The sequence below is a fragment of the Vulpes lagopus genome, chromosome 19 (assembly GCF_018345385.1).
Source record: "Vulpes lagopus strain Blue_001 chromosome 19, ASM1834538v1, whole genome shotgun sequence".
In the NCBI taxonomy this organism is placed as follows: domain Eukaryota; kingdom Metazoa; phylum Chordata; class Mammalia; order Carnivora; family Canidae; genus Vulpes; species Vulpes lagopus.
Window position 1 is genome coordinate 42156493 of NC_054842.1, and position 144179 is coordinate 42300671.

General features: G+C 37.6%; 1 protein-coding gene across 5 annotated transcripts; it reads right to left on the reverse strand.

The window, feature by feature from the left end:
• Positions 1-4843: 4843 nt before the first annotated feature.
• PLSCR4 (phospholipid scramblase 4) lies at positions 4844-116768 on the reverse strand. Of its 5 annotated transcripts, none has more exons than XM_041734180.1 (10): positions 47080-47139; positions 26773-27009; positions 26035-26062; positions 24848-24958; positions 14724-14959; positions 13125-13167; positions 11926-12152; positions 9457-9618; positions 7967-8125; positions 4844-7095 (listed from the first exon to the last, which is right to left on the reverse strand). In XM_041734180.1, exons 3-10 carry the CDS (start codon positions 26039-26041, stop codon positions 7048-7050), a joined length of 993 nt encoding a protein of 330 aa, XP_041590114.1. In that variant the 5' UTR covers positions 26042-26062; positions 26773-27009; positions 47080-47139; the 3' UTR covers positions 4844-7047. The 5 variants fall into 5 exon arrangements, with proteins under 5 accessions (XP_041590114.1, XP_041590113.1, XP_041590112.1 ...); XM_041734179.1 differs by having other exon boundaries at positions 26773-27012; positions 47080-47137; XM_041734178.1 differs by lacking the exon at positions 47080-47139 and adding an exon at positions 46038-46101 and having other exon boundaries at positions 26773-27012.
• Positions 116769-144179: the final 27411 nt, after the last annotated feature.

Here is a 144179-nt window from a genome sequence, read left to right on the forward strand (position 1 = left end):
TTGTTTTCATATTTAAAATGCATACATGCATTGGGAAGCACCAAACTGATGGAATGGCATAAAAGTGATCTTCAGTTGTGAACACCACTGGGTTATCAGCAGAAACCAAAGCACACCTGTAGGAGAGAACATCCCCCCGGATAAAACCCCTCGGAGCCTCATGAGCTTCCCAGCCATAATCCTAAACTTCAGAGACCCCATGGGCTAACATGCCACCATCTTCCTCTATTTCTATCTCCCTATATTTCTGAGTTAACACACAATGATAAACCACACAGCACAGAGGCTAAAGAAGCACAAGGTCCAGTGGTTTAGAACGCAGCCTCCGGAGCCCCCTTCAACTAATGGTTCTGTGGACATGCGCTAGCTGGCTTCCTTTGTGCAGGATACCTAAATCTCCATTTCCTCGTCTATAAAATGGGGATTATTATAGTCATCTTATCTCATAGGGTTATGAGAATGGAATGAGTTAGTACATAGAAAATCCATACAAGCAGAATGGTGCCCAGAGTAGAAGCACCAGAAAGAGTAGCTGCTCTCGTCCTCATCATCATCGTCACCGTAGTTCTCTATCTAGTTAGTTGACCACATTATACCACCTGTCTCATGATTGCACTGGTTTCCCTCTCTATGTGCCCAGATGCATATTCATCTACCCTGGAACTGAATCTGGAGGCAAACCCAGCAACCACACATCTCAAAATTGTCGGAGTTCCTACGGCTGGCCAGGCGGATTAGCAGCAGAACGAAGAGCTGCAAGAAAATGTCATGGGCCATCGTTGAGCTGGCTAATTACGGAAGGCTTTTAGAGTTGGCTCTTTACTTTTTGTTTATATATTATGTGAAGAGGCACCGTAAGAGGTGCCTCAGCCACCCCGACCTCAGCCCCGACCCCACCTCTGCCATACTCACCAGTGCACATTCACCCCCTGCTTGATTTCTATTTTTCCCCCCCTGGTTGATTTCTAGTTGGACCTTGACACTGGGCAACTCTACAAGCTCCCAACTTCGCTCAAGTTCACCTGCTGTGCTCTCCCTCCCTTCCTCTTCCAGGAGGGGTCATGTTTCTCCCCTTTCATCCAACATTTCCATTTTCCTTCATTTACTGTAGGGTGGGAGGGGGAATTCCTAGCTCCATCTTCTTCTGTTATCTCGTGATGAAGTTTGTTTCTTCCTCTGAAAAATGGTGTTGATGTTTGTCTCATGATGAAGTTGTGAGAATCGGGTAATCTATATTTTGAAATAAAATGATTATTTTATGCAATAATTATTTAAATTTGTGCTGCAATTGCATACTTCCCTGCTGTATCCTTGCTGAGGGATAGAGGACTACCTTTGCTAGATAGAGGACTGTCTCCTTGAACACCTAACACACTGTCATGCGCACATTAGAACTGTGTTCACTCATTCAACAAATATTTGTTGAGCATCTCAACTGTCCCACTCTCACAGGCCCTGTGTTTACTGTAACCACCAATCCCTGCTTTGCTGGAAATTTGCTGAATTGACCTCTTTTTTTTTAAATTTTTTATTTATTTATGATAGTCACAGAGAGAGAGAGAGAGGCAGAGACACAGGCAGAGGGAGAAGCAGGCTCCATGCACTGGGAGCCTGACGTGGGACTCGATCCCGGGTCTCCAGGATCGCGCCCTGGGCCAAAGGCAGGCGCCAAGCCGCTGCGCCACCCAGGGATCCCTGAATTGACCTCTTTGATTGTATTTACCATGTATTCAGCTCGCAGATAAAACTGTAAAATGCATCTCATTCACCTCCACCAGTGCCAGGAAGCGCACCTGGGCTAATGACACAACCAGCCTAAACTATGATTAAATGGGATAGAAATATATAGCACCTGAGATGGTGCTAGTGACAAGGCCTCTACCAACTGTGCCAACATCTCACTGAACACCTGCCAGCATGGCCCTCAGATATGTAAATTTTGTGTTTAAAAGTCTGTCTCATCCATTAGCCTGTGAACCCCTGAGGGTAGTAATTATGTATTTTTTACCTTTGTATTTCACTCTACCTTCAGATATAGTTCTAGGCTTGAATTTAGTAGAGGCTCAATAAAGTAATTATTAATAAAATGAAATAGTGGAGAGAAGGGTATGTTTTTTGAACGGTAAAACTTTTTACTGGTACTATGATAAATATTCCAAAAATATATCCACTGATTGCATTATGATTCATTAGGCAGATACTGAGTGAAAGCCTACTAGGTGCTATTAGTAGCCATGTTAAGTGTCACCAAGTATAATATTATGCTAGCTCACTCTGACTACACTTGGAATGCATCATGCTGTTTTTCTCCTTTCTGGGATTTACAATTTAAGATGTCTAGAAGCAAATGGGAAACAGATTCTGTGAAGGTCAACCAAATTATGGGAAGGATCCATTCACTAGCCAAAAAGTTAAATTTGGTACTAGTTTATTAAATCCAGGCCTATGGATTTTCCAAGTGTGCATCTTTCAACATATGTTAAATTAAGCCTTAAACACTGGGGTAGTGGGCAACGGATACTGAAAAGTAGCCAGCTGTCCCAGCAGAGCAGGATGCCATTCCCTGGAATCACTGCTTATTTTATACTTGAACTTAATTGAACATCTAGTTGGTGGAGAAATTCAACTACTAAATTAGTCTGGCACCCAGCTTTTTTGTATAATTTTTGGGAAATCTGGTCATTAAAATTGTTTTAAAATGCATCCTACACTGACAGTCATAAATTCTATCAGCTTTCCTACATGATATAATGCTATAGAAATCACAGTTAAAAATTTTTTTAAAAAGATTTTATTTATTTATTCATGAGAATACACAGAGAGGAGAGAGAGAGGCAGAGACACAGGCAGAGGGAGAAGCAGGCTCCATGCAGGGAGCCTGATGTGGGACTCGATCCTGGGTCTCCAGGATCACACCGCTGAGCCACCGGGGCTGCCCTCACACTTAAAATTTAAATGTGCCATAAGTCGATTAGAAATAAGCATTTATAAATAACTTGATTATGTTGGAAAGCTAGTTACTACTATAAACCACTACAATGACTTTATGAGAAGTAAGCTTATGTAAGAAAACAAGGACCCTGAACGAACCTGATAATAAATTAAAAACTATCTTTTGGGGAGCCTGCTTCTCCCTCTGCCTGTGTCTCTGCCTCTCTGTCTCTCATTAATAAATATTTTAAAAAACCCAACAAACCTATCTTAGTCCATTTTGGCTGCTATAACAAAAATACCATACATAGACCGGGTGGCTCCTTAACAACACATTTATTTCTCATAGTTCTAAAAGTCTAAGATCAAGGCTCTAGTGGATACTGTCTGGTAAGAGCCCATTTCCTGATTCATAGGTGGCTATTTTCTCACTGTGTCCTCACGCAGATGGGTCAAGGGAGCTCCTTGCCTTCTCTTTTATAGAGGTTTTATAGAGGTACTAATCCACTCATAAGGGCACCATCCTCCTGTTCTGATCATCCACCAAAGTCTCACCTCCAAATATATCACATTAAGGCATTAAATTTCAACATATGAATTTGGGGGGACACAGACATTCAGTCCATGGCATTCTACCCCTGGTCTGGACAAAATTTATGTCCTTTTCACAAGAAAAATACATTCACTCATCCTAACTGCCTTAAGAAAAAGTCTTAACTTCTTCCAGCACCAACTCAAAAGTCTGAAAGTCCAAAGTTGCATCTAAATCAGACTCAAGTTATGACTCTAGGGCCCACCAGAGCCACATCTGGGGTAGCAGAGGAGCATGGCAGGAGAGTGTAGAGAGCAGAGCCCCCATGCGCGGTAGCACCAGGTAGTGTGTAAAGAGGTCCAACAGATATTGAAATCCCCTCCTTTGAACCAATCAGCCCCAAGCCCTTGCAATAGGGGCCGTAATGGGAGTGGTGGCTCTGTTAACTACTAAATCACCTTCAAGGTCATTGCTCCATTGTCTTGGAGAATAGTTTCCTGGCTTCTGCTCAGAAGGCTCATCCACACTAATCTCCTTGACCATATACTCAATGTTCTCATCTTTCACTGTGTGGATAGGCTGAAAAATTTCTAAGTGTTTACGTTCTGCTTCCTTTTGCTTAACAATTCTGTCTTTAAGTCATTTCTCACTCCTTGCATTTTACTATAAGAAGTCAGAGGAAGTCTAACTGCACCTCTAACTAAACATCTAGTTTTATCACTTGCAAGTTCTGTGTTCTACAAAACACCAGAACATGAACACAATTCAGCCAAGTTCTTTGCCACTTTATTATAAAGAGGGCCTCTCCTCAAGTTTCTGATAACATGCTCCTCATTTCCATCTGAGGCCTCATTAGTATGGCTTTATCATTCATGTTTCTACTAACATTCTGTTCAGGTTTACATAGCTATTTTCGAAGAAAGTCAAGGCTTTCTCTACAGCTCTTTTTTCTTTCTGAGCTCTCACCAGAATCACCTTTAAAGTTCTGTTAAAATATCTAGACTTCTAGAATGCATCTCAAAACACTTCCAGGTTCTATCTATTACCCACTTCTAATGCTGCTTCCACATTTTTAGGTATTTGTTATAGCAGCACCCCTACTTCGCAGTACCAATTTCTGTCTTAATCCATTTGGACAACTGTACAAATATACCATAGGCTAGCTGGCTTAAGAAACAAATATTTATCTTTCACAGTTCTGGAAGCTGGGAAATTCAAGAGTAAGGTACTGGATTATAAGGACACTAATCCTGTTCATGAAGGCTCCACCTCCAAATATCACTACATTGGGATAATACATAATTTGGGGGGGGAGGGGAAGGACACAAACATTCAGTCTATAGCAGAGACTCAATCAAAAGCCAAAAAAATAAAATAGTATTTTGCTATAAACCATATTATATTTATTTAAAAGCCAAAAACAATATGATGAAGCATGAAAACACACAAATTTCAGAGAGTAGCTTTTTTTTTTAGTTGAATCTGGTCAATTTTACACAATGAAACACTATTTTTTTAAAAGATTTTATTTTTCATTCATGAGAAACAGAGAGACAGAGACAGAGACAGAGACACAGGCAGAAGGAGAAACAGGCTCCATGCAGGGAGCCCAACATGGGACTCGATCCTGGGTCCCCAGGATCACACCCTGGGCGGAAGGCGGTGCTCAACCGCTGAGCCACCCAGGCTGCCCACAATGAAACACTATTAAGAAATATGAGATTATAATATGAACCATAATATAAAAATATAAGACACATAGTATTACTTTTAAGAAAAGTGAAATAATAACTGTAAGAGACAACTTAATACCACAAAAATTTTAAGCAGATATTAAAATGTCGTATGTTAAAAGTAATTCTTTTCTTAGTATTATACAGCAGGTCTTGGGATGTAGGGACATAGGCAAGTAAAAAAGGACGTTTATAGAAATAAACTTTCTCAATACTATTTGATTTCATATATAAAACGTCAGACATTTTAAGAAATAATATAAATGTCTAAGACTAAATGTCTAATTATATTTTCAAATATAAGATAATTAGTTTTTAAAAAAGCAGCAGTTTTACATTTTTTTTAACAAGCTGGTAGTAGCACCCAGAAATAAAAATTACAAGACACCGAGTAAAACAACTTTACCATGAAAAGGTAAATATAATTTAAAGACAAAGCACCTTTCTTTGACTTCAATAGGAACTGTGGGCAAAGGCCCTCATCTCGAATAATCCCATCAGAGAACACTCAGGCTTGTTTTCTTTAACAAGGAGAAAAATATATTTCATTCTACATACATACTGGCTGTGTTGAAAGAACACAGTCCAGGTCCTGATAGGAAGGTAGAGTGCAAAAGAGGCAGGCTGATTCATCAGTCTATTCACTATTACACTATACTTTTAACTAGCTTATAAAACAAGTACGTTTATACTTTATGTTATCCTACATAATTTTACTGTTAAGCTATAGTTCACAAAGTAGCAGCATGTTTGCTGTGTTTTATTATTTTCCTTGCATAGATATAGATTTATCTATCTCTAAGTTAAGAAATATTAAACAATGTTAAGATTTGTAGTTTTTGCTTTTACAAAGTGCTACACAGAATGTCATATTTGACAGAGACAAAACTCTAACTCTTGCCATTAGAAAAACATGGTGATTATCAGGGATCTTCTTGAAAGAAAAAATACAACTATCTTTTCTGTGTCACATCAAAAAGATACAAAAGTTCAATAGGCAATCTTAAAGATTTGGCCAAACATATTTAAAATATGTTTTAAACCTCTTGGACTAAATGCAAGCTCCTTATAAGGGCACTGATGTCTCTAAGTTGCTCAGAGATCTAGACTGGCTGTGGCCCTACTCACCTCTTTTCCTGATAGTCTGATCCTGACTCCATACACAGGCAGGTCCTGACTGACCATGCTAGCGAATGAGAAAATATGCATGGAAAATATAAACCTATAAATTTTATGATAAAAAATGTTTTATTTGGTAATAAAATAAAAATTTCCATTGAAACTCATAAACTTGCAAAACAAAATTTTGATACATACGCACAAATACATTTTTCCTTGTACAATAAAACATAGTATTTCTATCTGCCTTCCTTTTTGTTTTTTAATATCAAAAGTATCATTCTTTTCACCTGGAATCAAATCTGTCTTCAGTAACAGGACAAGAGGTAGGAGTGGTAGGTATAAAAGCCATCTTACTCTATCTCAAAGATAACTCTAAAAAGCTCACCATTTCATGACCTATTAATGTGAGAGCTCTAGGATTCATTTTCCCTTATTTCATGGTAAAGTGTTTTGAAGTTCATTGTAATGTGTCTACTTGGTTAATGAGTCATAGCCTTTTCAAGATTAACTCCTAGTCTACCAAGTGGACAAGACAGATAATCAATTAAAACACATGTTTAGATTGTATTCTTGCCCTTACACTCTTAGCCTACCTAATAAGAATGAGAGCTAATAACCAGTAAAAATAATCTGCAAAAGCAGATATATTTGCAAATGATTGAGAGGATTCTAGGACCAACTTTTCTAATCGTTTTTAATTAACCATGATTGCTGATTTGCTGTGTCCATCTATCTTGATGAACGTCGTGTTGGAGATCTTTCAAAATACATGAAGTCCTGAAATTAGAAAAAGAATTAAACATATATATATTATATATATATATATATATATATATATATATATATATATATATATATAGAGAGAGAGAGAGAGAGAACTGTATGTATAAAGATACATACTAATTAGATGCAATGCATAAAATATTATCCTTTATAATTTATCAGGTGGTCCTCATTCTAGTTAAGAATAAATGAATCAAATGAAATCTTTACGAAGAGGACCTAATATGAACAGCAGCAATTACAAACTTGGAACTGCTGATAGCCAATAACTTTAGAGTTATTTTATTTCATTAAGAAGTCATATGATAGGCATCCTTAAGTAATGAGAAAGACAACATGCAATGATGATAATTACACCCACTGGATGCCTAATATACTCCAAGCACTCTTCTGGCCCCTTTATTCATATGATAGTTAATGCTCATCACCCTAAAAAATATAAGTATTTTTGGGATCCCTGGGTGGCGCAGCGGTTTGGCGCCTGCCTTTGGCCCAGGGCGTGATCCTGGAGACCCAGGATCGAATCCCACGTCGGGCTCCCGGTGCATGGAGCCTGCTTCTCCCTCTGCCTGTGTCTCTGCCTCTCTCTCTCTCTCTCTGTGTGACTATCATAAATAGATAAAAATTAAAAAAATAAAAATAAAAAATAAGTATTTTTATCTCCATTTTACAGAGAATGGATAATTATCTCCATTTTAAGGAGAATGAGGCCTGGAAGTGCTAAACACTGCAAAACATGTAACTAGTAAGTGGCAGAGACAGACATTGGCCTGGGTTCAAAGGTTATTACCTTCCTATATTGCACTATACTGCATCTCATGGTGAAAATAATTCTCTCAAAACAACTCAAAAGCAAAAGGCTTACAATGAGGAAGCAAGCTCCAAAAATCATGGCTTTCATCTTCACATCCAAGTCTAATGGGAACTGAATTTCAAAGTGGTCAGCATCGCTCATTGCTGATAACAGACCATTCCATTTCCTAATAATGCTGCCGGTGTCTGTTGTGCCATCAAGGGATTTGACCTACAAAGATAAGAATGTGACTTTATGATGTATGAAAAGTTTTGTTGTATATATTTCATTCTTCTACTTCTACTTTATACTGAGATAGCATAAATACAATATATAAAATTAATATAGTAATAATGTAATTTCAAATAAGGAATTATGGCCATGAAGGGTTAAGTGCCTCGCCACTGGTTCATAACTGAGTTGGGCTAACAGTTCTCAAGCCAGGGCTCTTTCTTCATCCTCAAATGAGTTATTAGGGACATATGACATGAATTGATTCAGAAATTATTTCTCATATAATAAAGGATTGGAATTGGAGGCTGGGAGGAGATCTCTACAGTCTAGAGAAACACATGAGCAAAAGGAAGCACAGGTGTATGTACTTTACAGACTTCATATAATCACTCAAGTTTTTGTGGGCGAAATCCACCCTGTCTTCTTAAAGTATGCCAGAATCCCAAGGAGCCATAACTTCTAAAGGGGGAACTCAGGCACTTGCCAGAGGAAAAATAGTGAAATGCTAACCTTTGGAGATCAGAATGATCGTATACCTCCTGCCCCTAAAACTGGCTTGTCTACATTTTCCATTTCTCTACAATGGCCTTTTAATACATAAGCAATGCTTGAAGAACTAAAAAAGTTTATTCAGTGTCATAGGAAATATCTGAATGACCAACTTTAGATAATAAGCCTTGCTGAACTGCCAGGCATTCAAGGATTCTCTAAGAAATTCAAGAAACATTTCTAGGAATCTCCTTTGTCAGATTCATAGGATAGAAAGCAATTGTTTCATAGTAACTGAGATAAAGGCAAAACAAGAGGATTTTTTATTTTCCTGAGAAAATGTTTTCATCTACTATGAGGTTTTTTTTCCATGTTATCTATATTATCCTATCTCTTAAGGGCACAGATAAATTTCTACCATGCAAATAAACAATTTGCACAATCCTGGGGTGCTTCATATGTTCTGTGATATGTTGGGCACTTTCATTACTCAGGATCTGTATCCCATTCCTGCAAATCTTTGGTAAAAATGGTTAATTAAATACAACCAAGAATAAAATAAATGGATTCAGTCGAGCTATTTACTTTCAGGTTTAGTGTTTTAAATGGGTACTTCTTACCTTTAAGACTGAAATAATAAAAAAAAAAGTAGCTCACATTTTGAAAAACATTCAGCAATCCACTAACCATAATTTGAAAATGATTTGATGTCAACCAATGACTATTTCCTCATTCTACTTTATCCATTCACATAAAAAATAACCTAAAACCAAAGAATTCTAAGATGTTAGTGTGTGCAGAAAAAAAATAGTCAAAATGTTATTTTTACATTTGTTTACCTCAAAAACAGAATCTGAACCACAGCCATAGGTTGAACATGGCCCACGCACTCTCATCACATTTTCTTTCTTCGCATTCTGGATGCTGTAAACTGCCCTGCACAGGTTCCAGTGTTCTGCAACAAAGCCAATGGTGACACCAGGAGGACACTGCACCTCCAGCTGCAAAGAAGCAGTAACAGAGAGAAGGATGCTACATACTTACCCATTACATGTACTTACCACCTGGATGTGCTCTTAAGTCATTCAAGGACGAGAAAAATCATTACTGGTAGGGAGTCTTCTATTTTAACCAGGCTATTTCTTAGGGTTGTTATGTTAGTGAACAGCCTTGAGAGATGAGATCACATTTCCCTTTGGAACAAAGTTACTGCTTATAAAATGGCCAGTTCTCGAAGCTCAGTGTTGTATGCAGCCTCTGCCTGGGCTCCTCTGAGTCAACCCTGCAGAACATGAAGGCGAGGGGACCTACACCAACATGCTGCTCATGATGCTCATGCTGTTTACTGTACTGTGATAGAGTTCTTGGTCTCTGCTCTAGGTGTCTCATGTCTTCTGGCACAATCCATGAAAAAGCAACAAGGTAACTTCTTAGATTTAAATCTCAGACAATGACAATTGTAATAGAAAACAGAGAGAAAAGAGGAATTCTGAAAACTGTATTGTGAAAACAACAGAATCTGTATATGAATATATAAAGCCATTCTTAAAAGTTTTAAGATTGTCCGCTACCCGGTTTTAGCTATTTATCTTTATAGTATTCCTTTGTGAAGAACTAAGATCTTCATATTTAATAATAACCAGTCATGAAATTAAATTATTTAGTAAAAGCCCAGAGTTAAAGTTCTACTGGTGGTTTTTCTGGTATCGTATACTTTTCTAAGAATTTTGAGTCCACTGGGTTTCATTATTTATGGTGTAAGACTGTACAGCTTCATGAACTGTCAAATCAAGATATTATTTTAAAAAGATAGGGGATCCCTGGGTGGCTCAGTGGTTTAGCGCCTGCCTTCAGCCCAGGGTGTGGTCTTGGAGTCCCGGGATCGAGTCCCACATTGGGCTCCCTGCATGGAGCCTGCTTCTCCCTCTGCCTGTGTCTCTGCCTCTCTCTCTCATGAATAAATAAATAAAATCTTTAAAAAAATAAAAAGATATTATTGTTCATATATATAGATTGACACATATGCATAAGCATGTAAATTCAACAGCTTCCTAGGATTAAGATCTCATGTAAGTTTAGGCTTAGAGATAAAAAAAATAAAAACTGTATACAAGTAAATTACTTGAAAAAATTCATTTGAGAAGAAAATCCAAGTCATGAATATGAAGAATTCCTAGTATATCCAAAAAAATTGAGGATTAAAGATGAAGATTCATCTCAAATATTAGACTGTTATTACAAAAATAGTAATGAGAGAGAAGTAAGATTCCTGCAAATAACAACTAACATTCTCTGAGCACTTCCTATCTGCCAGGTACTGTAACGAATAGTTAACATTTATTTACTATTTATTTATTTTTTATTTTTTTTTAACTTATTTACTATTTAATCCTCAACGCAATCCTGTGTGATAGGTACTATTATTATTTTCATCTTATAGGAAATCAAAACTCAGAGAAGATTATAAGTAAATTAACATTTAGTAAGTGCTGGTACTTAAGTCTTTGAAATATCCCAGTAATCCTATGGAATATTATTATGAATATTTATGTACAAGAGCAGTGAGGTTCTTAATAAATAAATTGCAAAAATTTAAGTAGATGGCATATCTAGAATTCTAAATTCTTGCTGACCTCTCTCTCTCAAATCGCTTCAAACAACCTTTTTAGAGTCCCACAGGTTATAGAAGAGGAACCCAGCTGTCACTCAGAATACCTGCTCCCTAGTTCTAGCATTCAGGGGAGTGTAACACCCTCATCAGGCACTTCATCTTTCTGAACTAACTTCTTTATCTGTGGCAAGATAGATGGGTAGTGTAAAGTTATCCAAACTTTTCCAATCTTCATTTAATGTCTGGGATGGGTAACGCAAAGTTTTCCAAAGTCTGGGATGACTAGTGTAGTCTTCCAATCTAAAAGGATATGATAAAAAAAAAAAAAAAAAAAAAAAAAAAAGGATATGATGATGTCTAAGGACAGCTTATCTGGGGATATGTAGGTACATTTAGACAAATGTGTGCGACTTCTATTCTAGGTCATAGGTACATTTCTAATTCAGTAGACACAACTGACAGCACTGTGGTCACCGAATAAATAACCCTAATTTGTGCCTGACCCACCAAATAGCACCAGAAGACAAGAACCCACAAGGTGATTTCCCTTAGGTGAGACAATCTGGCTGCCTTCTTCCCCACTCTCTTCATTCATTCTGACCAGGGAAGCCAGTGAAAGTCCCATGTGTTATTCTGGAAGGAGCACAACCATTCTGTGAAGAGTTGGATCAGTTGGATTAGACCTATGTTCTCTGACCTCTTGCCTGGTGGAGGGACAACAGAAGCAACAGCAGCTGCATCTGAAAGGTCTCTGCATTGTCATGATTTCTCGGCCCATATAGTCGGTGACCCGGAGGATGAAGGGCCTTAGTGTCCGATAAGCATTTCTGGTATAATCGTCTGTGTCTTCAGTTACAACGTAAACCATCTGGTCCAGGTTGTTTTTAATGTCATATCTATTATTAGTTTCAAAAGACGTCATCACTAAAAAATAAAATGAGAAAGCCACTTTAAATTAGAAGCAGTTAAAATGGGCACCAAGAAGTCTTTTAAAAGTATTTCTTAAGGGCTTAAAGCAAAATAGCTTTTTATTTTTATTTTTATTTTCAAAAGAGCTTTTTAAAGTTTAAAGTGAAATATATCCAATTGATTGGGACACCAAAAAAAAAATACAAATGCCCAATAAATATTTAGTAATTTTGAAAATTTAAAACATCTTTTTAAGAGAAGGTCAGTATAAAATGATTTTAAAAACTTTTCCACATAAATGTAAAGACTGAAACTATATTCCTGGAATACCTGCATGCAGAAAACTTTAATTGTAAAACCATTTAAGTGAAATTATACATTTACCATCAATTAATCAGCTCATGAAATATACTGAAATGATTAGGGTCATTAACTAACTGCAAATACGAAAATATACCCAGGAAACTCTGAGGCTCTATGTGGTGGTCAAATGAACGTGTAGATATGAGAGTAAAGTGAAGGTCAGTAATCTAGTGAGGATAAACTGAGATCAAGCATGTTTATTGCGATTTATTTTTACTTCCAAGGTAAGGGCACTGGACTAGAACGTAGCAGGTTTAGATTCTATTTCCTGCTCTACCACTGTTTAGGTGACTGCGGTGTCCCTGGCTAATTCATTTAACCTCTTGGCTCCTCCTTTTCCTCTTCCAGGAAAGATGAATATCTTTCCTGGAAAGAATAAGGTGAGGGAAGTTGACCAGATAAAATGAACGTCTTTTTCAAACCTAAGAACTTATGAAACATAAATAGATAAAATCATACAAAATAATTCCCTTTATTACTTTCTTGAAGAAAGGGTGTAAAAGAAGATAATCTTTTCTCTTTGAACCACTTAAAAATCATCAACATAAATAAGGAACTAGATACTGGATGATACAAATTTCTACCTGATTCAAACATTGGTGAACACGACAAAATTATACATACTTTCCAGAGGCTCGAAATGCTGAAGGACGTGTATGATGTCCAACTGTTGGGAGAGAACAAAGCAATTAGGAAAAACAGAAATAATGGAAGGAAATGAAATCAGTGTTAGAAAAGAAACGGATAAGATAGTTATGAAAATGTGTATCAACTGATACCAAAGTATCTTTTTGAAACCGAACAGAATAAAAAAAAAATTATCAAGTGAAACTGGCCTATCTGTACCCAGTCAGCAGAGAACCTGGTCCAGATAGGGAAACCACTTTTCTTCCCTTCTACTTTAAAAGATAAAACAGTTGCCCGCTACATCAGAAGAGCATCTTCTTGCTACAGTGCCGGCACCTAGAAGAAGCTGTGTTGACGCAGATTGTTTCTAGCTCAGGCCCTCCTCCCTGGTGTCACTGACATGTCACTCACAGACTGGAGTTGCTCAGAAGTTCAGGATGCTTTAACATGGACCAGCCACAGAGAAAGCTATTTTCTCAGTGGCTTATAGGAAGCAGGTCAGCCAGGGACCTCACACAGGAGCATTCAGTTCTCTATTATTTTCACAGGTGCCTGTGGAGGATGTTAACACACTGATTTCCATTTATTTGCACTACTAATGCCACTGCCCTCCCTAGAGGCATACTTCAAGGAGGAGAGGGTCCACAGGGCTGGAAGCGTGTGATTGCGATTAGGGCAAAGGGGAGGAAACAGTCTGGGATGCGATCTCTTGAGAAGGGATTTGGGAACACCACTACTTAAATTTCTACCTTAACTTCACTTAGGAATCACTCTAAAGACAGTGTGATGGGCTCATCACCTGATATATTTGAGAATATTCTAGCAGAAAAGAAATCTCTTTGAGGACAGAGAAATCATATTTATATAATTTTAGTTAATATAGATCATTCCCAATCCCTGAGCCCAGAATATTGCCTGAAATGTCATATTTCACCAGATATTCATTGAATACATTAACTAATAAAAAAATACATGAATGTGGTATTAAAGAAAGTGAAAAATAACAGACATAAATGTTTGGTGGTATAATTGATTACAGGATGGTATGGAGAGGATACAATCCTTCCTTTATTAAAAACTTTTTTTTTGTATGAAAACACAGTCAGGTGAGGGGGCCTCAACAGGTCTTATACCAAAACTGGTCACTAAGGTGGCTAATGAAAATTATGGGTAATGAGAAAAAGGGGAGGGCTAAGGCACTCATTGATTCACTCATGGTCTTTTTGTTCTGTTGCATGTTTTTCTTGGTGTTAAAACTCTTTACTTCTATGTAAATGACACCTCAAATAGCATCTTTGATAGTTTTTCCTCTGTTCCTGTTTTTTAAACCACCTCCAACAGGACACCTTGTGTACCTTAAAATTCAACATACATCCTTTAGAAAACAGTACTGATCCTGCCAAATACATGGCTGTACTGCTCATTTCCCCTTCACGTTTCTGAAATCAGGAGGACCACCACTCCTACAGTCTCACAAACCGGACCTCGGTCATCACTGACCCATCACCTTCATCCACTCTGTCCAGCTTTGTAGCTCTTCTGGTCAGGTCCCCAGTCATACTTCATAAGAAAATCATTTGGATTTGTGTGGAGTACCTGGGTTAAATATTCCAGACCAGGAGGGCATTTTGGCATATGACCAGGCGCTGGCATCCATGTTACCGGAACAGGCTGATTTGGCATAGGATATTTGCCAGGCTGGTACTGGATAGGATGGGTACCACCAGCTGGCTGGTACAAGGGGAAGTTATGGGGCTGAGGTGGACTGTAGAGCCCCATAGGCAAGCTTCCTGCGTGGCCTGCAGATGGAGGGATAGCTGGTCCAGGGGGTCCTGTATCCACAACAAATGAAAATGTTAGATACTACTAACACTATAACACATTAGAAGTTAGAACGACCTATTTTTTTACATGAAAAAGATATGCAGCATGCATTATCCACTTAATAAAACATGACTGGGATGCCTGGAAGGCTCAGCAGTTGAGCATCTGCCTTTGGCTTAGGGAATGATCCTAGAGTCCCGGGATCAAGTCCCATGCCAGTCTCCCCCTGGTGAGCCTGTTTCTCCCTCTGCCTTTCTCTCTGTGTCTCTCATGAATAAATAAATAAAATCTTTATTAAAAAAATAAAATATGATTCATTTTCTTAATGTGTACCTTGTACCAACAATGTACTAAGGGGCTTTACATACTCATTTAATCCTCTTAAACCTTGTAAGATAATTATTCCACACAGAAGTGTTGGAATAAGATTTGAAACATCAAGTAAGGGGATTTCAAGGTTTGGCGCCTGCCTTTGGCCAGGGCCGTGATCCTGGAGACCCGGGATTGAGTCCTGCGTTGGGCTCCCTGCATGGAGCCTGCTTCTCCCTCTGCCTGTGTCTCTGCCTCTCTGTCTCTCTATCATGAATAAATAAATAAAATCTTCAAAAAAAAAAAAGAAAGAAAGAAACATCAAGTAACATGTTGGCCTCTCTCTGTATTAGGTGCCTCCTTTGGAGATAATAATAATATGTCTCCTTCCACTAGGTTATAGTGGGATGACCACAAGACCTAGCACATAATTAGCAGTGCACATCTATGCTATTATATTTATTGTTATGACTGTCTAAGGTCACAAATACAGTAACCTCAAGGGGGGGGGGCTTTTAAAGATGGGTATATCATTCCAGAACAGTTTCATCACGCCGGAAAGAAAGCACATACCCATCAGCAGTCCTTCCCTAGCTTCTGCCCCAGGCCCTGGAAACCACTACCACTACAGATTTGCCTAACCTATATGATATCATATAAATGAAGTCATGCAACATACAGACATCCTGTCTGGTTTCTTTCACTTAGAATAATGTTTTCAAGGTTTGCCCATTATAGCACAGGCTAGTAGTACTTCATTCCTTTCTGTGGCCTGGCAATGCTACATTGCATGGACATTATCACATCGTTTCCACTTTTTGGCTACTATAAATAACACTGCTGTGAAGTGAGCGTGTGAGTTTTGATGTGAACATAAGTTTTCAATTCTCAAGTATATACCTAGGAGTGGAATTAGCCTTAACTTTTTGAGGAAATGCCAAATTGTTTTCTAAAGTGGATTCACTGTTTTATACTCCCTACTGCTGAACTCATTTATTAGCGCCGTGTGTGTATACGGGTGTATTCCTTAGGATTTTTTTACGTTATCTGCATATAGAGATAGTTTTGCTTTTTCCTTTCCAATCTGGATGGCTTTTATTATCTTTCTTTGCCAAATTGCCCTGGCTAAAACTTCTAGTACAATGTTGAATAGAAGTAGAATGAAGAGATACCCTGTCTTGCTCTTGACTTTGGAGGGGGGGATGCTTTCAGCTTTTGCTATTAAGCATGATGTTAATTAAGCTGTGGGTTTTTCATTGATGCCTTTTATTAGATTGAGGAAGTTCCCTCCTATTCTTAGTTTGTGGAATGTTTTCATCATGCAGGAGGTTTCTCATTATTTTGTCAAATGCTTTTTCTCTATTGATATAATATGATTTTTGTCCTATGTTCTGTTAACATGGTACATACATTGACTGATTTTCATGTGATAAACCAACCTCTCATACTCAAGATAAACTGCATTTGGTCATAGCATATAATCCTTATTATATATTGCTGGATTTTGTTACTACATTACTAGTATTTTGTGCTGTCATTTTTGGGTTCATATATTTTGAAGCACTGTTTTTTAGATGTATATATATATATATATAAATGTTATATCTTCTTGATAGATTGACACTCCTAATATTGTAAAAAGTTCTTTATCTCTAATAACAATTTTTGTCTTAAGGAATATTTTGTCTAAGTATAGCTGTTTCATTAATTATCAATAATTAAGTTTGAGAAACATTGTTCTAATACAGTGTTTTACAATCTGTACGTATATTAGTGGCTGTGAAATCAATTTAATGATTCACAACTACAATTTTTTAAAATAAAATTTAGTACACTAGAAAAAATAAAATAGAAAAAAAATCAAAGTATATTGCCCATACACTGTATACTCACTGTATTAAGAATTGCTTGGTGAAATTTTATATGTAGCATATATATAACAAATACATATAAATAGTTATATATAAATAAAAACATATATGTATTGTTTACTGTGGGTCATAGTAGATTGTCATCAAGAATGTTTGAGGGGGGCAGCCCTGGTGGCTCAGTGGTTTAGCGCCGCCTTCAGCCCAGGGTGTGATCCTGGAGACCCAGGATTGAGTCCCTCAGGCTCCCTATATGGAACCTGCTTCTCCCTCTGCCTGTGTCTCTGCCTCTCTCTCTCTCTCTCTCTCTCTCTCTCAATCTCTCTCTCTGTGTGTCTCTAATAAATAAAATAAAATAAAATAAAATAAAAAAATAAAATAAAATAAAAATAAATAAAAATAAATAAAAATAAATAAATATGAGGAAAAAAAATGTTTGAGGGGGCTCCTGGCTGTCTTGGTTAGCAGAGCATGTGGCTCTTGATCTTGGGGTTATGAGTTTGAGCCCCACACTGGGTGTAGAGATTTCTCAAAAAAAAAAAAAGAAGAAACTTTTTAAAAAGAATGTTTAAAAACCAGTGATTTAAAGACCCTTTTGTTTAACCAATGTAAAGAAAGAAAGGATTCTATTGAAAAGATGGAGATATGTTGCAAAACTGTGAAGCATAATCATATGGGAGTTTGTTTTCATCATGGTTGGGAAAAGTTTTGTGGATCTGTTCCTTGAACAGAAAAAAAAAACAAATTTTACCTAAATATAGGCAAAATTGAGCTTCTCTCTGAAAATTGCTCTGTTTTTAAAATTACTGTTTATGATGTATGTGCATAGATCTGTGTTTTCTTATATATCTGCTCAAAAATTATTGGGATGTTGGTACAGAAGACAGCAAGGAGTGTTAGAAGCTAAGATTCACCTCATGTCTAAGTAAGTGTGCTAAATGGAACAAGACTGGGATAGTTGAATTTTGGGCTGTGATGTTGAAGCTCCACAAATGACATCATATTTTCCAAAGTAACCCAGGCTCTGGGCACTGAAGGTCTATAGACTGGGGAGTCTGGTATCTTTTTTGTAATCAAAAAGCAATGCCACAGCTGTGTAGAGCAAGGAGTGATATTTCCTGAAAAATGTGAATGGGGGATCCCTGAGTGGCGCAGCGGTTTAGCACCTGCCTTTGCCCCAGGGCGCGATCCTGGAGACCCAGGATCGAATCCCACATCAGGCTCCCGGTGCACGGAGCCTGCTTCTCCCTCTGCCTATGTCTCTGCCTCTCTCTCTCTCTCTGTGTGACCATCATAAATAAATAAATAAATAAAATTAAAAAAAATGTGAATGGTCCACTGGTAGTTTTTTTTTTTTTTTTAAAGATTTACTAATTTATTTGAGAAAGAGAGCACAGTGGGGAGAGGCAGTGGAGAGGGAGAGAGAGAATCTCAAGCAGATTCCCTACTGAGCAAGGAACCCAGCCTGGGGCTCGATCCCACAACCTTGAGCTCATGACCTGAGCCGAAATCAAGAGTCAGACACCCAACCAACTGAGACACCTTGGTACCCCTGGTAGCTATTCTTTGAAAAGACCACTCCTGCAAAATGAAAAAGATCTGAGAGAGTGGGGTAAGGTGGAGACTGTGCTCTCTCTCAGAGAACCCAAAGAACTGGGTCCTGGACACCATACATTCCAGGAGGGAACTCCTAGTAGAAGAAGCTATGTTTACTATTAAAAAAAAAGATAATAGTTAATATTTACTGAGCTCTTATTATGCTTCAGGCACTGTTCTAACTGATTTACATGTATTAAATCTTGTAATCTTAGCATCAACCTTCTGTAGTAGAGAGTATTAGTATCCTTTACAGAGGAAGAAACTGAGGCATAAAGTGGCTAAGTAATTTGCTAAAGAATCAATAGTGTCAATATGTGACAGAGGCAGAATTAAAACTCAAACATTCTGATGGCAGAGGCACCCTTAATTAAATTATGCTAATATTCCCTTTAGATCGGAGGCTAGGAAAAGGGTTAGGAACATCCAAAATAGGACTCTACGGATGGCCCAGGAACTACAGACCAGAAAAGTAACTCTAGCTGATAGGTGTATTTTTAAGTCTTAAATTTTTCATGTGCACACACGCATGAGCACACATGCACACCTTCTACAGGATGTCACAGTATAGGAAAAAAAGCTTAGTGGGCTGACAGCTGGTTTCAGAATGAGTAAGGGGTGACCAGGATAGAGGCAAAGCAATGGTCTAGAGTCAGCCAATGTTGAGGAAACCGTCCACCACTAAGAAGGGACATTCCCCGAGTCTTCCAGAAGTGGTTTGGGATGAGAAATAAAGACAGTACTTCCTATAAGGCAGTACTTCCTATAAGATTATGAATAAGGTAAATTGGACAGAGGATCAGATCCCAGTGATTTGGGCATTAAAGGGAAGAGTAGCTTTTGAAGCTCCTGAAGTCTGGGATACTCTGGTTACTTGTAAGAATCCCACTCATGAGCATCATGAATTGTGGAACTATTTCTTCTAATACTGTCTGACAAAAAAGCCATGAAATAAATCAAATGTTCCTTTATTTGGGAAACGTTCCACAGGCCCATTTCAAGGATGAGCAGCTGTGCTTGCTGTGAGAAACAGAATGATGTAGAAAGACACGTCTATTTTGCTGATTTTAGGGGAGGATCTCTCTATCTCCTGGAACTGAATGCCTGTTTCCCTCTCCAAGTTAGGGAAGTTCTCTGCTATGATTTGTTCAAATATGCTTTCTGGTCCTCTGTCCCTTTAGGTGCCCTCTGGAACTCCAAGTAAACGTAGATTTTTCCTTCTGATGCTGTCATTTATTTCCCTTAACCTTTCCTCATGATATTTTAATTGTTTTTCTCTTTTTTCCTTAGCTTCCTTCCTTGCCATCAACTTGTCTTCAATATCACTCACTCTTTCTTCCACCTCATTAACCCTCATCGTTAGGACCTCCAGTTTGGATTGCATCTCATTTAATTGATTTTTAATCTTGGCCTGATTAGATCTAAATTCTGCAGTCATGAAGTCTCTTGAATCCTTTATGCTTTTTTCCAGAGCCACCAGTAGCTTTATAATTGTGCTTCTGAATTGGCTTTCTGACACTGAATTGTAATCCAGATTTTGTAACTCTGTGGCAGAGAGTACTGTTTTTGATTCTTTCTTTTGTGGTGAGTTCTTCTTTCTAGTCATTTTGCTCAGCGCGGAGTGGCTAAAAACGAGTTGTACTTGTTTGAAGCACAAACTCTTCTCTCTGTACCATTCCAGCTGTTCTCTCTTTAAATCTCAGGTCGAATTCGTAGGTTTTCAGGATGGTTTGAAAGTTATCTAGGTAAGTTGGTGGGGCCAGGTGGCTTGGGGACCCTACTTCTCCACCATCTTGCCCCCCGTCCCCCGCCACCAACACGTCTGTTTTGGAGGACATTCAGTCCTGCTGAAAATACAGATTAAAAAATTAAGTGAATGGTTATCATGAAACAAGTTAACTTGTGGGATCACAGGTAGATTCATAGTGTGTGAAGAGATTAGAGAGGAGAGGTGCCTAACCTAGGCAGAGGAGGTACCCTATGATGTTAGTGCTGACATGTTAGACCCAGCCAACACCTCCACAACGGGCAAAGGTTTTACAAGGAGAGTCGGTACAAAATGAACAGGTGCACAAGGGAAGCTAAGTATTACAGGGGGCAAGACTCCATCTTAATCTGGAGATTAAGCAGATAGGCTTGAAAGGAAGGTGGAGAGGGAGTGAAGATTATGAAAGACCTATACTCTGCACAAAGAACCTAAACTATACGCCAATAAAATAGAAAGTGAGGTAATTGGACTGACATTTAGAACCAATGGAAGAGGTTCAATTAGGCAGGAGGTGCTTGCAGAAGTGCAGATGGACAGCAAGTTAGTTTGTAATGTAAGGAGTAGAAGATGGAGGAATAATAAGCAACACAGAAGAGACAATCCTGTCTCAGTAACAGGCTGGATATGAGGAAAGATTCTCAAGTTCTGATGTGGGTCCCTGCAGCCTCCAGAGGAGGGAAAGATTGGAGGGTATGTGTTCTGGAGCAAGATGCCAAAGTTGAATCGCAGACCTGTGAGTTTGAGATCCAGGGTCCTTCCAGGGGAAGCAGCTTATAGGCAGTGGGAAATGCAAGTTCAGAGCACAGGAGATTGATATGGGTGGGGCTAAGGGATTCTTAAGTGGCTAAAGACACACGAATTACCAAGATCACTCAGGAGACTGTGTAAAAGGTTGGGTGAATGGGAAAGGTGAAAGAGGGAGACAAGGCAGGGCAGGGGAGTGGACCAACTCTGGGGAATACCAGCTTTGAAGGACAGGGGACATACCAGTCTTGATAGAGACTGAGAATCAGGAGAGACTAGAGGAAAAGTAATAGTAACTAGAAACAATGTCAAATTAAAGCTACATGACAAAACAAAACAAAACTCTAGTGTCTTTAGAACAAATGGAAGAAATTACAGGTTTCATTTTGTCATGAAGAATATATCCTTTAAGAACTGTGTTTAAGAGTAAGCAAATTAGACTTCCTGGAAATCAGATATCCCTACCCTCTTTTTCAAAACCATTAAAAACAATGCAACTAAAAGTCACATAAACTATCTTAATACTGTTTTATCACTTCAGTGAGTTGCTTAATTCTTATAATATTCACAATGTGATTTTATTTTATTTATTTATTATGATTTTATCTTATTTTATTTATTCATGAGAGACACAGAGAGAGACAGAGAGGCAGACACACAGGCAGAGGGAGAAGCAGGTTCCATGCAGGGAGCCCAACGTGGGACTCGATCCTGGGACTCCAGGATCATGCCCTGGACTGAAGGCAGGTGCTAAACCGCTAAGTCACCCAGGGATCCCCACAACCACGTTATTTCAACATAAAAGTAACCTCATGTAATAAAATTTGAGGATCAACAAATTAGAAAATTAATTTAGATTATGGGGCTATTCTGTATAGATTATGTTTCTAAGAAAAATTAAGTACATATTTATGTAATCAAAAGATTTGTTATATGTATTATTCACAGATGTTAAAAGAACAGAAGGAAAAACATGATCCAAGTATGTATGGTAAACATCATACTATATTCCCCTTTGAACTCTGCAATTGCCATTAAAGATTCTGACTGGTTGTAGGGAAGCAAAGCAAAACGGTTAATTTTGTATAACTGTAATATACTATATTTATTTAAATAAAGAACTCTGTTGTGGAGCATTGTCCTATCAATACTAGTGTGAAAAATACCGCTTTATGGGATTTGTATCTTCTCAGTTATTTTGCATATTATCATCCTTTTTTATTTCAAGAAATTATATCATTTCCTTTCTTTAAATAGACTACATATAAAAAATGTATTAACTATTTTTTAAACATATTCGGGACAAAGTTATTTTCAGTGGGAATACATGTCCAGTACTATAATGCAAATAGAAATTAAATAATTGAATTTAAAGAAATTAATTAAAGCCGAATACTTTTATAGTATTTCAAGTTCCTTCCTGTGAATTACAGGGCCATATTTTGCATCAGTCATCATAAATAAGTACAGAGTTCAGCCACTAGGTGGCGGTCACAGTGAATTTTTGTTAATTAATTTCATAACTGAAAATTCAGTTCTATGCTCTGCACCATGATGTTTTCCAACTTATCTAGTCATTTGATTTGCATGATATATCTGATGCTCTGGCTAATTTTTTTATACAGAGAGGAATACACACTTTCCCAAACGAACAGTACATGACTTATAACCAATGTTACTTAGAAATGAGAGAGCCTTTGTTCTAAACGAATCTAGGTTCTTGGATATAGTGATCTATGAATATAAGTTAGATCATGTTGACAGTCAGTGAAGTAAATTTGGAGAAATGGTCAGATATAGTATGATTATAATTTAGGACTGTCAAGACCTTGGATTTAGCAGGAGTTGAGCCAGTAATGAGGGGTTATATCGGACCAGATATGCATACGTACAAGGGAAAGGTGAAAAGGAAGCCCTGCTGTTTTCAGAAAACACTGAGAAAGCAGAAGTTAACTGAGCCCCATGGTCTCTCTCTTTTTTTAAGTACATAGTTACCAATGATTATTTTATTTAAATTCAATTAATTAACATATAGTGTATTATTAGTTTCAGAGGTAGAATTTAATGATTAATCAGTTGCATACAATATTCAGTGCTTATTTCATCAAGTGCCCCCATTAATTAAATGCCCATCACCCAATTACCCCAACCCCCCCCACCTCCTTTCCAGCAACCCTCAGTTTCCGATAGTTAAGGGTCTTTTATGGTTTGTCTCTCTCTCTGATTTTACATTATTTTATTTTTCCTTCTCTTTCCCTATGACCCTCTGTTTTGTTTTTTAAATTCCACATGAGTGAAATCATATAATTATCTTTCTCTGATAGACTTATTTCATGTAGCATAAGATAGCTGAGTAATATTCCACTATATATATTCCGTATCTTCTTTACCCATTCATCTGTTAATGGACATCTCTATCCATATTTGGCTATTGTGGACACTGCTGCTGTAAACATTGGGGTGCAGGTGCCCCTTCGGATCACTATATTGGTATCCTTTGGGTAAATACCCATAGATATTATGGGTAGGGCCAAAACCATTATCCTGTGGATCCTGGGGTTTCTTCTCTTCTTTCACAGACTAACTCAATGGTTTATACTTCTAAATGTACACTTAAATATACATTTAGAGAAACACTGCTATACTTTATCTATCATTTTCTAAATCATTAAAATGTATTTGTATACAATCCTGATTATTTCCTTACTTACTTCAAAAGTAAGTACATTTCTAATTTTAAAAATTTCACACATTGCCAATTACTTTCTAAAAAGACTACAATACCTCAAATACCCATTAGCATTATGAGTATCTATTTCACTGAGTCACCACCAGAAGTGCATTCAGAGTTACAAAATTATTTATATAATTCCTTAATCAGCACTCAAGGCCATTCACTCTCATTTCTCTTGCATATGTCCATTGCATGTCTCATACCAAACTTTCATGACCTTGTGCTTTTGTACATATAGTTCTTTCTGCCAGAAAGAAGTCCTTTCTTCCTTTTCTTTGAATGAGAAACTCCTTATCAAGCCAGAAAAATCTGACTTCCTCAGTTACGTCTTCTGTTAATCCCTGCTAAAATCAGTTACTATCATCTTGGGCTTAGAACATCTTCTTCATATTTTCATAAAAGAGTAGAGAGATTGCCATCAGTGTTTTATACAAATTCCTTCCTCAGGTGCCTACAAATGTATTCTAATAGACATCCCGTAAACTACTTGGCACTTTGGAGGCATGATATACTTACATAAATATATGAGAATACTTATTTATTGAATCATTCAATTACTTAATTACATTTATTTATTTATTTATTTATTTATTTATTTATTTATTTATTTATAAAGATTTATTTATTCATGACAGAGAGAGAGAGAGAGAGTGAGAGAGGCAGAGACACAGGCAGAGCGAGAAGCAGGCTCCATGCAGGGAGCCTGATGTGGGACTCGATCCCAGGTTTCCAGGATCACACCCCGGGCTGAAGGCGGCACTAAACCGCTAAGCCACCGGGGCTGCCTTAATTACTTAATTACTCTTAAAAGCAATCTTAACTATTAGTATAGTTTTTTTGGAGAGGTGAAAAGAATCTTTTTGGTTATTTAACCCACCTAGTACCAAATGGGAATTGTAGTCAGGAGGTGCATCAGGCCTTGGATCAGGAGACTTTACTTGATTCTCTACTTCATCTGTAGGTTGCTCAGGGGCTGTGGGGACCACACCTTGGGAGAGGTAGAGGGGACATGATTTACAATGGAAGTGATAATGTGATAAGAGAATATGTTCATTTTTCTTATCAGTGAAAGTAAATAATATGAAATATACTCATATTTTTAAAAGACACATAATTCATTATGTAAATTACATATTAACCTGTAATAACCTGTATTAACCCGAATTGATGAATTTTCAGGCTAAATATAGATTTTTTTTTTAAAATAAAGCAATTATTCATATTGTGCTCTGACCAAAGCAACACACTTTCATGCTAGTGGTTCAGCTCACTTCATGCTGATGCCTACCTACATGAACTCCTGATACATTAGCAAAAATTCTTTTCCTCACTACATAATATGGAGAATACAGTAATATATAGAGTGAATCTTATTTTTTCCCCAATCCTTTTTGGAAAATAACTGTGTTTTAATAAATTCAAAACATCACATGATAAACACGTAATGCCTTAAAACACAGCAGTGCCACACACAACTCAGTTAGAGGTGGTTTAATATACCTCTCCAGTGAAAGTGACCTTGGTCACTGCTGCAAGAGAGGGAGTGAACTCACTTTCCATGATGCTATCTTGTCCCCTTGCTGCAATCAGAGAAATGTCTGCCTGTATTCTCTACAAGGAAAAATTCTTATTCTCTTAACTGACTGGTTTTTATCTCATGAAAAACACAAATCCCATAAATGTGGTATTTCTCTCCTTCCATTGTCTCCTGCATTTGCTTGAAAATGCAAGACCTGATTCTGAGCCTTTCTCTATATGGGCAGGCTGTCATCACAGGCTTGTTATTACTGCTTTTCTTTGCAGACTTAATTTCTTACTTTGTCCTTTACTTAATTTTCCCCACATACTTTAGAGATCTTTCAGTACATATGTGCCAATATAAATCCATTTAAATCCTTTTCTGTCAAAGATAGATAGAAATGTTCATATGTATATAAAAGATGTATTCTCCAAATGCTAAACAATAATAGAAAACTTCAAGGAAATAAATTCCAATTTTAAGGAAAATATCACATAATCCACATTTGAGAATAAAGTATATTAAATTTATTCATAAAATCTTACCTGACATTTTGAAGAATTCCACTTAGTCCTGAAAAATGAAACATTTTATTTATTTATTTATTTATTTATTTATTTATTTATTTATGATTTTATTTATTCACAAGAGACACAGACAGAGAAAAGCAAAGACATAGGCAGAGGGAGAAGTAGGCTCCCTGTGGGGAGTCTGACGTAGGACTCGATCCCAGGACCCAGGGATCATAACCTGACCCTAAGGCAGACGCTCAACCACTGAGCCACCCAGGTGCCCCTGCTAGTTATCTTTTATTCATTCCTTCATTAATTCAACTAACACTTGCTGAGCACCTATATGTATCAGACACTGATATAGATATTGAAAATACAGTAAGAAACCAGAAAAACAGGTACCTATCATGCTGGAATGCATATTTGCGTGCCATGAGATTAAAAACACATTAACAAATATTTAAGACTAAATCTAGGTAGTATAGTTATAAAGAAAATGAAGTCAAAAGTTTAGGAAAAACAGGGATGGGAATTCGAAGAGGTTCTGGGAAAGCCTCTCTCAGGAGGGAACCTTTGAGCTGTTTGAACTAGGAAAGGAGGCATTACACTACAAAGGTAGGAAGGGGGTTCTAGGAAAACAGGAAATACGTGCAAAGGCCTTGAGATGGCGCTGGGCTTGGGGTGCTCAAGGGTGAGAAAGAGGTCAGGTATGTCTGGGACACAAGGACTGAAGAGAATGGAGGGAAGAGATAGAGAGAAGTCTGATCATACCTGAAGACGGAGGCAAAATGTTTGGGATTTGTCGTAATTGCAGTTGGGCAGTCTTTGGAGGACTTTAATCAGTGGAGTGATGAGAGCTGGTTTATACTTTCTCCCGAGGGGGCAAGAGTGGCAGTAGGCAGTGAGGATGGCATAGCAGCAGTAATCCAGGTGGGACTGATGCTGGCTTAGACCGGGGAGGTAACCCTGTGGAGGGTGACGTGTGGTCAGGAACAGAACCTACAGGAGCTGCTGATGGACAAAGGAAAAGAGACGAGTCAAGGATGAGTGTCACTTTTCAGGCCAGGGTACTGGCGTTGATGACAATGCCATTAACTGAAGTAGAGGGGAAGATGGTGGGGAAATGGTGGCGACTGGGGAGGTAGGGATCAAAAGTTCAAAATAGGCATGTTTTGCTTAAAAGAAGCCAAAAGAAGTTTATTTTATTTAAATGAACAGTATGTATATGTAAACATTATGAGAACAGCACAAGAGAAGTAAATTAGAGGTTGAGATGAGATTTGAAACAAGGGTTGGGGAGAACCCAATCCTTCTTCATGAACCAAGGGTTCATGAATTCATTCAAGATTGAAATAAGTGATTATCAGAGAAAGGAATTTTAGGATTTCTGAGTTCTGGATGATCACAATGTACCACATCAACAAAAGCTATAATTTACTGAATGCTTATCTAATGTCAGACAAAGGGTTGAATACTTTCCATATCTTATCTTTCATTAAATTGCCTCTCTCATATATTAATGGCCCACCCTTCTAAAATCAAGTACTTCTAAATTTAAAGCTGCTTTTGGATTTTCTTTTTATCCTGTTTATCAGATTATGAAAGTGGGGGTTATTTGTGTAGTTTGAGCTGAGTAGAAAGTCACTAATATTGAGTATAGATGTCAAAGATCACCATATAAAACCGTAGTCAATATGGATACTGAGTTGACTCAGTGAACACCACCATCACATAAGCCAGGATACAGATTTCCAGCTCAAATGACTATCTTGCCAAGCATGGATTGGAATCCCAACAGTCTCCCACCATTTTTTTTTTTTTTTTTTTTTTTTTTATTTTCTCCCACCATTTTTACTCACTTCTGGAACTGGAGCTAGTTGCTCAAAGTCCTATGTGTCTTAAAAGCTAAAAACCTATTTTGGGGCACATCAAAATGTCAGACCGAATTACAGGCCAACCCAACTGGTACGAGGAATTGATCCTATTCCTTTAATGATGGTAATCTCTGGTGTTTAGAACTGAATCTTTTTAGAATCTTAAATCTTGAACACTCCTAGGAATATACCCTCAAGTGACTCTTGTACATGTATACAGAAGATATATACAAAAATGTTGACACACTGGTCATATTAAAAGAAACTAAAAACATTCCTAATGTCCATCAATGGTACATTGGACAAATAAATTCTGGTACATTCATATGATGTGAGTGTACACTTTCGTGAAAACCATAGTTTTAGAGTCATACACATCAAGAGAGATGAATCTTAAAATTACAACACTAAACAAAAACATAAAAGCAAATCCCTAGAGAGCACATATATGATATCATTTAAGAATTCCAAAAGCAGGAAAATGAAACAGAAGGTTTTTTTCAGATGCATACATGAGGAAACTTTAAAGTTAGGGAATAACACGAAATTCAGGAAAAATGGTTACATGTGGAGATGCGGTGTGGGGCAAGTGTTTCATCATGGCCCACAGGGGCTTGAAGTTCCTCCTAATGTTCTGGTTCTAACAAGGTGCTTAGAACAGGGGCCATGGGTTCTTACTAGTCCTAAAAAGGTACATATATTTAAATCTGCATATTTATGTGCCTGACGTGATTTCACAATAAAAAAGAACTTCTTGACAGTTATACATTGAGCATAACCTTCTAACTAAATATCTGTTGTCCCTTTCTACATTAATCCTAGGATTGAAAACAATGAAGAAACCACGAGGGAAACGAGTTAGTACATATTATTCGGTGCCTTAGTGAAAGGAAGTGAATTATCCATCCATGCATCCATCATCTATTCAGCCATCTATGGTGGCAAATGGCAGAGTATAATGTAATGCAGATTTTAACAATTGCTGAATTTAGGTAAAGATAGAGATTTGAATATTTTTATGTTCAAGGCAAAGCTTGAAGACAGAAATGCAGAATTCCTTTTTTATTTATTTATTTTTTTTTTTTAAATTTTTTATTTATTTATTTATTTATGATAGTCACACAGAGAGAGAGAGAGGCAGAGACACAGGCAGAGGGAGAAGCAGGCTCCATGCACCGGGAGCCCGATGTGGGATTCGATCCCGGGTCTCCAGGATCGCGCCCCGGGCCAAAGGCAAGCGCCAAACCACTGCGCCACCCAGGGATCCCCAGAATTCCTTTTTTAAAAAAGATTTTATTTATTTATTCATGAGAGACACAGAGAGAGACAGGCAGAGACACAGGCAGAGGGAGAAGCAGGCTACCCTCAGGGAGCCCCATGTGGGACTCAATCCCCAAACTCCAGGATCAGACCCTGAGCCGAAAGCAGAGCTCAACCACTGAGCCATCCAGGCATCCCAAAATGCAGAATGCTGTACCCTAAATATGAAGTAGTACCTCTGGGGTCCAGGCCTAAAAATCTGTATTTTTTAACACAGCCCCAAGTGATCCTTGTGTTCAGGCATGTTGGAGGTTTATTTTGTGTAAAGAAAAACAACAGTTCTCAACTATGCCAGGCAGAGCGTAGAATTCAAATCTGATTTGAGAGATTGAGTAACAATTTGAAAAATATACCAATCTTTAAATTAAAAAAATATATAAGTGTTTTAAAAATCAACTAACATCAAAGTAAAATATGATTGCCTCACAAGCTGCAGGTGTTCACAGGATTTGTTCACCTCCTCTCTCCTTTGAGATGTAGTTTCCTTTCCTTTTTCACCCTAAACTCTCTTCCCTCTGTTATAAAATTGTACCGTATAGTTTTATCCAAAATATTACATAAGGTAGGATAATTTCCAGTTGGTACAAGCATGAATGTTGTAACTTAATCCTCTCTTAACATCCAGTAGATTGTTTTCAGATTTCCCAATCACTCAGCAAGGACAGAAAGTACTATAGGTTGAAAAGAGACAGTTCTGGCTTTGTGACAGATGGAATTCAGATTAGAAAACTGAACTGCGTCTCCGTAACAAGTTAGGATGATATGGTTCCAAGAGCTCTTTTTTTTAAAAAAATTATTTTTAATTTTTTTTTGATTTTTTTTTAGTTCAAAGAGCTCTTAATCCCAAAGGTCTTCTGCATTTTCAGAGTTTAGGCCTCATACAAAGGAATCTAAGCCAACTGGAACCTAATACAGAGGGAAAGGAAACATGGGCTGGATAGGACGAGGTTGGTGAAGCCATGGTTTGCTGCTTTGGAAGGCAGACTCCACAGTGCATGTGGCATCCTTTACATGGATATCCTTGCTGCATCCAACACTGCAGCTGTGCTGCATCTTGCTCTTCAATTCCACCTTTCTAAACTGGGAGCAAAGCTCAATAAAACCACAAGCTCTAGAGCCTCACCATGGACATTTGAAACTTCAATTGCAAAACTGAGAATAATGGTCAGTTTTGCAGTTGAGAATTTGCTGGCCTGTGTCCTGGCCTCTGGGCCAGGGAGCCTTTGGATCTGTGATAATCTTGCAATTCCCTACATGGAAGTCTTGGAGATCTGCATATGAAAACTAAAACCTTGGGCTCTGTTTCCAGTGCCTTCAAAAACGAGAGGAGAGAAAAGAAAGCAGAAGTTCACTGTTTGTACAACTCCTCTGCTTCTTAGCAAGGGCAGGAAAAATAGCTAGTTCCTGCCAAGTCCTAGTCCATCTACCACAACTGGCCAGTTGGGTGTAGCATGTAACTGCTAGATGATACCCTTTGTACAAAAGGTAGGCTACTTGGAGGAGGGCAGACTTGGCGGCTGGTAAATCATGTATGCCAGCACACTTCAGGTAGTCTAAACAGGGTTCACACAGACAGACAGATCCCAGGTATCCCTAATGGCTATGTGACATTGAGGGACTGCTCTGAAGTTGGGTTATCTGTTGTGTCATGGGCAGGACGAAAGCAGCACCCACCTCACTTAACTGATGTGAAGATTGACATGGTACATTCAATAGCACTTTATTTTTAAAAATATTTCATTTATTTATTTGAGAGAGAGAGAGCGAGAGAGCGAGAGAGAATAAGAGTGTGTGCAAGCAGGCAGAGGGAGAGGGAGAAGCAGGCTCCTTGCTGAGTGGGGAGCCCAATGCAGGGCTCGATCCCAGGATCTTAGAATCATGACCCAAGCCGAAGGCAGATGATTAACTGACTGAATCACCCAGGTGCCCCTCAAATAGCACTTTTTTTTTTTTTTTTTTTTAAATTTTTATTTATTCATGATAGTCATACAGAGAGAGAGAGGCAGAGAGAGAAGCAGAGGGAGAAGCAGGCTCCATGCACCGGGAGCCCGACGTGGGATTCGATCCCGGATCTCCAGGATCACGCCCTGGGCCAAAGGCAGGCACCAAACCGCTGCGCCACCCAGGGATCCCTCAAATAGCACTTTTAAAATAGTGCCTGGCACATAGCAAATCCTCAGCAAACATATATTAATACTAAGATTTCACTAGGTAAAATAAACCAGCTGGTGAAGAGAACAAGAATAAGCTTCTGCCTTCAAATAAAAGAGCTGTTTGCCATTCAGCCATTTGACATACATTACTGAGCATCCCTAGTGAAGACTTTATCCTGGGTTTTTCAAGATGCCACCAATAACTCCCTAATGTCTACAACTCTGAGTATGCGTCTAGCAGGCATGATTTTATAAGCAATGTTGGAAATGGGTTTCAAACTGGAAAGAACTAGAAGGAAAATGGAGGCATTGCTGGAGGGCTTTTTCCTATCTGTAGCCAAATGAAAGACAAGTAAGTTGGAGTACATTTTATCTGCCTATAGGATTTGCTTTTAGTTTATAGTAGGATAGTGACATTAATTATATTATTCAGATGAATGGATTTATCCAGCAATGAACTTTAAAAACAGCAATTACAGTTAAAGACATCTTCTAAAAATTACACTATTCACTACACCTCCAAGATACAAAAATTGAGGTTATTTAAAAAATTATTTTGCATTATGAAAAACTGAGTATTTACGTCTGTTTTGGAGTAGTACTTCATGACATATATTCAAACGGAACAACATATGTGTAAGTGATTAGAATATTACATTTGATTTACTCGAAAGCCTTGATGAAACTCTTAATAAATGTAAACGCTGGTATTTTTCAAGCACTCACACTATATAAACCCTATGTCACAAGAATCCAGGCTGGTAAATACAAGTACTCAGTTTCAGTTGTTACATGTAACTTAGTGCTGTTGTGTATGAAAGATTTTGTCTGGCCTTTGTCCCAGGCTCTGAGGAGAAACTTCTGAAGCCTTGGAGCTTCCTGAGTGATGGACGTGTCTAATTAATTATGGCAGGCCCTTGGATCACACCTCAGTTTATGCTAAGGAGATAGGGGCTGATCATGCTGAAGAATCACCATGTGATTAAGAGGGTGATATTTGAGCCAGGTTACATTTTACTGATCTCCTGACCTCAAGGGAGACAGGGGGACTGGAGGTTTAGTTCAACCAGTTGGCCAATGATTCAAGTACCCATGCTGACATAATGAAACCCCAATAAAAACTCTGGCCACTGAGGCTTGAGAGTTTCTGGGTGGCAAACATATCAGTATGTTGGGAGGGGATGCATTCTGACTCCACAGGAAAAGAGGCGTGACAGTTTTCAAATGTGAAACCCTACCAGACCCCACCCAATGGGTTTCTTTATTTGGCTGGTCCTAGTTTTACCCTTCAAAATAAAACCTGCATTGTAAATGTAGCACTTAGAATTCTGTAAGTCATTCTTGCAAATAATCACACGTGAGAGGGTGATGACAACCCCCCAATTTATAGCCAGTTGGCTCAGAGGTGTGGGTGACCTGGGGACCCCTGAACTTAGGGCTGGTATCATAAATGATGGCAGCCTTATTGGGGACTGTACCTTTAAACTTGTGGAGTTTGTGCTAACTCTGGGTGGTCAGTGTCAGTGAACTGTGCTGAGATTTTTGGAAAAGTTGCTAACCTATTACAAATAGAAGCATACACATATATATTTCTTTTTTTTTTTTAAAGATTTTATTTATTTATTCATGATAGAGAGAGGGAGGCAGAGACACAGGCAGAGGGAGAAGCAGGCTCCATGCAGGGAGCCCGTTGCGGGACTTGATCCCGGGACTCCAGGATCACGCCCCGGGCCAAGGGCAGGCGCCAAACCGCTGAGCCACCCAGGGATCCCCCACATATATATTTCTGATCACAAAAGTAAAACATCATAACCTGTAAAACATCAGTAAGTATAAAGAAATGAACATAACTCTTAAAGCAACCTTCCAAAAATAACTATTCTTAAAATGTTGGTAAATATCTTGTGTGTGTGCATGTCTGTATGCATGGGGGTTTTAAAAATAAATATTATTAAAAATACTGTGCACTAACAAATATAACTACCTTAACTTCTTCAAACTGTTCTATTTTTGTTTGTACCTTTCTGGTATTATGACTAATGCTATAAAATTTCCATTTACCTAAACATTGGTACAAACTTCTGATTACTCCCTTATAATTAAATAATTTAAGAAGGATCTGTGTTGTATAGGTGAATGTTTTTACAACTTAGGGAACATTCTGCCAAATTATTTTCTTTCTAGCAAGGCTCCTACAGTTTACACCCAAATCATGTGAGTGACCATCTCCATGTTAATAAAGTTTGCCAATTCACTAAGTTGAAAATTTCTTTTGTGTTACCATGCCATTAAACAGAATTCTTTATTCAATATTTAAAATAATGTGTTTCCTGAGACACCTGGGTGGCTTAGTGGTTGAGCATCTGCCTTTGGCTCAGATCGTGATTCTAGGGTCCTGGGATCGAACCTGCATCAGACTCCCCGTGGGGAGCCTGCTTCTCTCTCTGCCTATGTCTCTGCATCTCTCTGTGCATCTCTCATGAGTAAATAAATTACATTAAAAAAATTAAATAAAACGTTCTCCTTAGGGGCCAGATTACTTTTCTAAACTCCACTGAAAACTGCCTTCTGTATCCTTGCTGCCCCTTCTCTTCTATCCCACCATCCTCACATTGCTTTCAAATTATCCAACTCTCCCACCATTATACCTTATAATATGAAAATATGCCCTCCTACCAAGCTCCCTTTCACCTTCTATTTTGTAAGGTTTTTAGAATATATGTATAATTTAGGAAAAATTCTGAACCCAAAGAAAAAATTCATAATAGGTCACATGTTTCAGTTCTAGGTAAGATCCAGTAAACCTATATCAGCCTGTCTCTCCCACTGAATGCAATGAATTAACTGAGACAGAATGATGCAGTAGGTATTTGAAGACTGGAAATACCAAGGAAGAGCATGGGAGAAGAAGGCCAGAATCAGAAGTACCATAAACCAGAATCAGGTTTCTAATCTTTCTCTGGTATCCCCAGCCTGATACATTTCAAGGCAGTCTGTAATGCAGAAGTAGCACCAGGTGCAGAGAAAGCTCCAGAAGAAGCTCCAGAAGAGCTCCAGAAGAAGCTTGAACAAGGAGAAAGGGAATTCCTACAGTTCAGAAAGAGGTAGAAAGTTTCACAATACATTTTTTTCTTTTTCTCCACTTTCTTATGTCCCAGATCCTGGCAATCCCACTGTGGAGAAAGGAGTGATTGTATCCAAGAAAGCTCAGAGGTACCTAGGGAAATCTTCCTTTGGATACAAGGAGGTGTGGTCCCAAGAAGATGGGGTGAAACTCCTCCCTTGGTTTCTTTTTTTTTTTCTTTGCCCTCCTATAACTTGGCCTTGAATACAAGTTAATTTGTGGGAAGTATACAACAGAAAAAGGTAAATAAAACTTCATTTTTTTTCTGGCTCAATAATTGAAAACTTGAGAGACCCAGAAGACTGGTAAGATTGTAGAGAGGGAGGAAGCTTGAGAAAGTGTCCCAGTAAAGTTATTTATGAATTTCTGGGTTCATCCCTGAGTGATACATGCATGGATCTGATCCTAAAAAAACCTCTGAGAATTGAAGGGAAATCACAGTCCAGGTCTGATTGGCCACTGGATTGCAAAAGAAATCTAAACAGCATGACCAAGACTTTGAAAATGAAAATTAACACTCAAATCACAACACAAAAGACTGGTAGAACCATGGCCTGAACCCAAATGGGTCAACTGCTTGCCAAAACTAAGAATATCAATTTCCTGCATAGCATCTAAATAAGACTCTGACATAGAGTCATATCCTTTTAACATAGTATTCAAAATACAGTATCCAGGATACAGTATACATGTACAAAGAACCAGAAAAGTCTCAACTCAAAAGGGTTGAGAGCCACTACTGAAAATGCTACTTATAAAGATGTAATCCAGAACACAATAACGAGTTAAATACTAAAAAAAGATTCAACTAATGCTAAAAAAAAGGACAGGAAATGAGACATAGGAGAATGAAAAAGGAAACAAGCAGGTATAAATTTAAATATATTAATAGTTACATTAAATGTAATATACTAAACTATCAATGAAGAGATAGACATTATCCAAATAGATAAATGATATTTTTTAATGACTCAATTACATATTCTCTAAAAGAAACTCATTTCAAACATAATGATAAAGCAGACTAAAGAGGAAAAAATAGAAAAGATATACCAAGTAATCATGTGAAAGAAAGATGGAATGCTAAGACAAATTGAAAACAAGTAGCAGCTGAGTGCCAATCAATAGATGAATGTATAGAGATATCACACACACACACACACACACACACACACACACACACACACACACACGCATACTGGAATATTATGTAGCCATAAAAAATGAGATCTTGCCATTCACAGTAACATGGAATGACCTGGAAGGTATAATGCTAAATGAAATAAGTCAGCCTAAGAAAGACAAATACCATATGGTTTCACTCATATGTGGAATCTAAAAAACAATAGAGACCTATAAATTCAGACCTATAAATACAGAACATTCTTCAAGATAGATCATGCAATATTCCATGAAACAAACCTCAATAAACCTTAAAAGACTAAAATCATAGAAAATGATCTCTGGAAACAATGGAATTAAATTTAGAAATGGAAAATATAACAAAATTTGGGAAATTCACAATATGTAGAAATTAAACAATACACTTCTAAGTAAGCAATAAATTAGCAAAAAAACTCACAAGGAAAATTAGAAAATGCTTTGAGATGAATGAAAGGACAAAATGCCAGAAACTTATGAAATGCAGCTAGCATCATGCGTAGACACAAATTTATAGCAGTCAAAGCACATGTTTTTACAAAGATGCCTCTCAAATCAAAAACTCAATTTTCCACCTTAAGAAAATAAAAAAACAATAGCAGATTAAAACAAAAGTAAGCAGAAGGAAAGAAATAGTAAAGATTAAGGTAGAAAGAAAATAGAAAGTAGTAAAAAAGGAAAAGAACAAAACCAAGTTTTTGCTTTGACAAGACCAACAAAACTGGCAAAGCTTTAGCTTAACTAATGAATCAAAAAAGAGAGAAGACTCAATTACTAGAGTCATGAACAAAAGGAGCCATAATGCTACCAATCTTACAGTGAAAAAAAAAGAATTATAAAGAAATAACAAGAACTGCCATATATCAAAAACTTAGATACAACAGATAAGACTATTAGAAAGATATAATCTACCAAAACTGAGATAGAAAAAGAAAACTTGAGTAGAATCAAAACAAGAGCCTGAATTAGTAATCAAAAACTTCCCACAGAAAGCTCAGCACAGATGATTTCTTTGCTGAATTCTATCAAGTGCTTAATCCTTCATAAACTCTTCTAAAAAATAAGTGAACATATCCCTCCTCATTCTATGAGTCACTATGACCATGATATCAAAATCAAACACATCACAAGAAAAGAAAGTTACACTAGTACCCCTTACGAATATAGATACAAAATCCCCAACTCTAGGAAACTGAATCTAGCAACAAATAAAAAAAGGTTTATACACCATGACCAAGTGAGATTTATAAAGTAATAAGACACTGGTTTAATATACAAAAATCAAGGAATGATTTAATAATAAAAAAATAAAAATACAATCAGCTCAATAGATGCAGAAAAGTATTTGACAGAATTCAATACCTTTTCATGATTTAAAAAAAAAACAGTTGACAACCTAGAAATGTTATGAAACTTGTTCAATCTGATAAAAAAGCATATATAAAGTGCCCGACTGTTAGTATTATACCCAATGGAGAAAGATTGAATATCTTCCCCTAAGACCAGAGAACAAGACTAGAACATCCACTGTCACCACTTTTATTCAGTTATACTGGAACTTTTAGCCAAGGCAATTAGGTTAGAAAAAAATAATAAAAGGCACCCATCCAGATTGGGAATGAAGAAATGTGACAGATCTTGGACACAGACTAAGGAATCCACTAAAAACTATTACAACTAATAAAGAAGTTCAACAATGTAGCTGGACATAAAATCAATACACAAAAATCAAATGTCTTCTATACACTGGCAATGAACAATTTAAAAAATTCCACTTATAATAGTATCAAGTAACATATGTAGGAATTAATTTAATAAACAAGTGTAACACTTGTGCATTGAAAACTAAAAAATGATGTTGAAATGAATCAAATACGATATAAATAAAAGTATATATATCCCAAGTTCATGGATCAGACAACTTAATATTGTTAAGATGGCAATACTCCCTAAATTGCTCTATATATTTAACATAATTTTTTAGAGGGATGTCTGGGTGGCTCAGCAGTTGAGCGTCTGTCTTCGGCTCAGGGTGTGATCCCGGGGTCCTGGGATCGAGTCCCACATCAGGATTCATGCATGGAGCCTGCTTCTCTCTCTACCTATGTCCTTGCCTCTCTCTGTGTGTATCTCATGAATAAGCAAATAAAATCTTTAAAAAAAACCCATAATTTTTTTTAATAATAAATTTATTTTTTATTGGTGTTCAATTTGCCAACATACAGAATAACACCCAGTGCTCATCCCGTCAAGTGCCCCCCCTCAGTGCCCGTCACCCATTCACTCCCACCCCCCGCCCTCCTCCCCTTCCGCCACCCCTAGTTCGTTTCCCAGAGTTAGGAGTCTTTATGTTCTGTCTCCCTTCCTGATATTTCCCACACATTTCTTCTCCCTTCCCTTATATTCCCTTTCACTATTATTTATATTCCCCAAATGAATGAGAACATATAATGTTTGTCCCTCTCCGATTGACTTATTTCACTCAGCATAATACCCTCCAGTTTCATCCACGTTGAAGCAAATGGTGAAAAACCCATAATTTTTTTAGAAACTGACAAGCTAAACATAAAATTCATATAGAAACAAAAGAAAATTGCAACAGCTAAAATAATCTTGAAAACAAAGAACAAAGGTGGAAGACTCATACTTCTTGATTTTAAAACTTACTCCAGTTTTTCCAAAGAGAAATCCAGATGGTCAACACACAAGTAAAAACAATTGCTCAACATCACTCATCATTGGGGAAATACAAACCAAAACCACAATGACGTATCAACTCACAGCTGTCAGAATGGCTAAAATTAACACAGGAAGCAACACATATTGGTGAGGATACAGAGAAAGGAAAGCCCTCTTACACTGCTGGTGGGAATGCAAACTGGTGCAGCCACTCTGGAAAACAGTACAGAGGTTCCTCAAAAAGTTAAAAATAGAACACCCTATGATCCAGTAATTGCACTACTAAGTATTTACACAAAAGATACAAAAATACTGATTCAAAGGGGCACATGCACCCCAATGTTTACGGAAGCATTATCAACACTAGCCAAATTATGAAAGAGCTCAAATGTCCACTGATTTGATGAATGAAGAGATGGTATATGTACACAATGGAATATTACTCAGCTATCAAAAAAGAATGAAATCTTGCCATTTTCAATGATGTGGATGGAGCTAGACTGTATTATACTAAGCAAAATAAGTCAGAGAAAGACAATATACCAGAATGATTTCATTCACATGTGGAATTTAAGAAACAAAACAGGGAGCATATGGGAGAGAGAAAAAAACAGAGAGGGAAACAAATCATAAGAGACTCCTAACTACAGAGAACAAATAAGGTTGATGGAGGGGAAGTGGGCAGGGGATGGGCTAAATGGGTGATGGGCATTGAGGGCACTTGTATTGGGCACTGGTGTTATATGTAAGTGATGAACCACTAAATTCAACTTCTGAAATCAATATTAACTATATGTTACTAACTAGAATTTAAATAAGAATTTGAAAAAAAATTGAAAATAAATAAATTTTTAAAAACTTACTACAAAACTATAGTAATCTGAATAGTATGGTACTGGCCTATGACAGACAAATATACCAATTTGGGTGCCAAGACCATTCAATGAAGAACAAATAGTCTTTTCCACAAATAGTATTGAGGAAACTGTATATACATATACAAAAGAATGAATTTGGATCCCTACAACATACCATACAAAATAAGTCAAAATGGACCATAAACCTAAATGTAAAAGGTAAAACTAAGAAATTTTAAAAGAAAAATGGGAATAAATAATCATCACTTTGGGTTTGGAAATAGTTTCACAAATGACACCAACAGCATAACAAAAGAAAAGAAATAAATTAGACTTTATCATGTTTTATTAAGTTTGTGGTTCAAAAATACCATTGAGAAAATGAAAAAAAAAAGTCCACAGAATGAGATAAAATATTTATGTATCATATACCTGGTAAGGGACTTTTTTCTGGAACACAGAGAGAACACTCAGAACTCAGTAATAAAGACAACCTAACTGAAAAATAGCCAAAAGAATTTGGATACTTTTCTAAGGAAGATATATGAATGCCAATGAGGAAATAAAACGATTCTCAACATCATCAGTCATCAAAAGTATGCAGATCAAAACTACAATGAACTCTTCACATCTACTAAGATAGCTATAATCAAAAAGGCAGACGATAACAAGTGTTAGCAAATATGAGGAGATACCGGAAACCCTCATTCACTGCTTATGGAAATGTAAAATGGTGCAGCTGTTCTAGAAAACAGTGTGAAAGATTAAACATAAACACATGACCTGGCAATTCTATTTGTAGGTACATACTCAAGAGAAAGAAAAACATTTTCACAAAAACATGTACATAGCACCATTATTCAAAATAGCCAAGAAAGAAACAACTCATATGTCTACCAACAGATGAATAAACTCTGAAAACTGATATATCCCTATAATGGGATATTGTTCAGTCATAAATGGTAATAAAGTATAATACATAGTATAACTTGAATAAACCTTGAAAACATTAACTGAGTGAAAGAAGTCAGTCACAAGAGACCACATACTGTATGATTCCTTTTATAGCAACTATCCAAAATACACAGCCTAGAAAGATACAGTATTTTTTAGAATGTTTCAAAAGTAAATATTTTTAGATTATGATATTAAAGTTTTTAAAAAAACTTTTGCTAAAATGCTATTCAATTTCTACATAGAAATTTTTAAAAGAAAAAAAAAAGAAATTTTTAAAAGATTAATAGGAAATGCAACTTTCCTATAAAAATTTTCCAGAAATTAACTCACCATTTGATGTTAACATTTAGAAAATAAATGTAGACATTTCTTTGCCCTAATTCAATATTAAGAATATTTAAGAAAGTCAAATTTGCTGAATATGTTATTTTTTTGTATATTTTTTATTGGAGTTCGATTTTTTTGTAATTTTTTTTATTGGAGTTCGATTTGCCAACATATAGCATAACACCCAGTGCTCATCCCATCAAGTGCCCCCCACTGCTGAATACGTTATTAAATACTATGGTCCATTTTGTTCTTGTGACTGTAAAAATTCCAAAATTTTCGTCACACTGAAATTGAAAAAAAACTATGCAAATATTTCATAAAGAGAGCTTCTTGAACACACATAGACAAGTATGTTAGGCCTAAAGACATGAAAGTCTGAACAAATCAATTTCAAAATTCTTTCCTACAAAAATTCTATACCTCAGCAAATACAGTAATTCTCAAGGAAGGAGCAGGTGTATAAAAGAAATTTGTAACTCTTCCAAATATGTCACAGAACATATGAGACCAGGTGATGCTGACACTGCTGATTTAGGATCACACTTTGAGAAACGCAAATCTAGGGCACTTCTTTCTCTAAGTGTATGAGGTTTGAAACCATTTCCCAGGTGATTCTGATATACCTCTCAACACACACACACACACACCATCCACAATTACAGATCTACAACACCCTTTTCCAAGTAAAAATCCATCTTTGAAAGGAATCATATCTTAATAAACTCAATTAAATCTTCAATTCACTAATGCAATATTTATCCAAAATTTTCCTCAAACCTCATCTATCTGTAAACCCAAAAAAATTTCTTCTGAAGTTCAAAAGAAATCCAAAATATGCTGCAAAAGTTTTAAGTGATACATTCTCATTCTCGTAGAAGGAATATAATCGAATAGATTTTATAACCTGAATTGAAAAAAAAAATAAAATTGAACAATATATTCTCTATAGTGTGTCTGTAACTAGTTAGATCTCAAGTTCACCAAAGATGAAATGTTTTATACACACTTCCAAGTACAATTCTCTATAGACTTTAAGCCAAAATCTTGGCTCCTGGAAGTATATGTAATCGTGTTGATTAGTTTTATGGGTTTCTTGATTATGAGGAAACTGGATAGAGAGTGGACCCAATATGAATGGATTTGAAGTTCAATGACTGTGAAGAATTCAGTCATTTCCTGTTCCACACCTTGGCAACTTAATAGGTTGCTGGCACATAGCAAGAATTAAGAAACTGTCCTATTCAAAAAGCAATTACAGAGGCTTGCACTAACAAGATAAACCTAGGCTTGTTACTTTGTGATGAAATAAGTAGTAGAAATGTCCCAAAGATGCACAGAGTCTCTCATTAAGACTATTTGTAGAACATCTATTTATTTAATTATATCTTTACATGAAATCGGCCCTGTGAAAAACTTCATAGAAACTGTGATTTTCACTAGGAACAAATAAACACATTGGCAAAATCTAACCAATTTATGTTTTCATAACATATAAACATATTTATCTTCGTCACACCATGATTCCTTCTAAACCATTCCTTCTTTTTACCAGAGAAGAATCTTAGAGGTTGGTGATTTAGCTTTCTTTTCAAATGAATGAATGAGATTAAATGGAAGCAAAGTGATAGCCACAGTTCATAAATAGCTTTTATTAAACATATTAAATTAAATTGTTTAAAAGGAGTATTAGGCCTTTCCATTCTGGCTTTAAAGGGGGAAATATTGGGGTGCCTGGGTCGCTCAGTGGTTGAGCGTCTGGCTTTGGTTCAGGTTGCGATCTTGGGGTCCTGGGATCGAGTCCTGCATTAGGCTCCCTGCATGGAGCCTGCTTCTCCCTCTGCCTGTGTCTCTGCCTCTCTCTGTGTGTCTCTTATGAATAAGTAAATACAATCTTTAAAAAAGTGTGTGTGGGGGGAGTATTTTTGTTACTTGGAGTACAAAAAATATCAGAAGAGTATTATTATCACAGTATTTATACCATACATTTAAGGAACCATTATCATGACAATTATGATACCTGGGAGATTACAGGAAAATGCCTTATTTCATCATTTTCTGGCTAGTCTTCTAGTATCAAAAACTACAACAGATCAGGCTGGCATACGGACCTACAATTAAATCATTTCAATAAGAAACCTTACATTTATAAGAATGTATTTTAAAATAGGCATTATCTGCAAACAAACAGTAGAATTAGTCAAGCAGCCAATGAGTACATATATCCATACCCATGAAAAGTAAAAATCCCTCCTATCTAGATCCTCATTTCCCATTTCAAAAGGCAACCATAGGTAGAATTTTTATCTTCTAAGAGATTTTCTAATTATATACTAATACATATGCCTTTTAATACAAATGACAATCTTCTATGAACCTTTCTGTATTTTGTTTCTTCATTTGCTAAAATGTATGGATGTTGACTACAATTCACATAATCTTCCTCTTTTGAACGGCTGTACCAGTTTATTTAACTGGCCTATTGTTTTAAAGCTTTTATTTAAATTCCAGTTAGTTAACATCCACTATCACATTAGTTTCAGGTATACAATATATTGATTGAACGCTTCCATACAACACCCTGTGCTCATCACAAATGCACTCCTTAATCCCCATCACCTTTCTCATCCCCCCATTCAACTGTCAGTTTTAATTGGCCTATTAATGATGAAAATTTAAACTGTTTCCTAATACATGCAATTAAAAACATACCAAAATAGACTTATATATACTTAAACATATTTTGTGTACCTCTGTATTAAATTACTGGGGGGAGAATTGCTGTTTCAAGCTTTTGTGCATTTGTATTCTGACATAATTATCAAACTACTCCAAAGAATTTGAATAGATTCATGTGAGACAAAAATGTCTTAGATTACTAATATGTTTATCAACATTTTTGTAACTAACAATCTGAAAGGTACATTTTTATGCTCCATATCTAATTAGGAAGTTGAGTTTTTATTATGTTTAAAATAATTTGTTGGGGCACCTGGGTAGCTCAGTCCATTAAGCGGCTGCCTTCCACTCAAGTCAGGGTGCCTGGGATTGAGCCCCCAGGTGGGCTCTCTGCCCATCTGCTTGCTCATCAGGGAATCTACTTCTCCCTCTTCCTCTGCTCCGCCCCCCTCCTCCCCCCAAACGGGGCTGACATTTGCATCTCCATTTCTGTGAACTATCATTTGTCCATTTTTCTGTTTGTCTATTTTTTGAGATTTTCTGTTATTTATACAAATACTATTAGAATTTAAGAATTTCCCCCCAAATTTGCCATTTATTTTTTCTGCATTTTTGCCATACATTCTTTTTTGCTTTTGTAGTCTAATTGTATTTTTCTTTTTTAAGCATCGCTCTCTCATTCTGAAGTACTGTAAAGGTTAATTTTAATTTAAGTACAATGCTGCTGAAATACATAAAGAGCATGAACATTCCTGCATTTTTTTTGTTTATAAAAGTGTTAACAGGCTGTGAAATCCCTCAGGCAAAAGTTCAGTTGTGTGCCTCTAAGAAACATCCTAGCACTAATATTAAGAAAGCAAGTAAAGGAAGGGATTTTCAAAGGAAGAAGCTGAAAGAGGACATTCAAAACCAAAGTAAATGAAGAGAACAACCTGGAAAGCTGTATGAAAGAAAATGTCTTTCTACATTAAATAACTAATATGCCCAGAAAGAAGTTATTCTATATAAATTACTAGTTACACTTTCAAGTTCTTTATTATTTTTCCTATTATAAAAACATCACTTTTTCCTTATACAACTAAGAGAACATGAACACACATAATTCAGTCTATGTTCAAAACTATTTACAAAAATGTTACTGTATACATATTCTATATATATATATATATATATATATATATATATATATATATACTGTGTTTCAACTTGTTTTTTGTGTTCTTATACTTTGGACACATTTCCACTTTACAAAATCTAGAGCTATCAAATGTTTTAAACTTTACATTATTCCCCCCCCCCCCTTTGGATGTACCATAAATTATGTAACCAAATCCCAATCAATGGTTATGAAACCATTTCCAAGTTTTCTGTATTACAAACAGTACTACTGTGAATATCTTCGACACAGATTTTTATTTGCACGCTTAGGAGAATGACAAATTCCAGTAAGTGAATGAAATTCGAAAAATGTAATAGCTTGGTATCACCATAAAAAAGTTTTACCAATACATTTTTACAAAGAGTTTGTTATACTGTATTTCTCTTATCACATTATCAACAATACTGAGTATTATCCGACTTTCAAAATTAGTAAAACATGCAAAAACTCTTACTTTAATTGCATTTTTCAGATAATTAGCCTGGCTGAGTCTTCTGCTTCTCATTTGCATTTCTCTTGCTTTGAATGGACTCTTTGTATCCTCAAATTGGATTGCTGATTTTAAAAGTCATTAATAAGAGTTCTAGGCATATTACTATAATTAGCTCTTTTCCTGTTAACCATTCCTCTCTTTGTATGTTTTCTGCATACAAATGTTAGTAGGAGTCCGGTGCTTAAATAGGCTGTAGTTTTTTGTATCAATTTCAAAAACACTTTACCCACAGGCCATGCTCACAAACTCTTCCAGGTTTTCTTCTTTACTTTTAGGTTTCTTACATTTAGATTTAAATTAATAAGTCATCTAGATCACATTCATGTGCTAAGAGTGAGAGAGAGTTCCAGTTTTATTATTAGTTTTCCAAAATAAATACCTGATTATTTAAGCATGATCAATTACATGTCATTTCTTCCCCACTACCTGATTTAAAATGCACGTTTACAAAAAAGGCAGCATTCCTTTTATTCTAAAATCTGTCTCCTTAATTTCATTGATTTGCCTGGTCTATTCCGTATTCCACGGTCTTTTAATCACTATAGCTTGATATGCCTATTTATTATGTAGTAAAATATATATACTGTCTTTCTACATAAACTAAACAAACAGCTGACTTAGATACAAAAAAATTCAGTTAGAAAGCTTTTTAATATATATATTCTCTTAGAGAAATTATACCTTTAGGAAAATGTTATGTATTTTATTGCATTTTTACCTGTACATTCAATGTATTCTCACATCTGAAAGAGGTTAACTTTTTAATAGGTTTTTCAGTTACATGTTATTCCATGCTAAATTGAATGGTTTATTATGTTCCTTTTTTTTTTTATGTACGGAACATCCATTGATATATCTACTAGTTATGGTTGGATGCAATTGGACACTATTAAAATTTTTTTCTGATATTTCCAGTTGTTTCCTATAGACATTCAAAACACACAATCACATCATATGTAAAAAAAAAATAATAATAATTTTGTGTCTTTTTCCTAATCAGAAAGTTAATGTGCTCTCTTGCCTAAGGTCACTGGCCCATGGAATTCACAATAACTTCACTGAGTGTCTTGATGAGCTTCCTTGGCTTTCCCAAGTCTAATGGAAACCAGGCTGGTCTTTCAAGATTAACCAAGACAAGTGAGTAAAATATTAAATCTAAGTAGTTGGGAAATCAACGTTAATGCCTAATATCTTGATCTGTACTTTTTTTGGTAGCTATATTTCAAACATGCAATAAAAAGTCAAAAACTCACCTGAATTGGGACGCCTGGGTGGCTCAGTGGTTGAGCGTCCGCCTTCAGCTCAGGGCGTGATCCTGGAGACCCAGGATCGAGTCCGACGTCGGGCTCCCTGCGTGGGGCCTGCTTCTCCCTCTGCCTGTGTCTCTGCCTCTCTCTCTCTGTCTCTGTGTCTCTCATGTATAAATAAACAAAATATTAGGAAAAAAAAAAACAACCCACAACTCACCTGAATTGTATATCCTAGGATAAAAAGACGAGAAAATAAATGAAAGAAAAATCTGTCTTGACACATAAACGTTTTATTTTTTATTTTTTGAAGATTTTATTTATTTATTCGAGAGAGAGAGAGAGAGAGAAGCAGAGGCACAGGCGGGGGAGAAGCAGGCTCCATGCAGGGAGCCCGACGCGGGACTCGATCCCAGGACCCCAGGATCACGCCCTGGGCTGAGGGCGGCGCTAAAGCACTGAGCCACCCAGGGATCCCCAAACGTTTTACATTTTAAACTTTTACGTGTCTAGATATTCATGAGAGACCGAGGGAGGAAGAGGGAGAGAGAGAGAGAGGCAGAGACCCAGGCAGAGGCGGAGGCAGAGGCAGGCTCCACGCCGGAGCCGCGCGGGCCTCGATCCCGGGTCTCCAGGGTCACGCCCCCGGTCCCCGCTTCCTAAGCAGAGGAAAGTCTCCTCCTTCCCCGCCCGCCGCCGCCAGGAGCGCCAGAAGTCGGCGCAAACCTTCTCCCCGCGGATCCCGAGCCGACGGCGAGCGCGGCGCCCGCGGAGGCCTGCGAGGCCGGGGCGGGGGGGAGGGGGCGAGAGCTAGGACCGGGGCTGCGCGACCGAGACCCGCGCGGCGACAGCGGCCCAAGGCGCCCGGAGGCCCCAGGAGGCGCCCGGAGGCCCCGGGGCGGGAGCGGCCGCCGTCCCAGAGCGCCCCCTCCGGCCCGGCCCCCCGCGTCCCCGCAGCCCCGCCTCGCGCCCCGAGGCCCCGCAGCCCAGACCGCGCCGCGCGCACTCCCAGCCCGGCCGCCGCCGCCCCCGCGCCGGCCCCGCTCACCGCCGCCCGCCGTCCGCCGCTCGCCCGCGACGCCCAGCCCGGGGTCCGAGTCCCCGCGGCGCGGCGAGAGGGGGCGGGGCAGGGGGCGTGGCAGGGCGGGAGGAGGCGGGCCTCCCGCAGGCACAGCCAATCCGCGCCCGGAGGGGCGGGGCATCGCGGGCCCGGGGGCGTGGTCCTGGGCCTCGGGCCCCGCCCCCCGCGCCTGGCGCTCTGCGGTCCCGGGGGGCGCGGGGCTGCGGGCCTGGGCGTCGGGGGCCGGGGTGCGGGGGCCGAGGTGCCGCGGATCTAGCGCGAGGGCAGAGACAGGTGAGGGGTGCACGGGGACGCCCGAGCGGGAAGGACCGGGAGAAACCGCCGTTGTGCAGGAGCCCGGTGCAGTTGCCTCTGCCCGCCCCCTCCGCCCCCCCTTGGCTTGGAGAACTGGCCTCGGCCGTGCCAGGCCAGCGGGCAACAGGCGCGAGCCCAGGCCCGTTGGGTGCCCCGCCCCGCTGGTCGCTGGAGGCCCCTGGGATGCGGGCGGGAGGGAGCCCAGGAGAGCCGGGCGGAGAGCGGGGGTGCCCAGGTCGCTGACCTCGGGACAGGAAAGGTCATTTGCTAATTGCCATTGTTGGGCACCAATGCCTTTTCCAAGCTCCTGGGGTTCAGGTCTCTGGTGGGCCCTGGGGAGCAGCTCAATCCCCTGACTGGAGCTCGGGGCGTCTAAAGGCCCCCGACGGTATAAAAAAAAAAAAATCAGACACTGGACCGAAGTAAATTAGGTTAAGCTCTGAAGAGTACTTGGCGGCGCTCCAGCATGGGGGAAGTTTGGACCGGGGGAGGCATATGGGAGTTCTGGAATTTCCCATTTTCCTTTGTATGCAGCTTGTTAATATGCATGTGAGAGTTAGATTTTAAAAAAAAATCGTCTTGTATTTCTCAGTAATAATTGCACAAGACGTTACAGAAACACAGAAGTAAATTTATATGGAAAGCACAAAACACACTGGTGCCAAAACTACAGCAAAACAGAATACTATTCACTAGCTTTGTTCTAAATTCTTGACAGTGATGAGAAATTGAGCAATGGCCATCCCCAATGGCCACATGAAAAAGTTCAAAAGCAAAACATGTTTTGTGAAAAAAACACACTCCTTTGACGGTGGGAGGGGGTAGTGGTAAAAAAAAATAATTGGAAGTGTGTCTTATGCCCAAATCAGAAATTTTGAGGGGAATAAAAAGGATTCCAACCCATGTCTTTCTAAAATTCCTGATCTGATGACATTTCTACTTGAATACTTCAAGGGATAGCAAGTTCATTATTTTTTGTATTGATTCTATTTTAGTTGCCCTGCTTCCAGGCTACACTTTGTATTATTTTCTTTTTACTAGTTGTTCTTACATTATCACAGTCTGCTTAAAGTTAATATTGTACTTCGTCATTTTAATGAGATTAAGAAATTCCCAACAAGACTTTGTGGTTCCTGAATGCTATGGGCCATTGCTCTTTAGGCTTTACATACACACAAATTATAAACTACTTAATAAAATGTTTTCTTTTGATAAAGCAGTTGGTTGTGGTTTACAGATATTGAGAGAAGAAAAAGATAACTTTTATATTTATCCACATACAGATAACTTTTGCTTTTCATTTTTTCTTGTAAAGACTTATCTCACTTTCCTTTAGGCTGGAGAATTTCCTTAGGTATTTCTTGTAGTTCAGAACAGCTACAAACAAATTCTCTCACCTTTTTAAATCTAAAAATGTTTTTATCTCATATGCATCTTAATGGTATCTTCACTGAGTATAGAATTTTGAGTGACCAGATTTTTTTTCCCTTCTCCTATAGTTTTAACTTCCATTTTTATCGGCTAGGGTTCATATTGTTTTGAGCTGAAATTGTTTAGTTTTAGTTTTCTACAGTTTATGATATGTGGTTTTCCTTGCATTTATCCTACTTAGTGTCCTCTGAGTGTCATAGATATGTAGATTGATAATGGTAAACTTTCAACCATTATTTCTTTAAATTACTTTCCTAACCCATTGTTGCTCTTTCCTTTCCCTCTGTGAATTCAATTATGTTAGACCACTTAATGTTGCCTCATAGGTCACCAAGACATTTACTTTTTTTTTCCAATTTTTTTCTCCTTAAATTGAATAACTTCTATGGATAACTCTTCATAATATTCTGGCCTTATTTCAATCTGCTGTTAAGCCTATTATGGATATTACATTTTTCAGTTCTAGTATTTCTGTTTGGTTCTTTTTCACAGTTTCTGTGTACCTAGTGAGACTGCATACCTGTTCCTTCATTTTGACCATCATTTTCTTTAAATTATTTTTTTTAAATTTTTATTTATTTATGATAGTCACACAGAGAGAGAGAGAGAGAGGCAGAGACACAGGCAGAGGGAGAAGCAGGCTCCATGCACCGGGAGCCCGATGTGGGATTCGATCCCGGGTCTCCAGGATCGCACCCTGGGCCAAAGGCAGGCGCTAAACCGCTGCGCCACCCAGGGATCCCCATTTTCTTTAAATTATTAAACTTATTTACAATACCTGTTCACTATTCCAATATGTGATTCACCTTGGGATCTGTTTCTTTAAGTTGCTTTTAATTTTTTATTTTTTTGACAGAGCCACAATTTTCTGTTTCTTGGGATGTATATGAATATTTTATGGTGTATAAGATATTATAGATAATGTAGTACTTTTGATTTTTGTCTTCTTCCTCTGAAAAGAATTAATTATTCTCTGACGTGCAATTGAAGGTAAATCATCTTTAACTTCTGGAGCATTTGGTTTATACTATATTAAGGCCAGTCTATCAAATGCCTGAAAGTATTACCAAGCTACTCTATGCCCTTAGCAGTACTCATATTCTAAACTCTATTTCCTTGCAGTGAACAGCAACTGAAATCTCTATTCAGTCCTTTTGGCTGCTACTTTCTGCTGGCATCACTGGAGTCTCTCTAGCACATGTAAAGTTTAGCAGTCAGCCAAGGATTTTAGGGCTTTTTATGAGCAGATATTAATGTTCTTCCCTCTGTGTCACCTTACTCTCTTATATTACTCTCAATGTGGAGCCTGAGATCTCTTCACTGACATCACAAGTCACTAAACCTGAAGCATTCTACTGGTGTTCTAGATGTCCTGCACTTGAAGACTGGGAAATGTCTGCAGGGAAAAGGCTGTATAAACATAGGACTCACTTAGTTATATAATACCCTCTTTTACTGGTCAAATCCCCTACAGTTTTGGTCTGCTTTTGACAGCTCTCCAATGTCTTCAAATAGTTGTTTTTAAATTCTTTCAGGTTTATTATCAATATCAATGGGAGAGTTATCCCTGTACAAGCTATCTTATTATTATTGAAATTTTAACTCTCACAAATTCATAACATTTTCAAGCAGTTTATTGCTAGATAAACCAAACTGTTAGAAAACTTTTTTTATTTTTTAAAGATTTTCTCTGTTTATTTGAGAGAGACAGCAAAGAGAGAGAGAGAGAGAGAGAGAGCATGTGAGAGGAGGGGCAGAGGGAGAAGGTAAAGCCAACTCCCCACTGATTAGGGAGCCTGATGAAGGACTCTATCCCAGGACTCTGGGATCATACACCTGAGCTGAAGGCAGGTGCTTAACCGACTGAGCCACCCAGGCACCCCAGAAAGCTCTTTTTATTAAACAAAATCTATATCCACAAGACATTCTTTGTTTTTTCTTGATTCTATTTTTTGTTCCAAAAGAGAATCTGTTTCTTACTTTAATTCAGTAGCCTTTTAAGTGATTAAGTTGCTATACACCTTTCCTTAAATATTTTCTTCCTAAGATTGAACAGCTTTCTTTTTGCTATTTCTATTTGTCATGATTGCAGATTCCTTACATTGAGATTACTTTCCTTAGGGTTATTAATTGTTTTCTAGTAATTGGTCTGATACTTACGTAACACAATGAAATATCAGTAGGGCTCTATTAGTGAGGTCCAATTACATTAGCTTTATTGGCATATTAACCGTTTCTAGTATATTTGTGGTGATTAAACCCCAACATTAATTACCCTGGAGTCTGTCCTTTCATTGTATACTAGAGAAATTTTACTTATTGGTGTCTGGTAGATGACCTTGTATTTCCTGACCTCAGTTCTTTAGTCCAATTAGGTCTGCATATAAGGAATAAGGGAAATGGAACCTAAAGAATTTTGATGAAAGAGGAAACAAAGATAACAAGAAATGAGAGGAGACTGAAGTTGGGGGTGGAGGGAGATGAGTATGGTGGGAGGAGGGTTCTTCTTAGCAATTAAAGTAATAGCTTGATGGTTTTGCCAGCAAACAATCTATGGCAGATTGCCCAGTTCTCAATGATAATCCTCCTTGCTGCTCTCAACATTTTTGGAGTCCAAAGTACCTCATGGCTCCCACAGTGTTCATACATTATAACATTGACCAGGAAAATAAACTTTCCTTCCAACTAATCAGTGCAAGGAGAGTATTTGGACAATGGGAAATATTTCCATTTTATGCAGCATTAGATATGAACAGGATGCCAGCAACAATAGGAGTATTGGAAAATGGAAAATATTTCTATTTCATGCAGCATGATGTGACATGAGCACGATGCCAGCAACAATATGCTTTGGGGGTAAAGTCTCCCATTGTCAGATTTCTCCTTATGGATGGACTTGACACAAATGTGTTTCAAGCTAACTTCTCTGGCACATTAACCAGGAAAAGTCAGTCAAAACAGAAATCCTTGTAATGAAATGGTTTCTCTCCAGAGCACATGCAATGGAAGGTTTTTTTTTTTTTCTCTCTTACCTGCTGATTTTGGGCTCATTTAGTGAGGCCTCACCCTGAAACCCATTTAATGGTAATTAAAGAAACATAATCTGGTTAGCCATTTATAGGGGATATCATCAAACTAGCTCTTTAAGGCTATAGATACTGTGTCTACATGAGCAAACTGACTTTTTATTTTAGAAACAGAAACTCCTATTTTGCCTATATAATTTCATCTTCTTCATTCAACCTATTTTGTGGGTTTAAGCTCCTCAGCCTCATGACGAAAATTAGATGTAGCCTATTGAGGTTAATTTGAATCTGTATTCTGTTAACATATCACGTCAGCTTTTTCTTAGGTTTTGTCATATAAATTTGACTCTTTTATGTTCACTTTTTTATGTCTACATTCATATCATTGATACAAATGCTGGAATAAATAATCTGTTAAGTCCCTATTAGAGGCTGATCTCAGGATGACAGAAATTCAGTGACAATACTTTCTATAATTATTTTACCAGCTAAAAATCCACTTAGACTATCCTGTTATGTAATCCCCCTATTTTTCTTGCCCAAAGCAATTAAAGTGAAGATTTCTGCTACATGTATGTCGGAAACAATGTTAATCATGGTGCTCTCATGATCTTTCTATAGTGACAAGCAGGAAAGGAAATGTGTCCATTTTATGAGTTTTGATATTTGAGAACAGAAAATTGTTAATGTTGTTCACCACTCCTTTTGCTACGTGCTCCCATACTATTATTCAAAAAAAGCCCCATAAATTTGCCTAAAATTGACATTGCAGTGTATTGTGGGTTGAATTGCATCCCTCTAAAAAATTAGTTAGTACCCTAATCCTTGGTACCTGTACATGTGATCTTATTTGGACATAGGGTCTTTACAGATGTAATCAAATTAAGATGAGACCATACTAATTTGGGCTGGTCCTAATCCAATGATTAGTGTCTTATAAGAAGAGAGAAATTGGAAACAAAGACAGATGAAGGAGAGTACCATGTGCAATGCAGGCATGGATTGGAATGATGTTTCTCTAAAGCCAAGGAGCACCAAGAATTACTAGCAACCACCAGAAGAGGCTTCCTCTGAGTTCACAATAATGAGTCAATCCTGATAACACCTTCTCTTCAGATTTCTAGCCTCCAGAATTGTTACAGAATAGAATTCTGTTATTTGTGGTAATTTTTAAAAAGAACCATGAAAAAATAAAATAGGCTGTGTGTGTGTGTATGTGCGTGTGTATTAGCTCTACAAGTCACTATTGCTTTTTTCTCTATGGAAATTGAGAAAGTGTGCCTTTCACTAGTTTTCTGAATCTTCACACATTCTATGATGTTGAAAATATAATTGGAGTGGTTTCAAAGATACATTTTTATGTTATTTTGTGCCCATGGATGTAGTTTATATGATTTTAAAAGCTTAAACTCACTTATACCATCTGGATCAAATTGTCTTTGATGCATGAAGTGGAAAGTGTGTTGAATCTCCAAAAATGTAGCAATGAAGAATGGAAAAGAGTGACTGAGGGTTTGGAAAACACATGGAACCCTAATCAAAATGATTTCAATATCATCTCAAGGAGGCACAAATAGAAATGACTGACCAAGAAGAAAAAGAGAACGTAATTCTTTTGGAAGTAAAATTATACTAAAAAACATGAGGTGATTTTTTGCTAAAAAGTTACTTCATATACATGCATACATATGGACATGAATATATACACCATGCACCCTAGATGTGCTCAGATATGATTTATGAGTATGGAGAAAAAATGGAAGGACAACAAATTGTTATAAGCATAGGCTGTCTGGGGCACCTGGATGGCTCAGCGGTTGAGCATCTGCCTGCGGCTTAGGTCATGATCTCAGGGTCCTGAGATCGAGTTCCGCATCAAGCTCCCCTAGGGAGCCTGCTTCTCCCTCTGCCTATGTTTCTGCCTCTCTCTGTGTGTCTCCCATGAATAAATAAATAAAATATTTAAAAAAACAAAAACATGGGCTAACTAGGATGTGGCATTGGTGGAAAGATGGAAAGAGTGAGAAAACTGTGACTTAGGGAGGACAAAGTAGCTGGCCCAGCAGATAATGTGACTGAGATCTGAACCAAAGTCTATTGAATTTTAAGACAATTGTCATACACTTTGATCTAAATGTTATGATATTCACTTCGATGCAGAAAGGGACAATGGAATAATCTTTTTTAAAAAGGTGTGTTCTGCAGATGCTTGGGTGGCTCAGGTGGTTAAGCCTCTGCCGTCTGCTCAGGTCATGACCCCAGGGTCCTGGGATCCAGGCCTGCATAAGCTCTCTCTGCTCAGGAGGGAGTCTGCTCCATCTCCCTCTGCCCCTCCCCACTACTTGTGCTTTCTCTCCTTGCTCTGCTCTCTCTCTCAGGAAAATAAATAAAATCTTTTTTAAAAAAGGTGTATTCTGTTCTTGAAATTTAATTACATTACATTTTCTTATTTTTCCTTTCATAGAATATATTAAATAACTTTTCTGTCCATTCACATGGGTATATTTAAAACTTACTCTTACTTTTTTATCTAATAATTTTTTATTTACTTATTTTTTAAAAGATTTTATTTATTTATTCATGAAAGACAGAGAGAGAGAGAGAGAGAGAGGCAGAGACAGGCAGAGGGAGAAGCAGGCTCCATGCCGGAAGTCCAACGTGGGACTCCATCTCGGGTCTCCAGGGTCATGCCCTGTGCTGAAGGTGGTGCTAAACCGCCAGCCACCCGGGCTGCCCTAATAATTTTTTTAAATCTTAGGTTCACTTTAGACTGATTCCTATGTATATGTGTGTCTCTATGAAATATATACAAATATTTTAAATTAAAGTATACTTTCTTAGACACTTATCAACTAGGCCATGTGATCATATTTATGCATGTTTGCAAAATCCAAAATGCCCAAAGCACTTCAGGAAAAATGTAAGGAACTAGGAAATTTCAGAAGTCAGCATTCCCAAAAGCAAAAAGGATTAAAGGGAATATTTCTTGAAGTCAAGCAAATACTTAACTATACGTGAGTGAGAAGGGTATTTCAATTTTTTTTATTATTATTTATTTATGATAGTCACAGAGAGAAAGAGGCAGAGACACAGGCAGAGGGAGAAGCAGGCTCCATGCACCGGGAGCCCGATGTGGGATTCGATCCCGGGTCTCCAGGATCGCACCCTGGGCCAAAGGCAGGCGCCGAACCGCTGCGCCACCCAGGGATCCCGAGAAGGGTATTTCAAATTCAATTTTTACACATGGCAGTCTCAAATGTCACAATCTGCAGTTATGACATCAAGGTTTTAGACTCAATGAAATGAGTGTTTATGTTGTGACTAAAGACCTAAGAATTGGCCATTGTCCTTAAAGGTAGATAATTCATTAACTTACTGACAGAGCATCTTTTTTTTTGTATAGTATTTGTATGCAAAATGAACTATTTACTGATGTTTTTTTTATTTACCGATTTAAACATTTTTTGCTGAATCAGAGATCCTGACTTTTTACAAATACATTCAGAAATGTGAATTTTTAGGGTAAGGCACAGACATTTTTTGAAAAATAAGACTTTTTAAAAAAAGAAAAAGCAGTGTAAGGTTTATAACAAAATTGAGAGGGAGGGACAGAGATTTCCCATAGTTCCTCCGAGCCCACACGTGTGTAGCCTCCCCATTGTCAATGTCACTCACCAGATTGATACATTTCTTTTTACCAAGGATAAATGTACATTGACACATTATAATCACCCAAATTCATGGTTTCCTTTAGGGTCACTCTTGGTGTACCTTCTATTCAGTTTGGACAAACGTATATTGACACGTGTCCATCATTACAGAGTATTGTTACTGCTCTAAAGACTCCTCTGTACTCTGCTTATTTTCATCTCCTCTTGCCCCAGACCCTGCCCCAGGCAACCACTGATGTTTTTACACTCTCCAGAGTTTTGCCTTTTCCAGAATGTTACAGAGTTAAAATCCTGCAGTATGTAGCTTTTTCAGATTGGCTTCTTTCACTTACTAACAGGCATTTAGGATTTCTCCCTGTCTTTTCATGGCCTGACAACTCATTTCTTTTTCTCATTGAATAATTGCATGGTCTGGATGTATCACAGTTTGTCTACTTACTGAAGGACATCTTGGTTGCTTTCAAGTTTTGGCAATTATGAGTAAAGCTGCTATAAACATCTGGGTGCAGGTTGTTTTACAGGCATAATTTTTCAACTCATTTGTGTAAACATCAAGGAATCCTAAGAGTATGTTTAGTTTTGTAAGAAACCACGGACTGTTTTCCAAAGTGCCTGTACTATTTTCCATTCCCACCAGCAATGTATAAGAGCTTCTGTTGCTCTTCATCATTGTCAAAAATTTTTGTGTCCTGGTGTTTGGCCATTATAGTAAGTGTGTAGTGGTATCTTAAAAGTGGTATCTTTTTAAATTTGCATTTCTCATGGCATATGACACACATCTTTTCATGTGCCCATTTGCCATCTGTCTATCTTTTTTTGGTGAGGTACCTGTAAAGGTCTTTGGCCCATTTTTTGCTTTTTTAAAAATTATTATTGAATTTTAAGAGTTCTTTGTATATTTTACATAACAGTCCTTTATCAGACTTCTTTTTCAAAGATTTTCTCCCAGTCTGTGGCTTGTCTCCTCATTCTCTTGACATTATCTTTCACAGAGCAGAAGTTTTTCATCTAATGAAGCTTGGCTTATCAATGATTTCTTCATGGATTATGTTTTAATCTTGTATCTAAAAAGACATCAACTGGGCAGCCTGGGTGGCTCAGTGGTTTAGCGCCGCCTTCAGCCCAGGGCCTGGTCTTGGAGACCTGGGATCGAGTCCTGCATCGGGCTCCCTGCATGGAACCTGCTTCTCCCTCTGCCTGTGTCTCTACCTCTCTCTCTGTCTCTCTGTCTCTCATGAATGAATAAATAAAATCTTTAAAAATATATATATAAAAATAAAAGACATCAACTCGTTTAGGTTTTTTCCTATGTTTCTTCCTATGTCTTCTCGGAGTTTTATAGTGTTTTCCATTTACATTTAGGTCTGTGCTTCCTGTTTAGCATAGAACAAATTATCAACATTAGAATTCTAAAAATGATACTGTATTCTGCATTTCTTTTATTATTATGGTCTATAGATGTGAATATGTAATGTTTTATACTTGTTACATATTTCAATCAGATATAGTCTAAAATGTTATCTTTATTACACATAGCAGTGCACACGATACCATTATAAAATATGCCATAATTCCAACTGAGTCTGCAGGGTGTTTTGCAAGAAGGAAGAATCTAGAACCAGAAAACTAAAAATGTTGCAGAAAATTTGAAGTTGAATTTATATGAGGAATATAAGCCCATATTCATAGATGATTTGCAAAGCTAATAAATTCAGCCTTTAGAGCTCTAATGAAACAAGAGAGTTGGAGCACACATCAAATTGTTATTCTGTTATCATTTCATTCAACAGATATTTTAAAAGTATATATCCAGAGCCATCTGTTTGGGTTCCTTGGGAATCAAGGTAAGGGACAAATGGAATAATGCCTCCACTTAAAGCATCAAACTTAAGAAAGGAAAAATTTTTGAATGTATAGCAAAACAGGAATAACAAAACTGATTCGGAAACGTGATCTCTGTCTTACGTCTAGGAAGGCATGGGTAAAAAAGACTCTGCATTGGGTACAGTTGATAGAAATTCACCTCGTGACTCTAATAATGCAATAATTACTGCCTGCTTCCCAAGTAGTCACCACCTGCTCCCATTATACTTCTGTATTATGAGATGCTATTTACTCTCATTATCAGTTCCTAGTTTCACATCTCTTCCGTATTAATACTTTTCCACCGCTCTACCAAGCTTCAGGGATTAGGTGAACATGCCATATCTACAAATAAAAAGAATAAAAAAAGAAATCCTTGACCTGTAAAAGGAAAAAATAAAGAAATTACTGAATTATTGTTATCTTTCATTTTCAACAATATCTCAATCTTACTACACTTTCTGGTAGAGAAGGTCAAAGGGTAGGGAAGTGAGAAGCAATGGGACACAAGATAGGCTAAATAATGTCTGTCCCACAGTATATAATTGTAAAGTGTCTACAGGGCCCATGTTTCAATAAAATTGAAAACTTGCAATACAATTTGAAGGAAGCAAGTCTCATGAAATTAGTACATTGATGTGTTCTTTGGATTGTATCAGAAAGACTTTGGAAGGAGTAGTCCATAATTTTACAGTGGAGGGGAGATAATCCATGCATATTGGGCCTAAGAATCAAGATTTCCTAATGCATGAGAAGTACATTGAACAACACCACAAAAGAAGGAACAGCATAGCTTCATAAAAGTAGATCCAACAGATCTCATGACTTTCAGTTTAATTTGTATGGAGTATACCTGTCAGATATACCAGAAAATCAAAACAAATTCAGCAGTTTTGGTGGCAAGAACATGCAACTGGGCTGCAGAAAATCTGTACTGATTCTTTCATTAATTTTGAAGAAGTCTGAGCAAAGCCAAGCATAGTGGACACATAACTAGCACTAAATTATTCACAGAACAAAGGAATGAATCCATCTATGGAAGTAAGGAAGAGTACCCATAGCTAAAATGTATGTTTCTTGCTTAGGGAAGGGTTTATGGAATAAGCAACCAAATTATATTCATTTAAACTGTAAATTATTCAAGCTAAAAAGAGCAGAATCTAAATAGTATCAGTTAAAAATGTTCCTTTCCTGCTTTAAATTTTATTTACCGTCTTGATAATAGTTTTTTTTTAAAATTAGAACAAAATTACATTATTATATTTGGGGGGGGAGGCATATGGATATTTACATTTCAGTTTGATCTGTGACAAGCCATTAAATCTTTATTCTTATTTATTATTGACATAATGCCAACCCTCCTATATCAAAGAATCTTTCAGTGATTTAAAGAGATAAGAGAGCAGGTCCATTAGCACAGTTTCTTCTGAATCTCCAAGAATTAATACAGCCCTGGCACAGCAGCCAATTAATAAGTACTTGCTGAACATTTCACAATCGAATAGTAATTCAGTGGGACTTTTTAGCAACACTGCTTGCCAGTTGGATTAATTCTGTGTTTTACTTTTTCAGATTACCTGGCCATCATTTCTGAGCTGATAGAATAAATCGTGTCTGCCAAATTTACAAAACAATATTTCTTCCCAGTGGGAGAGTACATTAAGACATTCCTTGCTATATACTTTGGGTATGTTCCTCTCCTAGGCTGTTTGGAAATTAAACAATGAAGGGTTTGCAGATAACCCTAAATGTTTTACTCATTGAATGGCACCAAAAGAGAAGTTTCAGCCAATGGAAGAGCAAGACATAGTTAAGAGAGAGGGAAGAGAAAATGTGAACAATTCTGGGGTAGGAACAATTAGGATGCGTGATAACAAAAGCAAAAGGCAGGTATGCTAAAAGAACGTTTTGGTGAAAAGTAAAATTTGGTATGAGCCCACTTGTTGAGTTCTAAAAAAAATCTTGAGAACTTAGTGAACAAATTTTGATTGTTTTATTGTAAGGCCGATTCCAGGGAATTGAAATAGACTGTACAATAACAACTACCAATCAAACAAACGAATACAATGTGCAAAAGCAATACTTCAGGCCCAGAACCACCAACTGATGGAAACCACTCTGACTCCTAGGGAATGTTGGTCAGCCATGCGGATGGCCAGATACACGGTCACAGTGGGCCTCGAAGGAAGTAAGGTAACGCATCCCTGTATGTGAACATGGGAAAAACAAACACAGTGATTTGTTTTTTTTTTGTTGTTGTTGTTTGTTTGCATTAAAGAAAAATGTTTGGATTCACAATACTTATGTTACCTTTATGACTAAGCAAATTGCTGGGCATTAAAGGAAGAATCTAAATTATGTGAAGATGCCTTTTACAAACATAAATCTATTATCTCCCTCAGCAATAGATTAAGAAAAACTGGTTACCTTACTTCCAGTAAGATAAGAGGTAGGCAGATAGAGATGGTGGAAACATTATTTTCATGAACATCTGCAAAAGTTGATAATACTTAAGAAGTAACTGTCAGCATTTATCTCAGTGTTGAAAGGCATGAAAGTGAGAATCCTACTAAACCAACATAATAAAATATATTTTGTTTTTAACACTGAAACTGTAGGCCTTCACTTTCTTTTTAAACCTCTAGTCAAAGGAATAGCAATTCAGAAATGTGCTATAAATTTCTCTTTGATCCAACTGATCAAAATGTAACATAGCATTAAAATGTATTTTAATGAAATAAGGCACCGATGATGTATTTTTAAATTCTGGCGAAGTACATTAACTAAGAATTGTTTATCGAACAGATACTGGGATGTCTTTCAAGAGTCACACCGTAGATACATTTGGGCCTCAGCAACTGTGCAGAACCATGGTTCTCAAAGCTGGCTGCCCCATAGACTAACCTAGCAAGATTTGTGAAAATACCAGGGTTTGGGCTCTCTACCCACAAAGATTCTGATTAAAGTGTATAGTGTGGAGCCCAGAAACTAAGAGCAACATCTAGCTCTAATATTTTGTGGGAAACAGGTAAACTCTCTCTCCCTCTCTTGCCTCTCTATGCCACATTTTTTTTATTGTTGTTCATTTTGTTGTTGTTGTTGTTGTTGTTTTATATTAAGGTCTGTCTTTCTCTGCTTCTAAGTTCATGTGACAGAAAACAGTCCCTGAATCAATCATCTATGATAGAAAGGGTGGTCATCTTATGAAAGCATGAGTGCTTTACCAGTAAGTATAGATAAAGCTGCAGAGTACGGTGGGTGACCAGCTGAATTAAAAAAAAAAAAAAAGCCTAAAGCAGGTAATATAAGACTGTCCAGTTATAGAGAAATTATCTTGGATCTATAACTCTTCTTCCTATATTGACATATGAAATGGACATTCCAACAAAACTTCTGTAACTAAATCTTCTTATAATGTTTTGAAAAAAGAAGTATTTCCAAATTCATAAGTAAAATGAATTTTTGTTAATAAAATAATTATGTTTCCTTTAAGTGAAATTCCTTTTAAAATATTTATTTATTTATTTGAGAGAAAGAGAGAGAGCATGTAGAAGCAGGGGGAGAGGCAGAGGGAGAGAGACAAGCAGACTCCCTGTTGAGCGTGGAGCCCAGTGTGAGGCTGGATCTCAGTACTTTGAGATCATGACCTGAGCTGAATCAACTGAGCCACCCAAGTGCCCCAGTGAAATTCTCTTAATTAGTTTTCATGAATAGACTTGTTTCTTCTGCTGTGCAAATACAAGCTACCACTCAGTGGCAGCCATCATGTTCCTGGATTTCAGATTGCTCATTAGCCTTACGGAGGGGTAGTGAGAGGGAGAAGGAATGGGAAATAAGGAATGTGAGAATGTTAGGTGATAATGAAGGAACATGAGTTTTCTTTTTTGACTACCTCATAGAAATAAACCCAAAGCTTTTTCTAAGGTCTAAGAGTCGATCTGGTAATCTTTGAGCAAGAGTTTTGTCATCTTCATTATCCTTGACGCCTCTCAGACCAAAATAAAATCCCCTCCTGCATTATGTTCCTGAAGCTAGACCTTCCTTACTTTGTAATCTACCATCAGAAGAGCATTTGTTTGGCGTTTCAAGGCTTCTGAAACTACAGCTTGTCCAGTTAGAGTGAAACATAATCTGGTTTTCTTTACTACCACGAGTACTTTAGCCTACACATCTGCCTTTATTCCTCTGCTAATGGGCTATGGCAAAGCAAGGAGGGGTTTTGGCAGTGTCCTTGACACAATCACAGCCTTCCATGAACTTTAGAAAAGTACTCATCTTGGCTTCATTTTGGCCTGTGCCAAGCCATAGCAGTAGCCATCGTATCACAGATTAGCACCCCCAACAAGTCCCTACATGGGAGCTGTTCTCAAAACAACTTGGTTTTGCTATGATAAGCAATATGCACTGGTAAGAAGAACTGCAGCCCTTTGAAGACAACTGCACAGACCTTAAGGGAGTCTGAATTCTTTGACTGTCTAGTCCAATAATTATAATATGAAGCAACTGATTCAGACTAAGAGCATTGCCCATTTTTCCCTCTCCCCATCTTTGCCTAAGGAACATTAACTGATCTTGAAGCATTTCTGTTTAAAAAGTCAGGCACTAAAAAAAAAAAAAAAAAAAAAAAAAAAAAGTCAGGCACTCATCTTTCCCCCAAATGAGGATAATTGTACTCTTCCCCAACTGAGATGGAAATAAATGATATCATGACAGTTTGCAAAAACTTGATAAACAAAACACCAGTTACTTCTCAGTACAGTCCAACTGTTTTGTATACCTTTAATATAATTGCTAACACTATCTCTTGTCAAAAGTCTTTAGCAATGAAATGGTTGGGCATAAATCACATGATGGAATCAAAAGGGATTAATGAGAAGGCTCTCATTTTAAGTTTTAAAAAAGCAATACTCAATGATCACACATGTCTTTACAAATCTCTTTGCATACTTTATCTTTATCAAGCTCAATTTAAATATGAGAAAACAAATGGGAAGGTAAAATAATAATAAATTGTTGAGTCTGTTGTATGTTATTGAATGAGTTCATGAATGTTGTTGCAGGGATTCAGTCCAAATACTCTGACTTCAAGTCCAGCGCCCGTGTTACTATATCACGTGACCTCAATTTAAAAACAAACAAAACCCTAATTAGTAAGCTGCCAACATTCATGCAAAATAAACAAAAATCTAAATGATTAAGTAGACTCTGCTCAGTATGATTCAGTCATCTCAAGTGGGTGGACGAGAACTTGATCTACATTAGCAGATATCCAGTGTCCAAGTTAAAAAAAAAAAAAAATCACACAGAGTTTTACTGTCCTCTGCAATGTGAAGAACGGGTCTGAAATCTCATTTAGTTCCTGGAGCCTCATCTCAAATAGACTTACAGAATTGAAAGTGTCTTAAAGAGTCAGCAGAGTGAGAGTGCATCTGCATATAGCTTCAATTGAAAAGCAACTAAAACTGGAAATATTTAGTACAGAAAAATAAAGATTTAGGAAGAAGGAAGAGTGGGCCACTCATTCTGAAGTATTTGAACAACACTGAAGTAATTTTGCGTCTCAAAGGGTTTGAGCTAAAAACAAGGAATAGAATTTTTAAAGAAGGACAAATGATTTTCACTTAATGTATCACTTCCTAATCGTTACAGCTCTCCAGAAGCTTTAAAGGACCACCTCATGGGCAGTTACAAAGGGAGCCTGGCCAGTCTATTGTACAGAAGACTCCAGACCTGCATGGTTTCCACCCAGTCCCAAGCAGTTTAACCTGAGAAGAAAAGACTAAGAGAGGCTCACTTCTTAGTGCAAGAGATCATACCCAACACTTCCACTATGGAAAGAATTTGTCAACAAATACAATGATAATTATAATAATGCAGCTGCTGCTGCTATTGATGATAGTTAATTATACCAATCATGCTTTTTTCATTTTTGAGAAGCTGATTATAGCACATTTACTCACTCGCTCTTTATCATCATTCTTTTTTTTTTTTTTTTCAAAGTAATACCCCTTGATGTTCAGGAGACAGACTGAAAAGCAGAGGCTCAATTAATGCCCTCGATTTAGGACTACATCTCCAAGAGAGAGAGTGCCCTCGAGCTAAAAATGTAATTCGTGGCCTGCAGTATGCTGGCAGGGATTAGAGCAGACAGCTTGCTCCTCCTGCACACTGCTCTCTGTTGAAAGCTGTGTGATTCTTACCAGAACAAGTCTTGAACTGCTCTGCTTCGCTGTCTCAACAGGTCAGCTGGAACTGAGGATTTCGTAATAAAGCTTGACGTCTTTGCAAATGTTCTGTGTCCTTAAGTCTGAGTACTTCCATCCTTTTGGGTAGTTTTGTAAACAGTGAATAGATGTTAGGTTCCCTGGATTTGAAGTCAGACAAGATCAGTTCTGCTACTTGACATGTGTGTGCCTCTATACATGTCCTTCCTTGTAACACCAAAATATCAGTAGTGCCTACCACACTGGCTTGTTTGGAGGATCGAGGTAATCATATGCATAAAGGATTTAGCATAATATATAACAGATAATAAATACTGAAAAGATATTAGTTATGTTAATTATATTTATACTCATTGTTTCAAGCAAGCATGATTCCACAGTCATGGATAGTTCTGTGAAGAGTCCAACTACAGCTTTGTTGTACATAGCTAAGACTTTTTGCCTGTTGCTTACAATAAAGTAGGATTTGTTGAATTATAACATCTGTTATAAAAAAGGCAATGTAAAAAATCTAACAAATACTTAAAATAGGGATGCCCAGGTGGCTCAATGGTTGAGCGTCTGCCTTTGGCTCAGGTCATGATCCTGGCTGGGGTCCTGGGATGGAGTCCCATAGCAGGTTCCCCATGGGGAGCTCCCTCATGGGAAGCCTGCTTCTCCCTCTGCCTATGTCTCTGCCTCTCTCTCTGTGTCTCTCATGAATAAATAAATAAAATCTTAAAAAATACTTATAATAAATGTTATGTATCAGGATACACAAATAGATCCATGTTAAAATGTAGTTTTTAATTTTATTACTTTCTTTGAAATATGGGAAGGTGTGAATGAAGAGACAACGTGGCATTGGGCCAAGATAAATACAGTTTTGTGTTCTGAAGCAGGTGATTCTGGGAAGATGATGACTGGAAAAGAGCTCCCTGCTCTCTACCATCAAATCCTCCATGTCAGATTCCTCCTGAGTCACATGGATGCTAATGTCACGTGAGTCTATGTGCCAGTGAAGCGTTGTGCTCCACGGTGGCCATGGTGTGGACGGCTAAGGCACAATCATGAACTCTTGCACCGGAGAAGTCCATGAAGCCAGGATTTATATAATAAAGCCAAAAAGAAACTGAATCCTGCTTTTTGTGGAGGAGAATAGGAATAGAATGGGTCATCGAGAGGTATTCTTGAGGTGCTTCAGTAAAGAGAGGTTGGCTTGCTTGCTTTTATTTTACCAGTCTTCTCAGAGTAGAAGCCGCAGACCTCACAATGACCCATGTGATCCAGCAATTCTGGTCTCATCTCCCTTTCATCTCTCACTCACTTGCTTTCACCTCAGTCATACTAGCTTCTTTTGACCCTTAAATGTCAGAGTCACACTCTCAACCCAAAATCTTTGCAATTATTACACCCTCCGTCTTTCTCAACTACTATGTAATATATTTATTTTAAATTATTATATTTAGGAATGCATTTGTTTAATTTATTTTCTGCTTCTCCCAAGCCATATTATCTTTATCAGTCCTAGAAAAGGAAAGAATAAAAAAATAAATAAAATTCCATGCACAATAAAGACAACTCTGGAAGCTGACAATAAAGTTAACAAGACACGTAGAGCCTTCATGAAGAGGAAGACTGAAATCTCAGTGATTATTATAAAATACAGGGAATGTAAGCAATTCTTTTGAATGAGAAGACTCAAGTCTTTAAAAATCAATACATTCAAAATTAATATATCAATTTAACACAAAAAACTCCTAACCTTTAAAAAATTGACTAAAATGATCTTCAATTATATGAGAAATTGCTAAATGCCCAAGAATAGCCAGGGAAAATGTTGGAAATTTAATTTAATAGTTTACAGTGATAGAGCTATTGAATATTTTTTTACAATGATTCAACAAAATATTATTTTATAAACCATGTCTTTTAGCTTTCAAAATCAAATTTCTAAAAAGAACCCCAAAAAACAAAGTCAAATTTCTTTGTAAGCAACTCAATTATATATACTCATAAATATATGACAATTATTAAAAGTTTGTTAATCTATTTCCTACTCTGCTCTTGCTCAGTCCTCATAATATATTTCTTCCTATCATAATTATACTTTGATGAGTTTTAAATCTGGGGTGCATAAGAATACCAGACGTAAGACTACAAACTACGAGGTTTGTTTATGGGCTTTAAAAATAAATAATGCAAAAATAATAGAGCATTTAATGTTACAAAAAATGTCTGGTTATTTCCAGTGAATATGTAGAATTTGTTTGCTGTCAATGTTTCTATATATTTTTCCTGTTTAAGTGGATTTAATGACTTCAAAGTTAATATTACAAGAAAGAAACTGTCCGTTTCGCACCTCCTGAATTTAGTCAGATGTTTTTCTTCAACTTCTATGCCTCCAGTCCATTGATTCTTATTAGGTTCATAATGGAAATATTTTCAATATTTTTCTTATTGTGAAAATGACCCATACATATTATAATGATTGAAACAACACAGAAAAGACAGCTGGTCTGAGATGAAAACACACATTCAAAGACACATGAGTGCAGGACAGAAGAGAGATTTAAGTCATTCTTAATTTCAAGGATGTATTTACTACATACAAAACAAATAAGTTCAGACTGGAGATATGTGAAATTCAGATGTGGCAGCCTGGTCTAGTTGACTCCATTTCAATGAACCCACCTGTACCAATATATATGTCGACCTCTGGACCCTGGGCCTATAGATATTTCCTTTTTGGATTAAGAACATGCACCAGACACCATCTATTTTCCTCTTATCTTTCTTCTCTTCTTTCCACTCCTAGCCCTTTGAAATGAGCACCTCTGGTATCTTTAACTTCTTTATTTTTTTCTTTCTTCTGCTTAGCCAAAATTTAGGCTCATCCCTCTGATCCAAAAAAAAAAAAAAAAAAAAGTCATCTCTTGTTTCCAGTTCTCCCTATACACCATAGAAACGCTTCTCTCCTCCTCTTAACTGAAAAGCATTTCTATCTTATTTTCCATTTATTTGTCAACTGCTTGCAATCTGGACTGCTTTCTTAATTCTCCATGGAAATGATTTTGGCATAGTTCACCAGGGACCTCTGTATTTCTAAATTCAATGGAAACAATTAAGTCTTTATTTACTGACCCTTCATGCCTCTCTGCTCCCTGACATCACACCCTCCTGGTTCTCATACTTTTGCAGTTCTTTGCCTCTTTCACTACTTTTTTCCCCACATAACCCCTAAATGTCCATGTTCTCTAGGATACATTACTTGAAAAATCCTTATTGGATAATCTCATTTTAAAAAATAACTTTGATGAATATCTAGGTATTGAAATTCCCAAACCTCTTGATCCCATAGAGAGTTCTGTCCTCAGCTATAGATTCACATATTCAGCTGTTTACTGGACATTTTTATCTGGACCTGACAATAGCATTCCATATTTTTAAAAATATTTTATTTATTTATTCATGAGAGACACAGATTGAGAGAGGCAGAGACACAGGCAGAGCGAGAAATAGGCTCCACGCAGGGAGCCTGATGTGGGACTCTATCCCGGATCCCGGGATCACATCCTGGGCCAAAGGCAGACACTCAACTGCTGAGCCATCCAGGCGTCCCAGCATTCCATATTTATCAGATTCAAAATAAAATTGATTTTATCCCAGGCATGCTTTTTGTACATTCCCTGCTTTGACTGATGGTACTATAATGTACTTGGCTAGAAATCAAGAGTTTTCCTTGAAACTTCTTTATCTTCCACTAACTCACTTCTCCTCCTCCTCCTCCTCCCCTTCCTCCTCCTCCTCCTCCTCCTCCTCCTTCTTCTTCTTCTTCTTCTTCTTCTTCTTCTTCTTCTTCTTCTTTCTTCTTTTTAGATTTCATTTATTTATTTTGAGAGCTCAAGAGTGTGAGGGGCAGAGGGAGAGAAAGACTCTCAAGCAGACTCCATGCACAGTGTGGAAGCCTGATGTGGGGCTCAGTCCCACGACCCTGAAATCATGAACTGAGCCAAAATCAAGAGTTGGACGCTCAACCGACTGAGCCACTCAGACATCCCACTAACTCACTTCTAATCAACTGCTCTATGTGTGCAGATCTTGCCTCTCAAATGCTTTCTCTCTTTTTTTTTTAATACCATAAAGGTATTCAAACTATCTCCATTCTGTACATAGTCCTAATGATGCAAACAAAATGCAGTTCAAACCACATTAGTCCCCTATTTAAACCCTTCAGAGCATCATTGACACATGTAGAATAAAGCCCAACCTCCTCTTAGAATGCATACATGGCTCCTCTGCCTCTCCGTAATCCCCTCTCCCATCACTTCTCAATGCTTTGTTCATCAGAACCCAGTTGCTAGCAAAATCCCCATATATTATGCTATTTGTCATTCCTGTTCCTCTTTTCATATCAGCCCCTTGTTCTGGATCTTCTACTCATCCATCTTCTCTTTCTTCCCCTTACCTGGGTAACTCCTATATAAGACTTGGCTCAGGTCTTACTCCCAAAGCTGTTTCAACTCTTGTCTTTGCTATTCTTCCTTCATTCCATTGGATTAAATACTCTTTTTATGGATTCTACAGTGCCTCTCCTTATGACTATCCTCACACAGTATGTACAATTAGGTTTGTAGGTATATGGGCAGCCTGTCCAAGTTGGCACTTGTATAATTCCAGTTCTTAGTACAGTGATTGGCACATGGATACAATACATATCTTGAATGGACAAATACGTGATTTCTTGAATAGTCACTTAGTGAGTGCCAACTAAATGGAAAGTAGCATAGGCATTGTGGCCAAGGACATACTTTTTGTTCCATTTTTCTGATTTTCACCTCTTTTCAATTATACTGAGATCTAAGAACATTTGAAAATGTTCTGAAAACCAATTAACAATACACTGAAAGTGAATTAACAATACACTGAGTACATATTTGTTAAATTAAATGTTTGTATGTCAGTTGGAGTGGTAATTTTTCCTTCATTACTTTGGTACAAATCCAAAGAAGAGGATAAAACTATTGTTTTTTTAATTTTTTTATTTTTTTAAACCATTGTTTTATTTAACCATGTTTACGCATTCTTGTTGCTTTACCTTGCAGAGGTTTTCAACAAACTTAGAATGTTCTTGGACATATAACTATGATACAATGTACCACAAAATTAGCTAGGAGCTGGACATTATCTAATAATATCCATTACATGTTTATTTTAATTTTAATATTTATCTGTGCTCCGCTAGACCTGAGCCAAGTCTGAAATAAGTTGCTCAAATGATTGGCTTGAGTAAGTTGAGTCATGACTGAGTTTCATATGGGTAAGGAAAAAAAAATGGAAACATACTGTCAACTACATCTCAAATGTCTTTAAAAATAATCGTAGAACAAAAATGTTCTAGATGATGATTTAAAGAAATCATTTTATATAAATCCTATCATTAAATTAAGAGAAATATGATTTTTTGGAAGATGTTTTTGATATTCCTGATAACTCTGAATACCTCGGACTAGAAAATAAACTCCTCACTTTCTCATTCTGGTGGGCACTAACATGCTTTTCAGGTCAAGAAAACTAATGTAATCCCTCTACTGTTTTCTTGGATCTATGGTGTCTTGATAATATCATGATTTGTGACTATGCTGGAAGCCACGGTTGGGAGATTCAATTTCACTTTCAGTTCTGTATATCTACATAAATACTGTGTTAACACCTAAGGATTTCAGGATTACTATATACACAGGTTCCTGCCACAGTCCTTGATTTTTTTTTATCTATTTCAATATACATTCTTTAAAAAATAGACTTATTTAGGTAGGTTTTACACTTTCCAAAGTGTATTATTCAGTGGTTTTTGGTATAGTCAGAGAGTTGTGCAACCATCACCACTGAGCAGTAATAATAAGCTCCAAACACACAACATTCTGGCTGTCATCCCAGACCATCCCTCTTGGCTTACTAACTCTTAAATTCCATCACCATCTGTTTCCTGACCTTTGATCCTTTTTCTCATTTAACACTTGCTTCTGCCCTGGAGACTTGGCATTTGTATTTTGTCTCTGATTTCTGACAGTCATTAAGGACTTTGACTTAGAATTGCTTCCAGCTCTCTCTCACCAGTTACTCCTGGGAGTTCTCCTGCCTTACCTGTTCCATAAAAATCTATCCATGCATACAACCCACCCCAACCACTCCAGACTGTTAATTGTTTCCCATAAGATGGTCATTCAAACATATTGCTTCCAAGTTTTGTTTCTTGAGATTTAGCCCTTGATGAAGCTATGACAACATGAATGAGCTTGGGATCTCTCATACACGGCTTGTGAATCAAGAGGTGAAGGAAAAATAGGGATCTTGTTTAGGAGAAATTTAGGGCGTATCTTCAGAAGTGGGAATTGTTTCACAACCAAGCACATAAAGATATGAGGTATACCTAAGTGAGGCAGAGATAAATTGCCTGTGGGTCCTAATTTTAGATTATCCCTCAAGGCTGATGACTCTTAGCACAAAATGAATGAATCATGTCTCAGAGTTCATATTGGAAACAGGGAGAGGGCATTTCAGGAGCATTCATGGTTGTCACTTTGATAGGAACATTGAAAGGACAGGGGCAGAAATGCCAGACCTCCTGCAATGCATAGGGCAGTCCTGCACAGAGAAAGTTTGTTGGTAGGGTACCTGGGTGGCTTAGTTAGTTAAGCATCTGACTCTTGGTTTTGGCTCAGGTCATGGTCTCATAGGTTGTGAGATGGAGCCCTGCGTCAGGCTTTGCAGTCAGAAGGAAGCCCACTTGAAGATTCTCTCACTTTGCTCCTCCCCCAACTCAAACACACGCACACACACACACACACACACTCTCTCTCTCTAAAATAAGAAAGTAAATCTTTTTTTTTTTTTAAGATTTTATTTGTTCATTAATGAGAGACACAGAGAGAGGCAGAGACATAGGCAGAGGGAGAAGCAGGCACCCTGCGGGGAGCCCGATGTGGGGGGGAGGAATTAATCCCATAACCCCAGGATCACATCCTGAGCTGAAGGCAGATACTCAACCACTGAGCCACCCAGGCACTCCCTAAAAAGTAACTCTTAAAAAAAAGAAGAATGTTTGTTGCTGTCCTGAATGACTTCAAATGCCTAATGGTGTACATAAAAAATATGTTTTTAATTATCAAATGAATCAAATGTGTTAAAAAATATGTGTTTAATTATCAAATGAATCAAACGTTGAATTGGGTAGATTGGAGAACGCTGACTTATCCCATTAGGTCTTTGCAATTCTACTGCCTTTGGCCTCATACATTGTCCTAACCAGTGACTTGGGCCATAGACGCTGCCCTGCCCTCTTGGAGATGCCCTAAAGATCAACCTGAGTCTTGATGGGGAGATCCTCTTTACCTTTCCCTCAGAATAAACTGGTTATGTAGCCTAGAAATAGCTTTGGAGCATCCCCCTGAGCTAGCAAGTGACTTTAAGTACAGCTAGAGAGTAAGAGCATGGACTCTGGACCCAGACCACCTAGGTCTGAACTCCAGCTTTGCAACTTACTAACAGTGAGACCTCAAGGAAATCACAAAACATCCTCTTGCCTCAGTTTCTTCCTCATAAAAAATGGGTAAAATTGGTACCTATCCTAGAGATATGTTATAGGATTAAATGTGTCAATAAATACAAACTGCTGGGGACACCTGAGTGGCTCAGTGGTTGAGCGTCTGCATTTGGCTCAGGGCATGATCCTGGATTCCAGGAATCGAGTCTCACATTGGGCTCCTTGCATGGAGCCTGCTTCTCCTCTCTCTGCCTGTGTCTCTGCCTCTCTTTGTCTCTCATGAATAAATAAATAAAACATTAAAAAAATAAATACAAATTGCTTGTGAGAGGATCCAGTACAAAGTAATATGTTAACTGTTGTTATTCAGGAGCCTGTGTCACTGATGAGTTATCCTGGAATAGGAAGGCGAAATGCCACATCAATTATGGTTATTAGATTTGTGACTTTGGGCATCTCACTTCATCCTTCTGACTTTGTGTTTCTCATTGGTAAAATGAGGTGAATAATTCATGCCCCTGTAATCCAACAATGAATTAAGGGTTATCTTATAAAGTCTGGGGGCACACAGCAGCGAGTATGACATAATGCATGTGGGAATTCACAGAGTGTCAGCAGGAGCACGAGTCTTCCAATTTTGGAATTTCCTAAAGAGGTAGGCTTGGATGGTAGGGCCGGGTACTGGAAGAGGTACTCCAACTTCTGCTGCTCTCTCTTTTTAATGGAGAGGACATAACAGTGATCTTGCTCAGAAAGTAGATACTTAGAGCCTTGGTACCAGTTTTTTAATGATGTACCATAAGATCCAGCTTTCTAGTACTTGGAGACAATGAAGGAATTGCCATGCTACCAGAGAGAGAGGTTCACAGGCAGGAACTAGTACTATTTTTCTATACAGGATTGATAGATAAAAGTAAGTAAATGAATTTTTAGAATTGTTAAGCCCTATGTACATTAAATTAATTTATCTTTGAATACCAAAAAGTAATGGTGAAAGATTACTATGAAGAATACAATACGTGGAATATGTAATATCCATGACATTATGTTTTTTAATCTTAAATATATAAACTGGGATCCCTGGGTGGCGCAGCGGTTTGGCGCCTGCCTTTGGCCCAGGGCGCGATCCTGGAGACCCGGGATCGAATCCCACGTCGGGCTCCCGGTGCATGGAGCCTGCTTCTCCCTCTGCCTGTGTCTCTGCCTCTCTCTCTATCTCTCTGTGACTATCATAAATAAATAAAAATTAAAAAAAAAATTAATATATAAACTTTATTTAAGTAATAAATATTTCTGATCTTAAAATGATCTTTATGGTTAATCAAACTCGTGACTGGCAGCTCACAACTGGGATGAGAAATGAAACTGATATTTAAGAAAGAGGAAAGATTTTTTAAAAAGCAAAAAAATTGTTTTAATTAGTGTAATTCTTGTTCTAAAGCTTATAGCAAGATTTACAAATCACTAATTTTATAATTCTTATTTAGTAATACATGCAGTTATTTGTAAATTCACCAGAATAAAATTCATACGTGTAATTCACGTGATGTGATACTGGGACTTGCAACGGAAGTTTAATTTGCACGGCTACATTTCAATGAGGAAACTGAAAATAACTTGCCCCAGATCTAAAAGTTGATAAACAGTGAAGCCAGGACTCAGATCTGCACTTATTACATTCTGAAGCTTGTGATCTTCTATATGAGACAGAAATGGGAAATACTTAGCTTGATTCAGTATTTTAAGTGATAGCTGCCCTCTGGCCAGGACTGGCTTCCGGGGCCCTAGAGTAAGTATAATTGCACAGGGTATCACATATGACTTAATGTCTGCTGTTGCCTCCTTGAAATTCTTAATAGTTTTTTAACATGGGACTTAGCACTTCTGGTTTGCCCTGGGCCCAGAATTATGTAGCTGGCCCTGCTTCTGGAAAAGTTCTGCACAGTTTTTAAAAAGAGTCTTCATGTTTGTAATGAATATCCTAAAATCTAGACTTACCAACTACAAGATTGTTCCTGGACATCTTTGGGACTGGTTCATTTCTTTTCATTTTGGTAAAACAGCTTCACCTCTCAGACATCAGTTTTTTCTCCTTCTGAGAATGGTACTTACTCACTGACCCTGAATGTGCTCATTTGTTGCTGGAGTGTTTTCCACCGATGGGGATGCTTTTGGAATTCTCCAAAGGAAGGTACCCTCCACTCCTGGTTCCTTCTATAGTTACCTACAATGGCCTTCTTTGGGCTTGAGCAAACCACAGGACTTGGGTCAAATGTAATGTCCTGTAGTTTTCTGAGGGGGTATTTTTACCCTTCTCAGCAGTTATTCTTCAAAATACAACAGTTGAGAGATGGGAAGAGAGCAAATCTATAACAGTTTTGGGGCTTTTACCTAGAAAAAGTATATTGATCTCTCATTGTGTTCCTATAGCACCTGATATAAACCTTATTAATTACTGTTAGGGCGGTCAGTGATGAGGGCGGCAAAGAGCAACAAGCAGGACAGTTTATTCACTGCCCAAGAGAGGAGAGGGGGCAGAAATTCTAGAGAAATGTTGCCCTGAGTTTCTGTTAGATTGGGCCTTTTGAGGGGTTTTGAAGGTTGAGAGGGTTGCTGGTGCACCCATGGTTGTGGGGTGCTTGTGAGGTGGGCTCTTGGCCAGGCAGAACAGGAGATGGCAAGTTTTTCCAAGGGCTCTGCTGGGATGTGGGTTGTGGTCAGGCTAAGAGAAGAACATGTTTTGTAGTTGTGGTCTATTTTCTGAGACTGTAGAGCCCCCTGACCTAGGAAAACAAAGAGTTAGGGCCAAGTGCAGACACCTGTAAGTTTTTGATCTATAAGCTTGCCTGGGTCGGGTGATGGGGAGTGGGGAGAAGAGGGGGCTTTGAATAGATCCCTTTCATTTCCTCCTCCCTTGATTTAAAGTTAATTTTGATTGGGGAAAATGGTAGAAGGTCATTCTTTTGTAACTACTTCCTGCTGACTAGAGGAATAGAGCTATCCCTATGGAGCCACGAGAGTGATGAGAGTGAGGGAAATGTTTGTAGAGGACTGTTATGAAAGCATGGGCTTGAGTGTGAGATTGTTGTAGAGAACCACCAAGAGCTGAGATTCAGTCCTAGCTGAAAGAGATTAGATATTTTAGGACACAGGGCCCAAATATAAGGGCTAGTCCAATAACTACCAAAGGTTCCAGGAAAGGAGTGAGCTATGAGAACCAAGACCAGATATCTAGTTTCCAGAAAAACCAATCAGCCCCCTGGTTTTCTTTTCCTGATTGTCTCTAGCTGTTTTGATGATTTTATCAAGGTTGTCTTAAGACCTGGCCTGACTCATTTACATAGAAGCAACAATTTTCCTGTAGTAAAGCATAAATCATCTCCCAACCTCCCATTAGTAGTCAGCAGGTCTAAAGCCTAACAATTTTGAAGAACTTACCTGCCAGGGAATTAATCTGTTTCTGCATTGCATGGAGTATGGAAGCCAAGTGTCAGCTACTTGCTGACTCAAGGAAAGAGAGAGCTCCCATGTATGGAAAGAACAAGCTATTTCTCCTGTGCCTAACCCAATTCCTGTAAGGATATCGAGGACGATGCAGATAGATGTTGGCTTAGTTCTGTGGGGGGTGGGATAAGAAAGACCAATTTTTACTTGAGTGCCTAATACAGTCTGTGTCAGGGGTATGAGGACTGGTGAGCTGCAGAAAGTGTAGGTCAAGAATTATATATGAATGCACAGGTGGGGAGTAAGCAGAGGAAGGCCTGTGTTGCACAGAGAAAATAGGTGTGAGAGTTGGGCTCCATGCAGGGTGATATGGTGAGTTATCCCAGTGTAAACAAAAATCCTAGGTTCATGACAGATTGTTGATTAAATTGGGCTTTGGAGAGGGAGACTCTATAACCTTTGTTTTTTAGGAAGGTGAGGAGAGTGACGGTGTCAGAATAGAAGTGGGCCAAGAAGGGCTACAGAGGAAAAGGTCATCTACGTATGGTATAAGGGTACTAACTAGAAGGGAGAGGTTAGAGATCTGATGACAAGGCTTGACCAAAGAAGTGGGGGGTTATCCCTAAAGCCCTATCAGAGAATTGTCCAATTTATTTTTATTTTTTTAAAGATTTATTTATTTATTCATTCATTCAGAGAGAGCGAGAGAGAGGCAGAGACACAGGCAGAGGGAGAAGCAGGCCCCATGCAGGAAGCCTGATGTGGGACTCGATCCTGGGTCTCCAGGATCACACCCCAGGCTGCAGGTGGCACTAAACCGCTGCGCCACCAGGGCTGCCCGAGAATTGTCCAATTTAACTGTTGGGGGTGTCAGTATTGGGGTCAGTCTGGGTGAGGGCAAAAAGATCTTGGGATTTGGGAGACGGAAATAGTAAAAAACATGTCCTTAAGATCTAAGACAGTGAAATACATTGTGGAGGGTGGAATGGTGGAGAGAAGGGTGTATGTATGGATTGAGCATGATTGGGTGGGTGGGGACAACTGCTTCATTGATAATTCTGAGGTCCTGAATTAGTCCATAAGAAACATTTGGCTTTTTGACTGGAAGGATTAGAGTATTATAAGGTTAGTAGGTTTTAATATATTTGAGGAAAGGGATTTGGAAATCAGGGACTGTATGCCTTGAGAGTCCTCAGGTTTGAGAAGATATTTGGGTTTTGAAGGGAAAAAAGTAGGATCCTTGAGGCATATGGTAATGGAGGTGAGGTGAGTAGTCTTAACTGGTTGGCAGGTGTTCCATACAGATGAGGGAACTGAAGTCATAGCTGGAGAGAGTGAAGTGGGAGCAGGTTGTGTAGGTTCAGTAACAAGTCCCAAGAACTGAGATTGGGGGTGTATGGGATGCAGATGAAGGCAAGTCCCTGGTTTGGTCATGGTGTTCTGTCTTAGGAGGGGGACAGGACAGAATGGCAGAACAAGAAAGGAATGGCTAAAGATTTGATCTCTCAGGGTGCAGGACAAGAGCCAGGTACCTAAAGGATGAGAAAGAATGCCATCAACCCTCACAACAGACAGAGCTGAGGGAGGAAGAGGATCCTCAAAATTTGGGGAAAGTGCTATAGGTTGCTCCCGTGTATAGAAGAAATGAAATGTCCTTACCACTTATGGAGAGAGTTATTATCCTGGGCTTCGCTGTGGAGAGGATCTGCATGGGAGCCTTTGCCAATCTGGGATGTGTCAGTATGTCTTGAAGAAGTCCCAAGAGATCCACCACTGGAAATATGGCTAATTCCTCCCATTTGGGCCCAAAGATAGGTTTTGGGAGGTGCCCCCCACCTTTGAGGGTGGAGAAGTTACTCTTCCATTAGTCAACCTGCTTACAGGCAGGGAAAGGGGTTTTGGCTGGTGGGTTGTTTTGTAATATTTGTTTGCTTGCTTTTTGTTTCATTGACACACTGTTTTGACCAGTGGCCAGGCTTACTAAGGGTGTAACAAGACTTTTCCAGAATAGCTCCAGTAAGGGCAGTAGCCAGGAGCTGATAAGCCTTAGATTGTTTTTGATCTCTTTGTCTTCTTTCCTTTTTAATTTCCTTCTTTTTGTTGTTGAAGACCTTGACAGCCAGGTCTAGTAGTTCAGATTGAGGGGTTTCAGGGTTTTTATCAAGTTTTTAAAGTTTCTTTCTAATGTCTGGGGCTGACTGGGAGATGGAATGCATAGCCAGGTTTGATTTCCTATTGTGAGAAGTAGGATCAAGGTTGGTGAATTTTTTGAGAGCCTCAGTCAGGTGAGAAAAAGGGCAGGGTTTTCATTTGATCTCTGGGTGATCTCCCTTAACTTCTCATGATTGACCTGTTGAGAAGCTGCCAGCTTTATGCCTTCTACAAGGTAGGTAACCATATGGTGGCATTTGACCTTGTCTCCAGGGAAAAGTTGGTAATTCCAACTGGGCTTGACTAAAGGAAGTGCTGCATTGCTAGGAACATACCGAGCAGGCTGTCTGGGATTTAAATTAGCATAGTTAGTAGCCTTGAACCAAATTCTGGTCTTTTCCTCTGGGTGGTACAGGTTCAGAGAATAACATATAGGTCACTCCAGGAAAAATCATAAGAAAGGGTGAGATATTAAAGTTCCTTAGGGAACTAGGAGGGATCAGTTGAGAAAGAGCCACACTTAGATTTTATATGAGAAAGATCTGGCATGGAGTAGGGAATGTGGATGCGAATAATGCCCTCTGTTCTAGCCACTTTGTGAAGAGGGAATTGGGTGGCAGGAGAATTGGGAGGTTGGTAAGGGTGGACGGAACAAATGTGCATGGGAGAAGGATCGGGATATAGAGGCAAGAGCTGAAGGCAACATAGGGATGCTGGCTAGTCTTGAGGGGAAGGAGAGGAAGGGTGGTTGTGGAGGTGCCAACGGAAGATTGACTGCAGGTTAGTGGAAAGGTGGAAGGCTGAGTTGGGAGAATTGGGGAGAGGGAGCAGGGCCTTTGGGGAGATAGGAGCATATGGCAAGCAGTGTGAAGGTCAGGATGATGAGCAAGTATAAAGCAAGCTTTGACATAAGGAACCTCACATCATTTACCCAGGTGATGACAATATAAACTCAAGTGGAGAAGATACTGTGGTTAAGAGAGCCGTTCCCTGGCCAGACCTCCTGGTCATCCAATTTATATTGGGGTCAAGTTGTATTATAGGAGAAAATAAGACATTTAGGCCAAATGTCTTGTTCCAACTGGAAGTTTTTGACATTTGTAAGTAGGCATCCCAGAAGGGAGTCCTTGGGAGGGCTGGACAATGTATTGCCCCATCAGAAATCTAGGAAAAGGAGAAGGGAGACTAAGGTCTGTGAGCAAAGGGAAAAATGATGAGGGGAGACATCTTGACTCAGCATCCTGAGAAGAAGATGAAATCCTGAAATCCTTTCCTTGCAGAGCCCAAGAGAAAGAAACACCCCTCAAACTTAAGGGTCCATGTAAGGGGAAGGGATTGAGGATCCCCAAACTGCAGAAAGACACAAAGGAGGTGTCTTTCCAGTGGTTAATCCACTGATTGTTGACCAGGCCCAGTACTGGGGCTTGAGCCTTGCTGTGGGGAATGGGCCAACACCTGGTAATTGTTCCCAGTGCTCAAGATCTAGAAAAACCCTCCTGAAAAAGGAATATTTTAACCTACCCAAGGTTAGTTGACAAGGAGATCTAGTTGAGATAAATCCTTCTCAGCAGGTGATAGTCCCCATAGGTAGGGCCCCCAAAATGTTAGGGTGGCCTGTGAAGCCAGAGGCAAAGAATTGCACAAAGAGTGGAGCAATAAACAGGACAGAGTTTGTTCAACTCTCCAAGGGAGGAGAGGGGCCAGATATTCTAGAGAAATGTTGCTCTGAGTTTCTGTTAGGCTGGGCCTTTTAAGGGGTTTTTGAAGGATGTGAGAGGGTTGCTGTTGTGTCCATGGTGGAGGGGGCTTTAGGAGGAGGGGGTCAACTCTTAGCCTGGTAGAGCAGGAGGTGGCAGGTTTTTCTAGGGGCTCTGCTGGAATGTTGGTTGTGGTCAGGCTAGGAGAAGAATTTTTTTTTTTAATTTTATTCATTTATTTTTGAGAGAGAGGAGAGAGAGAGAAAGGGAGAGAATGAGCATGCAGGAGCAGCAGGAGTGGGATGGGGGGAGGGGCTGAGGGGAGGGAGAAGCACATTCTCTGCTGAACATGGAGACTGAGCAGGGCTCCATCCTAGGATCCTGGGAGCATGACCTGAGCTACCGAGGTGCCCCAGAGAAAGATATGTTTTGTAATTAGGGTCTATTTACTAAGAATGTAGGGCCCCATAACCTAGGAAAACAAAGAGTTAGGGCCAAGTGCAGACACTTGTGAGTTTGGTCTATAAGCTAGTCTTGGGGCGGGGCGGGGGGGGGGCACGGGTGTTTGAATAGATGCCTTTCAATTGCTCTTATCACCTAGAAAGGTTTAAATATGTTTCTCCTCCACTAGACCACTTTAAGTGATAAATATTACCTTGTCCATTTTTTTTATATCTTTGGAGGACCAATATTTAAAAATATTTTCATGAAGTGTTTGGTGAAATGAAATGAATTGCCAAAGTCCACCCCCCATCCCTGCTCCATATTCCATGACTTTGGCAGTGATATATTGCAATCCCAATAATTTGTTTTTCAGGTGAGTTATGTGAAAACTTCCTCCAAATAAAACTTAATGAATCTCCAAAGTGGATGTGTAAGTGGTTCATTACCTAAAAGCAATGTTTCCAATTAGTTTCTGCCTCTGGGTTTTATTTTCCCAATGTGATTTAGCTAATGTTTTAGCTAAAGAAAAAAAATGAGTCACTGATTAAATTAATGTCTTAGCGTAAGACAAAGTGATGCACTATTAGCATAAATCCTTCTTCAATAGCATTTGACAAAAAGTACTACTAATTATCTAGCCAACTACAGATATAGATATTTTCCAACTACAGTTGAAATATGGCACTCACGTATTAAGTAAGAGTGTCTCTTGAAAAGACAATATGATTAAGACCACCTTCCTTATAGAAGAGGAAGATTTTTCTAGATGAGATACGCAATTTTCAAAAGTGATAGGATGAGGCTCCAAACTCATCATTCAAAATCCTGTGAATACTTAAAAATTTTAAGAGGAAATAGTGATACCAATCTTAGAGCATTCTCTCAGGGAATAAAGCATGATTTCTGTATTCCTCTGCTAGAGCTGACATAACAAAATACCAAAACCATCTGCTGTCTGGTGGTTTAAACAACAGAAACTTATTTTCTTACACTGGAGGCTAGAATTCCAAGATCAGGATGTTCTCAGGGTTGGGTTTTGGTGAGAACTTTTTTCCTGGCTTACAGATGGCTGCTTTCTCCTTGTGTCCTCACCTGGGCTTTCTTCTGTGCCCATGTAGAGACAGATCTCCATGTATCTCTTTTTTCATACAAGGACACACCAGTCGTATTGGATTAGGGCCCTACCCTTATGACTTTTTTAACCATAATTACCTTTCTAAAGACTCTATCTCCAAACACAGTCACATGGGATGTTAGGACTTTAACATACAAGTTTTTTACAGGCATAATTTGGTCCATAATAATCCTTATTTGATGAAGTCAGAACAGAGGTATATTGGAGACAGCTTGCACAGGCTCACAGGACCAACTGTGAGCATCTCTTCCCAGCTCTGAATTCAGTGACTTAAAATCTACTTCAGTGGGAGTACTGACACCATCAAAATCATCAACCACTACCACTCAGCAGCATCTAAGATCCTGAATCCATAATAATGTACAATAATCACCATTGTAGAAAAATAAAAGTAAATAAATAATAATGCCAACAAATGTTGCATGAATATCTATCAGTAAAATATCAAAAATTCAGAAATCATAACAATCACCGGGTGTTGGCTGATTCCCCAAAGCAAGGTTCGAGCCCCAGTACTGGGCTTGGTCAATAACCAATGGGTCAACCACTGGAGAGATGCCTCCTCTGTGTCTTTCCACAGTTTGGGGATCCCTGGTCCCTTCCCCTCACATGGACCCTTGTATATAAAAGGCATTCACACTGAAAACTATAAGAGACTAAAGAAAGTTAATAAAAGACACCTAAATAATTCAAAATTGATTTTAATGTTTATATAGAAGCACAAATGACTTAGAATATCTACAGCAATCTCTAAAAAGAACAAATTTGGAGGACTTAAATTTGCTGACTTCAAGACTTACTGTAAAGCTATGGTAAACAATGTGGAACTAGCATTGGATCAATCCAACAGAATGGAGAGTCCAGAAATACAATTATCTATTATGGTAAATTAAGTTTTGACAAAGGTGCCAAAGGAATCCAAAGGGGTTAGGAAAATTTTTTCAACAAATGGTCTGGAACAACTAGATATCCATATGAGAATAATTATTGGTTAAACCTGTAAAGCTTAAAACATAAGCATAGTATAATATCTTTGTAATTTGGGGCCAAGCAAGTTTTTTTTTTTTTTTTTTTTTTTTTTTTTTTTAGACAGAACTAAGAAGGCAATAACCACAAAAGTAAAAAATGACAAACTGGACTCCACAAAAAAGTAAAAACTTCTGCCATCAAAAGACATTTTAAAAAATGAATAGGTGACTCAAAGAGAGAAATATTTACAAACCTGTATCCGACAGAAGACTGCTATCCACAATACATTAAAAAAACTTAAAACTTAATCGAAAGACAAAAAAATTGATTAAAGTGAGCAAAATATTTCAAAAGACATTTGGCAAAGGAAGAGGTACAAGTGGCCAATAAGCACATAAAAAATGTTCTGTATTGCTTGTGATAGGAAATCTCTATTAAAATCGTGAAAAGATACCCACACATTGCATCAGAGGGGTTAAAACAACAAAAAAGAATGACTTACCTAATGACCTAACCGTTGGAGAGAATGTGGAGTACTTGTAACTCTCACACATTACTGATGGGAATGTAATATGGTACAACCACATTGGAAAAAGCTCTGGCAACATTTTATGACACTAAGCATATGTTTATTTTTTGACACAGTAATTCAATTCCTAAGTATTTGCCAAGGCGAAATGAAAACATATGTCCACATAAACACTTGCACAAAAATGTTTATAGAGCTTTATTCTTAATAGCTAAAGCCTGGAAATAGTTTGGGGTTCCAGGAGAGGACAATGGATCAAGAAACTGAACTGTATTCATACAATGGAACACTCCATAGTAATAAAAAGAATGCGCTCCTGGCACATATAATGGCATGGACTAATCTCAAAAGTACCCTGCTGAATGGAAAAAAGCTTCCTACCTATAGCATATATTGTATGGTTCTACTTATAGAATCAATGAGGAGGCAAAAATTTTCTATAGTAAGAAAAAAGTCAGAACATTTGTGGTGTCTGTAAAGGGTGGGGTAAGACTTTACTTAGAAGGGGCATGAGGAAGCGTTCAGCACTGCGGCTAATCTTTAGTAGCTTGATAATGGTCTAGGTCATGCAAAGTGGTTTTTTTTTTTTTTTTTTTTTAGGTCATGCAAGTGAATATATTTATAAGACTCATCACATGGTACACTTAAGATTGAGATATTTTACCATCTGGAAATTTTACCCTTTAAGAAAAAAAGGGACCCAATACAAATATTGGACAATAGTTAGTCACAGGCATGCTGAAGTATCTAGTCGAAGTGTATTGGTGTTTTCACCTTACTATGAAATGCATAAAAATATTAAGAAGCTTTGATTAATGGTAGAGGGATGGATGGGTATATGATGAAGTAACTACAGTAAAATTTCCATTGTAAAACTTAAATAAATAATGGACATATAGGTGTTTATTGCAATATATTTCAACTTTTCTGTATATTTGATAAATTTTAAGATTAAATATCAGGAAAAGCCAGTGCATTTGCCTTATTAGTTATTATTTGCAAAATTCATTTCATTAATAAAGCTGAACACAATCTTGAAGATAAATTTAATCAAAGAGAAAAAGTGTAAGAGATTTTGATGAATTTATTTCCAAATACTTTGTTTTTGATTCCATTATAAATAGAATTATTTTTGTAATTTCATTTTCCATTTTTTTTTTGTTATTAGTGTATATGCATGCAATTGACTTAATTGTATCCTGTGATCTTGCTATCTCATTTATTATTTTTGGTATCTTAACTGTAGTTTCCTTAGTTTATTTTCTACATTAAAAATTATCTGAAAATATTCAGATAGAGGCAAGTTTATTTATTTTTGAATTTTAGGCTTCTTAAATATTTTATCCCCTTATAACAATCAGGATGTCTAGTACAAGGTTCAGTAGAAATGTGTGGAAGTGGGCATTCTGACTTTTCTTAGATGATAGTGGAAAAACATTAAATATTTCAGCATTAAGAAGCTTCTTTGATGCCATCTGCAAGGTTGAGAAAGTTTTACTATTCCTAGTTTGCTGAGAATTGCCATGAATACTGAATTTTGTCAAATGCCTTTTTATAATCTGCTGAAACAATCATATTGGCTTTGTCTTTTTTTAAGGATTTAATTTATTTATTCATGAGAGACACACACACAGAGAAGCAGAGACATAGGCAGAGGGAGAAGCAGGCTCCCTGGACCCTGGGATCATGCCCTGAGAATTACATTGGTGGACTTATGAATGTCACACCAGCCTTATGTTTTCAGGATGAACTCTTTGATATATTCTTCTCTCTATGTTGCTGGATTTGATTTGTTAATATCTTGTTAAAATATTTTATGACTTTCTTTAAGAGAAATATTGGTTTAGAGCGGTTTTGATAATATTTTTGTCAGGCTTCAATATCAGAATTATATGGGCTTTATAAAACCAATTGTAAAGTGTTTCTTTGTATTTACTCAAAAAATTTTTTTTTTTGTAATTTTGGTGTTATTTCTCTATTAAATGTTTGATAGAATTAATCAGTGAATCATCTTAATCTGGAGACCTCCTTGTGGAAGGATTTCAATAAGAAATTCAACTCCTGTGTTACATACAGGACCATATACATTTTCCATTTTATCTTGCATTAGTTTTGGTATGTTGCTTAGTTGTATTTTCAAGATATTTATTTTGTCTTGTTTGTTCAATTCCTGATCATCATAATTTATTTATTTCTTTTTCTTTGTGGTAAGTCTAGGTAGGTTTATTAATTTTGTTGATGGTTTCCATTGATGTTTAGATTTCATTGAGTTCTGATATATTTATTTTCTTCCTTATGTGTACTTTGTGTTTTTACTTCCTTATATGGGATCTTAAAGGATTCCCTCTAAAGAAATTTTTCCATTAAAAATAGTTTAAAATACAAATTTTCATGAAAGCACTACTCTAGGTGCACTGTACAAATTTTGATATGTTGTATTGTTATCATTCATTATAATTTACCTGTTGATTTCTCCTTTTATCCATAGATTATTTAGAAAAGTTTAAATTTTCAAATATTGCCAGTGTAAAGATATTTTATTACTAATTTATAATATAATCCAATAGTGGTCAGAGGGTATACTTTGTATGATTTCAATTCTTCTAAATTCATTGAGACTTGTTTTATAGCCCAGCATATGGTATATCTTAGTCAATGTATCATTTGTAATTGAAAAGGGCACATTCTGTTGTTCTTGGGTGTAATGTTCTATAAATATCAATTAGGTTAAGTTAGTTAATAGTATTGTTCAGATCTTGGCTATCTATCTGTCTATCTATCTCTCTATCTAATCATCTATCATCTATCATCTCTCTTTTTATTGTTCTCATTGTTCTATCAGTTGCTGAGAGGTTTCTGTAGTCTTCAACTATGATTTTGGAATTGTCAATTTCTTTGAATTCTTTCAAGTTTTTTCTTGAATAGGAAGCTCTGTTTTTATATATTGAAGATTGCTATATTTTGTATTTATATCTTTATTCAAGATAAAGTGAAATATTTCATTATGAAATGTCCTTATTTATCTTTGATAATGTCTTTTTCTTGAAAAAAACTTTATATGATATTGATATTGCTTCTCCAGACTTCTAATGTTTACTGTTTGCTTGGTATATATTTCCATCCATTAGTTTCAGTCTTTCTGTATCTTTAAGGTTTTACTTAAATTGCAGTTAGATAACATAGAGTGTAATAACAGTTTCAGATGTACACTATAGTGATTCAACACGTCCATTCATCACCTGGTGCTCATCACAAGTGCATTCCTTAATATTCATCGCCCATCCCCCCACCCATCTCTCTCTGGTAACCATTAGTTTGTTCTCTAGAGTTAAGAGTCCATTTATTGGTTTGCCTCTCTCTTTCTCTTTTTTCCCTTTGCTCATTTGTTTTGTTTCTTAAATTCTACATATGAGTGAAATCATGATATTTGTCTTTCTCTCACTAACTTGTTTTGCTTAGCATGATACTCTCTAGTTTCATCCATGTCGTTGAAAATGACAAAATTTCATTCTTTTTATGACTCGGATTCCATCATATTCATATAATGCTTCTTTACCTATTCATCAGTGCATAAACACTTGGGCTGTTTTCATAATTTGACTGTTGCAGATAACACTATAAACATTGGGGTGCACATATCCCTTTGAATTAGTATTTTTGTATTCTCTGGGTAAATACCTAGTAGTGCCATTGCTGGGTCATAGGGTAGTTCTATTTTTAACTTTTTGAGGAAAGTCCATACTGTTTTCCACAGTGGCTGTACCAGTTTACATTTCCACCAACAATGTAAGAGGGTTCCTCTTTCTTCATATCCTTTCCAGCACCTGTTGTTTCTTGTGTTGTTGGTGTTAGCCATTCTGACAGATATGAGATGATGTGTCATTGTAGTTTTGATTTGCATTTCTCTGATGATGAGCATTGTTGAGCATCTTTTCATGTGTCTGTGGGCCAGCTGTATGTCTTCTTTGAAGAAATGTCTGTTCATGTCTTTTGCCCATTTTAAAAATTGGATTATTTGTGGGTGTTTTTTGGGTGTTGTGTTTTAGGAGTTCTTCATGTATTCTGGATACTAAACCTTTATCAGATATATCATTTGCAAAAATTATCTCCCTTCTGTAGATGCCTTTAAGTTTTGTTGATTGTTTCCTTTGCTGTGTTGAGCCTTTTTCTTTTGATGCAATCCCAATAGTTTGTTTGCTTTTGTTTCCCTTGCCTCAGGAAGCATAACTAGAAAGAAGTTGCTAGAGATAATGTCAAAGAAATTACTGCTTGTGTTCTTTTCTAGAATTTTTATTGTTTCGGGTCTCACATATTTTTATTTTGATTTATTTTTGTGTATGGTGTAAGAAAGTGATCCAGTTTATTTTTTTGCATGTTGCTGTCCAGTTTTCCCAACACCATTTGTCGAAGAGACATTCCTTTTCCCATTGGATTTTCTTTCTTGCTTGGTTGAAGATTAATGGACCATAGAGTTGTGGATTCATTTCTGGGTTTTCTGTTCCATTGATCTATGTATCTGTTTTTGTGTCAGTACCATATTGTATTGATCACCACAGCTTTGTAATATAACTTGAAGCCTGGAATTGGGATGCCACCAGCTTTGCTTTTCTTTTTAAAGGTTGCTTTGGCTTTTCAGGGTCTCTTGTGGCTTCTGCTTCTTTACTTAAAAAAAATTATTTTAAAAAAGATTTATTTATTTATTTGAGAGGTGGGGGGTAGGGGCAAAGGGAGAGAGAGAGAGAATATTAAGCAGACTCCATGCTCAGTATGGAGCCTGACATGGGGCTTGATCTCCTGAACCATGAAATCACGACTTGAGCTGAAACCAAGAGTTGGACACTTAACTGACTGTGCCTCCCAGGTGCCCCTCTGTTGTTTATTTTTTTTAGTGTAATACCTATATGTAGTATATAATGAGGTTTTAGTTTTTTATCCATACTGAAAATTTCTGGCTTTTAATAAATCTATTGGATCTTTAGTTAAAATCACTTACATGATTTTTAGTGTTTTTTTTCTCCTGGATTATAGTACATATCGTTAACTTTTCATAGCCTAGTAGAGCTAATATTATACCACTTTGTCTAATGTCGAAACACTGAAAACATGTGGATCCATTTACTCTTATCCTTATTGCTATAGTTGTCACCTGTAACATCTCTTCTATATTATAAACTCCATTGGAGCTATAATTTTTGGTTTAATCCCTGTCAGTATCTGAAAAAATTAAGAGAAAAAAAGTCTTTCAATTTTCCAATTCAATGAACTTGATTCTTTATGGTTATACAAGTTTTTAGCTGGTGTAATTTCCCTGTAGCCTATAAAACTTTCCTCATCATATCTTGTATCCAGGTAAGGTGGTGATGAATTTTACTTTACTTTAAAATATCTTAATGTCACCTTTATTTTTGAAGCATATTTTCATTTGACATAGAATTCTAGGTCAACAATTTATCTTTCACTACTAAGTTTTGAAAGTCCTTTGTATATTGTAGACAGTTGGGATATGCAATTAGCAAAGTTTTCTCCCCATCTGTAGCTTGCCTTTTTACTCTATTCTTAGCATCTTTCACAGAGCAATAGTTTTCAATTTTGATGACATCCAATTTACCAATTTGTTTTTCTTTTGTGACATTGTTGTCAAGTCTAAGAATTCTTTGCCTAGTCCTAGATCCTAAAGATTTTATTCATTTTCCTAAAAATTTTATAGTTCATTTTACATTTAAAAAAGCTGATGCACGTTGAGGCATTTTTGTGCAAAATATGAAGTTTTGGTTGAGATTTGTATTTTTGCCTGTGTTTGTCCAATTGCTCCAGCACCATATGTTGAAAAAGCATCCTTTTTCATTTTTTAATTAATTAATTTATTTTTTAAATTTTTATTTATTTATGATAGTTACACACACACACACACACAGAGAGAGAGAGAGAGAGAGAGAGAGAGAGAGAGAGGCAGAGACACAGGCAGAAGGAGAAGCAGGCTCCATGCACCGGGAGCCTGACGTGGGATTCGATCCCGGGTCTCCAGGATCGCGCCCTGGGCCAAAGGCAGGCGCCAAACTGCTGCGCCACCCAGGGATCCCAAGCATCCTTTTTTAATTGAATCTTTTTGCACCTTTGTAAAAAGTCATTTGAACAAACTTGTGTGGCTCTATTTTGGACTCTGCATTCTATTTCATTGATCTATGTGACTATGCGTCCACCAATACAACACAGTCCTTATTGTAGCAATGTATTAGGCCTTAATATTGGGTAGAGAGTTTTCTAACTCTTTGTTCTTTTTCATGTGTGTTTTTTCTGTTCTAGAGTCTGCACCTTTATATACAAATTTTAGAATAAACTTGTCTACAAAAAAGTTGTTTTTGGAATCCTAACAAGCATTATGTTAGAACCATACATCAATTTGGGCAGTGTTGCCTTTACTATGTTGACTCTTCCAGTATAATAAAACAGCATATCTTTCCATTTTTTATATCTTTGATTTCTTTCATCAGAATTTTGTAACTTTCAGCATATAGATCCCTTACATGTTTATTAGGCTTATGAATAAAATGTAGATAATCATTCTATCTAAAATCAAGACCTGGTAAAGACTACCTAAGTCCTATTTTCTTTGGAGCAATTGTAAATGTTGTATTTCTAATTTTGTTTTCTACATGTTTGTTTTTAGTATATAGAAATACTATTGATTTTTATATCTTGATCTATGTCATGTAACCTTGCTGAACTCAGTTATTAGTCCTAGGTGTTTTATTTGGCATATAGATTTATTGGGATTTTTCACGTGGACATACATCCAACTTCTTGAATATGTGGATTTATATCTTTCGTCAAATTTGGAAAGTTTTTAGCCATTATTATTATTTTTGAATACTCCTTCAACCCCCCCCCCCCTTCTTTTTACACTCTGATGACATAAACTTCAGGTTCTTTGTTATCGTCCCAAAGATCCTTGAGCTCTGTTCATTTTCTTTCCATAAGTCTATTTTCTCTTTGTTGTTGGGATTTGGTCAACTACAAGTTCACTGACTTTTTAAAAAAAAAGACATTATTTTAGAGAGAGAGAGTCCAGTGGGGAGAGAGGGAGAGGGAGAGGGAGAGAGAGAATCTCAAGCAGACTCCCTATTGAGCATGGAACCTGACAGGGGACTTGATTCTAGGACCCTGAGATGATGACCAGAGCCGAAATCAACAGGTGAGTGAATCCAACTGAGTGAGCCACCTAGGCGCCCCACAAGTTCACTGGTTTTATCCTCTGTCATCTCCACTCTACTATGGAACCCATGTAGTATGTTTTTCTGTTTGTTTTAAAATTTCTGTTACTGTATTTGGCTCTATCATTTCTTGGGTCCTTCTATTTCTGCGCTATTTTCTACTTTTCCATTCATTTCAAGAAAATTGTCTAAGGACCAGAGAGTGAGGTTAGTACCTGGGATGAATCTCAATTTTTAAGGCCAAAGCAGATAAAATTTTGCAAGCTCTCTTTAAGAAACATAGTACAAAATCAGTTATGAAAGTGAATATTGCTTTAGATTTGTAAAAGAAATCACAAACTATACAAATTGCAAATTAAAAAAACCTGAAAAATGCACCAATGATCCTCAAATCAAGAGAAATAAAATATTTTATTACTTAAAAAATTAACAAATCAAATTGTGACTGTTTATGAAATAGCAATATAGAAAATGATAAAGTAAGCTCAGATGATTGCAATTGACTTTGCTGATTTTATTACTATTCTGTTACCATGTAATTAATTATTGCCGCATGGCCAATCCGATGAGAGATGAAACGATTACTCAAGAGTCCAATATCTTGGAATAAAGAGAGGCCCAGAGGAGCTACGCCATCAGGGACCACCAAGAAGTGAAGGTGCTGAGGTGAAGCCCAGAGTCTGGGTTGGCTCTCAGTTTTATTATCACAGAATGTAAAGTATGTGGAAATAAGGAAGGAAAAACAACTCAAGAAACCAATCACGGGATCCCTGGGTGGCGCAGCGGTTTAGTGCCTGCCTTTGGCCCAGGGCGCGATCCTGGAGACCCGGGATCGAATCCCACGTCGGGCTCCCTGCATGGAGCCTGCTTCTCCCTCTGCCTATGTCTCTGCCTCTCTCTCTCTCTGTGTGTGTGACTATCATGGAATAAATAAATAAAATCTTAAAAAAAAAAAAAAGAAACCAATCACATAGAGGGCATCGGGGAACTGCACATGTGACTATCTGCATGGGTCTGGGGGGCTTTAGGGGATGGGAAAACTGACCTTAGCAGGCCTGGCTATATATCCACCATTATTGCTGTTTTTAGCATAAACTGTGTTCAGTATTAACCAATGGCAGGGATGTTTGGCTTTTGCCACATGCATAAAGTTGATGCCATTTATGGGTATTCCTGTTCTTATTGTTTCTTTTACCCCTGAAGTCTTGCTTTCCCACAAATTGTCACAAATTTGGCAGCTTAAAACAACATACAGTTATTATTTCATAATTTCTGTGAGTCAGGAGTCTGGGCATAGCTTAGCTGGGTCCTTGGCTCAGGGTCCTACAAGGCTGCAGTTATGGTGTTAGACTGCACTATCCTCTAGAGGCTTGACTGTGGATGAATCTGTTTCCAAGCTTTTTCAGCTTGTCGACATAATTCACTTTCTGGGTGCTGTATTACTGAAGTTTCTATCTTATTGCTTATTGTCAGCTGAAGACTATCTGTAGTCCTCTGCCACCCGGACCTCTCCCTAGGTTCACTACAATGTAGCAGCTTACTCATCAAGTCAGCAGTAGACATCCCATAACCCTTGTTATATAATGCAACCTAACCAAAGGGGAGATATGTCATCTCATTTTCATATCCTATTGTTTTAGAAGCAAATCATGGGTCCTGCCTATCCTCAAGCTGTGATAAGTGTTGTCATTAACTGATGTAATTTCAATGTGCTAGAATTTATTCAGTAAAATTATATAATTACCTAGCTTGATGGTAAGATTATGTATGAGACAATAAAGAATCACAATATGGCTCATAAAATGGTTTAAGAGCGTTGCAAACTCTTGTCTGTTGTACTGGTTCACTTTTTTGCACTTTGTGTGATGGCAATTACTGATAAGTATTGGCCTGAAACACATACATGAGAGAGACAGACTACCTGGAATATGAATCAGAACATCTTTTGTGCAAACTTCGGGTAAAAGAAAAAGGAAGACTGTATTGATTCAAAACAGGAGTGAAAATGATATGCAAATAAGAGGAGAAATAGAGAAACCATGAATACATGAATAGTAGGGATTCCATGGATGGGCTGCCCTCGTGCATAAGCCCCTTTGCCAACTTTATGCATAGACCTATGAAAAATGCAATCTTCCTGAATATTTTTAGATTGCTTTGAAAGGAGGGAAAGGACCAGGGCATACTGTGAAAGACTGTGGGTATAAGAAGAGAATGTCATACCTGCCCATGATGCCAATGACCATTAATTAATGAATACTTGGGACCTTAGTTTTCTTATGAATAAAATAAATAATATAAAATAATACTATTTGTAAAACAATATTTTATCTATAAAATAATACTAAAGTATCTTCTAACAATAAAATTCTATGATTGTGTAAATGCTCTTAAATATCCCTAATGTACTCTGAAACAAGTTTGTCACATATTTGGAGATGGAGAACTTGATTTATGGATTTTCTTTTTAAAAAAAAAAGATTTATTTATTTATTTATTTATTTATTTATTTATTTATTATGATAGACACACACAGAGAAAGAGAGGCAGAGACACTGGAGGAGGGAGAAGCAGGCTCCACGCTGGGAGCCCGACGTGGGACTCGATCCCAGGACCCCAGGATCGCCCCCTGGGTCAAAGGCAGGCACCAAACCACTGAGCCACCCAGGGATCCCTGATTTATGGATTTTCAAGTTAAAACAAGTCTTCAAGAAAACTAATATTGGGAAAAATAATGCTGGAATACACAACTGGAGAATATGCGGTTTGTTTACATAAATGCGCACATAAAGAATTATAGTTATTATCTGAATCAGATATCAACAACTAGAAGCCTGTCACAGATATTCACTAGTATTATAGAAGAGCATATATCTGTTCAGTGTGGAAAATGCTAGAATAAATATATCTAGTGCCCAGAAGTAATAAAACTTTACTTTCTCATTATTCTTCTAAGACATTTATTTCCCACTTAGAGCAGTTATGCATTATCTGAGAGATGTAAACAATATTTACAGTGTAGTGTCATCTATCTAAGTAGAGTTGAGAATCAGGGATGCAGCATTAATAATATAAGTAACGATAGTAATGGTAAAACATATTTATCTAATCATTACAAAACCCTAAAGAGAGAGGGATAATAATTCCCTTACAATTCCTTACCGATGCTTAGGGAGGTTTGTACAAAAAGGACAGAGCCAGGCAATCAAACCCAGGTCATATCTGGATTTCTGAAGCAAAATGGTATGATTTCACACATTTCTTACATCTAATAATATGATTAAATTTAATTATTTATGCTTATTCCTAATTCCCAAAGAATGGATTAAATCAAACCACTACTTGAAGAGAGGTTTTGCTAATAATTCTCAAAATACTGACTCCTATAACACTTAGGGGCATGAATGTAAACTTGGCACTTATTTCCTCAATTGGAAAAGCTACATTCGTTCCACTCTTCATGTCTGGTGTGGGTTCACCGTACAACAGGGTTAGCTATACAATAAAGCAGGATGGCCCCTGGAACCAAGACAAGAACAAAAATGTAGCTACCCTTTAGGTAAACTGTTTTCACAGATATATGTTCCTTTAAGATGGAGACCCTGTGCTCTCACCTAGTATCAACAGTCTTGGTGTCCCACCTGGTCTAGAACACAATCTGCCTGATTCTAGAAGATTTTTTCCACAATTTGACCAAACAAGAAGCTCTGAGACACTGTATACATTAATCAAGAGTAAGAAAGGGCAATTCTTTCTCTTAAGGAAGTACTTGCTTAACCAGTACACATCCACATTTTCAGTAAGATAAGACAATGTAATAAATTATTATTGGTTCAAATCTGTGTTCCTATTGCACGAAGCTTCCATTTTTCCAATCTGCCAATCCTATTTCCTTCCTACATTCTTAAACAGTGTGTTAAGTATTATTCATAAAAATATCATGTATGATAAAACTGGAGACTCTGTCCCTGGATAGTGATTTTATAATAGAGAGAACAAATATATACAAGAACTTGTATATATTGTCCTGCATTTTCATTTAGGCACAACTTAAAAAAACTCAAAATATAAAATACAAGCTTGGTATTTTTTTTTAAGGCTTGTTTATTTTGAGAGAATGAGTGAGTGAGTAAAGTGAACAGGGGAAGGGGCAGAATGAGAGGATCTCAAGAGGACTCTGAGCTGAATTCAGAGCCCAAAGTGGGGCTCTATCTCACCACCTTGAAATCACAACCTGAGCTGAAATTAACAGTGGACTGAACCACCCATGTGCCCCCAAGCTCACTGTTTTTTAAATTTATTTAAAAAAAATAAAATAAAATAAAATAAATTTATTTTAATTTATTTCATTATTTATTATTTTTTTTATTGGAGTTCAATTTGCCAACATATAGCATAACACCCAGTGCTCATCCTGTCAAGTGCCCCCCTCAGTGCCCTTCGCCCAGTCACCCCAACCCCCTGCCCACCTCCCTTTCCACACACACACACACACACACACACACACACACACACACATCAAATGCAAGAAAAGATTCGCTTGCTTATTTTTTTATCAGAGCTTTACCTTGAGGTTGATGACGTAAAGAACATGTGAAAAGTATTTTTTAACTTTTTTAGATTTTATTAATTTATACGAAGGAGGGGCAGAGGGAGAGACAGTAAAAGTCTTAAAAAGACTCTGTGTTTAGTGCGGAGCCTGTGGGGCTCAATTCCAGGATCCTGAGATCATGACCTAAGCTGGAAGTAAGAGTCAACTGCCTAAATGACTGTGCCACCCCGGTGCTCTACGAGAAGTCTTCTTGCCTTAAATAAGCAGTAATCATGTAGAAATCTCTCAGACAATAAAAGAATGAGTAACTAGTTGTTTTGAAAAAATTAATTCTTAGCAAGAAAAATGCCATAGCTATGAAACAAAATATTCCAAAAATGGCAACTTAACTAGAAATGCCACATAAACTTCCTAAATGTTCATTTTTACATGATTTTTATTTGATGAGATTTACCTTTTTAACTATATAAAAAATGATATATTAACAATTTCATATATCTTTTACATAGTTACTCTGTCTATAGATATGCATATGTATATACACAGAAATAGAATAATTTTCCTATATAAATTTTCAAAATTCATTCTCCCACACACAATAGATTTCATTCACTAAGATAACAGTTCTCAAGTGTGGTCCCCAGATCAGCAGCATCAGCATCACACTGAAAATACTTTGATAAGCAAAACTTCAGATTCTACTCTAAACCTACTGAATGAGAAGCTGTGGAGATGGGCCCAGCAATCTGCAATTTAACAAGGCCTCAAGGTGATTTGTCTGTGCTATTAAGTTTGAGAACCACTGCTCTGAGAGATTATTAGCTTAAGGGTTACTTGTAATGAATGCAGTTCTTTTAATTCTGTTCACCCACAATTGAGAAAAAAATATTTTTAAGTATCTTTAAATAGGGAAAGCAATTAAATAACTTCTAAACAACTGAACTATGCAAATGTGATAGAAATGTCAGCTATCCAGCTAATGACAAGGTTTTCTTTAAAAAGCAACAAAGTAATAGCTAATGCCTTTGCAGTGCTTACTACCTGGGTGTCAGGCAAGGTCCTAGCACTTTATATATCATAAGACAATTAATCCTCAAAACAGCTCATATAGGTAAGTAGTATTATTCTGTTCATTTTACAGGTAAAGATACCAAGGCACGGAGGACATGGAGAGGATAAATATGACTGGGCCAAAGCATGGACCTGGTAAGAGGAAAGTGAGGCACAGAGTAACAAGCAGCAGAGCTGGGATACTAATTCTAATTGGATGCTTCCATAACTCCTAATCTTAATTATGAGGAAATTTATTATAAGGAAATTTATTACAAGCTTATAATAAATTAAGTACTTACTTTTTTATTAATAGACCATTTATTTATTTCTGAAAAATAGTGCATAGGTATAAAGATACTATTTGTGGATGGGTAAAAATGGAGACCTTTGGGCCTAATTAGATCAATCTGCATGATAGGATTTGGCCAGCAAAGTAGTTTGCCTATTTCTTTATTCATATTTTATTTTGAGACATTAGATCGGGTTGCACTCCCTTCTTTCATTCTCTGATGTCTTACACTTGTACCACAAAAGTTCTGGATCAAGTAAGCAAGAGTCAAATCTGAATCATAAAAACGGGGGGTCACAATTCCTCAATCAATTCCCAGATTTAAGCCAGTTGATACACTCAAAAACCCTTGAATGAAGAGGGGACCAGTTCCCCTTGAGGAGGAAGAACCCTGAGACATTACCAAAAATTTTTACCATTAATATTTCTCTCAGCTTTCCCTGAAGGGACCTATGGCCTTTTATCAGTATAACTGTGCATTGAGGAAAAGGAAATAATCAGACCTTTCTGGGACTACTGCCCTTGAACTAATTCCAGGAGACCCAAAATGTCACTGGGGCCACCAGTCAGAGCAGGGGCTTAAAAGGTCAGGTAATCAATGGAGTTTCAACTCAGGTGTGTTTCACAATGGGACCAAGGGGCCCTGAGTCTGTCCTATGGTTATTTCCTAGCTCCAGAATGCACAATTGGAAGATCTATTCAGCTGCTGGCGCAGTTCCACATTGGTTCCCTGAACTGTGGAATGAAGACTACTATGGTGGAAAAGGCTAAGTTGAAGCTACTATGGCCTCCCCTACATGCAAAATAGCAAACCAAAAGCGAGACTCCATTTCTGGAAGTATCACAGAGATTAGTACCACCCTCAAGATCTTAAAAGAGGCTAGAGTGGGGATTCTCACCACAACCCCATTAAACTCACATATCTGACCTGTACAGAAGACAGATGAACCTTGGAGATGACAGTGGATTATCTATCATAAGGTTAACCAGGTGGTAACTCCAGTTGCAGCTGCTGTACCAGATGTGGTTTCATTGCTTGAGCAAATTAACCCATCTACACAGCTATTGATATGGCATATATCTTTTTCTCTATCCCTGTCCAAAAAGTCCACCATAAGCGGTTTGCTTTCAGTTGGCAAGGTCAGCAATACATCTTCATTGTACTACCTCAGGGGTATATCAACTTTCTAGCCCTGTGTCATAATTTAGTTCACAGGGACCTTTATCACGTTTTCCTTCCATAAGACATCACACTGGTCCATTACATTGATGACACCATGTTGATTGAACCCAGTGAGCAAGAAGTAGCAACTATTCTACACTTATTGGTAAGACATTTGGTTATCAGAGGAGAGGAAATAAATCCAACAAACACTCAGGGGTCTTTTACCTCCGTGAAATTTCTAGTGGTTCAGTGGTAGAGGGCATATTGAGATATCCCTTCAAAGGTGAAAGATAACTTGTTGCATCTGGCCTCTCCTACAACAACAAAAGGGTGCACAATGTCTAATTGGACACTGACCCACCACTGTGGATCATATGACTCAAGTGGCAGAGTAGCTTTTATAGTAGCCTGGACACATGTTACAGAGCCTTCTCTTGTTCTGGGCCCACACAAAACTAGCAGCATTTCAGGTCACTTGGTAATGGGCTGGAGTGACAGACTCAAATAAGGAATATGTTGTCTCTAAAATCCAGAGTCCCATTGCTCATTGGGTTCATGAAAGAAGTGGCCATGGTAGTAGTGATAAAGGTTATCTATGGACTCAGATATACAGACTTCCACTCACCAAGACCAACCTGCCTATGGCCACTACTGAGTACCCAGTCTGCCAGTGGTGATTCCAACAATGAGTCCCTTCATATGAGACTATTCCCCAGGGTGATCAGCCTTGTGGCAGGTTGATTTCATTATACCCATCATGGAAAAGGCAGCATTTTGTTCTTACTGGAATAGACCTTTACTCTGATACGAATTTGCCTTCTTTGCAAGTAATGCTTCTGCCAAAACTATCATCTGTGGACTCATAGAATGCCTTATTCATCATCAATGAAATGCTTGCATCACACAGCACTGCTTCGGATGAAGGAAAACATATTTTAGCAAAAGAAATGACACAGTGGGCCCTTGTTCATAGAATTCACTAGTGTTACCATGTTCCTCAACATTCTAAAGCAACTGGCTTGATAAAATGACAGAGTGGCCTTTTGGTTCCAGTACCACCTAAGTGGCAATGCCCTGTAAGGCTGGGCCAAGGTTCTCCAGGAGGCTATACATGCTCAGAATCAGCATCCAGTTTCTCCTACAGCAAGGATTCTTTACTTCAGGAATTAAGGGGTGGAAATGGGAGTGGCGCCACTGAATATTATCCATAGTGACCCATTAGCAAAATTTCTGCTTCATTCCTGCAACCTTTGGCTCAGCTGGCCTAGGAGCCTTAGTACCACGGTGAGGAATTGCTTACACCAGGAGACAAGTAATGACTGAATTGAACTGGAAGTTAAGACTGCTACCCTAGCACTTTGAATGCTTTGTGCCTTCATTTTCTTTTAAGATTTTATTTATTTATTTATGAGAGGCACACACACACACACACACACACACACACACAGAGGCAGGCAGAGGGAGAAGCAGGCACCATGCTGGAAGCCTGATGCAGGACTCGATCCGGGGACTCCGGGATCATGCCCTGAGCCAAAGGCAGACGCTCAACCACTGAACCACCCACGCATCCCTCTCATGCCTTTAAATCAACAGGCAAAGAAAGGAATTCTTGTGTCAGCTGGGGTGACTGATCCTGGCTACCAAGGAGAAATTAGACTGACAATAATGGAGATAAGGAAGAGTAGGTTTGGAATACAGGAGATCCCTTAGGGCATCTCTTAGTATTATCACACCTATGTTAAAGTCAATGGAAAACCAAAAGAACCCAGGCCAGACATGACTACTCATGTCCCACACTGTTTAGGAATGGATGTTTGGATAATTCCACTAGGTAAAGAACCACAGCCAAATGAGGTGCTTGCTAGAGGCAAAAGTAATATAGGCAAAAGTAATATAGGTAAGTAGTGGAAGAGGCAATTATAAATGTCAGCTATGACCACATTACAAAGACAAGAACTGTAATTGTTATGAGAATTCCTTCTTACTTTGTTATATGTTGCGTGGATGTGTATAGCAAATATCTTTGTTCTCCTATCCTATTCCCTTATAACATAAGATGCTTATTACCATATATTTAAGTATTGTTAATTTTATGTCATAGTATTTAAGTTTCAGGATATCAGGAGAAGAGTAATCATCACTTAAGGACTTTATCTCTTCTTTATCCGGGGAATGGGTTGCATTTTCAATGGTAAGTAGTATAGTTGTATCATGTTAGGTGACATTATGACCTCGTTATCTATATTTGGAGATTAAATACAGTTTAAAGAGGTGTGTATGGGTGCCAAGTTGACAAGGAGTGGACTTGCAGTGGTTAATTTTATGTGTCAACTTGAATGCTCATAGGATACCCAGATATTTGGTTAAACATTCTGGATATGTCTGTGAAAGTGTTTCTGGATGAGATTATTATTTGAATTGGTAGATGGAGTAAAACAGATTGCCCCTCCCAATGTTGTTGGTCTTCATCCAATCAGCTGGATGCCAGAATAGAACCAAAAAGGTAGAGGAAGGGGAAATTTTTTTCTCTCTGCCTCTCTGAGCTGGGACATTAGTCTTCTGCGGCATTCAGACTTGGACTTGGACTGGAACTATATACCATCAGCTCCTCTCGGTCTACTTTGCCAACTGCAGACTGCGGACTTCTCAGTCTCCATACATATTTTTTGTTTCTCTGGAGAGCCCAAATACAGATAATGTCTGAGATTTATTCATCATCTATGTTGTATTGTACATCACTAGTTTCTCCTTTTTATCACTGTGTGGCCTTCCATTGTGTGAATATTATATTTTATCTATTCTCCTATTGATGCACATTTTGGGATCTTTGCATTTGGGGCTGTGAATATAGCTGCTAGAAACACTGTTGTACTTGATCTTTGGTAAACATTTGTCCTTACTTTTCTCATATTTAAAAGTTAAACACAGCGTAATTACATATCTAGTTTTATTAGATACTTACAAATGGCTTTCTAAAGTGGTTGAAACAATTTTTGAGAGTTCCAGTTGCTCCACACTCTGACCAACACTTGGTTTTGTCATTCTTTTTATTTTTTATTTTTTTTTTTAATTTTTTTTTAAAATTTATTTATGATAGTCATACAGAGAGAAAGAGAGAGAGGCAGAGACACAGGCAGAGGGAGAAGCAGGCTCCATGCACCGGGAGCCTGATGTGGGACTCGATCCCGGGTCTCCAGGATCGCGCCCTGGGCCAAAGGCAGGCGCCAAACCGCTGCGCCACCCAGGGATCCCCTGTCATTCTTTTTAATTTCAACCATTCAGGGCAGGAAAATTTTGAGGTAGGTAAAAGTATATCTTTGATACCCATACCTATGTCTAATCAAGCAACTGCTCTGCATGTCTTCCATTTCCCTTTTTCCTAAGGCCTTTCACTGCCTTTACTAAGCTGCCAGATTTACCTTAATTTCTACTAAGATGTTAGCTAATAAAAGAGGAGTCAACAAACATCATTGACCTATAGATGCTGTTTTAAAAATGTGACTAGTTGCCCACATTTGTATATCAGTCAATTTCACATAACATTCGGTATTTTGAAGAAAAAGAAAACAAAAAATGGAATACGTGTGAAGTAGTCATTAGTGCTATTTAAAAACCCTTTCTGTCCTTCCAAAAATATAAGATTGCATTTTCTGCTCATTTGAAGTTGGTTGTGTTTATATGGCTTGTACTGACCAATGAATTGTGACTGCAAGTGAGATGTTTCACTTCTGGGCAGAAAATTGAAGAACCAGTCTGCGAGGGGCACCTGGGTAGCTCAGTGGTTGAGTGTCTGCCTCCAGCTCAGGTGCTGATCCCGGCGTTCTGGGATCAAGTCCTGTATCAGGCTCCCCACAGGCAGCCTGCTTCTCCTTCTGTTTATGTCTCTCTTTTTGTGTCTCTCATGAATAAATAAATAAAATCTTAAAAAATGAACCAGTCTGTGAGTTGCCATGTGTACTTCCTTATGCCTTAGCACCTATGTAAGATTGGGTCAAGAGGGAGTCCTTACTAGCATTGGTCCTTGAGAGACTATGATGAACAGAGGTGTTCTAATAACTTGCACTTGACACATAGGGTAAGTAAGGAACAAACATTTTTTTTTCTTAAGCCACTAAGACTTTTGGGTTGTCATCATAGCTTAACCTGGCCTACCCTGGCTGGCAGTCTTTCCATCTAAACCTTACTCCAATGACTCAATCTGCCGATGCCATCTGTAGTCTCCAGTTTGCATCAGTCCCTGGTATATTCATGCTTGTCTATTTCTGGGCTCTCTATTCTATTCCACTGATCTGTCTACTCTTTTCCCAATACCACACTGTCTTGACTATTGTAGCTTTGTAGTAGTCTTGAGTTGGGTAGTGTCCGTCCTCCAGCTTTGTTTATTCTTCTTCAATATTCTTTTGGGTATTCTGGGTCTTTTGCCTCTTCACATTAACTTTAGAATTAGTTTGTGTCCACAAAAAACCCAAAACCAATATTTGCTGGGATTTTGTTTGGGACTGCATTGACTCTATAGACAAGTTCGGAAAAAGTGACATCTTGACACTATTGAGTCTTGCTATCTATGAACTTTGGAAATAGCTTTGTTTATTTATTTCTTTGATTTCCTTCATTAAAGTTTTGTAGTTTTCCTCACATAGGTTAGGTCTTGTACATATTTGTTTATATTGATACCTAATTATTTCATTTTGGGGGATGTTAATATAAATGGTAATGAGCTTTTAATTTAAAATTCCACTTATTCATTGAAAAATGATTGACTTCTGTATATTAACCTTGTATCCTACAGCTTTGCTATAATTGCATATTAATTGTAAGAGTTTTTGTTGTTGTTCTTTCAAGTTTTCTACATAGTCACCTGTGAAAAGAGAACTTTATTTTTCCTTCTCAATCTGTATTACTTTTTTTTCCTGTCTTGTTGCATTAGCTAGGCCTTCCATGACAATGCTGAAAAGCAGTGATAAGGGGGGACATCTTGACTTGTTCCTGACTCTATAAAAATTTTAGTTTAGATGTGACAATGTGTTCTTCACTCAGGATAAAATTTTGTTTTGCTGGGGACATATGGAAAACTGAAAATCCTATTGGATTCAGATAAATGAACTTTAAGTAATGGAGTCTTTTCATCAATGTCTTTTAAGCCAGTTAAAAAAAATTCCACACCTTTTAATTTGTTAAGTTTTGATCACAGTGCTTAGGAGGGTTTCTTACATTTTGGAATATAATAGTAACAGTAGAATACTGGCTGTGTTTAAGAATCAAGAGAGGGAGAGGGCAGCCTGGGTGGCTCAGTGGTTTAGCGCCACCTTCGGCCCTGGATTGAGTCCCAAGTCGGGCTCCCTGCATAGAGCCTGCTTCTCCCTCTGCCTGTGTCTCTGCCTCTCTGTTTCTCTCTGTGTCTCTCATGAATAGATAAATAGAATCTTAAAAAGAGAGAGAGAGAGAGATGAGGGTTGGGAGCTACCAGTGTAAAAGACATTCCTTCCTACTGATAGTCAAGTATAATAACATGCTACATTATAGGAAGAAGCCATTTGCAAGTAACCTAGTCAGCTTATACTCTGACAAGAATATCCTCTAGAAAATCAATTAGGTCATTCTTTTTTAAATAAATTGTTCAGTTAAGTTCATGAACTCAAACATATTTAAAAATAATAGTTTGATTTATGATTTATATATTTTTAAAAAGTGTGTTAAGACATCATTTCATGTTATGCTTAGGTGCAAGGGAAAAGGGACCTGTAAGAATTTTTCTCTCTCTCTTACACAGAAGTCTACCATTGGGCAGTCTAGAAATCATAAGATATCTCTATGCTAGCTCTATTAGCTCTAGGGAGAGCTTAAGAACCCAGACATTTTCCTGCCTTTTGCTCTCCTATCCATTGTTTTCATTCCCCAAATCCACTTATGTCCCAGGAGAGGTGCTCCCCCTACATTCTATCCACTTGGAACGAAGAGAGAATGAAGAAGAGGCAAATAGCATGTACAAATTGTCTTTTAAAGTAGTTCCTACAGTTCACTTCTAATAGGCTAAAACTTTGCCACATTATACCGTACCTAGCTGCGTGGGGAGGTAGGAAATATTCTCTTTTTTCCAGGTTTCATGTGGAATCAGTGAAAACCCAGGTTATAATATTGTGGAAGAAGAAAAGGAGAGACTTAAGGGACTACCTCACTTCTACCACAATTACTCTCTACTCCTGAAATGTCCAGGGAGGGACATTGGCTTTTGAAGACACACCTGACCTTTCTCTGCCCCCTTATTTGCATGCCTCAGAGGGCAGGGATGAATTATTGGCCTGGTGAGCTGGAAAGAAGAAACTAGGTCTGAGTAATCAGCTTCCTTCGTCTTTGACTCTTTGGAGAGGCAGCCTCTCTGCAGAAAGCACATTCCTATCCCCTCTACAGAGTAGTTTGTAGTGGGTCAGGCCTCCACAAGAAAGGACTGTGTTTGTTTGCCTCTGCCTGTGACAGGGAAAGTAACTCTCAATCTGTGCCTTTTTTGCAAAGTTATTGTTGCCAGTGTAGCCACGTCCTCCAGATAGCTCTGTTGGTATCAGAATGGTGTGTTTCTCACTTCTGTCTCTATCTCTGTTGATTTCATTCACAGGTAAAAAACAGCAATATTATAAAGTGGTCTCTCAAAATGCCAAAAATATGGACACATTTTTTCTCAGAAAGCTATAAAGCTACCAGTGAAGAAAATGGCACAGTCTCGCCCTGATTTCCATGTCCAGGGAGGTCCCATGGATATATCTCAAAAAAGTGGCACAAATTACATGTAGGTAGAAATACATGAGATAACATGTATCTCAGGTTATCACATAAAACAGAGAGAGAAGTGGAAATGTTGTAATTGGTGGCAAAATAAACTCAAGGAAATGGGAAATTAAGGAGCAGTATCCAGAATCTGCTAGACCCCTGAATAAAATATTCCATCTCTGGATGTGTCTTCTGCCAAGACAACAATCAGGCCAGGTCATATCTGGGAGAACTATATCCAACTGCCCATTAGACATATATCCTGTCCCTAAATCAAGGAAATGATTGGGTTCTGCCTATGTTCATTTGACATTCCTTGTGCCACCAGCAATTAAATTTCCTCAATGAAAGTGAAAGTATCAAATGCTGAATACACTTTACCAAAAAAATCTAAAAATAAATACAATGAGAAATTAAACGTAGATGTGAATGACCGCTATGAAAAGAACAGTATTTCAATGTTTGAAATAAAATAAACCTCTATGTCATCCATGATTTAGACAATTTAAATGTTTTTGTTTTTGTAACATGGTAATTTAGTTCTTCCTTCATGGTTAGAAGACTGCTGTGATATCAGTCTGGATTACTGAGATGAACTCTGTTAGCATGAATTTAAATATATTGAAACAGGATTTAAAAGTTTTTTTAAAGGGGGATCCCTGGGTGCTCAGTGGTTTAGCACCTGCCTTCGGCCCAGATCGTGATCCTGGGGTCCCGGGATTGGGTCCCATGTCGGGTTCCCTGCGTGGGGCCTGCTTTTCCCTCTGCCTGTGTCTCTGCATTTCTCTCTCTCTCTCTCTCTCTCTGTGTGTGTGTGTGTGTGTGTGTGTGTGTGTCTCATGAGTAAATAAATAAAATCTTTAAAAAATATAAAAGTTTTTTGAATCAAAATGTCATTTTTATGAAAAGACAGTGAGTACACTGAAATGTTTTAAATCTCTTAACTTTGAGGTGTGGTTGCAAGAATACTGGACAAAAAGGGGGATAGATATGTAATTACAGTTCTGGATTTCTAGTATAGCTTTGCATACATGAATTAGGCTTTTAACAATTATAGAGCAGAGGGTTGTTTGTGTTCCTTCTTACTCTAAAATCCTTTGGTTGTATTCCTTAAAACATATGGATTAGTGATGGCACAAATTTAGCTAAGAAATGAGTACATTTCAATAAAGAAAAGCTAAAGAAAGCTATAAGCTAGTACTGCCCCCCTTTTCAGGCTTGTTTTATTCAGTTTTATGGTGAGGACAGTAAAAGGCAGCCAGCAGCAATAAATTTACAAAACTAGGTAAGTATTTTGTCACTTTAATTATTCTCTACAGCTTCCCTCATATCTCCCTATCCTTTCATAAACAAGAGTTTCTAAAATTGCTTATTTTCTAAATCTTTTATTTTTAACAGAAGAGAGCAAACAGCATTCATATATGTTACCTAAGACAACTGAGCAAACATGTTCTTGAAACCTTCATGAAAAAAACCCATGATTTCAGCATTTTTTCCAAGATAAATTTTTCTGTACCTTGGATTGTAAAACAGTTACTATAATATTAATTGAATGATGTTTTCCCTAATAAAACAAACTTTCAGAGGATCTGGAATTACAAATGAATTCCACATGGCAAAAACATCATAGATGTCATCTTAAATAGAAAACCATTAATAATTTAAAGAAAATTATTATTTTTTAAAGATTTAATTTATTTATTTGAGAGAGAGAGAGAGAGAGTGCATGCAAGAGAGCATGAACAGGGATTTAGGGGAGGGTCAGAGGGAGCAGCAGACTCCCCACTGAGTAGGGAGCCAGAGGTGGGGCTCCATCTCATGACCATGAGATCTCGACCTAAGCCAAAGGCAAAGGCTTAACTAACTGAGCCACCCAGGCACCCCTATTTTAATTGTTATATTGATGTTTGAACAGTCTCTCTTATGTTCTTGACCCTAAAAATCTATGTACTCTTTTAACAATTTTGTCACTTTCATTTTTGTCAATGTTGCAAAGTAGATAATGTGAAAACCTAAAAGTCCTGACTAAAGTAATAAATTAAAACCTATTTACATGCAAAGCCAAGCATCTAAGAAAGAAAAATCTGTAGGGAAAAAGGGGAAAATCTGAAAATCCTGAGTGTTACACAGACACTGACACTTTTTTTTTTTTTGGCTTCTGAGGGTGTCAATCTTCCTTAGCAAGGGAATTTGATGTCCCCAATCGCAGCAAGACAGTGGTGGAGCCCTGGGCCTGAGCAATGAGTGTATTATATTATAGATCCCCAATAAGGTGGAAACCCTCAAAGGGAGACAACCTAGTCTCCCTTTGTTGTCTAAGGGTAGACTAGACAACAAGGATTTAAAAGAAACTTTGACTGCTTGGACCTGTCCTAGAGGTAGGGAAAATCTTGTCCACTGAGAATTCAAAATCAAGATTTGTACTCATCATTTAGGGGTTCATATTTAAGATACACATATGACTTGGGAAACACCAAATTAACTGAATAATATAAAAAATGTCATTCTCTTTGTTACATCATTGGGACACTGGCAGAAGCAAAAGCAAGCCTCTCAGGAGAGCACACCTGCAGACGAGATGTCCTCAGGGCCTCCTGGGCTTCTCAGCCATGATCCTAAACTTGAGGGCACATGAAGTAACCCACCACCATTTCACTCTGTTTCTTTTCTATGTTAACAAATAAACTAAATATCACAATATGAAAGGAGTACAGGGCATAGTGATTTAGGGCATAGCCTCTGCAGCTGCTTTCAAATAATGACTGTGTGAGTAACTTTGGACAAGATATCTAACTAACTGCAGTTTTCTCATCTCTAAAAGGGGAATTATCACAGCATCTATCTTACAGGATGCTTATAAGAATTAAATGAGTTAATATGGGAGAAGTAGGACTCGAGCCATGTCTATAAGATAGGGAACACTGAAAAGAACAGCTGCTTTCATCATCATTAGCATCACCACAGTTGAGGTCATTGACCACATTATCCCACCTCTTCCATGGTTAGGATGATTCTTCTCCAAATTTACCCAGATGCATATCCTTCTGGCCTAGACTTAAATCTTGAAGTAAACCTAGCAACTAAAAGCAACAGAAGTATATGATTTCACATGACTGGTTTCTTGGTTGAGAAGTAGCAGAACTGAGAACTGCAAGAAAATTTAATGGGCAACCATTATGCTCTCTAATGATAGAACATGTGTTTAGAACTTGCTCTTTATTGTTTCTTTTTAAAACCATACTTCTATATAGATTTCCAATGTAAATCATCTGCCTTAAAAAAGTTACGTTCACATACACATATTTTGGTTCCTCATTATCCAGAGAATTTTACATGGAAAAATCCTCAAACACACACACATGGTTGAGTAATCTGAAGACAGCTTTTACCTTGAGCATGGATGCATCATGGTCATCTCAGCCCTAGCACTTTCCCCCACTCCTGTCACACACACCAGTGGAGACTGACCACCAGCCTACTTGAGAAACTGGGAGAACAGGGTTAGGACAGCAGGCTGCCTCACCAGGCTTCTGCTGGGCCTTTCAGACTCATCAGCTCTACAAGCTGCTGTGTCAGCTACTTCCATCTGTTCTGCTTCCCCTCTTCCAGGAGCTCACAGGTCTCTCCCTTTCTTTCCTTTTTTTTTTTTTTTTTTTTTTTTTTTTTTTTTTTTTTTTTCTCCCTTTCTTTCCAACTCCCTTCATTACAATTACATCAGAGGGAAGAAATTCCTCAGCACCCTGTCTCCTTACTATTAACTCCAAAAGAATTACAGATTTGTCTCTGAAAAATAAGACTGACACTTGTCTCATGATGTGGTAGTGAGAACCATGTGATACATAGGTGCCAACTGATAAATTTGCATTTATTTTATATCAATAATTTGTGTTGAGCTTTATACTATAATTATATATTCACTTATATATATTTATTTATCTTTATAATATTTAAATATTGATTTAAATATTTATTAGGTTTACTGCTCAAAGATAGAGTACTATTCTGTACATCTTTAAGCTTCCTTAAATATCTAGCACAGTGTGTTACAAGTATTTCATCATACTGATGATGCTATATTTAGTTTATAAGTGATGTTGTAAACCTCATTTCACTTACATGGAAAAGTGCACTGAAATAGGATCATTCTGCAATTGGTTAGTCCATGTAGAAAAAACTTGAAAAACATTATTTTAACATTAAGTTACCTTAAAGACAGAACCTGAACCACAGCCGTAGGTTGAACACAGCCCACACATGCCCATCACGTTTTCTTTCGTCTCATTTTGGAACCTGTAAACTGCTCTGCGTATGTTCCAGTGTTCTACAACAAAGCCAGGGTGACACCAGATGGACACTGTACCTCCAGCTGCAAATGAAGAAGTGATAGAGGGGAGGAAGCTACACTTATATGTATCACGTAACACCACTAGATGTGCTCTTAAGTCCTTTAATGACTAAGGAAATTGTTGAGAGAGTCCTCCATGGACCTCTCACATTTCTAAACCCGCTGTGTGTGCCAACTATGCAAGGCCCTGACCACTCTTACCCTTGGCCACTTCTCAGAATTACCATTACAGGGAGCAACCTTGAGGGATGAAATATTTTTCTTCAGGACAGAGGGGAGGATTGATTGTCACTTGCTATGAAACAGCCAGTTCCTTTTCTAATTCTATGATGGGTGTGGTTGTAAAGGAGATTTTTGTGGTGATGGAATTGTTGGGTATCTGCATTGTGTGGTGGACACAGGAATCTACCCAGGTGATCAAACCTCATAGAACTGAATACACACACAGAGAAATACAAATAAAATTAGAGAAATGAGAAAAAAAATCTATCCATAGAACTGAATAGACACACAGAGAAATACAAATAAAATTAGAGAAATGAGAAAAAAAATCTATCCATAGAACTGAATAGACACACAGAGAAATACAAATATTTCTTTATATAGAAATGAGAAATGAGAAAAAAAATCTATGAGGGGATAACTGCTCCATAAATTGAGTACATTTGTAATTTTGATTAGTTTTACTACATCATGGCTTACTTTAATTGTGGAAGACTGCATTTACAGGATTTAAGAAGAAAACTCAACCCATGACTATGAATCCAAAAGGATTAAGGATTAAAGGTGAAGATTCATCTCGAATATCAGGCTATTAGTACAAAAACAGCAATGAGAGATGGAAGAGACACCTGGGAACAACAATTAACATTCTCTGAGCACTGTAGTATCTGCCAGGTACTGTAATGAACAGTTAACATTTATTTACTATTTAATTCCAAAGCAATCCTGTGTGACAGGTACTATTATCATCTCCATTTTATAGGAAAACAAAACACAGAGAAGATCGCAAATAAATTAACATTTAGCGCGTGCTGGCACTTAATACATCTTTTAAATATCCCAGTAACCCTATGTACCACATAGGCAACCTTGTTGTGCCTATTTTATGTACAAGAGCACTGAGGCCCAAAGAAGTTAAGTGAATTGCACAATTTAAGCCGGTGGCATTTCTAGAATTTCAAATTCTGGTGACCTCTCTGTAAAGCTGCTTCTTCTCCCTGCAGCAAACAACCTTTCTAGAGTCCCACAGTTTGTAGAAGAGGAACCCAGCTGTCACTCACAACATCTGCTCTCTAGTTCCAACATTCAGAGGAGCTTAACACCCTCATCAGGCATTTCATCTTTCTGGGCTATCCTTTCTTTATATGTGGGAAGGTGCAGACAGGGGTGGGTAGTGTAAAGGACAGAATTGCTCTAGGGAGTCCTGACATCCTTCATATGAAATCTCAAAAAGTCTAGAAAATATAGAAGAAAGTTATTGGATATGTGCCTTCCACTCACTTCCAAGAAGGCATTTCAACTAAGCAGCATAATTACAGTATCTCATCCATTCAGTGGTTCTTATCTGCCAGGAATTACATGATACGTTGACAATTCTCAGAACTGCCCAATAGGGCAGGGATAGTTCGTCCTATTTTGTAGATGAAGAAATTGAAACATCAACTAGTTAAGAAATTTGTTCAAGGTTGTGGAACTAGTAGGAAATAAAGACAGAATTAAAAACAACATTATCCAGCTCTAAACTCGGTTTTATTTTTTGTTTCTGGTCTTGTTTCTTAATTCATCCATTTCTGAAAAGGAAAAGTAAACCCATCATATCTATCATTTAACCTCTGTCAGGATCATGGAAGAAGCTGAGCAAAATTTGTTTTTTATTACCTTAAAAAACAATTTTAAAGCTGTACAATCTCAAAAGATAGGGAAATGGTCTAGGAGTCCCCAGACTTACAAGGACAAAATATTATTGCTCAAGCATAAATATAATTTTCTAAAGTTTATTAACTAAAAGCATCTTATGAGCTTCTAAAATAATGAAGGGGTTTGCTCTAGCACTTCAATAACTTCAAGTGTATTTTACAGTTATGTTACTACAAAGGTACAGTTTATTAAAGTTTTTGGCTCCTACAAATTCCAATTACTTCATCCAACTTTACTGCATTTCTCCACAGCCAATAGTTTTCAATGCACAAGAGTAATAATATATTGAATTTCAAAGAGGAACTTGTCAACTTCAAGGAATATTTTATTGATTATGTGGGGAGAGAAATATTGAATTAGAGTCCCTTGCTTATAATTAACTTAAATACTTCTGTTTCCAAGACAAAAACAGCCAGGATTACAGAACAATTTCTAGTACTAGTCATATCTCAGTTTCAGTAGGTAAAATTTTTGAGTTTATAACCAAATATGCTTATCCCTTAACTTTATGACCTGGGTTTCAGAGTGGCTTCATAATTTTTATACAGAAGGGATTAGGGGGACTACCACTTTTTGGGAGGGGGCCTCATGGACTTGGCCTGAAGCTATGTGTGCTTGGTAGGCACCTTATACTTACTTAGTAATAGGTTTTTATGAGAACTAGAGTAGTTGATGAAATTATGGGTGGTGAGGGAAAGCAAGAGGTCAAGGCACCTGATGAGTTTGTTGCTAAGGGTTCTGTTCATTTTGTCTTTTTTAGAAAAAAATTTATTTATTTTTGAGAGAGAGAGAAAGAGAGAGCAGGGGAAGGAGCAGAAGGAGAGGGGCAAGCAGACTCCACGCTGAGTGTGGAGCCCCATTTGGGGCTCCTTCTCACGACCCTGAGATCATGACCTAAGCCTAATCGACTGAGCTACCCAGTGCCTCATGTTGTCTTTCTTGATGTTTACTCTTACTTCCAAGTTAATGATACTCCAACTGGCATCTATGTTTTTTTTTTTTCTATTCCTATTTTTCTAGTTTCCTTCAAGAGGACATCTTGATTATCTTACAACTCGGTCTGAATCCTTTATGAAAACCATTCTCTTCCCACTAAAAGTATTCCTATACTTTTGCTCTCCCTTCGCATATCTGAAATCAGTACATCACTCCTAAAGTCTCACAAACTGGACCTCTGTCATCACTGACCCACCTTGATCCAATGTATCTAGCTTGTGTCTCTTTTTGTTGGATCCCCAAGGTCATATTTCATGAGAAAACCTTTTGGATTTGTGTCGAGTACCAGGAGGGTAGTTTGGCTCTGGCATCCACACTGTCGGAGCAGACTGATTTAACATTGGATACCTGCCAGGCTGGTACTATATAGGATGAGTGTCACTGGTTGGATGGTACAAGGGGAAGGTACTAAGCTGATGTAGACAGTAGTGTCCCATATCCAAGCCTCCTGGGTAGTATGCAAGTGGAGGGACAGTAGGTCCTGAGGACTCAAAAACAAATGAAAAGGGATCCCTGGGTGGCACATTGGTTTGGCGCCTGTCTTTGGCCCAGGGCGCGATGCTGGAGACCCGGGATCGAATCCCACGTCAGGCTCCCAATGCATGGAGCCTGCTTTTCCCTCTGCCTGTGTCTCTGCCTGTCTCTCTCTCTCTCTGTGTGTGTGACTATCATAAATAAATAAAAATTAAAAGAAAAAAAAAACAAGATACCTCACTTAGAAAAAAAAAACAAATGAAAAGAAACTTGACTGAAACCACAATATGTTGAAACTTAGCATGAAATTTTACATGGAAATTATATGGGTCACATGACAGCTTCTTAGAAATAGAGGTACCATTTTCTAAGGGAAGGGCACACCACATACCAAAAATGTAGTAGAGGGTTTTCCAGATTATTAACTTATTTCATCCTCTTAAACCTTAGGAAAATAGTTACGCTCACTTCACAAGTGCAAAAACTAAGGTTGAGGAGATGTAATAATTTGATATTCTCTTTATGTCCATCTCATAAGGCTGCTGCAGGGTTAGCATGGGGCCTAGAATAAATTTAGCATTATGCAAATTTCTGTTTTTATATTCTTTTTTTTTGTTTTTGTTTTTATATTCTTTACACTATTGCTAAGTTTACATAGATAGCAAGTGGTAACACTGGGATTTGAAATCACATCTTACCTTCAAAATGGTGATAGGAATATTGTTATTCAATATAACAATTGCTATATTGCTGTTAACCCAATCACTTCTTTATGGCCTTATCATCTGGTTCTCACATTGCTCTCTTCCAACCAGGGGTCAGTTTAATTTTCACTTGGTGCATGTAAGTAAGATCACATCAAGGAAACCAAATTTCTTTAAAGAATTCCAATATTTAAGAAGAGCAGCACTCAAAGTCATGAAGAAGTATGGGTATACATACCACTAATGTATGACTTTAGATTTTGCCTCTTTCATCAAATGTTTCTCAAAAGAAGCAGTAATACCATTTCCCTCCTTCCCCTCTCCTCTCTCAACCAGGATGGATCAGTACAGGCCTGGTAAGGAGTCTAAACTCCTGCCTAGCAGTAACAAGGAGCACTTCACTTCCTTTCCGCCATCCACTGGAGAAACAGGGATTTCACAGGGATTGCTAAAAATTTGGAGAATTAACAGCATATAGATATTAGACTGTCCATACTGCTGAGATATAGCTATAGTGTTAAAAAAAAACAAAAATCAAAAAATAAAATCTGAATACTTTTCTCACCAAATTTGGTGTGTTTTATTTTACTTTCTTTGTTTTGTTTACATATGCAACTGGGTCCTGGTTGACTACAAGGGGGTGTCTGATAAACCCTTAAGTTATTCCTAGCATTGGAAAGTTTACCTGAAATCATGTGAGAGGGAAAACCCCAGTTGCCTTTCTCTGAACTTCTAGGAAAGGCCTTATCAAAATGCAGAGAAAAGCAAAGCCTAGAGCAAAAAAGATCCTCTCCTCCTGATCCCAGAAATGAAGTTTTTAAAAAAAGTACTGCGGTTGAAAAATAAATAAATGAGATAAGGCCAATTTATTTTTCAGATTTCATTACAGATCTATTTTAGCTGAAATTAAATAAAACTGACTCTAAGGTAGCAGAGGAGTCCAGCTGAGACCTGACCTGTAAAACTGGCTGAGGCCTTGATTGTATTTGTGTTTTCTTATTTTGAATATTCTTATTATTTTTTTTTCCAAAACTTATTGATTATGAGTTACTAAATTAGCTTTACAGCCTACTCATGGATCTGCAGTTTGGAAAACACAATATTAAAAGTGTTTCTCAGACTTAGCTATTGAGAAGACTCCACAAAATAGGTATTTTTCTTTTTTAGGATGTGTCTTGGAGTTTCTGATTCAATAGGTGGTCAGGATCTGCATTTTTTTTTTATTATCAGAAGATACCCATATTATTTTGATGGACTTAGTGTATTAAGCTATACTTTAAGAACTAATATGTTAGAATTTTTTCTAAAACTTAAAATATAATCTTCCATCAGAAGTCAATGTATATAGCAGCACTATTCATAATAGTTAAAAAGTGGAAAGAATTCAAATGTCTATGAGGTGTTAACTGCATAAACAAGGTGTTTACATAAAAAATATGATTCAGCCATAAAAAGGAATAATGTAGAAACACATGCTCCAACATTGATAAACCCTGACAGCACGCTGAGTGAAAGAAGATCCAAAAGGGTGTACGTGTTATGATTTCACTTATATGAAATATCCAAAATAGGTGAAACTATACAGATGTAAATAGATTAGTGGTTGCCAGGAGCTAGGGGAAGAACAAAATGTGGAGTGACTGCCAATGGATATGACTTATTTGGGAAGTCATAAAAATGTTCTAGATTCTCACTGGTGTTAAATAGTAGTGATGGCATGGGTTTGCAGCCAAACTTCATATTAGGATTTTCTGAAGAATCTCAGATCGGGGATTAAGTTTAAAGTGGCTCCAAAGCGTACACAAGATTGTGATCTAGTAACATTGCTTATAAGGACTGGAGAATTTCCAAGGTCCCTTTGAATTTTCACATCTCTGCATTATAACTTTTTTAATTGAAAAAACAAAGTGATCCTAGAGAAAAATAGTAGTGATTTGGTTATACAATCATGTGGATATACTAAAAACTACTGAATTATACACTTTCAAATGGTGAATTTTAGTATGTGAGTTATACCTCCATTAAAAAAATAGACCAATCCCCTGAAAGTCACTGAGGTAAGACACTGAATGAAGTAAAATACTGAGAAATGGCTAGATAGAACTTGGCCATAATACAAGAGTGTCTAGACCCTGGATTTAGTAGGCTTTGAGCCTGTATTGAGGGGTTATACTGGATCCTATCCATACAACATACACATGGAGGAAAAAGGAAAAGGAAGCTCTACTGTTTTCAGAAACAAAACTACCTGAACTCCATGGATTTTATTTCTAGAATGAAATAACATCTCTGGAATCATCTCGTAATTTTTTTTCCAAACTGTGAGCTTTTGCCTCTTCTTTATACTCACTGTTACTCAGCCTCATCCAGATGGGACTACTGCAGTAACTTCGTAACTAGCTTCCCTCTTTTTGCTTTCTCTCTGTTCCAGTGATTCCTTCATACTGGCCCAAGAGCTATTTTTTTAAAAGATTTTTTTTTTTACTTATTTGAGAGGGAGAGAAAGACAGAGAACAAGCTCAAGCATGAGCAGGGGCGAGAGGCAGAGGGAGAAGCAGACTCCCTGTTGAGCAGGGAGCCCAGGGCTTGATCCCAGGACTCTGAAGTCATGACCTGAGCCCAAGGCAGACACTTAACCGACTGAGAGTATCTTATTAGACATCCAACAAGTTACTCACTGGACATTTACTAAGCACCCTTTATGTAACAGACTCTGTGCCAGAAGCTAAGAAGAAAGTGAGGAAAGACAAATTCAAGTATCTGCTTTGAAGTGTTGACATCCTGCCAAAAAGCATTTATAGGGTCTCAGAGGATCCAAAATAAGATGCAAACTCCCTAATAAGTACAAGACCTGTTACCTCCGTTGCTCTGCACTTCTGCCTTTTGACCCAAGCAGGCCTTCATCAAATCCAGTCCTTCCACCAATCCAACCACCAGATGTTCATGACCTGGTGTTATAGGACATGTCTTCTTCCAGATATTTTCCCTTCCCTACCCATCCTCTGATTGAGGAAATCCTTATCATGCCAACAAAACTTGTCTTCCTCAGTTGGCCTTTCCCTTTAATCCTACAGTCAGTTACTCTGCCTTCTGTGTCCTTACAGCATTCTCTTTATATATTCATTTAACTTCCTACTCCAGGAGACTGTAAATTCTTTGAGGGAAATAATCTTCTACTTGACTCAGTAAACTATTTGGCATCCAGTAGGCACTCAATATTTACTTATTGAAACAATAATTAGTTAATTTAACGAGCAGCTTAACTCTTAGTGTCATTGGATGTAGAGGTGAAAAGATTCTTTCTGATGATGTAGTTTACCAGCTATAAAATGGGAATTATATTCTGGTAGGGTCATCAGTTTTGGATCTAGTGAACTTTTATTTTTTTTTTATTTTTAAAAAATTTTTATTATTATTTTTTTCTAGTGAACTTTTAAATGGCAGCTGTAGTCAAGAGGAACATCAAGCATTGGGTCTAAGGACTTTGTTTATTTTCAATTTCATCCATAGGTTGATTGGCGCTTGTGGGGACAAGCATTAGAATAAAGAGAGGTTCACAACTGAGAAATGGAATGATTTATTACTGAAGATACTAATTTTTTTCTTATTTGCTGCAACATCCGTGTATGTAATCATTATGAAATACACTACTGTATTTCTTATGACACACATAATACATACATATGATATATTAGGCATTGCTTCATATACATGGTAAACTGTAAAGCTGAACATAGAGTAAAAAACAAAAGCCCAGCAATTATACTCTGCTTGTAATTAAAGCAATGAACTCTCAGGCTAATGGTTCAGCTCATCTGATACTGACTCTTATTTATAGAGATAAATTTCTTTCAAGATAGTAGAAATTCTTTGTCCTATTATCTAGTATGGAGAAACTGGCATATATGGGATGAATCTGATTTTTCCTCTCCATACACTTTTTGAAAAGTGGCTGTGTCAAAGTAAACTCAAAACAAAACAATATAGGGCACTTGGGTGGCTCAGTGGTTGAGCATCTGCCTTTGGCTCAGGTCATGATCCTGGGGTCCTGGGATCAAGTCCTGCAATCGGGGTCCCCGTAGGGAGTCTGCTTCTCCCTCTGTCTATGTCTCTGCCTCTCTCTGTGTGTCTGTCATGAATAAAATAAATAAAATCTTAAGAAACAAAACATCATAAATAAATGCTTAATGGTTTAAAAACAGTGTGCCACACACAACTCACTTAGAGGTGATTTAGTTCACTTACCTAGTGACTCCTATTTTGACTTATTCTTCCTAAAACAACTTAAGTCACTGGATTACCGAAAGGAAGGTGTTGAGGTCACATTTCATGTTATACCTGCCCTTTCACTGAGACTGGAGACATTTTCCCTGACCTCAGTATGAGGAACAGTTCAGTGTTCCTGATAGAACTGGTTGACTTTTATCTCAAAGAAAACATAAGTTCCATAAATGTGGTATTTCTCTTCTTGTATCAGTTGCAGGAAAACTCAGGGCCCACTTTTCAGACCTTCTCTATCAAGGAAAGCTTTTTATCACTATCACCTCTTTTGTTACTTTCCTACCCTTACTTTTCTATACTTCATTTTTCTCATGTATTTTAATTATCTTTCTTTAGATGCAACCAATATGTCTCCTTTAGTCCTCTACATGACAAATATAGGAAGGCAGGAACGCTTACATTATAAATGAATGGATATATTTATATTATCCAAATGCTAAACAACGATAAAAACAATTTCCAACTGAAGTAAACTCAAATGATTATTAAAGAAAATAGTCATATAATTCACACTTAAAATGAAGCATAATAAAATTTGTTCACAAAAGACCTGCTGACAGTTTTGAGGAATTCTAATGAATACTAAAAAATAAAATGTTTTCATGCTCTAATATATTTATACAAATTTATATATATGTTATTTATATTATTATTACTTAGTGATACCTGTAACAATTTTAATTATTTTTGGTCTCTACTTATATTTCATTCATACTGTTATTAGTTCAACAAATATTTACTGAGCTCCTCTTTCGTAGGGGCTTTTGCACTGTTAAAAATACGGTATTTTCTGGTGCCCATCATGATGGAGATTATATTTTAGCATCATGAGATTAAAAACACATTAACAAATATTTAAGACTAAATCTAGATAGTATAGTTATAAAGAAAACAAAGTCAAAAGTTTAGGAAAAACAGGGATGGGAATTCGAAGAGGTTCTGGGAAAGCCTCTCCCAGGAGGGAACCTTTGAGCTGTTTGAACTAGGAAAGGAGGCATTACACTACAAAGGTAGGAAGGGGGTTCTAGGAAAACAGGAAATACATGCAAAGGCCTTGAGATGGCGCTGGGCTTGGGGTGCTCAAGGGTGAGAAAGAGGTCAGGTATGTCTGGGACACAAGGACTGAAGAGAATGGAGGGAAGAGATAGAGAGAAGTCTGATCATACCTGAAGACCGAGGCAAAATGTTTGGGATTTGTCGTAATTGCAGTTGGGCAGTCTTTGGAGGACTTTAATCAGTGGAGTGATGAGAGCTGGTTTATACTTTCTCCCGAGGGGGCAAGAGTGGCAGTAGGCAGTGAGGATGGCATAGCAGCAGTAATCCAGGTGGGACTGATGCTGGCTTAGACCGGGGAGGTAACCCTGTGGAGGGTGACGTGTGGTCAGGAACAGAACCTACAGGAGCTGCTGATGGACAAAGGAAAAGAGACGAGTCAAGGATGAGTGTCACTTTTCAGGCCAGGGTACTGGCGTTGATGACAATGCCATTAACTGAAGTAGAGGGGAAGATGGTGGGGAAATGGTGGCGACTGGGGAGGTAGGGATCAAAAGTTCAAAATAGGCATGTTTTGTTCAAGAAGAGGTGAAAAGAAGATAAATAATTGACAGAAAATACATTGTTTGTGTTTGTGTGTATTTATTAATTTTTTATTATGAAAGATGTCGTTGTATCTTAAAAACAAACTTTTCTGGCTGGGGAAAGACCTAACCCATCTCAGGGCTAGTCAATTCTTAGAAAAACAGGGAAGGGCTCTGACAGAAGCAGGTCTTTGATATGCAAACTAATTGCTCTGGAGCCCTACCTCTTCCTTTATCTGGCCTATACACCCTATACAAGGAAATATTTCTTTGCCTTAATCGTCCCCGGGCCAGGTACCAGTTAATTAGGAAGTATTCCCATGGCTTAGAGCATGCCAAAATTATTCAAACCAGCCAGTCCTCAGTTGTTTGCTGTGCCCTGGCTTGCCTTCACCCCTTCACCATGGCCCCTGTGAGCCCCAATAAAAGCCATGACCTAAGGGCTCTTGTAGCTTTTGTTTCTTTCTTATCAAAATGTGGTATTGTCCTCCTGTGGCCCTGCGTTGTGTGCCATGCCTCTCACTTCTAAGGGAGCCATACCATTACTTTCCTTTCAAAGGCATTAACCTCTCCATGTTGTAGTCATCTTCACAAATTAAGACCAACATAATATTTTTGCGGGTGGAGGGTCCTTACTTGCTGCTGTTGGCTGCTGACTGATTAGGGTGGCTGTTGCTAAAGGTTGAGGAGGCTGTGGCAATTTCTTAAGATAATGAAGTTTGACCCAACGATTGATTCTTCCTTTGACACATGATTTCTCTATACCATATGATTCCGCGTGATAGCATTTTACCCACAGTAGAATTTCTTTCAAAATTAGCGTCAATCCTCTCAAATCCTGCCACTGCTTTACCAACTAAGTTATATTTTATTTTTTAAAGTTTGTTTGTTTATTTATTTATTTATTTATTTATTTATTTATTTTTAAGTAATCTCTATACCCAACATGGGGCTTGAACTCATGACCATGAGATTAAGAGCTGAATGCTCTACCAACTGAGGCAGCCAGGCACCCTATGTAATATTTTAATCCTTTGTCATTTCAGCAGTCTTCATAGCATCTTCATCAAAAGTAGATTCCATCTTAAGGAACCAGTTTCTTTGCTCTTTCATAAGAAGTAACTCCTAATCTGTTAAAATCTTACCATGAGATTGCAGCAATTCAAATATAATAATTATGAAAAAAAAAAGAAATATTATGAGAATTACCAAAATGTGGCACAGAGACATAAAGTGAACAAATACTGTTGGAAAAATGACGCAAATAGACTTGCTCAACACAGGGTTGCCACAAACATCTACACAGGCAGAGGGAGAATCAGGCTCCCTGTGGGGAGTCTGATGTGGGACTCGATCCCAGGACCTCAGCTGTGACCGGAGCTGAAGCCAGATGCTCAGCCACTGAGCCAAGTGCCCTGTTTTCTTGCCTTTGAACATAAAAATAAAATCATACTATACTTTTCAGTGACTTTTTTGAGATTTATTTATTTATCTTAGAGAGAGAGAGAGAGAGAGAGAGAAAACACAAGTAGGGGTAGAGACTGAGGGAGAAAAACTTTAAGCAGACTCCCTGCTGAGTGAGGAGCCCAAGGTGGTGCTTAACCTCACAACTCATGAGATCACGACCTAAGCCGAAACCAAGAGTCAGATGCTTCACCCACTAGGCTGCCCAGGTGCCCCAAGTGACTTATATTTTTTGCCCAATATTGAATTTTTAGATTCATCTGTGATGATCGTTGTGGTTCTTCTGATTTGTTTCAGCTGCAGTGTACTGTTGTATGATTAAACCACAATTTATTTAGTCTACCACTAATGGATAATAAAATCTTTAAAAAAACAAAGGCAGGAAAACTAAATATTTTTTTCATATATATATACATACATGAAAGTAAAACTCAAAAGGAAAACTAGGGAATTAATAACACAATATCCAGTCAATGATTACCTGTGGGGGAATGATGAGGAAAAAGGGACTAATTTCCTGCTAAAATTCTTCTCTCTCTCTCTCTCTTTTTAAGACTTTATTTATTTATTCATGAGAGACACAGAGAGAGAGGCAGAGACATAGGCAGAGGGAGAAAGAAGCAGGCTCCTTGCAGGGAGCCCAATGCAAGACTTGATCCCCAGACTCTGAGATCACAGCCTGAGTTAAAGGCTGACCCTCAAAAAGCCACCCAGGCATCCCTCCTGCTAAAATTCTAATGCTTAAGGACAGGGAAGATGGAGTTTTACTCTTTAAATTATATGTATATGTTTAAACACACACTTTCAAATATATGACATTACTTCACATGGAACAAGAACTATTTGGCAACTACATGTTCAGAGTAATGTTTTCTAACTAAACGTTTGTTGTTACTCTCTAGATTAAGTCTGGGAATTTCAAACTGCTAGGAATTTATAATGAAATTTATTACAACAGCTTATTAGGGCCTATTTCTATCTATCCATCCATTCATATACCCAGTAATTTGCCATTATTCCAGCGACAGATTGAAAAGTTTTTCAAAATAAATATTAAGGGAAAAAGACAGAGTACTGTACTCTACCCCTTAGGTAGTATCTCTGGGGATGAGCCCAGAAATCTGTACTTTTAATAAAAGACCCACATGATTCTTCTAATCAGGCTTGAGACTGATAAAGAAAAGTAATAGTTTTCATAAATTAATAGCTCTTAATTATATCAGTCAGAAATAAGAATTTAAATCTGATTCAAGTGAAAAATAAATCAATCTATAAGGATGTTTTAAAAAGTAATTAGTATCAATGAATTTAAACAAAGTAAAATATACCTGAATCCACTGCCTTATATGCTACAAATGCTCATTTTTTTAACTTGCCCCTCCTTTGAGATGCTAATTTTCCCCCACCACCCAGTGTCCTCATTTCTTTTTTATGCACTATTTCTTTCTTTTGTAATCTAGGAGTTTGCATATTATCTCTAATTATAACAACACATCTTTGTTTAGTTAGCATGTTATATGAGGCTGAATAATTTCCAGTTGATATAAGTAAGAATATTGTTAACATAATTGTTCTTTAACATTCAGTGGATTGTTTTCAGAATTCCCAATCATTCAGCAAGGGCAAAAAGTGCCATAGGTTGAAAAGAGATGGAGGAACTAAAATGATGGAATAGCAGGAGGGCAGCAGGCTTGCCTCATACCTCAAGCACAGCTAGATAAATATCTAATCATTCTGAATACCCAAGAAATCAATCTGAGGACCGACAGAACAGATTGCACAATGAGATGGAGAGAAGAGGCCATATCATGGAAGGTAGGAGGTGTGGAGACCTGGTTTAGGGGAGAAATAGATCATGGGGACAGTGGAGGGGAGGGAGCCCTGGTCACAGAGGCAGAGACAGAGGCAGAGATAGGGAGAGGAGTGCACTGGGGGTTACACAAGGAAAAAACTTCCCCAAAGCCATTGACTGGAAAAACGAGAGGGGCTTTCTTTTCCTTTTCTTTTTTTTTTTTTTTTAAGAAAGATTTTTTAAAAGATTTTATTTATTTATTTATTTATTTATTTATTTATTTATTTATTTATTTATTCATGAGACAGAGAGAATGAGAGACAGGCAGAGACATAGGCAGAGGGAAAAGCAGGCTCCGTGAAGGGAGCTTGACGTGGGATTCCATCCTGGGTCTCCAGGATCACGCCCTGGGCCGAAGGCAGGTGCTAAACTGCTGAGCCACCCAGATATCCCCCAGGGGCTGACTTTCTTAAGTATTTGCAACCAGCAGGGCTTAAAAACGAGATTTAGAGGTGCATGAGTATGATCCCTGAGGGTGCTGCAGTGCTTCTGTGGAGGAGGGCAGAGAGTCAGGGACAGGTGACACAATCTGAGGATTCCTGGGGATGCACTGGGAGAGAGAGTCCCCTTTCTTGGAGCACATCTGGGAGAGGTGGCACTGCCTCTCCTGGGACAAAAGAGCCAGTGGGCACCATTTCCATGATGCCCACTGAGGGGTACCCTCAGGACAGGCACAGATACTGAGGGCGGCTAGTATGGACACTGGCTCTTTGCTGTGCTTTACTCCAAACTCCATGGCCCTGCACTTTGGTGTGACTACCCTTCTAGGACAACTGGTATTCATCTCAGTATGGGGAGACCCTCCCCCAGAGAACCAGTATATGTTCCCACCACACCAGGTCCCCAAAGTTTGGAGTTTTAAAACTGAACCAACCTCCCTGGGATAGAACATGGGTATACTGTGCTGCTGGGTAGGGACATGGCTCAGACACAGATAGGGTGAAGGTAGCAATCTAAGGGTTCCCTGTTCACATGAGGGGAGATTGTTCACTCTTCTGGGAGGGCTTCCAGAACAGCAGCAGGTGTGAACTCTCCTCTCCCTAGGGACTAGAGAGGTGGCTGGTGCCATTTTCCTTCCCCATCCCTTAGCATCAACTAACTTCAGTAAGCAGCACTGTGCCAACAGTGGTGGCCTAAACCACTTACAACAATCCCCACCCCCCTGAGCTCTGCTAGTGTTGCTTTCCTTAGGTAAGTGTGTCTGAGAATGAGAGCAATGGGGCCCTTCCCCAGAAGACCAGTACAAATCCCCCACTCACACCATGTCTTTGGCCATAGAGTGCTGCAAAGCTTCAGCTCTAGTGGGAAGAGCATCAGATCTCTTTTAACAAGCAGACTAGAGCACATCTAGTTAAAACCTGCCACACTTGACCAATGTCCAAACACTCCCCACTGCAGGCAAGGAGAAATTGCAAAGGACTGACCTGAGGGAAAGAGTAGCTAAAACACAACAGCAGAGTGCACATGGCATACACCAGAAATACTTTCTGAAGCATCATGCCCCGGGAAGTATATGTCCTTTTCTTCATAAAACAATTACTCTCAGGAGCAGGAAACAAACAGGCTTTCCCAGCACACAGAAAAACAAAAACAAAAACAAAAACAAAAAAACAACAAAAAACCCAGAAATGTAGGCAAAATGCCAAGATGGAGTAATCAATCTCAAAAGAAACAACAAGAAAAGGTCACATCCAGGAATCTAATCAAAACAGATATAAGTAATATGCTTGATTCAGAATTTAAAGTAACAATAATAAGGATACTAGCTGGGCTTGAGAAAACCATAGAAGATACCAGGATGATCCTTATCACAGAGATAAAAGACCTAAAAATTAGTCAGGCTAAAATGAAAAATGCAGTAACTGAGATTTGAAACTGACTAGATGTAATGACCACACGGATGGAAGAAGCAGAGGAACATGTGTTATAGAAGATAAAATTATAAAAAACATGCTTAAAATAAGAGGGAAAGAAAAATACTGGATCACAAATGTAGACTTAGGAAATACAGTGACTCCATAAAGCATAACAACATTCATATAATATATAAGAGTTCCAGAAGAAGAGAGGGAAAAGAGAGTTTATTTGAGGAAATTATGGCTGAAAATTCCCCTAGCCTGGGAAGGAAACAGACATCCAAATCCTGGAGGCACAGAGAATTCCCATCAAAATCAATAAAAGCCGGCCAACAAGACAGCGTAGATAAATTTGTGAAATATAGAGATAAGGAAAAAATCTAAAAGCAGAAAGAGGAAAGTCCCTAACTTACAAAGGAAGACAAATAAGATTAGCAGCAGATTTTTCCCTAGAAACTTGGCAGACCAGATAAGAGTGGTATGAGATATTCAATGTGATTAATGGAAAAAGTATGCAGCCAAGAATACTCTATCCAGCAAGGCTATCACTCAGAATAGAAGAAGAGATACAGAGGTTCTAAGACAAATAAAAACTAAAGAAGTTTGTGACTATTAAATCAGTCCTGCAAGAAATATTAAAGGGGTCTCTTTGAGTGGGACAGAAAGACCACAAGCAACAAAGACTAGAAAGGAACAGAGAAAATCTCTAAAAAAAAATGACAAAACAAGTAATAAAATGGTACTAAATTAATATTTATTAATAATTACTCTTAATATAAATGAACTAAATGCTTCAATCAAAAGATACAGGGTATCAGAAGGGATAAAAAAATGACTCCTCTATATGCTGCCTACAAGAGACTCATTTTATACCTAAAGATACCTGCAGATTGAGTTTGAGGGATTGGAGAACCATTTATCATGCAAATGGGCATCAAAAGCAAGCTGAAATACTGCAACAAGAGATGAAGAAGGACACTATATCATAGTAAAGGGGTCTATCCAACAAGAAGATCTAATCATTATAAGTATTTATGCCCTACTTGGGAGTACCCAACTATATAAATCAGTTAATAACAAACATAAACTCACTGATAATAATAAAATAACAATAGGGGACTTTAACACTCCACTTATAGCAATGAACAGATCTTTTAAGCAAAAACTCACCAAGGAAAGAATGGCTTTGAATGACACACTGGACCAAATGGACTTAACAGATACATTCAGAACATTTTGTCCTAGAATGTAGAATACAGATTCTTTTTTAGTGCATGTGGAATATTCTCCAGAATAGATCACATACTGGGTCACAAATCAGGCCTTAACAAGTACAAAAAAGACTGATATAATACCATGCATCTTTTCTGATCAGAATACTATGAAAACTGAAGGCACCTACAAGAAAAAAAAAATTTGGAAAGACCACAAATGCATGGAGGTTAAAGAATATCCTACTAAAGAATGACTGGGTCAACCAGGAAATTAAAGGAGAAATTAAAAATACATGGAAGCAAATGAAAATGAAACCATAGTGGCCCAAAACTTTTGGGATGCAACAAAAGTGGTCATAAGAGGGAAACGGATAGCAATATAGGCCTACCTCAAGAAGCAAGAAAAATCTCAAATATGCAACCTAATCTTACACCTAAAGGACCTAGAACAAGAACAGCAAATGAATCCTACAGTCAGCAGAAGAAGTGAAATAATAAAGATTAGAGTAGAAATAAATGATATAAAACCAAACAAACCCCCAATAGAACAGAACAATTAAATCAGGACCTGGTTCTTTGAAAAAATTAATAAAATTGATAGGCCCCTAGCTAGACTTATCCCAATGAAAAGAGAAATGGCTCAAATAAATAAAATCATGACTGACAGAGGAGAGATCACAACCAATACCACAGAAATACAAATAATTATAAGAGAATATTATGAAAAACTATATGCCAACAATCTGGAAGATTGTTTCACAATGATCTGGGCAATATGGAAGAGATGGGTAAATTCCTAGGAACATATAAACTATCAAAACTGAAACAGAAAGAAATAGAAAACTTGAACAGACCAATAGCCAGCAAAGAAACTGAATCAGTAATCAAAACTGTCCCCACAAACAAAAGTCCAGGGCCAGATGGCTTCCCAGGGGAAATCTACCAAACATTTAAATAAGAGTTGATACCTCTTCTTCTTAAACTGTTCCAAAAAATAGAAATGGAAGGAGAACTTCCAAATTCATTCTATGAGGTCAGCATTACCTTGATTCCAAAACCAAACAAAAGAACCCTAAAAAAGAGAATTATAGGCTTGATATACATGGATGCAAAAAATTCTCAACAAAATACTAGCAAATCAAATTCAACCAGCTCATTAAAAGAATTATTCACCATAATTAAGTGGGATTTATTCCTATGTTGCAAGGGTGGTTCAATATTTGTAAATCAATCAACATGATAAACCATATTAATAAAAGAAAGGATATGAACTCATAGTTCCTCTCAATGGATGCAGAAAACGAATTTGACAAAGTACAGCATCCAATTGTGAAAAAAATCCTCAACAAATTAGAGATAGAGGGAATGTACCTCAACATCATAAAGGCCATCTGTGGAAGACTCACAGCTAATATCACCCTTAATGGGGAAAAACTGAGAGCTCATTCTCTACAATCAGGAACAACACAGGGATGTCTGCACTCACCACCATTATTTAACACAGTACTAGAAGTCCTAGTCTCAGCAATCAGACAACAAAAGAAAAAAAAAAGGCATCCAATTCTGCAAGGAAGAAGACAAACTTTCACTTTTTTTGCAGAGGAAGATACTCGCTTCGAAGAAAACCCAGAAGACCACCAAATACTTGCTAGAACTGACACACAAATTCAGTAGAGTCACAAGATACGAAATCAATGTACAGAAATCTGTTGCATTTCTATTCACCAATAATATTTATACTTCTTTTTTTTTAAAATTTTTTATTTATTTATGATAGTCACAGAGAGAGAGAGAGAGAGAGAGAGAGGCAGAGACACAGGCGGAGGGAGAAGCAGGCTCCATGCACCGGGAGCCTGATGTGGGATTCGATCCCGGGTCTCCAGGATCGCGCCCTGGGCCAAAGGCTGGCGCCAAACTGCTGCGCCACCCAGGGATCCCACTATTCACCAATAATAAAGTATCAGAAAGAGAAATCAATGAATCAATCCCATTTATAATTGCACCAAAAACCATATGATAACCTAGGAAAAAACCTAGCCAAAGAGGCAAAAGAGCTGTAATCTGAAAGCTAGCACATTTATGAAAGAAATTGAAGATGACACAAGGTACAGGAAAAACATCCCATGCTTATGGATTGGAAAAGCAAATATTGTAAAAAGGTCTATACTACCCAAAGCAATCTACACACTTAATGCAGTCCCTATCAAAATGCTAACAGCATTTTCACAGAGCTAGAACTATCTAAAATGTGTATGAAACCATAAAGGATCCCAAATAGCCAAAGCAATCTTGAAAAATGAAAGCAAAGCTAAAGGCATCACAATTCTAGACTTCAAGTTATATTACAAAGCTATAATGATCAAGATAGTATGGTCCTGTACAAAAACAGACAAACAGACCAATGGAACAGAATAGAAAATCCAGAAATGGACCCACAACTGTACGGTCAACTAATCTTCGACAAAGCAGGAGAGAATATCCAATGGGAAAAATAATATCTCTTCAACAAATGGTACTGAGAAAACTGGACATCAAAATGCAAAAGAATGAAACTGTCTTACACCATACACAAAAATAAATTCAAAATATATAAAAGACCTAAATGTGAGACAGAAAACCATCAAAATCCTAGAGGAGAACACAGGCAGTAATCTCTTTGATATCAGCTGTAGCAACTTCTTACTAAATATATATCATGAAGCAAGTAAATAAAAATAAAAATGAACTACTGGGACTTCATCAAGATAAAAAGCTTCTGCACAGCAAAGGAAATAATCAATCAATCAATAAATAAATAAATCTTAAAAAAAACTAAAGGAGAATGGGAGAAGACACTTGCAAATGACATATCTGATAAAGGATTAGTATCTAAAATTTATAAAGAACTTACCAAATTCAACACCCAAAAAAACCCCAAATAATCCAGTTAAGAAATGGGCAGAAGATGTGAATAGGCATTTTTCCAAAGGAGACATTCAGATGGCTGATGGACACATGAAATGATGCTCAACATCACTCATCATCAGGGAAATACAAATAATCAAAACCACAGTGAGATATCACCTCATACCTTTCAGAATGGCTAAAATTGACACAAGAAACAACAGATGTTGGTGAGGATGCAGAGAAGGGGAACCCTCTTATGCTGTTGGTGGGTGTGCAAACTGGTGTAGCCATTCCAGAAAACAGTTTGGAGGTTCTTCAAAAAGTTAAAAATAGAACACCCTATGATCTATTAATTGCACTACTAGGTATTTATCCAAAGGATATAAAACTTCTGATTCAAAGGGATACATACATCACAATGTTTATAGGACCATTATCAATAATAGCCAAATTATGGAAAAAGCCCAAATGTCCACTGACTGATGAATAGATAAAAAAAATGTAGTGTGTGTGTGTGTGTGTGTGTGTGTGTGTGTGTGTGTGTGTGTGTGTGTGTGTGTATGGAAGAAATAAAATAAATAAAATGGAATATATGTATATATATATATAATGGAATATTAGGCATAAAAAGAATAAAACCTTGCCATTTGCAATGACACAGATGGAGCTAGAGTATATTATACTAACTGAAGTAAGTCAGAGAAAGACGAATGAACATAGGGGGAAAAAGAGAGAGGCAAACCATAAAGCAGACTCAACTATAGAGGGTTGCTGGAAAAGAGGTGATAGGTATTAAGGAAGGCACTTACTGTCATGAAATTTCATGTTAAATTACATGTTGTATGTAAGTGATGAATCACTCAAATCCATTTCTGAAACTAATACTATACTGTCTGTCAACTAACTGGAATTTAAATGAAAACCTAAACCTACAAAAAATAAAATAAATGTAATAACAAAAAGTACCATAGATTGAAAAGAGACTGAATTTTAGCTTTACATGAGATGGAATTCAGATTAGAAAACTAAGCTGTTGGGTGCCTGGGTGGCTCAAATGAGTGTCTGCCTTTGGCTCAGGTCGTGATCCTGGGTCCTGGGATGGAGTCCCACACTGGGCTTCCCACGGGGAGCCTGCTTCTCCCTCTATGTCTCTGCCTCTCTCTCTCTCATGAATAAATAAATGAAATCTTTTTTTTTTTTTAAAGAAAACTAAGCTGTATTTCATAGCATGTTTGCTTTATATGGTCCCCAGAGCTCTTCATTGCAGAGGTCTTCCGCATTTTCAGGCACGGCTTAGGCTGCATACAGGGGAACCTAAGCCAACTGGAACCTAATAAAGAAGGAAAAGAGACATGGGCTGCATAAGACAAGGCTGGTGAGGCTGTGGTTTGCTGCTTTGCAAGGCAGACCCAACAGCATAAATGGCATCCCACAGCAAGGCAGCATTTACACGGATACCTTTGCTGCATCCAACACTCAGCTGCGCTGTATCTTGCTCTTCAATTCCACCTTGGTAAACCATGACGTGTAGGAGAGCTCAATAAAACCACAAGCTCTCAAGCCCACATCACGGACGTCTAAAACTTCAATCACAAAACTAGAAGAATGGTCAGCCCTTTGCAGCTGTGTATGTACTGGAAAGGTGTCCTATCCTCTAGGCCTAGGAGCTGCTGGACCTGTGGAACCTCACAATTCTCAAGGCACAAGGTTTGGAAACCTGCAATTGCAATCTAAAACCCTGGGTCCTGCCTGTCTCCACAGGGCTTTCAACTGTGAGAAGAGAGAAAAGAAAGCAGGAGGTCATTGTCTGGACAATTCCTTCCAAGTCGTATTTCCCAGGGGCAGGAGAAATAATTTCTGCAAATCTTTTGCAGCTACTAAAATCCCTCATCTCCTTTATGTTTTTTTTTTTTGTTGTTGTTGTTTTGTTTTGTTTTGTTTTGTTTTTTACCTAGCAAGGATAGATTTAAAAAAAAAAGATTTTATTTATTTATTCATGAGAGACACAGACAGAGGGAGAAGCAGGCTCCCTGTGGGGACTGAAGAGAGACTCGATCCCAGGACCCTGGAATCACACCCTGAGCCAAAAGCAGATGCTCAACCACTAAGCCACCCAAGTGCTCCTCGTTTATGGGTTTAACTTGAAAGTGTTAGAGGATGCTATCCTTTGAAAAGTAGATGGGATATGTGAAGGAGGACAGGAGAGTTGGTGGCTGGTAAACAGCAGCTGCTGGCACATTTCAGACAGCATGGACAGTGGTCCAGAGTATGGGTTCAAATTACAGAGATGTCCTTAATGGGGGTTGAATCAGGTGACCTCATCGTTTTGGGTTATCCTGTATAACATGAGTATGATCATCCTTGGATCCACCTCACAGAACTCTTGTTGTAAAGATTAAAACTATCCCATTTAGAAAGCATTTAAAATGGTGCCTGGCACAGAGCAAGTCCTCAATAAATTTTCAGTGTTACTATTATTTCAATAGAGAAACCATACAAACTAATGAAGAGACCAAGAATAAATGTCTACATTCAAGTATAGTATTAAAAAAAGTGTTAGCCTTTTAGCCATTTAACATGTATTACTGAGCACCCATGCGTAAGATGTTATGCTGTGCTTCCAGCTGACGTCACTAACTTCTTCCTCACCTCCACTGTTTATGATTCTTGTAGGTCGAGTTTCATGATCATTGTCTATACTATACTTAACCCTGGAATGGACTAAAATGAAGACATTTCTAGCTAAATGAAAGACAAATGAGATAGAGTACAGCTTAAGTGACTGTAGGTTTTGCTTTTAGCTCAGGATAGTTTCATCATGTCCTATCATTCAGATGAAAGGATTTATTTAGCAACACACTTAGAGCAGGTAATGCAAATGGTGTTAAAAACATCTGAAAATTCAGAAAATATAATATCCTTTAAATCCTTAGCATATAAATATTGAGGTCTTTTTTCTGCAACCCTGCAATATGAAAAACTGAGTATTTTCACTCTATGTTACCCTAGTGCTTTACAGTATAACATGTGATAATAATTATACAATTATGTTTGTTTATGTGAGAGCCTTGATAAAGCTCTTAGTAGATAGGAACAATACTTTTGCATTGTTCAAATTTCATAAACCTCATATTTCACAACAGGGATACAGGCTGGGTTCATCAAGTTAATGTGCTAATAATCCTAACTACGTAAATATGCTGTGCTTAAAAATGAATCATTTATTAGTCTTCGCAGTAAAAGGATGTTTTTTTTTTTCTATATCTGTAGATGGCTATTCCACTTTAGTTGTTATAGGTAAATTAGATGTTAGTTCACAACCCAGTAGCTTCCCAAGTGTATCTGAAACTAGCCTCTTTACAGAGATGACAGGGGGAAACCATACAAAGAGGTAGACCTCTCCTGGTTGGTAGGTGGCAAGATTAATAAACAAGGGAACTTACAAGGCTTGTCTTGGTGGCTGCAGGCTGTGAGTAGATCTCCACATCCACCACCAGAATCTTAACGTTTATACAGAGACCTCACCTAGGCTGTCACATACACCATCCATAAGGTTTCAACACAGTAATACTATCACAAGGCTCTGTCCTTGGGTGAAGGCAGGCAGAATGCACATTCCAAGGACAGGGGAGGGGTTGAGGAGCTGCAATTGCTGGGGTCCAGCTCACAGGTCAGTTTGTGGTCACATGTTCTTGATGACCTCTTCCAACATTAGCATGCTGAAAATTTTAGATTATTACAATAATCTAAACAATCTAAATAATCCAATCTAAATATTACAATAACATACACATACAACACCACATTTTTTAAAAAAATCATCAGGGTAATAAACTATCTATAGAAAATCAAGAAATGCAAAAAGTCATAAAAAAGAAATGAGCTACATCCTTGTTCCTACTTTCCCAAAGTAACCATCCTTAAAATGTTGGCATAATCCATTTGTGTGTATGTGAATTTCCATGTGTATGTATGAGGAATGAATTATATATTATAATAAAGTTAAGATCCGATTATAGTCATACATGATTAATGAATATATTTTGGACGTAAGAAATCTTTTTAAAATCAACTTTAGTGACTACAAAGCAACCTATTAATGGCTGTGCCTTAACTTATTCAAACTATTACATTATTATTACTTCAATATTTTTTGTATTTTTATTAATACTATAACATATCCTTTTAGATGTGTTTGTATGTACATATGGTTATTGTCTATTGCATTAGTACAAAATAATTTATGTTAAGATTTTGGGTTTACAGGTCAAAGTTTTCACAATTTGGAAATGTTTTGTCTATACATTTTCTTTCTGGTAAGGGTGCTTCTGTTTAAGCCCAAATCACATATGGATGAATATCTTAGCACTGAATATTATTTTCCCTTATTCATTGCCAATTTATTACATGAAAATTATGGCTATTGTTTTACAACAACATTAAATAGAATTAATTCCTTCTAATACTGAAAATACTAGTTACACACTGCTTAAAACAGAATATTTAACTTATATTGCCTAATAAATTAAAAAAAAACAAAATGCGGAATAACAGGTATCCAGTACTGTATGTAACTTTATTTTTTTTGTATTTTTTAATTGGAGTTCGATTTGCCAACATATAGTATAACACCCAGTGCTCATTCTGTCAAGTGCCTCCCTCAGTGCCCATCACCCAGTCACCCCAACCTCCTGCCCACCTCCCCTTCCACTACCCCTTGTTCGTTTCCCAGAGTTAGGAGTCTCTCTGTATGTAACTTTAATCTTACATTCAAAAGGATCTGATTCTTTCTTTTGTAAGGGACACTTTAATCTATTGCTAGTTTAAAACTACATAGCTTTTTATTAATTTCTTCAAATGAGGCAAGACAAGGACAAATAGAAATGTAATAGGTCCCTACATAAGCAGTCTCCCCAAGTGGAAGTTAAAAATAACAAATGCAATGTATTTCCATTTAGCTAGCCTGTGGATTTCTGTATTGAATATTAACATAGTGGAGTTACTAGCATTCTGTAAGAGAAGGAATCAAAAGAATCATACATTTTCCAGTGCAGGTACAGTGAAGTTGGTAACAAGGAATGATTTAAATCAGATTAGAGGGCATCCCTGGGTGGCTTAGCAGTTTAGTGCCTGCCTTCGGCCCAGCGCATGATCCTGGAGTCCCTGGATCGAGTCCCACATCGGGCTCCCTGCATGGAGCCTGCTTCTCCCTCTGCCTGTGTCTCTGCTTCTCTCTGTCTCTTTCTCTCATGAATAAATAAATAAAATCTTAAAAAAAATAAATCAGATTAGATAGGGATGTCCAGAAACATAGACTCTGCTCCTTCTCAGTCCATACTGTTTTAATAGTGACTAAAACAATTTATACCCCCAACAGTGCACAAGGACTTCTCTTTCCTTCACATCCTCATCAATACTTGTTATTCCTGATCTTTTCCAGTGACAGCCATTCTGACAGGTGTGAAGTAATACCTCATTGCAGTTTTGATTCGCATTTTCCAGATGTTAGTGATACTGTACATCTTTTCATGGGCCAGTTGGCCATCTGTATGTGTTCTCTAGAAAAACGTCTCCTCGTATCCTCTGCCCAGTTTTTAGTCAGATTTTTTTTTTCATATTGAGTTATAGGAGTTCTTCATGGTTTGGTTGTTAACCCCTTACCAGGTCTGTCACTGCAAATATCTTCTACCATTCAGTAGGTTGTCTTTTCATTTTGTTGGTGGTTTCCTCAACTGTGCAAAAGCTTTTCAGTTTGATTTAGTCCCATTTGCTTATTTTAGCTTTTGTTGTCCCTGTCTGCTGAGACTGATGCAAAAGTATCACTAAGACTCTTGTCAAAAGCTTATTACCTTTGTTTTCTTCTAGCACTTGTATGATTTCAGGTCTTACATTTAAATCTTTAATCAGTTTTGAGTTTATTTTTATATGTATAATAAGAATGTGGTCCATTCACTCTACCCACTTAGCTGAAAATTTTTATCATCAATGCATGGTTTTTCTCAATTTTGTCAAATGCTTTTTCTCCATCTATTGGGATAATCATAGGATATTCATCCTTTATTTTGTTAATGTGTTGTGTCACACTGATTTGCAACCATCTTTGCATCCTTGGAATAAATACCACCTGATCATGGTGTATGATCCTTTTAATATATTGGATTTGGTTTGCTAATATTTTGTTAAGGATTTTTTCACCTATGTTCATCAGGGATATTGGCTTAAGTTTTCTTTTTTCTTTTCTTTTCTTTTCTTTCTTTCTTTTTTTTTTTGTAGTGTTTTGTCTGGTTTTGATATTAGGGTAATCCTAGCCTCATGAAATGAGTTTGGAAATGTTCCTTCCTCTTCAATTTTTTGTGTAATAACTGAGAAGATAAGTATTGACTCTTTTTTATTTTTAAAAATATTTTATTTATTTATTTATTTATTTATTTATTTATTTATTTATTCATGAGAGACACACAGAGAGGCAGTGACATAGGCAGAGGGAGAAGCAGGCTCCATGCACGGAGCCCGATGTGGGACTCAATCCCCTGATCCTCAGATCATGCCCTGGGCTGAAGGCCGATGATCAATCACTGAGCCACCCAGGTATCCCTTGTATCCTTTGACTCCTTTTTAAATGTTTGGTAGAATTTGCCTGTGAAGCCATCTAACCCCGAACTCTGTTAGCAGTTTTTTAAATTTCTGATTAAATTTCTTTACTAGTATTTGGTCTGTTCAGATTTTGTTTCTTCCTAATTCAGTCTTGGAAGAATTGTATGTTTTTAGGAATTCATCCATTTCTTCTAGGTTGTCCAATTTGTTGGCATATAATTGTTCACAGTGGTTTTTTTTTTGATCCCTGTATTTCTCGGGTGTCAGTTCTAACTTCTTTCATTTCTGATTTTATTTATTTGAGCCCACTCTTTTTTCTTGAGGAGTCTGGCTAAAGGTTTACCAACTTTGTTTATCTTTGCAAAGAACCAGCTCTTAGTTTCACTGATCTTTTCTTTTGTGTGTGTGTATTGTATATGTATTTAATTTATTTTCTTTCTGTCATTATTTTCTTCCTTCTGCTAACTGGGCTTTGTTTGTTCTTCTTTTTCTAGTTCTGTTAGGTATAAATTGAGATTGTTTATTTGAATTTTCTCTTGTTTCTTTCATAGGCCTATATTGCTACAAACTTTTCTCTTGAGCTGCTTTTGCTGCATTCCATAGATTTTGGAGCATTGTGTTTTCATTTTCATTTATCTCAATATGTATTTTTTCATTTCCTTTTTAATTTTTTCAATGACCCACAGGTTGTTTAGTAGCACATTGTTTAGCCTTCACATCTGTGTTTCTTCCAGTTTTCTTCTTCTAACTTATTTTTAATTTTGTACCATTGTGGTTGGGAAAAATGAATATAATTTCAATCTTAAGTATTAAGATTTTTTTGTGGCCTAAGATGATATATCCTGGAAAATGATCCATATACCCTTGAAAAGAAACTGTATTCTTTTTTTAGTTGGAATGTACTGTATTTATCTGGTTAAATCCATTTGGTCTAATATACCATTTAAAGCCAATATGTTAATATTTGCTTTATATATTTAGGTGCCTCTATGTTATGTGCATAAATATTTACAAGTTTTATACCTTCTTGTTGGATTGATTCTCTCATGCAATGTCCTTCTTTGTTTCTTTACAGGTTTTGTCTTAAAGTTCTATTTTTTCTGATGTATTGCTACCACAGGTTTCTTTTCATTTCCATTTCCATGGAATATGTTTTTTCCATCCCTTCACTTTCAGTCTGTGTGTCTTTAAAGCTGAAGTGAGTCTCTTTTAGGCAGCATATAGATGGGTCTTGTTATTTTATCCTTTCAGCCACCTTGTATCTTTTGATTTGAGCATTTAGTCCCTTTACATTTAAAGTAATTGTTGATAGGTGTGTTTTTATTGCCATTTTGTTCATTTTTCCCCCCTCTGGTTGCTTTTGTAGTTCTCTGTTCCTTTCTTCTCTTGCTCTCTTCCCCTGTGATTTGATAATGTTACTTAATGTGTTTGGATTCCTTTTTCTTTATTTTTGGTGTATCTATTACAAGGTTTTGGTTTATGTTTACCATGAAGTTCATATGTATCTACCTTTGTATGCGCTCTATTTAGGTTGATAGTTGCTTAAGTTCGAATGCATTCTAAAAGTACTACATTTTTTCTCACCTATTTTATGTTTTTGATGTCATAATTTACGTATTTTTATGTATCTCTTAACTAATTTTACTATTTTTGTCTTTTAACTTTCATACTAGCTTAATAAGTGGTTGACGCACTACTTTTACTATATTACTTTACCAGTGAGATTTTTCCTTCATGTTTTTTCCTAGTATTGGCCTTTATGCTTAAAGAAATTTCTTTAATATTTCTAGTAAAGCTAGTTTAGTGGTCATGAACACCTTTATCTTTTGCTTGTCTGGAAAACTTTTTTTTAAAGATTTTATTTATTTGACAGAGAGAGAGAGGGAGCACAAGCAAGGGCAACAGGAGAGGGAGAAACAGGCTTCCCACTGAACAGGAAGCCCAATGTGGGGCTTGATCCCAGGACCCTGGGATCATGACCTTAGCCAAAGGTAGACTCTTAACCAACTGAGCCACCCAGGTGCTCCTCTGGAAAACTCTTTATCTCCCCTTTAATACTGAATGATAACCTTGTCAGGTAGTTGTGGTTGCATTTTTTTTTTTCCCTTTTAGCACCTTAATATATCATGCCACTCCCTTCTGGCCTGCAAAGTTTATGCTGAAAAATAATAATCTTACGGGAGTTTCATTACATATTGTTTTTCCCTTGTTGGTTTTAAGATGTTCTCTTTAATATTTGACACTTAAATTATAATGTGTCTTGGTGTAGATATCTTTGGGTCATCTCATTTGGGACTGTCTATGCTTCCTTGACCTGGATGTCTGTTTTCTTCCCCAGGTTAGAAAAGTTTTCAGCTATTATTTCTTCAAATAAATTTTCTGCCTCATTCTTTCTCTCTTTTTTTTCTGGAACCTCTGAAATGCAAATGTTAGCATGCTTGATGTTGTCCAAGAGGCCTTTTAAACTATCCTAATTTTTCTTTTACATTTATAATTATTTCATTCCATGCTGAAAAATATATGACATTAGCATGATAAAAAACAAATTTCAATGTAAACATTTTTTGTGGAGATGAGTATGTATACTCACTTTAAGCTCCATCTTCCGTTTTCTGAAATTCCAGTAGAACACTCATGCAAGCACACTGAAAAAAAAAAATATATCTGAAGTCTGGAGGTTTTTTTTTACCCATAAAAATATGATCAATCAGATTTATACATGTTTTCCAGAAGAATATTTAGAGATTAATTAACCAACTATCTTTATTTTCTTAAATTCTTTCTTTTTCTTCTGTTCAGTTTGGGTGATTTCCACTATTGTCTCTCAGATCTCTTCTGCATCCTCTAACCTGTTTATTCCCTCGAATGTATTTTTCATTTCTATTATTGCATGCTTCAGCTTTGATTGATACTTTCTTATTTATATTTTCTATCTCTTTATTGACATTCTATGTTCATAAGTTCTTCTCCTGGAATTTGTAAAGATATTAATGACCCTTACTTTGAACATTTTATTGGGTACATTGGTTATCTCCTTTTCCTTTAGGTTTGTTTCTGAGGGCTTTATCTTGTTCTTTTGTTAGGAACATATTCTTTTGTTAGGAGCTATATTCATTTTGCCTGGCTCTCTGTGTTTCTTTATATGAAACACATTATATGTATTAGTTACATTTTAGGCATGTCTTCCAGTCCTTTAAGGAGTAGCCTTATATAGGAGATGTCCCATGGAATCCAGAAGCACACTTACCCTGGCAACCAGAGCCAGGTGCTCTAGAGATGTCCCCTATGTGGGCTGTATGGTCCCTCCTATTGTGGCAGGGCTGGGACTAGCCCAGTTGGCTGCTATGCCTGGCCATGACAGCTGTGGGCCCACTTATAAGTAGGGCTAACATCATGATGGCTATGAGGCCTACTCAAGGTGCCAGGTTGTATATGGTTCTTAGTGGGGAATGCATTCTGGCATTGGCAGGCTAGAGGGAGAATTCCAAAATGGTGCCTGCAAGCACCAGGATCAGCACTGAACAAGATAGCAGAAATGTCTGTCATTAATGTCTCAGTCCCTGGGGAGAGGCCCAGATACCTCTTGCCTCTCTGGGAGGTGCTCCAAGATTAATGGGTGGACTCCTTTACCTATGGTCTATGTGCTTTTTGATTTGGCCTTTTTGTACTGGTTACCAGATTATGTGAGTCTGTGCCTGAGCCCTTTAAGAGAAGATTTATCTTTCCATATAGTTCTATATCTTTCCATATAGTTCTATAGTTTTTTTTGGATGTACTCTCTGCTGGTTTTCAAAGCCAGGTGTTTTGGGGGCTCATCTTTCCTCTGCAAAATCTAAGGGATGGGATCCTGATGTGGAACTTGAATCTGCTCTTCAGAAAGAAGTTCTGTAGCTTTGTGATCCCTTCTGACAATGAAAGGCCACACTTGGGATGTGGTTTTTTCCTTACCAAGAATATATCTCTGCCTCTTTTACCCATCTCAGGCTATCTTTGGTTGTAGAGGCTCTGTCCAGTTCCTAGTCCCTTTTAGAGGAAATATTTCCATACGTAACTGTAGATTTGTTGTGTCTGTGAGAAGTGAGCTCAGGATCTTCCTTCACCATCATCTCACACAAGTTTCCTTTATTTCATGTATTTTTGCTCAGCAAAAGTTTTGTGAATTATAGAGGGGCTAATTCATGTGTGACATTACCATGAACATTAAAAATGTTAGCTCTAGTTTTAAACTTGAGTCAGTTTACATATTTTAATAAAAATAATGAGGTAAGCAAATAATTCACAAAAAATTCTGCAGCAAGAATTCTCATGACATAAACACATCTCATGAAGAAGATACTTTTCACACTCTCCCCCAACTTTTCTTCCAGAGAGACTGAACAAGTAGAAATCATGTTTATGAAAGGAAGTGCTGGGATCTGCCATTCTACTATGGTCCAACAGACTTGCTGGATCAAAAAGAAAACACATCTGCCCCTTTCTGTCTGGGAAGTGGTATTGTACGGAGCAGCAAGAAAGAAGGTGGGGGAAGCAAGGGATACAGCTTGCTGATAATGGGCCTTTGTCAGAGAGAACAGGAAGAGAATTAGCAGCGGCAAAAGTAGGTAAGTTTAGGTAGGTAAGTTTACAAGAGTAAACATTTTTTGAAAAGGCAAGAGTCTTAAAAATGATTACATTTTGGTGGAATCACCTATCTTAGTCCACCTGGGCTGCTCTAACAAAATACCAGAAACTAGATAGCTTATAAGCAACAGAAATTTATTCCTCAATAATTCTGGAGTCTGGGAAGTCCAAGATTAAGGCACCAGCAAATTTTGTGTCTGATGAGAGCCCACTTCCTGGCTTATAGGCAACTGTCTTTTCACTGTACCATCACGTGGTGGAAGGAGTAGGAATTTTCTTTGGGGTCTCTTTGATATGTTCACCAGTCCCTTCCATGCAGGCTCTGTCCTATGACCTAATCATTTCCCAAAAGCCCCACTTTCTAAAATCACCTTGTGGATAGGATTTCAATATGATTTTTGAGGAATCACAAACATGCAAACCATGGCAGGCCCTACTAGAATGTAAACTACTGAGGGAAGAGATTTTTAAGATTTTTTCCACTTCTGTATTCACACTGTATATGCCTGTGCATGGTTTGCACTCAATAAACATATACAGAAGGAAGTATGCTATGTAAAGCCTTATGCTACATTTTTTAAGAAAACCTACACAAATACTTGCATTATTATTTCATGTCTGTGGGGTAGATTTGTGTTTCCCTTGAAAATGACTCTACACAGATCCTGGATCATGATGGACCACAGGATTTGTGCAGGTTGTGTGTATCAGTTACTCTGAGAAAAGAAGGTTGTATACTTTTTAAATTTCTTTATTTAGGAGCTTTTGGATCATTAGTTACTTTAGGTGGGAGATGGTTACCTTGAATTTAGCATATTTCTGTCACTACTACATTCATCTATATTACAGTATATTATTCTGTCAAAATATATATTTGACAAATTACAAATATAATTTGCTTGCCTATACACCAGCATCTACTGCATGCTACTGCTACATAGAGTTAACCAAATATATTAAATTATTTACAATATCAAACCACAAGGCTGGAAAATGTAGGTAAAACAGTCATATTTCAAAATTCTTGAAAGATAGCTGTTGTTAAATATTAAGCTAAAACTAACTTCAGTGACAAGACCAAAGAAATTAGGATTTTTAAAAGGGAAAGATTGAAATACTTATTTTCAGAAGTTTAAAGTATGTTTATAAGGAGTGGTTAGAAAGCTGTAGCAGTTATGTGCTGATCATTTAATACCCCAATGCTCACGAATTTTAGTTTATTTGGGTTTCGATTTTTGAATATTGATTACTAAATATGTATATTTTATTACACAAAGTTTGTTCTCTGACCATAATGGAATTAAACTAGGAACCACTAACTCATGGATGACTGAAAAACCTCCAAAAACTTAGAAATAAAATAACATATTTCTAAATAATCCACGGGGAATTAGACAATGTTTTTAAATGGGTAAAAATAACAGGTCTTAATTATGGTGAATTCTCCAGGAGTATGTATATTTTTCAAAGATCTTAGCAATTCAGCGGCGTTCATGCAGCAGTATCCCTGAAAATGACCTCATGTTATATAGGTATACTCCAATTACAATAAAAATAACTTCCTGGTAGTACTGAAATACTCACTGACAACACTCTATTCTCTACTTGCAAACTGATTTACATTTTATATCTATATTTAAAGAACCCTTAAAATATAAACAGAAAGTTTCCCTTTTCTTCTTTAAAATGAAATTATACCATTGTAAATTTATCTAATTCAGGGTTGAATACCTAGCTGGGATAAAATTTAGCTATTGACAATGGCCTTATATTAGGTCCTAATGGCATCAAATCTTCTCAAGACAATATATATTGTGCTGCAAAAACACTGTATAGATGGTCTTAAGGCCTCTGCACATGTATCACAAAACAAACTATGCCATGAACAATGGTAGGCACCCCAAACCCTACCTCTGTCACCTTTAAAGCCATCATTTGTTCAAATATACCTATCATTCCTTCCTTGGACAAAAGCCTGTATTTGCTATCAAAATCCAACCTAAGACAAAAGTATAACTTGTGTTTTTAACAAAAGAATTAGTACCTTTTTTATTGTGTACATGTAATTAATCAATTACAGAATCATACAGCATTTAGTCAAGCAATTATGACCTAAGGGAATGATCCCAACACCCTAAGACATGTTCAAGTTTAATATCACTTCTTTTCTACTGGGCACTTTTTGAAAAACTTACAACTATATAGATCTTTGACATTAAAATAATACAAAAATAATTGAGAATAAAATTGAAATACAAATTAAAGCCTTCTATAGCAAAATTTAAAAGGGGAACTTTATTGTGATTTTTATATTAGATCAAGTTGCTGAAGATTTTTTTAAGTAAATATATATTCTTAAATTATAACATTGATTTATTTTTAAACTAGTTAAAATGTTATTCTGGGGTATCTGAAATAGTAGATATTTATTTATTTATTTACTTTTTTATTTTTTTATTTTTATTCATGAGAGACACACAGAGAGAGGGAGGCAGAGACACAGGCAGAGGGAGAAGCAGGCTCCATGCAGAGAGCCCGATGTGGGACTCGATCCCAGGTCTCCAGGATCAGGCCCTGGGCTGAAGGCAGCGCTAAACCACTGAGCCACCCAGGCTGCCCAGTAAATATTTTTTAAATGGATGATTAACAGGCTATACGGTGTTCCTACAAGCGACTAACTTATCTCCCCAAATTCTTTTTTTTTTAAGATTTTATTTATTGAAGAGAGAGTGAGAGTGAGAGAGATGATAGAGGGAGAGGAAGAGGGAGAAGCCGACTTCCCCCTGAGCGTGGAGCCTGATGCAGGGCTTGATCCCAGAACCCTGGGGTCATGATCTGAACAGAAAGCAGACGCTCAACTGACTGAGCCACCTGGGGTGCACCCTCCTAAACTTTTTATCAATTTAATGAAAATATCTCCAAGGTGTTTAGTTCACTTCCCTACCTTCTCAAGCATTTAAATATTATCCAAAATATTTCAGAAAAATAAAATAGCTAAATATATTTTTAAATAATTATAGTTGAGTTTGTTCTGCGATAGTATGAACACTGTGTATTTTTCATCATGTTAAAACACAAAAAATAATGCAAATATTTCATAACGGTTCAGTAAACACATTATAATGAAACCTCCTGATACAATCTTACTGCCACCTTTAGGAAGTATGGTTACAAATACTTTTGTAAAAATCATTAAATGTTTATAATATAATATGAATAATTATAATGTGGATAATTTTCTTTTTTAGAAGTCTAAAAAACCTACAGAGATACTAAAATGTAAGCAATATTTCCTCTTCAACTTTTCTATAATAAATGCATAATAGATTTTAATAATCTGAATAAGTTGAAAAAATAATAAAAATAGAACTGCCACTGCATCACACGCTTAAAAATGGTTAAAGTGGTAAATTTTATGTTATATAACAAAGAGAAGAAAAAAAAAAAAAGAAGCCAAGAATCAGTGTAATTTGAAGTCATCTATAGTAGCAGCAAATACCCCTATTTAAAGACTCTCAATTCCACTAAATGAAAACATAAAATAATGTGTATGTTATGATGATCTTGAAAAATTGAATATTAATTAATCCAGGGGGAAAAAAACCCAGAACTGACAAAGTCCTCTTTTGTAGTGAATTTGTAGGTAAAAAGATCTTCTCGCTTCACCAGATAGTTTATGCACACTTTTCCAAATTTAAGTCTCTTAGTAGGTTTTAATTATTGGCTCTTGTAGTATACTATGTTGACTAGTTTCATTAGTTTCTTGATCTGGATCTGGACAGTTGTGTGGGCACAATATGAATTCAAATCCAATTACCATGATGGATTCAGTCACTCCTATTCAGCAGGTTGGCACCTTTATAGTTTGCTGTCTCATGTGCTGGGATTAGAAAACCTATCCCACAAGTCACTACACATGCTTTGCATTAATAAGATAAGCAAAAATGTATTACTATGGGATAACATAAATACACAGATATCCAAAAGAAAAGATACCATACGGTATCTTTTATTATTAGAGTTGTAAATGTAGTGTATACATTTAATTATGTATTAACATGGAATCAATCATACAAAAAACTTCAGAAGTGAAGGCTTTTCACTATGAACAAATGATATTTTGGCAAAATCTAATTGATTTTATATTATCATTTTTGTCATCTACATGAATATACTTATTTTATTCATGCTATGACCTTCCAAACAAATGATATATGAAGGAATATTTTCTTCTTTTCAGCAAATGCTAGGGATTTGTAAAGGTCAGCTTTTGGCTTTATTTTAAAATAGAAGCATGCAACTGAATGGAAGCAAGCTGATAACTATAGTGTATCCATAAATTTTATTAAATCAGGTTAAATAGTTTAGAGACACTATCAGGTCTCTCTCAATTTTAGCTTTTGGGAAAATTGTTTTTGTCACTTTGGAGTATAAGAATATTGGAAGAACAATATTCTCATGGGTTTATAGAATATATTTAAGGAAATATTATCATGTAAATTATATCTGAACTATAAACAGGTAATGTCTTATTATATCATTACCTGTCTAGTCTTCTGGTATTGAAAACTATAATAAAGCAGGAGATCATGTGGCCCATGATTAAATCATTTTGACAAGAAATCTTACATTTATAAAAATAGACTTCTTTTGAATTGGTGTCATATGCCAACAAACACAATAACAAAATATTCAAGCAGTCATGGAGTACTCATATCATGAAAAGTAAGGATTCCTTCTGCCTCAAAGCCCATTTTTGATCTTTAAAGGCACCCACTGATACCAGATTTTTTTTCCAGGAGACATTCTAAAATCAAGGTAATATGTATATCTTGTGTCTCAGTCTATCTGTACTGCTATAACAAAAATGCCATAAATTGAATGGCTCATAAACAACAAACATTTATTTTTCACAGTTCTGGAGACTAGAAATCCAAGATCAGGGTGCCAGCCTGATGGGGTGAAGGCCTTCTGCCCAGATGCAGATTTATTGTAATCTCACATAATGGAAGCGCAATGGGATCTTTCCCTGGCCTCTTCTGTAAGGGCACTAATCCCATTCATTAGGGCATCATCCCCATGAACTCAGCACCTCCCAAAGGTCCCACCACCCAACATTATCACATTGGGCATAGGACTCAACATACCAATTCTGAAAGGACACAAACATTATCTATAGCACCTTATAATACAAATGGCAGTCTTCCATAGGTGTCTGTGTGCCTGTTTTTAAACTTAAGTCTTCACATTCATCACATTTCAATTCATATAAACCTCGTCCTTTTTAATGACTGCAACGTATTTTCTTGAACAGGCCGCTTTATGGAAATTTAAATTCTTTCAAACTTTCTGCTATTTCAAAAAAATGTGCAAATAAATATACACCTACTTATTTCTGCGGGATATACTCCTGGAAGCAGAACAGCTGCATCAAAGTCTCATGCTTTTTATTTCAATACCTGTAGTTGAATTACAGAACAAAAAAGAAAAATCATCCTGACAGTAATGTATATGCTTCCTACCAGAGTTTTTATCAAAATTTTGTCATTGTCAGTGTCACAAAGAAAACTTGTAGTTTTACTGTTTTACTTTTCACTGACGAGTTTGAGTAACTTAGTGTTTGAAAGTGATTTGTATCTCCTTTTTTTTTTTTTTTTTTTTTTTTTTTTTTTTACAAACTGCCATTTGTCCATTTTTATCTGTTAGCCTCTCTTCTTTTCAATTTGAATTCCTTATAGGAATGTCAGCAGAGGGGACGCCTGGGTGGCTCAGTGGTTGAGCGGCTGCCTTTGGCTCAGGTCATGACCCCAAGGTTCTGGGATCGAGTCCCGCATCGGGCTCCCCGCATGGAGCCTGCTTCTCCTTCTCCCTCTGCTGTGTCTCTGCCTCTCTTTCTCTCTCTCTGGGTCTCTCATGAATAAATAAAATATATATTTTTAAAAAGATAACTTATTAGGGATGTATTTGCATTGTTTCTATAAAATAAAACTTTTAGGGGCACCTGGGGGGCTCAGTGGCTGAGCACCTGCCTTCAGCCCAGGGCCTGATTCCTGGAGACCTGGGATCGAGTCCTGCATCGAGCTCCCTGCATGGAGCCTACTTCTCCCTCTGCCTGTGTCTCTGCCTCTGTCTCTCTCTCTCTGGTTCTCTCATGAACAAATAAATAAAATCTTAAAAAAAAAAAAAAAAAGAAGGTCAGCAGAACTTTATTATATCTTGAAATATTTTTGACATGTGCCATTGGTCTTTACTTCTTAAAATTTGCCACGCAATATTTTGATTTCGTGTAGTCAAATTTCAGCCATTGTTGCTTTCACCGTGTCTCCTCAATCCTGAAGAATAAGAGCTATCAAGTTAAATTTTCATTCCCACCTGTAAGAGGAGTCTGCTCAGATGGTCCCCACCTGCAGACGGACGCGGCGACAGCGGCCCCAGGGGGGCGGGGCAGGGGGCGTGGCAGGGCGGGCGGAGGCGGGCCTCCCGCAGGCACGGCCAATCCGCGCCCGGAGGGGCGGGGCATCGCGGGCCCAGGGGCGTGTCCTGGGCCTCGGGCCCCGCCCCCCGCGCCTGGCGCTCGGCGGTCCGGGGGGGCGCGGGGCTGCGGGTCTGGGCGGCCGAGCCCGGGGTGCGGGGCCGAGGTGCCGCGGCTCTAGCGCGAGGGCAGAGACAGGTGAGGGGTGCACGGGGACGCCCGAGCGGGAAGGACCGGGAGAAACCGCCCTGTGCAGGAGCCCGGTGCAGTTGCCTCTGCCCGCCCCCTCCGCCCCCCCTTGGCTTGGAGAACTGGCCTCGGCCGTGCCAGGCCAGCGGGCAACAGGCGCGAGCCCAGGCCCATTGGGTGCCCCTGCC

Bases quoted from the DNA above. Each gene is read 5' to 3' on its own strand.
- PLSCR4 (XM_041734182.1), bottom strand. The intron at 13,168-14,723 runs GTACTCCACACA...CTCTCCCAACAG, and splicing joins GTCTGGAATATTTAACCCAG to TTGGACATCATACACGTCCT. The intron at 7,096-7,966 runs GTAAGCCTTTTG...TTCTAATTTCAG, and splicing joins TTGGAGCTTGCTTCCTCATT to GACTTCATGTATTTTGAAAG.